The 144,179-nt window shown below is 40.0% G+C and overlaps 2 protein-coding genes and 1 long non-coding RNA gene across 3 annotated transcripts; 1 reads left to right on the forward strand and 2 right to left on the reverse strand.

The window, feature by feature from the left end:
* Window positions 1–262: 262 nt before the first annotated feature.
* Window positions 263–14,877, reverse strand: zmp:0000000991 (mucin-2). The gene is made up of 5 exons (XM_063484000.1): window positions 14,778–14,877; window positions 9,984–10,102; window positions 9,706–9,835; window positions 6,944–6,989; window positions 263–6,205 (listed from the first exon to the last, which is right to left on the reverse strand). The coding sequence occupies exon 5, from the start codon at window positions 5,867–5,869 to the stop codon at window positions 1,013–1,015; it is 4,857 nt and encodes a 1,618-aa protein (XP_063340070.1). The 5' UTR covers window positions 5,870–6,205; window positions 6,944–6,989; window positions 9,706–9,835; window positions 9,984–10,102; window positions 14,778–14,877; the 3' UTR covers window positions 263–1,012.
* A 3,035-nt stretch (window positions 14,878–17,912) lies between these two features.
* On the forward strand, window positions 17,913–55,256 carry LOC134634880 (receptor activity-modifying protein 3-like). Its single transcript, XM_063484309.1, has 4 exons — window positions 17,913–18,318; window positions 40,594–40,623; window positions 40,923–41,082; window positions 53,474–55,256. Exons 1-4 carry the CDS (start codon window positions 18,267–18,269, stop codon window positions 53,727–53,729), a joined length of 498 nt encoding a protein of 165 aa, XP_063340379.1. The 5' UTR covers window positions 17,913–18,266; the 3' UTR covers window positions 53,730–55,256.
* A 61,946-nt stretch (window positions 55,257–117,202) lies between these two features.
* On the reverse strand, window positions 117,203–119,249 carry LOC134634728 (uncharacterized). Its single transcript, XR_010094866.1, has 4 exons — window positions 119,231–119,249; window positions 118,340–118,388; window positions 118,109–118,171; window positions 117,203–117,709 (listed from the first exon to the last, which is right to left on the reverse strand). It is a non-coding gene; the product is annotated as an uncharacterized LOC134634728 (long non-coding RNA).
* Between the last annotated feature and the right edge of the window lie 24,930 nt (window positions 119,250–144,179).

Consider the following 144,179-nt stretch of genomic DNA (forward strand, 5'->3'; position numbering starts at 1 on the left):
TTCCCTACAGACTGGAATTCAGAACCAAATCTTTTGTCATGCCAATTATCAGCATACCTTTTCACTTAAAGCATGTGAGCACTGCAATGGACAAAACTAATGACTCAAGGACAAATCATGCCGATGATGGTTATGTAATCTGACATATGGGGGAACAACAAAAGTGTAACCAAGGTGATGAGAAATCCCCAGAACATCAGGTCTTGTTAGAAATATTACATTTATTTATAAAATAGATATATTAAGAATTTATCACTGTGCAAATAAGAGCAGGCACCGTATAGAGCACTTTATAAGGGTGAAAACAAATGTTAATCATATCAAGATTATATTTCATCCCTAAGTACAAAAAAAATCATTTTAAACCAAAACTCTGCCTGTTTTGAAAAAAACAAACAAAAACAAGTGCTAAGAAAATATCAGCTTTACGATTAGAACATTTACCAAAAACTAATTTCATTTCTTAAACATAGCAGAACAGAGATGATGGAATATCATATGACAGCACATTTATCCACGTTACCTCAGTACTTATTGCTACCTACCAGGATGAAATGCAAACCTAAAGACTTGTGCAAAAAGCCTAAGCTTACAGAGTAGTTTGTTCTTTGAAACAACTACAAAGATACAGCATATACCTCACTAATGCCATGCGACACTCAAACTATAAATGTCTATTTGTTATCCAGGAATTACAGGTCTGCATTCAAATACAACATACTTACAACGTACATACTTAAAACGTATTTAAACTTATGCTGATAATCCATGCTTACTTGTATTGTGTATATTTTTACCCTGACCACAACAACCACTTCCGAAAACCAAATCATGCAGGATACCTGGTGTCCCGACTGAGCTCAGGTCTCAACAGAGTGAAAAAAACAAAACAAAAAAACAAAAGCAGGAGAGATGCAGATGTCATTACACACCAAAAGATTACAGCACCTCCTTTATCCCCTCCCTCATGGATGTTTCACAAACTTGCATTTTTAAAGCACTTGTTCTGCTTTTACAGTTCTGTCTCTTTTTCTCCCTCATCATCTGTTTCTAAGTAGTATTCGTCATCAGTTGTTGTGTCCGAGCTGCTGTCTGATGACTCATCAAAGGTGCTAAGGTTGGATACATAACCTCTGGAGGGCAAATGCCCCCTGGACTGGCTGTCCCCTGGATGTAGTACTCCTGGCGAGCTAGGAAAGGTAGGAGAGGAAAGGCTGGGTGGTTTGGACATGCGCCTGGACACTGGTGACAGAGGAGGTGTTGGAGGAGGAGTGGGCGGAGCCTCTGCATCCCACACAAACTGGCAAATGTTCATGTTTGGGCTCCGGAGGTGAGCAGGCTTGGAAGCTGTAGCATTTACATGTTGAGGAGAGTCTCCAGAGCTCCAGTTTGCCAAGCACCTGGTCAGCGATCGAGGCAAAGATCTTGATCGCATTTTACCAGGATCACTTGGGAAATATGATTTTCGACCATCCTCAGAAGCCTGGAAGTCATACACTGTGCTCCAATCAGATTTGACAGACCACTGATCCAAATCTCCACTATTACCTCCACAAGAGAAGGCAGACTGAGAGAGGTCACCCACACTCATGAATCTGGATCCTGTGGAAATACGTCCCGGTCCAGAGGGTCGACTGGAGAGAACAGAACTCACAGAAAAGGACTTCCCAGGCTCAATGCCATACTTTAAGTCTGCATAAGAGGATGCCAAGTTTTCCTTGTCATGTCCTGGGCTCACACATGGAGGACCTACGGATGCCCGGCTTTTTCTCGGAACTCCCAAGCTGATCCCTTCTCCGTGCTCGCACGGAGAGGAGGATTCTCTGCGGCGGTGCAGCTTTGGGCTGTAGAAGACGCTGTCGTCTGTTACATCAGACGAGGAAAATGGGGACATTGGTGAAAGAGAGGAGAAGGGAGAGAATGGACTCCTGGGGCTAGGTGTGGACCTCCTGAATGAAGCTGGAAAAGCGGGACTTCTACTGGGACTTGGATCTCTGGAAGACAGGCTTGTTGCTTTATAATCTACTTGGTCTTGTTCAAGGTCTAACTGGTCAACTGTTGGACCGTGGACTGTCAGATAAACTGGGGCTTTCTTTTCAGAAATTTGTTCTGCACAAGCATTTTGCATGTCATGGTCCGTTTCTAGAGATGATTTTTCGGTCCAGCTGGAGCGCTGATTCCCAACGTTTGTGTTTCCAGCAGCCGAGGACGGTATCAGAATGTATCTATCTTGCGTCCACCTGTTCGAAGCCTCTGTTTCCTGATTGTCGTTCAGCACCATTACTTTCTCTGACACCGTTTCCTCTGGAATTTTGCTACTCTCAACACTCACATCGCTCGATCCGCTAACAGAAGGTGCTTGTGAGGTTGACCATCTTGTGCTTAATTTTTGCTTTAGTTTGCTAAAGACTTGGTCCACTTTGTTGTTACTCTTGGCCCTGTCTGACTCTGACCTCGTCAAACTGGAGTTTGGTGTACTGACGCTCTTCTTCAGTGCAAATCGGCTTCTCTTTGTGTTTTGTTCATTATTAACGTCTACTGAGAAAAACCTGCTTTTCCCCATTATAGTCTCCTTCATGCTTTTGCTGGAATCTTCTGTCTCCCGGGACTGACTCTCTGTTGAGCTGCTGCTGTTGGAGCTCTGACCTGAATGACGACATGGTTCACCTGCTGCTCCCTTACTCTGGCCTGTCAGGGACTGTTGACTAAACTTGGTCTCCATGGAAACCGGCCTGTTATTGGTATGCTGTAAAGCATTAGGTGTGGTGTTTTTTGCGGCTGTCGATGCATCTACTTTGGATTTAAGGCTGTAAACCAGTGTCTCAGTTACATATGTGGAGCTGTCTGCCTTATCACCTTGCAGGGAAGGAGGTCTGATGTGAATTCTGTTGTCTACAAGTAATAGCTTTCGCTCTTGGCCTTTATCTCCGCTGTTATTGTCGCTTGCTCGATCAGCTTCTGAAACCTCAACATTTGGACTTTCTTGTTTGGGAGGTTTCTTTTGGAGGGGTAAGGACAGGGAAAGGGAGGGTCTGGGAGGTGACATAGGAGGTTTGGATGTGGATAAGGTCATGACTGAAACTGGGTCAGTATTTACAGAGAGATGTGGGGTGTAATTTGACTGGGAGGGTTGTGAGAAGAGGGTTGTTCTGGTTGTTCTCGTCTTTGTCTCCCCTTGTGTCATCCTTGCAGACATGAGCGTGGAGTAAGGAGGAGAGCTATAACGAACCTTATAGCCACTTGAAAAGTCAGGAGGGAGGGAGAGAGGAGCTGAAGTACGGCACTGAACTGTGCCAGATTCCACTGATAGTGTTCTTTCATGCCTTGGTGTGGGCAAGTCCTGTCTTCCCTGGTTAAAAATCATTGTATCACCAGCTCTTTGCTTGTTTCGCTCAAACTCCCTGAATGCTAAATCAGCCGAGTCAGATGATAAGGATCTATACTTTCCTGGTTTTTCCACCTCAGTGCTGGAGGTCTTGGGTTTAGGGTGACAAACAGAAGAACTTGTTGAACTGCTCAATCTCAGAAAGGAGAAGATGGATGGAGCATTTCGCAGGTACTTAGATGTAGCTTGAGGGGTCGCTTGGACTTCTGACGACTCTAGCTTCTCCACAGCGATGGACTCTGACTGTTGCAGATCCACCGAGTCATCCCATGTCACTCTTCTCACTTTCTTTTTCTCAAGTTTCTTTGGCTCTTTCTCTGAGCTGCTAGAAAATTTCCCCTCTTTTTTAGGGCTTGAAGTGGGGTTGGTAATAACTGGTGTTGCAGGAGGTGTTAGGAGAGCGGAGACAGTGGCAGAGGTAGGAGAGGTAACGGCAGAGGTGACAGCAGGACTGAGAAGGGAAGAACTTGAGGCAGTGGTGGCTACAGGGTGGCTGCCAGTAGCAGAGGAAGAGGAGTTGGAAGCAGTGGCGCTATAGTCTTTTTTGGAGACAGAACTGACTGTGGAAATCAGGCTGGACATAGTTTTAGGGTGGAAAGGTTTAGGAATGGAAGCATAACTTCTTTCAAATCCAAGAGGTGTGGCAGAGGAATTGTTGGTAAATTTTGTTTTCTGGGACAAAGAGCCAGTGGAGGTTGTATATGCCGAGGTATGAATATTGGTCTGAGAAGGAACTGACTGAGAATGGTAGGAAGGACTACTTTTCATTTTTGAGGTTTGAGGACCAGAGGCATTTTGAGATGTATGAACTTTACCATTGACAGTACTGGTGAAATCAAGAGAGAGCGGTGTGCTGGTAAACCTCTGTGAGTCTACGCTGTGAGGAGGCATGGGGGTGTTGTTGGGTTTGGGTGGAAAATAATTATTTTTGTACTTGCTGCTGCTCTCTGTGGGTGTATCTGAGCTCCTGGGATTTTGCAAAGCAGATGGTAACTCAGACATATTTGCTGTATATGAACCATCGGTTAAATCATATTTGCCTGGATCTTTAGGTTGACACAGTGTTGTTTGTGCTGTAGCTCTGCTAATTTTAGAACTAGACAAAACATCTGGCACACTGTGCGGCTTTGGGTATTCTCTGTTGTTTACATTTGAGCTATACTGGTCCTTGACAGACCTGTGCAAATCACGATCAGGTGAATTCCCAGCATTTCTTTGTCCGAGATGGTGAGTTCCTCCCTGTGCCCTCATAAAAAGGTTCATATTACCTGTGCAAACTGACTCTGCTGTGTTATTGTTGTCTCTGTTGTTGTTGACCGGACTACCCCTGCTTTTGTTATCAGGCTGACTTGGAAATGTCATGTCACTATTATTACTGGAGGGTGGAAGTAAGGTTGTGTTTGGCTTGTCTTTGTTGTTGGTTGTGTCTTTTGGGGTGAAAGGGAAACTGCTTTCCTGGGTAACTTGCTTCCACCAGGAAGTTTGTTTCAGCGTGGTCCTTTTAGGAAAGGACTGGGTTTTCATTTGGGCAGAAGAGTCAAATGGGGGCTGTCTGGACAAGGAGACTGGGGTCTCTGAAAATAGAGTTTTACTTCTGTCCCTGTAGTTCTGTTGACTTTCTGATGGTCCTTTACCTAAAAATGTCTGTGAGGATGTGAGACTGGACTGAATCCTATTTATTGTCTGAGACTGTTGGGCAAACGGTTTGCAGTCTGCATTTTTGTCCACTGGTAAAGGTGCAAAGATGAACCTGTCAGAGGTGCTCTGCTCTCTCAGGCTGGAGGGTGATGGAGAAAGGACAGGGCTAGTTTCAGTTGTTCTGTAAGAAATAGATGATGGAGAAAGGAGCGGCTTTGGCCTCTCTTGTTCATTATTATTGAGAAAGCTCTGTGAGAGGGGTGTTGTGAATAATTTTCCATTCTGATCACTTGGAAAACTGCTCAGAGGGGAGGTTGCATTGAGATTCTTGCCACCGATGTTGCCTCTCCTTAAAGAAAGAAGTACGTTGCTGGTTGTTGGTTTGGAGCTTGAAGATGAGTGTCCGCCTTGATGGACAGTTTGTGGATTTTGCCTTTGTTCATTTTGGCTCTGCGATACAGAGGCACTGGTAGCTAAAGCGCTTAAAGAACCTCTGTCTATTTTTCTATTGTCCATCCTTCCAGAGTTCACATCCAAAGAAACAGTTTTAATCATTTCCCTTTTAGATTCCAAGCTCAAAGGATCACTTTTAGTTGACCAGTCCACTGTGTTCCTCCTGAGATCTGAAAATGGAGGCCTCAGTTGGGTTCCCAGTCCACCTGTAAACCCCCTCTCCACACCATGTTGGCTCTGAGTCTGCTGAAAACCACGGTTTGCTGCAGCACCTGTCACATCTTGCGTATTTCCCTGGGCTTCAGAGCTGCCGGTTCCATCAAATCTTTTGGAACGTCGCAGTCGGCCACTCCAGTGAGGAGCGAGAACCGTGACCACTGAGGAAGACAACATAGTTCTGGGCGGGTCAGCTAATTCCTGAAGACGGTCTGCAAGGCCTTTTGTACGGTCCTGTATATTTCCCTCTGACTCAGCTCGAGTTAGAGATCCAGTGTAAGTCCTTGGTTGTGATCCAAATGAAAGTCTGTGCAAGGCATTAAGCTTATGTGTCCCAAAGTCACTATTTGAACAAGCCTGAGTTCTGCTCAAGTCCCTGGTAATCTCCAGTTCATTGCAATCAGCGGTGATGACCTTATCTTTCTCTTTGGCTGGAAATGGTATTGCCTCTGACAATCGATAGATGCTGGGTGCCTCTATAGAGGTTTGTGATGCAGACGTTCTTCCATTAATCTGTTAAAATAAAAACTTTTACTGACAGGACCCACTTATTGCATACTAAATTACAATTTTCTGAACACCTGCCATCACCAACAATTAAAATCTTAATACTTTATACTTTATAATATTTATAATATAAATAAAAAAGTTCCACAAAACAATTCCTATGACCCATCCTAGGATATTCAATAAAATATATTTGCATTTGCTTAGCTGTATCATTAAAGTCCAATGATTTTCATATTCACATTAAACTTGAGCTTATCATATTATACCAATGCAAATTCTGTGCACAGGAATGTAAAAAGCTTTCTAACTTTGACAGCTAGTAATCAATGGTAGCGGCTTCTCAGAATTTTAAATTGCCTGCACTGAGGCCCAAGCTTTTCTTGAGTGTCTGTTCCCATGCAGTAGTTATTTAAGAGATTCAATCCTTGACAAACAGGTTATTTTGAAAGACATGAAAGATTAGCAGGGAAACACACACACAAGGAACAAAAACACACCCTGTCACTTATAACTGTTAAAATAACAATTAATCTAAAACCATATTTTTAACATGGTGTCACCATTGCTTTATGTGACTTTTCAAAGATTTTTAAACACTTTAAACTTCTGATCTGTACTTTTGATTAGATTCTGGATTCTGGATCAGTGGGAGTAAAGTTTGCAATTTCACATTTGCTCTATATCAGGTTTACACTGTGCATGTGTGTAATGTGCTTGATTCTGTTAGACTGTGGTCTTTACCTGAAAACTGCTGTCCTTGGTCTCAACTCGCTGTGGTTCAATCAATCTGTTGATACAAAGAGAAGACACAGTGTATTAGATTTCTGGGTGCATGCTGCAGCTGCGACATTTCTGTGAAAAAGGAAACTGAGACATTGTCACAACTTTCTAAAATAATGCACTTTTTTTAGTGTTGCAGTGCAAACTTTGTTGCATACAAATACACACACAATTGGGGCAATCTTTGATTTTGTTAGTGGTGAATGTGCAGTGTAAACTTAATTTTCTTTGGTGGGATAAAGAAAAAATGTGGAAACTAATGAGATGTCTCAGCATTAAACACTCACAACTGCTACAAGTCTCATTTCTGAATGTCAGACGGTCCAACTGTTTTGAGTTGAAACATTAGAGGGATTAAATCTAGAATTTGCCACAGCAATGCCGATCGACGGGAACGTTCGCATTCCTCACATCAATCACCCTCTCTAAACACAACTTTCTCACCGGCAGATGTAAACTAAAGTCACACCTACTAAGCAATCATGCAAACACTTACTTACTTTTTTAAATTGATGTGGAACACGTTGTACAAGTACAGTTCACACACAAGTTGTCTATATAAGGCCATGTTGGACTGACATGAACGCAGGTAACTAGCACACAGTGAAAGGGGGCGTGCCTTTGATATAACCAATAAAGCGTGTTTGATCTGAGACCTCTGCTGACAGGCTTATCTTATTCTAATAAAAACCTCTGACACAATGTTATAAGCAGCTATTATATAATGTTAGATTAACCTATAGAAAAGGTAAATATTTTCCTGAGGCAAAACCAAGGCAACAAGTTTCACCTAAAATAACCTCAGATTCGCCTGCATGACTGATTTAAGGAAGTTTCTCTGTATAACAAATGAAACCACAGGTAGATGATTAATAACACATGTCACATTAACTTTGAGAATGTAAATACAGACTTCCACACATAGGATTGCAAGAGCTATACATCTTCTCTTCTCTACCGAATTCCAGAGGAAACACTGTTTAAAATATTTTAAAACAAGAAAAACAGTGCATTCGTACTACTGAGACATAAGCTAACACACTTTATTAAGCGTACTTCCGCGTTTATGCAAACACTTGACTCTTCCAGGTCCTTTGTCACAGACTGAAGAATGCAGACACAGCTCGGTTACTGATTGACAGGATATTGTAAATCGAGTGATTTAAATGTGATCAGTGGCAGGCGTTCCTCTTTACAGACCTCAGAAACAGTTTGTGGGATGTAGATTTACCGCTTATTAGGAGACACACTTGGAGCAAAATTTAGGGAAGATCAGTTCAACAGCGATACACCTCAAAACACACAAGGAATCAAATCCCAGGGTTCCCTGATATGTCTCAGTCATTTCAAACTCAGCTGAAGGCTCTGCCCATGGGTGTGTCTAAAAGGGGGGAATAGGGTGGCACTAGTCCCTCCCTGAAACACTTTTGTTTCATTTAAGTATTTACATGCACTCTATATTTGTGTAATTTGTGTAATATTGCATTATAGATCAAGTTATATAGCTTTTACTTAAGTTAAAAAAACAACAACTTTTCCACGTTGCAAAACAACTATCCATCACAATACTGTTTAAATTCTTGTGCAGTTGCACTTTTCACATAATAAATCTACAACAGGACGCAGGGCTGTGCATGAGCTTGAAAAGTTTTCCACACTTGTTAATGTCATACAGTAGGGCTGCATTTAACGATTATTTTGGTAGTCAACTAATCTGCTAATTTTTCTTTGATTAGTCAATGATTATTTCAATAACTCTTTTCTCCCCTTCATGTTGGCAAACCTCCTGTTCTAGGTTCTAGTACCTCACCTGCTCAAGTCTGTCCACCTGTGAGATCACCCTGTTGTCTCGTCCCATGCTAATGATGCTAAAGATGCTCTCTGTCAAGACTTCAGACATTTCAGAGGTGCAGTGAGCCTCTTTACAGGACAAACTCATCTATACACTTTTGCTTAATACTAGTAAAACAGAACAAAACAGAATTAGAAATCACTAATTAATAATAACTAATAATTTGGTTGCATAGCATAGTGTCTCAGATGGTGTAGTGTTCGAAGCCATTTAAACTCTTTACTGATTATATGTATAATTAATTACTGATATGGTCCAACCCACAGATTAACTACCTAACGTTAGATGGAAGAGGTTTACTATCCAGAATATATGCTAATTTTAATGTGAGAAAAAAAACTAACTAACTAGGAGGCAGCGTAGCTAATCCTGTTTAATGGTTTACTATCACATTTCACTCATTAGCTAACAAAACTGAAAAACTGTGTTCACATGGCAAGCATCATCCATGGGAAGTTTCTGACAGGTAGGCTAACATAAACACTACTGTACAAACATTTCCATAAACAAGGTATAAGTGCAACACACTAAATTAGCTCTCTAAAACTGAAACATTCATAGCTGAAGTCATAGCTCCAGGGAGCCGGTGTTTTAAAAGCTCGTTACAAAAACACATTTAGATGGTATTTGTATATGATGTGTCGACAATAAGATTTTGTCCAGATTAATTTTTATAACCGACGTCATCAATTATAGTGACAAATTGTTGCAGCCCTATCATACAGACAGATGGGGAGAAACATGATTATGGGATGCTGTCCTGAATGCCAGAGCAGAACAGACTGTTCACTGACGTGTGCTCCAGAAACAAAGTGTCTAAATGAATCTGTAATCAAGGCCAGTCAGTAAATGTATCCCTTCTCTTGCTTACCTGTGTAAACTCTTGCTGTGTTTTATGCCTGGATTAGTGGAGAGTCGGAGGACGTGGCAGGAGGTGAAGCTGGACCGCTGGAACTGGATATCTGCATCACCACAGGAAGAAGTTTGGTCCTTTCTTAGTGCTGCAACACATTCAGAATTCAGTGATTATGAGGTGTTTACAGCTGAAACCCAAAACAGAAGAGATTCTTGACTTAAAAAACAAACAAAAAAAAACTTTTGAGAGATATATCTTAAATGTGCGCATGGAGTGTCAGATGCACGTTTCACCTTTGTGTGTTTCCTTCTGTGTGATTGCTGATTGGTGAGAGAACTGCTCAGCTGGGCGTTTGTCACCATGGTGTTCCTCCTGCTTGAATGTTTCACCAAATGTTTCATCTTGTTGTTCTCTAAAAATAAATAAATAAATAAATGAACAAATAAAAACTTTAATTGATGCAAAATAACTAAACTTGAACTCGAATATTCAGTTTTTGCGTTGAGCATTTTCTCTCCGTGCAAACTCAACAACAACTCCGTGCAAACATTTTTTAGTAACAATGCCTATTTATCACTGTGACACCGAGAACAGGCTCTGCAGCAAAGACAGCCTTCCTTGTTCTGCTTCAAAAAAAAAGATAAAGATAACTAAGTACTTTTTTCCAACAGCTCCATCAGTGGTTTCATATCTACCCACCAGCAGTCACAGGAAGTTAAGAAGTATTTATCCTAAACTGGATTTCACACAAAACCCTAAAACTACGTACAGACTCAAAAATAAAAAAAAGAAGCGATGTGATTCCCCCCTTTAGTATGATGATGACTAAAAGCAGCATCACCAGACACAGTATTACTGCAATATTTTTACCAACGTTATATTATTGCAATTTTTTTTTAACAATTTGCGATTTGCTTAGCATTCCAATGATGATTTATCACCTATTTCCAAGTGCAAATTATGTCCTTTATTTTTTTATGCAAAAAGACATCGTCACTGTCAGTCTGTAGTTCAATCTACACTTCCTTGATTAATATTTTTGCCAAAATGTCTCACCAGGTGAGACATGCTCTTCATATTTTGCTCAAGCCAACATCTTTTCCTGTCCACTCAAAAGTCTAAAACTCAAAAAGAGAGCCATATTATTATTATTTTATGGTCCGCTCTAATCCAGTTTCTGCAGCATGAAATCAAACAGAGAACTGAAGACTGAAGGAAATTCAAGCAGCCATGCTTCTCTCATCTCATCATTCTGGCAGTGCTGGACCGATAAGCAGTGGTTATATAACTATTCGGCATCTCGTTCCACACTTTCTGTTACAACCAGGGTACAGAGCTAACACACCCACTCACTCACTCACTCAAACATGCATATGCACATTTACTGCCGCAACCCAACGCTGAACCCACGCTGGCGTGCCAACTACCGATCACGGTGATGACACCAGAACAAAGATGAGGCGGTTACTGAAACAGAAATGTATGTGTCGCTGCAACCTTTGTTCGGTAAACAGAACAAACGAAATGGCAACAATTATCTCTTACAGGACATTCTGGGATCACTTTCTCTATTTTTATTGCATTCAGCAGTTTGGAAGTGGATGGAAATTGTTGCTTAGGAGTCTTTATGTAACCCGTGGTGCTTTTTGTGATCACAAAATGAAGCCCTTTGATTTTTTTTTTTTTTTTGTAATAACATGGCACATCATAGAAAGCTGTAGCTCTCACTATCCACCTTGCCTTCAGGGGCCACTCATTGGCCTCATTAGAGTGCTGGGAGGCGATTATAAAAGCCTGCCACGACATGACATGAGAGAGGAGCGGAGAGAAAAGAGAAGAGGAAGGCAGGGAAGGAGATCTTCGCGCTCTTCTACAGCATTTCAGAGCCAAAGATAACACACCTTCAGTGAACCCCAACCAGCTGCAGAACTCTTCCCACATCACGGCTGTGTCAGTGCTTATCAATCCGTAAGAGCCCTGTTTGATAAGTGACAGGTCTGTGATTAGTGACCACAAGCACGAGACCCAATTTAGAAAGTATATTTTTAATTTATGTGACTAGTGAAAGGTATATGGCTTTTCTTTTAATCATTATCTGCATCACTAGCTCCGTGGTTACATAAACATGTGATGATTTGTCCACCTGAGGACAAAGGTACAGCCTGAAGGCTGCAGTCACACAAACTGCTGAAGTAATCATGAAATCGATCGAGCACTGCGGTGCTTCCAGACCACTACCACCACGTAGCTCCATTAACTGAAACAAACTTAAAAATGATGTACGTGGACTTTGGTGCATGCCACTTTGAATTTTGTTTGTTCCCTGATGGCCAAGAGTCAGGACAAGGACATCAAACTCATCATCACATACAGCCTACATTGATCTTAAATGGGTCGGACTTATTCACAAATTATTCACAGCAACAGTTACACCAAGGTCCTTTATATTAAAATATAAAACATAAGATAATATAAGAAAAATAAATAAGATTTTGAGAAATGGTGATTTAATAAATGAAAGAAATCTGTCAGCATGATTCTTTGGTGCTTAAATTGTAAACAAATGTATAAGATTACAATTATAATTATAATAAAAATATATATAATTATAAAAAAGAAAATCTTTGTGAATCACTGAAAATTGTTTTTTTTTTAAACCCAATGTAAATAAATAAATAACGGAAATTTTTTAAAGCTTTTCTGTGGGACAAATTGGAGTCATTGCTTGGCAACTGGGCCTTGTGTTAGACACCCCTGACTTAGGAGAACAATTCAATAAATTCAATAAAAACATAAATTACATAATCTGATTGGCCAGGGATACAGTAGGGTTAGACATGGCGTTGTCACGGGCTAAATTTTCACTGTTCCCTTTCAATAGATGGAATTGCTGCCATGTAATAGCTCAATACTAAGGTAGTGATTTCCTCTGATAAATGCGCGTGTCCTGGATATCAGTTCTGGGTAAAATCGGCCCGGCTGCTGATTGATACAAGAATGTGTGTTAAGACATGCTGAAATACCTCACCTACGAGGCATCCCTGAGGCGTCCTATTCAGAAATCCCAATCATCTCAGTTTGTACTTCAGCTGTGAATTTTATTTATTTTTTTACAATTTATTTCTTTGTTTTTCATAAAATTAAATGACTGGAAAAATTATTGCTATTGGCATCAGATATTGGCTGTCCTACAAAAAACACGTACTGCCTCAGAATTTCACAATTTGTGCATTCCTACATTATTGTCTTTGAATAATTAAAAAAAACTGTGGCAAGTCTTCACACATCCCCAGCTGTCACTGGGTAGTTTTGTTCAGCCACGAAACGCTCCAAATGTGAACAACTCAAGATGTAAGAAATGCCAAATGCTTAGTATTGGTACTTTTGAAAATATGACTTGAAAATGTCTTTACTGAACTAAATCTTGGTAGCATGCTCTAGTTAAAAACCAGATGGATTTGAATCCATGTTGAATAACTGAAGTTGTTTTCAACTGCAATTATTCAAACTGCTTATTCAACTTAAAGATGGTGTATTTTTTTTTTGCTAACAAGAAGACAAATTAGCAATTTCTTTTCAGTTTAGCTGAGCTGTTTTAAAACTGTCCAGGATGCCCTTGTAAATGCATGAAATAATACATCTATAACCTCATGTGTAGGCATCAGTGACCTCTGATCCCCTGTCTGCAGATGCACAATGCTCGTGCTACCCCGTGCTGTGAATTGGGACTCTGTTTGTTTTGATGGCTTTGCGAGCTGATGAGTAATGCAATCGTAATCCGTGAGAGACTCTTTGAGCCACAGTGTTGTGCACAGAGACTCTCGTAAAATTATGTTGGTGTGTTCCCTTCACTTTAGGTCAGCTTTGCTGTGGGTGTGCATCCATATCTGCCAACTAACACTTACATAACCGCAAAGATCCAAGTGTGGGTGTGAGCTCAGCACTGACAATCACATGTGATGCTCCAACTCCGGCAAATGATTTACACCTCAAACTTCTATTTCAGGTTCACCTAAAGACAACTTAATCACTTTGCCTGCATGCAAAGTTGGCCGAGACAAAGTGAGACTTGTTCTTTTGCTGCCACGCCTCGAGTCCCTGTCAGATTTCCAGTGGTGTTGTTTATTTTTCAGCCCATAGGTAGGAATAGAGTGGATAGACTTAGGAGGAATTAGCAGGAGGATGTGGAGATAAACAGAGGCAGAGCCGTGGACATGCACAGGCAGCAGGAGTGTGTGTGTCTCAGAGTGAACTCTGGGCCTGGGTGTGCATGTATGAGCTCGCCTGTTAAGACTGAGAAGCTGAGCTGCACAGAAGTACAACACTGATGATGCCACAGTGTGTGGTTTAGTTTAGTCAATGACAAAGGCATGCACCCACACACGATATAAAAGGCAGCACAGCTTGATAACGCAGTGAATTCATAAATGCATTCAGTAAAAAAAAACGGAAGAAGCATAAATCCTATGCTCAAAAGCTCCTTTCATTACATTCTGCACTCAGTCTTTAGAAATATGCTTGAGCCCAGTCGTGTCACGTTTCATGAGTTAGAAAAAGAGCGTGTCACCAACCAAATCCTGTTCAAAACTCTAACGCCCTGCATCCAACCACCCTAACGGAGCTTTACACGGTCGTTACATCAATATGAAGTCGTCATTTATACAGAACACCACATAACACACAATAATCACTGATATTACCTCTCTTCAAAAAGTTCCACCCGCCTCTTTACTCTGTTTAAAGCAGCAGGTGGGCGCGAAGCAGCTGTAAACCACGTATAAATGGCGAAATGAGTGAAATATCTCAGTGCCGAATACGATGCAATAATGTGACAAATGTTCACAACGTTTCTCTCGGCTGTGAGGTGTTTGTGTGTTTCAAGCACACCGCTGCTTCTGTAAAAATTGATGTTTTTTAAACGCGGTTTGGCACGGAGGCTTCTCTTTCCTCTTGCTTCGCAGTTAAAAAGGCAAAACGAGGCTAACACGGCGTACAGGAGCGGCTAACATGTCGTTTTAAAAGCCTGATAAATACTAGATAAACACAAAGTGGTTGGTAAAGTTGACTTTCGGGAGCTTTCCACCTACCTTGCAGTTGTAGCCCGTGTCGTTGTTGCTGCTGCTGCTGGTGGTGGTGTCCCGTACAGAGGCGTAGCTGTCTCTCCTCCTACAACTCTGAGCTCCAGCTCTCCTGCGTCACTTGTTGACATCCTATTTTAACCGGTTAAGTAAGCCTTCAGCATTCAGGCTGGATTTAGAGAACATCTTAAAAATGTGGTGCGGAATTTAGTCCAAATTTCCCTTGAGAACAGTCCAGGCACCCGTGACCGGGAGAACCACTCACTGTTGGTTAAAGGTCAACTCTTCCCGTGACGGACAGGTGAGCGGCGGGCAAATGAGCCCGGGCAAACAGGCCTGCTGCTGAGGCTCTTATCTAGAAACGTCACCCACTTGGATCATTTCCTTCTCTGGTCACTTTGAGGAATAAAAAACTGCCATTAATGCTTTCTGGCAGCATGCCCTGGAGGCACACCTTTGAACAAAGAAGGAAAAGTACTTTTACAAGGCCTTCTGTCAGGGGCGTTTGCAGGATTTTTTTTTAATGGGGTGACAGAACAAAGAAGAAAGAGAAATCTGAATAGTTGATCAGAAAAAGAGTGTACAGTAGAAAAATTGGTTGGCAAAATTTAATTTTTACTTAAGTGAAAGTCATAATCCTGCTTAAGTGGCCTAACATTACAAATGTCCATAAAAATGTCTTCAAACTAATCTAAGGTGGAGCCCCCCCCCCCATGCCCAAACTCCTGAACGCACCCCTGCATTCTGCAGACCTTGTGCTATGTGTTAGAGGTGGAGCAGATTGATCCAGATATCGACAGTATTGTTACTAACCTGGTATTGGTATCAGACAGGATTGATACATTGTTTCTAAGTTCAGTATGTAGCCCACTGAACTGTGTTACATTAAATTGTATTTATAGCCTATAGCACATTTAAATAGCAAGTCTCAAAATACATGAAAAGCTAAAAGGTGTGGTTAACTAATTGTTGTGAGAAGTAAAAGCAACAGTGATTCTGTGGCCGTTAAAATGTGTTCAGAAATTTGCAAAGTGATGATGATTCATCTCACAAATGATGACACATTGCTTTCCCCTATGTGAGCAGGCTTTATAGGTTAAAAGTATTGGTATCTGAGAATTCTGGCCTTGTATTCTTGCACTTGATATCGGATCAATGCCAAAGTTTGCCAGCACTATTATGTGGCAGTGAGATGCATTCACAGGCTCCTAACTCTCCATTTGAGGTTATTTTTGATACAAAAAAACACACTTAGGTTTATTCTTTCAAATGCTTTGAAAAATAGTTTTGCAGTCATTTTTCCTGCTGCAGTCAGTCCTGGGTTTTTCCAAAGAGGTGTTCTGGGTTATTTGTTCTCTCACCTGACAACAGTTTTCTCTTTCTATTTCTTTGCAAAATCATTTCACATGTGGCTTTTCTGGTTTTTGTTGTTGATTTACTGTTCGTCTTTTCAGGCTCACAGCTTTCACACCAACTGCCAGAAACAGTTTCTGCATGGATAACAGCACCATCTTCCTGCTCTGCCACACTATTGTTGCAACATTTTGTTGCCCATGTGAGAAGGAATGCAGGAGGCTGTTGTTTGTACAAGGATCAAAGTGAAAATGTAACTTTACTGGTGTAAATCAAGACATAAAATCAAAAGCAAAATATTAAAATAAGCTGGAAAAGATCTGGTTCTTTTTTCTTACCCCTGCACTTGGCAGGGGTATGAAAAAAGAACCATCTATCTATCTACAGTAGCTGCTGTAGGACAAATAACTGGCTGCCATTCATCTGTAGTGAGTTAGGTTGTCAGTCTGCTCTTTACCTCAGCTCGCAGTATTTGCCCACGTCTATTTACTCTGGAGGAGGCTGTAAATCTCTGTGAAAGGAGTCCCAGTTGATGAGTCAGTGAAGCTCACTTCTATCCAATGACAGCAGCGGTGAGGTGAGCTGTTGAGGATATCCTACATTTTTCTGTAGGTCAAAACTGATATTTTTGCAGCTGTTAGCCTCTGCTAGCTGCTTTTATCCTGCATACATTTTCTTTGAAATAGAGCTACCGTTGTTGGGCACGTAGCAAATAAACTCTCATTTGATGTGAGAATTAAATCAAACTGGGTAGGAGTTTATAATAATGTCACACTATTCAGCTTTACTAGGCTATTAATAAGGTATTAACAAGTACTTAATTCATCATTGTTATAGCATTAATCTTCCTTCATATTTACAGATATTCTGACTATGATTATTGATAGCTGCACACGGTGAAACAGTAATAGATGGATAAACATATGTGTATTTATAAATGGCATAATAAGGAGGATGTATGTCGCCAGTCTCTAGCTGCATACATAAAACATAAGTAGGCAGATATCCATTTTGACCACTATATTCATCATGGCATCCACAAACCGTGCCTACTACTATGTATTTTCAATGGATTAATAATAAGTTTATGACAATCCATCAGTTTGTCGGAAGACAGTAATCAGGGTATATTTATGAGTACAATAACCATTTTTTCTAGTCTAAAAAATAATTTACTGCACCTTAAGCATGCAAAACAGAGCTGATGATAGACTGTAACAGTTAACTACAGAGCAATGACAATACTCTACCCTAATTCAACCGATAAACTGGCTGATCCACTTTGTTAAATAGACTAAATGGGGGGGACTGCCGAAAGGGCTTCCCATCAAAATCCTTTAAATCCAAACACAATCAGGACATGTTTAATTTGAATTTGAGTGCGCTCAGCTGTTGCGTAATCTTAATGTTACACAAGGCTTTAATCATTTTCTGTTAATCCAGGCAGACTGATTGAGAGTGCAGTGTGAAAAGAAACCACACGAGGTCAGTATTGCTTCATCGAAAAAAAGTTTGGGTCGTTGTGACCTAAAGTGGAGCAACATTTAGACCATCGGAACTACACGATAATTAAAACGTACAAATATAATTATTTAATTTCATTTGAACAGACTATGAAAGCTCTTTTAAGCATGTGTTCAAATACAGAATAGGCCTATTATTGGAGAGATGGTGGTGGGGGGTGACCTGTTTTTATTTGCTCCTGACGAATCCTTATTATGTCATTTACATATCAGCTACAATTCCGCGTCTCACTTTTAAATGTCTCCAGCCGCCTGCTGAGAATTAATTGGTAAACACTGTGTGATCCGGTGTGACTGCGCCCCCTCCCCTCCCTCCCGAGGATGCAGGACGGGTTTACGGTCCTGAGCTCTGACTCCTGACGGCACAGAGAAGCTCCGCGATCATCACGAGGACAGTCCATAATCGCGCTCTGGCATCCGATTTCTTTCTTTTCATTTCTTAATTTTTTTTCTTTTTTTCTGGCGTCTTTTCTTACCCCCTTAAAAAAACACCCTTCTTCTCTGACAGCATGAAGGAACTCGCTCTTTTGGGATAATTTCAAGTATGGATCGCTTCAAATGTACATTTCCGCGGAGCTGCAGCTTAGCTTTCATTCAAGTCTGACTGGATTCTCGCAGCGTGATGGATATAAATGAGTTCGCGGTGCTGAAACTTTTTGTTGTTGGGGTTTTAAGTGAGTATTTGATTGACTGTTTTTATTTAACTATCACTGAAATCTCCTCCTCATTCTGTCTGAGCTGTAATAGAAATTGCTTCACATAAAAACAGCTCTTTGCAGCCAGAGTTGTTTTCCATGTATCTTCATATATGCGCACCGGAGAAGGATGCTATTCTCTGATTCCGTGCTGCACATTTACATCTGCAAATGCAAATACCCCTGCGTTGGTCTGTTATATTAATGCGCTCCTCTGCACTGCCCAGCTGCAGAGCGCACACAGTCGTGTTCTCTAGGAAGTGTCAGGAACATCTATCATATCTCATAACTCATGCACTGAAGGGAGGATAAGCAGTGTTGTATCATGGCATCATGCCCCAGTGGACAGACCTGACCTATATATCAGGGCCAGTGTTTTTGTTTTCTTTTTCTGGTACAAGGGTAAAATCATGTATGAAATCAGGTTTCCGTGGGGTGCCATATGTAGATGTTCTTCTGATGGATGGGTTGTGTTTTGCTCTGTATTGACAGAGTGCTCAGTGGTGGTGGCCATCAGTTATAATGTGAATCTTAATGACCTGCTGTTGTGACGGAGCCCTTTTGAGAGCCTATAAAAAAGTAACATCAAAATCAGGGAGGTGTAATCCACACAATGACTCGGTGATGAAGAGGAGCTCAGTTGCAGAAACTCTTTCCACGATCTATTGAGCTGTTATATTGTTTTGGCACCATCTTGACACTCACTGAAAATACCCAGCTTCTTTTCTAGTAGCTACCTCTGTGTCTAACACACTGCAGAAAGTTTTTTTTAATGACATTTTAATGCCAGTTAAGCTTGCTGTATGCTGGAGGATGTGGTCAGTGTCTTGCCAGGACCTTCAGCCCACAGTCCCCTGGACCTCTGCCATGTAACAGCTGTCAGCGCTGTAAGGCCAAGCAAAACTTAGATGGACATTTTCTGACACGATCATCCTTCCAAAATTCCCAGTCTGTTGCAATAAAAAGTCAAAGAAAAATAAATATTATTATGCATGCACTCAGACTGGAGAGATGGCGGAATAGCCGCAGATGCTGCTACAACAAGTTATATTCCCATGATGTAAGGACGCACAGCAGCGGTTTCCTGTGACAGCTCTTGTCTGCACCAAAAGATTTTCCCATCAAGCTCCCTATTAGGGAGAGAAAGCAGATGCTGTGCGTTCAAAGAAAACCCGAACACCCCGCACTGAGTCGCCACCAATCGTTTTCTTTTAGTGGAGGTCTGGCGTGTTGGGTGCAGCCGAAAGTAGAGGAGAGGGTCCCCATCTGTGCTGCAGAAAGAGAGTGATTCCCCCTGACTGTGAGGCATCTGCTAAGCCCAGTAAACAGTTATTCATACTTTCTGACAGTGAGGGGAAAAAGCCCCGGGGCCCCTCTGTTTCAGCACCATGTGAAGAAGAAGAAATGAAAAAAGAAAAAAAAAATGCTGTGAAGATGTGTTTTGAAGCTCTTTTAAAATGCTATTCACAGACCTGCTGGGAGATTATAGCATGGAGCTCTTTTTTAATGCATGCGGCTGCTGTTCCCCCCCCAGCCCCCCCCCACATGGGTGTTGCTATATATAGAGGTCTTATCATCTAGACGAGGCAGACATTCGCTGCAGTTTAGGAATCAAGAGAAGTCATTTGTTTAATGCTGACTGCTGAAGTTGGAGTAAATAAGGAATAAAGGAAAATGCAACTTAAGGCAAAAAAAGAAGAAGCATATTTTCATTTGAGTATTTTCTCACCGTTCACTGTCAGGGAACCAACAATAACCATGTTTTTACAGGCTCCCTCAGCTCTAGCTCACACTATCTTTGAACATTTTACTAGTGCTGATGTGATGTGACACAACAAATAAATGCCACTTCCACTGGTCAGTGTCATCAAGGGTGGTAGCAGTCAGCAAAGCCAAACTCAGCTTAGACCAGGCTTAGGCTGAGATATTTGTTTCATCCCTGGGGTGAATAAAAAACAATTAAGCTTGTTTTTGTTTTCTTGTCAACATATTCCACAAAAAGTCAAAGCCAGCTGTTGGATTTGAGTTGACTTGACTGATTTTGAAAATGATGTGCTCTGATTAAAACCACTTCACAGTGGTGAAGCTGGTCCCAGAAGCTAAGCAGTGTTGCGCCTGGTTAGTACTAGGATGGGAGACAGCCTGGGGATACCAGGTACTGCAAGCTTGTGGGTGGTTCAGGAGAAGGGGAGCCCTGAGGTGTTTTCCTTCGCAGTGAAAAAGTATGAATGGGGTAAGCAAGTTGTAAAGTAATTGGAAGGTTGGTTAGATCCGTGGCTCTGTAGTCTACATGGGGAAGATACTGAAGCATTTGATGTGCATGACTATAAGGCAGAGAGCTCTTACACTTAGAAAAGTACTCTATGTGCTTTCATGAATGAGGCATGTTGCATACAGAGTAGAAAAGCACTATATAATAACCAGTCCGTTTACCAAAAAAAAAACAACCTCTAAAGGTAAGTGTGGCTGTTAAAAGCTCACTGGCTTATTTGATATTGAAACAAGGTTGTGAAAAAAACCCATGTTTTGAAATATATGCTTTTCACAAGATCCAGTCAATTTAAAAATAATCACGTGTCCTTAGCAGAGATGAATGGCCTCAAGCTTGAGAGTAACACGCTGCTAGTTTTCATCTTTTTATGAGATTTGTTAAGAAAAATATCAAACACACGAAAACAAAAGTAACCACCATTGTAACCTCCACTGGAGGTTATAATGGTGAGACACCCCACCTGTTCCCACAGGTGAAGTGTCATAAGACTGTCCGATGCTGCAGTCCTCTGCCGGGTTAATCAGACGTCTGCATCTGCGTCATTATACTTAGGAAAGGGCACGTTTGAGTGAAAACCGATGGTGTGAGAAAGCTTTCAGTTTTGCTCGTGAACGAGTCGCTGATCCGCTGATGCTGTTACTGCTCAGCTGTAACTGTGGTGACAGCGTGTTTAGAGTGTTATTAATCTTTCAGATGCCTGTTAAAGTTTCATGCACCATGAGGGGCTTGAACTTTGTCTCCCCGCTCATCCTGCTCATATCAAAATCTAATGTCGAGGTCTTCCTGAGTCCGGGCTACTGTGCAGTGTTGGTGATGGACCCATTAGTCATGTCTGTCTCTTAAGGTTTTCACTCAAAAAACCTATTTACATGTGCATTTAACAACAACAAAAATTTGGATAATTTTAACGTTATGTGCATTAGTGATTCATAGATGAAACAAGTAAACATAAAGGTTTTCATGTAGTAAAAATGCTGAAATGTTTTCCTTCTCACCGATCTAAATGATGCAGCCCCACAGGAAAAACTGCACGAGTGAGGATTGAAGCTTAATGGAGATGAAGAAAAGCTCGTTGTGCTCTTTGAGGCACAAAAGCTCCTGCAGGTCAAATAATATGAGGACGCTGCAAACCAGCAGCTCATTAGCTAATATTTACAGCAGCCGTCATTGCTGCTTGTTTCACAGCTACACAGCAAGAGGGCAGAGTTACCTGGAGACCGGACAGAGGGAAGGTTTCCCGTCTGCAGAACCGGCTCTAATGAGCTCGACTGGAAATGGGAAGTAAGCTGAATGTGTAATGATAGACCGACACCAGTTACTGGAGCCACGCTTAATGACAATGTGCCATTTTATCCACAGAGGACAAAATATTTTCAGTCGCCCAGTCACTTAATAAAAATACATACAGTTTATTTCTATAGCACGTTGTTCTGTACAAGTTGTGCAAAACATACACTACACATTACAGTCACTAAACCGACAAGAAATATAGAGTGAAAATCAAATAAAACAAGTAAACAAGACTGCTGAACTAGAACCTGTAAACTGGTTTTCAACAGTGTTTTAAAGTGATTGAGAGACTGGGCAGCTCTTATGTGACACCAGAAAAGCCTCTGTCGCCTCTGCTTTTAAGCTTGGATCTAGAAATATTTTAGACCAGCTGGTTGTAGACCTCAGTGCTCTTTAGATCATGCAGTTGACAAAGTCACAACTGAGCCAACATCTAAAGGATTACAATAGTCTAATCAAGAGGTAATAAAAGCATGAATTACTCTCTCAAAGTCATGTTGTTTGGAGGCGTACCTCACCTTACAGAAGAGCCTTTGAAATACACTTGTCTTAACAACAGATCTAATCTGTTCATCAGATTTTAAAGCACAGTGAATAATCACACCAGTGACATGTGACAGTAACAGGCTGAGAGGCCTGTCTTAGCTGTCATACCCATCTAACAGGCTGGATTGCTGGAAGTAAATAATTTCTCTGTTGGTTTTGTTCAGATTGAGGAAGCTTATCTCCAACCATGACTGTACATCTTTAGGACAGTTCACCAGAGCCTGAAAGGAAGCATGGCTGTTTGCTTGTGTCGTAGCTGTTTGTTTAGATTTCTTCAGCACAGAAAGGGGTTTGCAGCAGCTGTGAGAAGGGATCATTCACAAAGCCTGCAAGATCTGCGATGCTGATGATATCACAAACTGTTGTATCGTGCAGATCTAAGACTTTAGAAAGGGAAGAGACAGTTTAGAGATGATATAGAGGAAGGGGGCTTTGAACAGGGATTGGGTAAAGTTTTAAGGTCAATCAAACTTTGTCTTATAGTAGTTTTGTTGTATTTGTGATCATTTTGGGTACTGCCATTAAACTATGTACAGGGAAAGATTTCAGTCAAAGTAAACAAAGTCAGCTTCAGGTGTTGCAGAGAGAACTGGACACGTGAAAGAAGTCTGATGAAACCCCTCGAGTGCTGCCACTTGAGTCAGAATGAGTTTCAAAATGGTCAAAAAAAGGAGAAGAAATCTGTGGTCGTGGACGTAGAGCCAAGAAACCTCACAAGACCTCTTCATCTCCCTCCTCATTTCATTTCTACTTGAAGCAAAACCAGGAGAATAAATTATCCCCGGCTTGCGTAACACAAGTCTGCAACAGAGCCCCCGGTGGCTTATTTGCAGCGGTGTGTGTGTGTGTGTGTGTGTGTGGGGGGGGGGGTTATCTGCCAGCTTCTGACAAGGAAGAAGATTGTGAAATGAAAATGATGATTTCTCTGATTCTGTCCGACATATTTTAAAACCCTATTCTGACCTTTCCATTTGGAGTCTTGTAGTGTTACTGGAGTCCACAGCTGAGTTTTTCTTGTAGTAAAGAGGAGTTTATTAATATTAATAATGCTGGGGAGGGCTTTGCTTTTAATGTTCAGACCTGCTTAATGCCTGTCCCTTAAAGGGCTTTCAGACAGGATGTGACAACGCCGCCGCCGACCTCTGAAGTTATTTCCGATGGTTTGTGCCGCTCGGGCGGTGATGAGTAGGCGATCAGCCAATAGAAACCTGGCACACAAAATGAAGGAAAAGCTCATACTTTATGTTTAATTTTCCTTAATTATTTGATGCAAATTTGTGTCGTACTCTGTATATAAATGATAGAAGTAACCACTGTAAGGATTTGTTGAATCCCATTATGAAGCCACAAGTTCAACGAGGACGTTTAATGTCGGCATTTTTGCGCAAGATTTGCTTATTAAGAAGCAAAGGATTTTTTTTTTTTTACACGTTTGACCTTAATTTTACAAAATCAACTCAATACTGTTCTTCATCTCTCATCTGAGAGGTCAGGTGACCTGTTGAGGTCACCTAACCCAGAATGCGAGTGGGGGTTGAGGCACATAACTGCATTGTAGGTGAGTTGGTGTCATAAGTCACCCCCTCTGTTAAATGATGGTTGTTCATAGTGGACATGGATGGCGTCTCTTCTCTTTCAAACCTCCGATGAGCTGTGAAACCCCAAGTCCTCTTCTTGTCACACTCCTAAATACCTGAAACTTGTAACTGAGACCACAAACTCATTTTCTGCAGTAGTCAGTTAAAAAGAACACTATGCAATGAGCCATTTTATTTTAAATCAGAGGAGATGCCCCCTTCAGGTCATTAGGCAGAATGCAGGTTTAAACTACTTCTGCACTAGTGTTACTGATTTAGACTCATTACAGAGCCAATGATGTAACCTACTTAAGCAGCTAACATTGTTGCTCACATTTACATTTGTGCTGCTTTATTTTGTGTTATTTACCACGAGCCACATAGATTTCTTTATTACCCACCTGGGTCCCCACTCAATGGGAACCTAGGAGGCTGTTTTAGGTAGGCCACTTTTTGTCCTTTTCATTTTAACCTCTCTTCCGGGCATGGCAGATGGCTGGACCTCCCTTAATCTGGTTCTGACGAGTTTCTTCCTGTTAAAAGGGAGTTTTTCCTTCCTACTGTCACCAATTGTTTGCTAAAGGGTGGCCATTTGATTGTTGGAGGTTTTCTCTGTATTATTGTGAGGCCCTGCCTTAAAGTGACTGTTGTTGTGAATTAGCGCTATATAAATAAAACCGCACTGAGATGAACTGAGCATCAATTGAAATAGCTTCAACAATCTTCCTCCGGGAATTTCCTGACATTTGTGAGTCCATATATTCATGTTATGATTATATTTTCTCATACTGAGACGATGATTGTTATTCTGTCATGGATAAATACAAAAGCTGTACAAATGCACCAGAGGAAACTGAATTGACCAATCACAATAGCTGTGGCTGCACTGGCCTGAGGTGTAGTCACATTTCTTGAGAGGTGCATGTCAAGGCCAGGCTGTAGGTTATGGTTAAGGGTTTCAGATGGGTTTGCGGATATGACAAAGTTACAGTGCAGATTTCCCACTGACGTGTACATCCCCAGTAAAACTTACGTGTGCTCCCAGTATATCTAAAGACTTTTTAAAGTTTCTTAACTGAGGTATTGAAGTGCGCAGATTATTTCACTGATCTAATTGCAAAGTTCAAGGAGAAGTTCTGCACTGTCCTTGTTCAGCTCCTCATGTCAGTTTGCTTTAGTCCTGCTCTACAATGATGGGATTCATTTTTTCAGGCACCAGTTGGCATTAGTACATTTTAAATTCTAGAATTTCCTTCTATTTCCTATATATTAAGAAATATTTGGTAAGTTTTTAGCTAACAAGAGGACTCCTGAATAATCTGCTCACTAACCGACACAGTGGTAGGCTTCACTGAAAAGATGGCATGGCTGGAGCTCTCACACCAAAATAAGAACATCTAAATGTGTCTAAATGTTGTGTTTCTAAATCTAACATATACAGGTGTAATGTGTGGGCACTGGGGCTTTAGCACATGCAACAGTCAGGCTTTCTTTTGTAAAGTAACGTGCAATGGGAAATATAATGAATAATTATTCACAGCAGTCAGTTTTAACATTCCTGTGTTTTCAGCACCCAGCAGTCCACTGCATTAATATTCATTCATAATACATAATTGGTTATTATAAGCTAAGTGGCCAGCTGTATTTGCATGAGTCAGAATTTGATTCGGCTAACTTTTAATTTAACACTTTTGCAGAAGGACTCCTGCACTCGTGCCATCGCTCTCTGAGGTACCGGGCGCTAAGAAAGGTCTTGGATTCATTAATGCCCTCAGAGCACTCCGGTCTGTGCCGAGCCTCTGACTAAGCCTCGCAATTTAAATTTGTGATAGAGTGACTCCGGGTTTCACATGACAAACTTTCTCTCTGCCTGTGTTTTCCCCTCTGTGCCTCTTCTGCTGTCCTTTCTCTTTCACCCTCCTGTCTCTCAGGCAGACAGATGAGCATTTTTTTTGGCACTCTCCGTGGCAGAGGTCTCTCACAGTCCTGGACAACCAGCTGACAGAAAGAGAGCTTTTTACAGCTGCAGCCCTTTAATATAATCTGTGGGGAACGAGGCTAAATGTTAATCTGGCTTTCTTCAGCACTGTGTAAATCACTGATTGGATGCTGACGTAGCTCACCACCGTGTCACAGCATTTTCTAAATTACAAGGATTGATGGAGGAATTTAATGTAAAGGGATTTGTCTGGATGTATACATAATTTCCTTACGTCAGATCTCTATTTATCTGTCCAGCTGCATATCCATCACATCCAGGATTTTGGCCACAGTCACCATGGTAATGCAGTCCTCTGCTGTGTTCTGGCTTCTTACTGCAAAGACGGTGCCAAAGGGCTCTAATTAATGGCCAGGACAAGTTGACATGTTTACCACAGATCTCTGCTGTGTGTGTGTGTGTGTGTGTGTGTGTGTGTGTGCGTGTGTGTGTGTGTGTGTGTGTGTTTGTTTACTGCTGCAGTCCTTCAACAACTTTGGACATTTGAGAAAAAGTGCAACTTTTTTTTCCATTCTGACTGAAGGGGAGAGAAAATTGAAGTTAAAACGCTCAGCTTGAGCATGAGTACCTGTTGAGATCTCATCATGGGGCCAGAGATCTCAGATTTGTCACTGAGCTAATTTTGGACTTTTTTTTGGGAAGAAGAGGTGTTTTTTTTCAGCAGACCTCTGGATTTACAGCTTTGTCTTGTTCTTTGTATCTATGCAGCCGTTTTCCGTCTCCATGCCATTCGACGTTTGTTTCAAACCCGACATAAAGTGGCTGATGTGTCCCGATGGTGTGTAAATCCGTGGTGTGATGCTGGTTTTGTCTTTTTTCAAATAAGGCGACACAAAGTGGCTTCAGGCTGTTTGAATCTTTGTAGTTTTGAAATTAAATGCTTGTCTGAGGTTGTAGAGTGAGGAAAAGCAGATGGAAGTCTGAATTCTAGTGTGGGTCCTACAGTTGAAGAAGAGCAGTTGTGCTGATTCTGCGTGTTCCCAGATTTTTTTAATCATCACATCCATCTTCCCGTCAGCATCCATCCATAACCAGCAGCTTGCACTGATGATCTGTGTAAGGGCACAACTCTTAATGCTCATGTAAGCTGAAAATAAAGCATTTGAAGTAGATCTGCACTCAAAAATATCCTTCACCCTCAACACACATGGAGCAATACTTCTGAGTAAAATGCAGCTGAACTATATAAACTCAAAAAAATAATCATTAAGGATAACGCACTTGATATAAACTCAATTTATTACCAACCAATTACATTTCATTTGACTAGATTCCATAAAATGTAACATTTTACAGCGTACTTATGTACAAAAATTAAATGGAAATGTTATATGTAATCAAAGAGCTAAACTCAGCACTTTGAGCATAACTTTTATTTTAGTCTCGGACTCTGTTACAGTAACTTTGTATGATTTACAGCTCATTGAGTTCAGTTTTAATAATACAGAGAAAACCTCCGACATTCAAATGACACTCTCTGAGCAAGCACTTAGTGACAGTGGGAAGGAAAAACTCCAGATCTGTGTGACAACCATATTAAGAATATCTTCATCATAAATGACATCACAGATATCGAAGAGGAGGATAACCTGTCGATCGGTGGCGTGTTTGGATCCATCTGAAGCTTCAGTGTTCGGCTCAGTGGATTTATCGTACATTCACTGACCTCACTATTTGAAACTTTGTTTAATGTGAGCATCCACAATTGTCACAGTGTATATATGGCAGAAAATGAGGGAAAGCACAGTGGGTCCACTTTAAATGAAAGCGCTTCATTTAGATATTCCCCGACAGACAGAAATGTCGAATGCTCGGCGCTCCCACAAACAAGCCGTGATAGCTCATCGACAGATTGCCCCCATAGGGGCCCGTTTTCTGCTGAAGCCTGGCTGTAATTTTCCTCTCCACATGGTAAATGGACTGCATTTATATAGAGCCGTTATCCCAGAAGCCCATTGCAGTGTCTCACATTCACCCACGACATGCTGTTCCACCACCTCAACTGCTGGTGCCCTACATTTATACAAACAGTATAATGGGAAGGGTAAGAAGAGCATTTATCTGCGGAAAATCCCTTGTCATGGTTTCTCTCTTCTCCACCGCTGGTATTTTATTTCTGTCTGTCTCCGTCCACCATCCAGTAGTCCCCCTCTTCTCCTCCTCATCTTCCTGCTTTTGTTTGCCAAGTACCCAGAGTTCCTCTGTGTCTTGCACATCTGTCTCATTCTCCAGTCTCGTCTTCCTCTCTCTCCTGCTTGACCCTCAGATCCCCTCAGAGGGAAGACTCCACTCTTGATAGAAACAGCCTGGACACTCCTTCTCAAGCCTAGACGGGGTTATGGTGGGAGCAGAGAAACAGCTTGTGTTGTTAGACCAATTATTTATACCTTCTGTAAACAGTCTCACCAAGAGTGGAAGCATTCTGGCTTGTTTTCTCACCCATGCAGTGCTGTCCAGTCATGGCTTGAAGTGGGTGTGAATCGCAGGTCAGTTTCGGAAAGTTACAACAATGATGGATGGATATTTGGATGGGAGTTTCCATAACTCCATCAGTTTCCATCAGTTAGGGGAAACAGTTCAGACCCATTAGGAGAGCGGAAACCCCCCCCCCCCGGGTTTAATCTGTACTGAAGTGAAGAAGCAGTTATAGCCTAAGAGAGGTGATTTTTAAGACTGATATCCATATTTGCTGATTGAAAAATCTAATATTACAAGATATTGACCAATATTTTCTTTTTTGTCATATACAATAAACATAAACAGATTTTCTCAACATTTATAATGTTTTTATTCACTGGTTTACGCTTCGCCAGAATCTGCTCGGATCAGCTGGTTATCCTGTTTGTGCCAAATCGTGTTTCCAACAGGTTGCTTAGTGCCTTCTGGTGGTCAAAGGTGTTGTTGATGCATATTTTTGTTTTTACATTCATTCTCTTCTTTGATTTTTAAATTTTCATTTAACGTCTGTTATAAATGCCGAACCAGCAAAGCTACTATTGGCCGATAAAATCAGCCAAATGGGTCGGGCTCTAACAGTATTACTTTCTAATCTTTGCTCTTGTTTAATTTTAGCCATGAAAAACCAGTTTGGGATCCAGAAAGAAACGGTGCCAACGTTAGAACAATCACCTCCCTCCATATTTACCCTATTTGTTCCTTTTCAAACTCCCCAATGGTTTTTTCTGCCAACGTCTCTATTGTTTAGTCTCCTTCACAGAGTCCCTGAATTAATTTCTGTTTGCCTCACCTGGCACTTCAGCTGGTAGGTGCATAATAATCACTCAGCAGTCCGTCACTCTGGCTGTGCCTCACTATAAATCCCTAAGGCTTGTTCCAATGGGGGCCGAGTGAGAATAGAAACTGATCACCATTTTTTGCAATTTCACTTCTCTCATCTCGGTGTAAAATGATTTCCTTTGTCTGGGAAAGAAAAGGCTTTCCAAAGAAAGCTGAATCCATAAAAAAGTCACATTGTGTGTCTGCCAGGTGCATCTCTTGGGAGTTAGGGCATTTTCAGATCTGCAATAAACATCTGAAGCTTTTCATCAATGCTGAGCCTTCTGCAACAGCAGCAGCAGCAGCTGGCTTCTATGGTTGACTGCTGAGAAATCCAGATTTATTTTTCTTTAGCAGGAACCCTCCTGTCATTGACAGATGCCACGTTGTGCTTTGAGCGATTTCTCCAAATATGGCGACCAATATTTGATGGATATGAGTTCATAATTGCAAACAAGAATTTTCAAACTAGCTGCAACAAAGTTATTGCTCAAGTTATTAATTAACGAGGAAGAGCAGAAGCCTAAAGCGGAAAAAGTTAAGAGACATATGGCAGGTAGTCTGGAGTGGACAACAACAGCTGTCTCATCTACTGATTTTCTGAGTTAGGAGTTTGTACTGGCAACCTCTGAGTTCCCTTTAAGAGAACATGTAATTATAACGTTTAGAGCTCAAACAGGTCATGTGGCTCAAACTGTGTATAATGTCATATTAATAGACCAACAGACAATTATCACTGTCAACTCTATGGATGTTTGGCCAGCAGCTTCAGCTTTTTCAGTTTTATCAATTTTATTATTTATATAGAATCACATCGCAACGACTGTCGCCTCGAGGCAATTGTGAGGTTTTTTTTCTAATTAGAAATCCTTGAATAAACATGTTTGAAAACAGTCCCCTGTTTTCATATGGGACAATTTTAAACAGAAAATGAATGTGGAAATACTTAAAATATCAGCCAGTCGAGGTCAACTTTTAGTGTGAAGGTCACCACCGGTGCAGAACGCCGTCTGTGAAATTTCCAGCGGCGAGAGTAAAATGCATTTGGGAGGCTAACAATGAAATATTGAAACATCTGCACTGTATAATAAATGAGTGACAAATAAAAAAGGACCTTGGCACATAATTGAATCCACACTTTCACTACAAATAAATATGTACTCTGAGCTTATTAATGAAATCTGAAAAAAACAAAGCCAGTGCTGGGACCATAAACTCTCTGTGTCTGCTATAAAAGGCCAGTTTCTCAGACAGAGCACGCACTGAGCAAAATCGATATAGGATTTACTGTTTTACAGTTTATCCCAGGGATCACACAATGGAGCGCCAAAAGAAACTCACCAGGACAGTTTTTCTTTTTGGCCTTTTTTCTTTGGAGTTTTTTGCGATGTGACTTCACATGACCCAAACAGGTCAGCCTTTCTATCACAACAACATCCTCCCGCTGCCTTTTTGTTGGATCAGTACCCCACAGTTACCACTGCACTCCAGCTGCCTGTTAGAAGGTCACACAGCTCCAGTGATAATAAGAATGATTGACAGCGTGTCTGTCTGTGTGTCACAGTTATTACTGCTGGAAAGGGCTAGGGAAATCAGTGTTAATGAATTACAAATTCTGGTTTCTGCTCTGCGAATGCCAGGTCAGCATTAATTTCAGGAAGAAGGAGAAGTACATCTGGCACATTGGCTTTAGTATCATAATTTTTTTTTATCACAGTCGAAAAGCGCTGCCAGTTGTTGGGGGAAGCTTTCTGGAAACCAAAGGGAAACAACCAATGTGTGGGTAACCTTCTGAGTCAAAGAGAAAATAAACTAAATCAGGAAAGAGGGTTGGAGATAAGTAGCAACATCCTCTTGGCACAAACACTTGTGCTAGCACTGCATTTGAGGCTACTAATCATCTCAATCTGTTTGTTCCCCAAGTTTTGTTTGACTATAGGAAGGATCCAAAGGTCTCTGGATTCATTCAACAATAATGGGAGCAAATGTTACTTAAAGCATTTGACAGAAATCCCCGTTCCATCCATTTCCTCAGTGTTTGCTCAAATCTCAGCTCCGTTTCTGGCCTTCACTTTAAGATTGCTTCTGCTGTAGTTAAAAAGCTTTCTATTTAAGTGAAGGAAAAGCTATCACCTCGTCAGCTGTCTTGGTGAACCTTGGCACGATAACCTCAGTCACTGTTTGAGGAGCTGTGAACTCTCCTGGATCTTAGCACAGAAGGAAGACCAAACAGGGAAGAGGGATTTCCTAAAAACAGGTGGCTTTAATTTTGGACCATCTTGGTAAATACTACTGCTTTACCCCCTCCCCCAACCCCAACTAACTTTTGATTTTGCCAAATTTGTTTCTACACTGATTATAATTTAAAGAAAAATCTGAAAATAACTGTTTTCACAGATCTCTGATCTTAAAATAAAATTAAAAAAAAATCCAGTAACCTCTTGCTTCTTCCTTAGAAGTCACAGCAAACTAAACAGACATTTTCCTTCTGAGGGTTATGTGCTCATTGATCTAGCTTGCATCAGTTGTTTTTCCTGCAGCTGGTGAACACAGGGGGGCGGCATGCCTTGAAAAGCCAAAAAGTGAGAGATCTTCAAAGTCTCTTCAAAGAGTAGAGAGGGTGCAAACATCATTCAGTCATGCATACTAAATAGAGTTTGAAGATAAGAATAAGACTCAAAATTATTCAGACACGCAAATTTTACTTGGTTCACCTCATCTGCCTTTAGTGTTTTTTTCCACAGAAACACTGAACGGGTTTTCACTGTTTTTTACAGCACTCAGCACCAGAAGCAGGTCTTAAATTAAACAACTTAATACTGTGCGAGTTTGGGTGTGAATTTGTCTGAAATCTTTTGCTGGGTTGGTTTAAAGCAGGGAAGTTGGGAATTGATTAGCCAGCAAATCAGTACATCTAGTTTATTGTTCAAGGGCGTACCTCAGGGTTCTATTGTAGGCCCATTATAATTAGCATATACATATATAATCTTTCAAGTATGCTTCCAGCTGTGTGCTTCTGTCCAATCTTATTTTAAAAAAAAGATTTTGGGGCTTCTTTTCTTTTGGACAGGTACAGTGAAAACTGACAGAAAAGTGAAGGAAGACATGCAGCAAAGGACTGGGAGTCAAACTCCAAACGGGGCCGGCTGCTCTCAGTCATTCAGCATATAGTTGTCTGCTCATTCCACCGAGCTAAACTGGCACACTCCTGTCCAATCTTGTTTACCCCAAGTTACTTGTGCACAAATCCCCATCGTTGGTTGGCCAGGGCGCATTTCACTTCTCTTTTCATTGCTCTTAGTCACCCTTTGTCCTGTCTTTTCCCTCTTCCTCTACATCTATCTTTACAAACCTCAGCATCTCGAACCATTTATCTGCTGCATGGAAAGAAAGTGGAGGCATCTTGCAGTAGATAGAGAGCATGACACATTGATTTGTTTCCCTTTTAAATTTCTCTGATGAGATAAAAAAAACAAAAACCCCCCAAAACAATACAGGACACAATATAGCTGCAGGCATAGATACAGAGTCAGACAAGGCTTCCCTAATTTCCTGTTTAGGATGCATTATTTAATCTTTCCCTGTGTTCAAACTAACAGAAGGTTTTTTGTCATTTCATGAAATTAACCTAATTATCTCCTCAAAAAACTCATTACCTTTCTGTCCCAGTGAAAATGATGAGGGGGAACTAAAATAAGACTCTGATTTTTATTTAATCCCTATCACTTCCGCCTATGGTTTAAATCTTTCTGGACAGTTTTGGCAGCTCATCTACTTTATTTCATCTTCTATTTCTTCTCACCTATATTTATCTAATCTAACAGATAGTAGATGACAGCGTAGACAGAGCCAACCAATGCTCAGCTGGAGTGCTGTCAACCACCACCTGCTAACACTTCGATTTATTTCTCTCCCACTTCAAAATAACTCAGCTTTGCCTGCATAATTTACTCTCGTAATGCTGTTTTAATGTAGTTGCTTTTTGGTTTGAGACCAGGAGGTAAAAAAAAGGATAAGAAAACAGCTGAAACTGTGATGGCAAAACAAGTATTTAATGATCATTGCTTATAACATTAAGTTAAAGAAAGGAAAGCTAATAATTGCATCCTGTTAGCATTGTGCTAATTTAAACCCCCACATGCAGAGAATTTAATGAATATTCTGCCTTATGGCTAATTCCTTTGGTTGTACAATGAGGAACATGCTCAGACTTAATTATCCCAGTTTTATTACATTTATGTTTGGTGCCTGTGTCTTTTCAGCTAGTCGGTTATTATTAGCTATAAATAACAGCTTTGCTGCATTTCCAAATTAAAGGGGCAGTAAATGAAACTGTGTCCACTCCTTTATTTTCACATTAGTTTGTTAGTCCACTTGTGACTTAAAAGCATCTCCTGACTGTAGCCAGTAAGAATAAAGCATGCAGTGACCTGCTGGGATGGATTGGCTGGAAGCTAACTGGCTCTGAGGCTTACCGTGAACAAGACTTTGAAGAGACATGCCAGAGGTGAAGTAGTGACTCACTGTAATGAGTGAGAGGAGAGATTTATTTTCAAGTAGTGAACAACAGAAATGCATCATATCACCATATTAATTGGTGATATGAAGCTAATTGCTTAAAGCATATTCATGTCGCGTTAATAGAAACATGAAGCAAGTAAGGTGAGGAACAAATTTAAAAAATATTCAGGTGAAGTGAATTGCGTGAGTTTCTGAATCAGTTGAAACACTCAAAGATGGTATACTACAAAGGTATACTACTTGAATGTTGAATGAATTTGTTGCTTTCCACATGGTTTACTGTTAGCTTGATAGCATTTAGCAGTTTAGCAAACCGGCCGAGGTGCTTTGCAGAAGGCGCTGTCAGATGGCTCTGTAGCTGTATTGCACTTAGTAAACAGTTTATCCTGGAAGAATACCACTAATGTACGTCTGCTTTACTTCCCCAAGTTAATAGGTGAAAAAAAAAACAATTTATCACTCCACGTGTTCATTGATTTTAAAGGCAAAGTGTGTAAAATCTTAGCAGAAGATGTCAATACGTTGCAATCAAATGAATTATGTTTTCTGCATAATTATATCTATGGTGGCCGCTGTAGGACAAACAACTCTTGCTGCCGTTTGGTGGTGAATGTAGACTTCTAGCCCACTGCTGTTTACATCTCTCTCAATGTGTGTGCACATCTATTTAGTCTGGAGGAGGCTGTAAAACTTTGTGAAAGGAGTTCGATACGAGCCTGCGAGTCAGTGAAGCTGTTATTTCAGTTCAGGAGATGAAGCTTGAGATAGAAGAGGAGGAAGAGGATGAAGTGGAAATCAGGGAGGAACAACAGCAGTGTTGGAGGAAGGGGCAGATGAAGAGGAGGAGGAGAAAGCCATAATAAGAAAGAGATGATGAAAATATACATGTATAAATGTTAAATGGTCATACTTTGATCTTTAAATGAAAACATGATTTATAAAGACACTACACGTGTGGCCGTACTCTAGATACATAGATAAAACACGATTAGGCAGAACAGCGATGTCCACCTCGGGCTCTGTAGTCACGATGGCGGCTTCTGGAATACAGCTTCCACAAACTGGTGCCTGCTCCTATGTATTTTTAATGCACTCATTTGAAGTTTATGAGAATGCATCAATTTGTAGGAAGATGTAGAAGTGAAACTTTAAAATGATTTACTGTACCTTTAAGGATGTAACTGCCTATTTTAGTTGTAACTGTGACAAAGTACAGTTATGCTTTATAATCTGTAATTCTTTGACTTTGTTCATAACCGTATTGATGTGATTATATTGTGATGATCTGTGTCTGATCTTTGACCAGCTCCATCCACAGCAACCAGGAAAGGCCTCATTAGCATACAAGTATGTGTGTGCCACTTGTCCTGACAAGCTGGCTCTCATCAGCAGCAGTTGTAGCCCCGGTGAACCTCAGTGAAGTGCAACCTGAAGGGTTGATGAATGGGGTGAAAACAGGCAAGCGGCTGGTTGAGTGAATGAATGCATTACTATCATTGCATGTGTGACTGATGAGACATTTAACGATTCGATTGTCTGTAATGAGAGGCTGTGAATAAATGAATTAATGACAAATAGATTTCTGCTCAAATGTTCCATTTGCATGTATGATGAACACAGGCTGTCAGACATACGAGGTTCACAGCTCAGCTCCTTCAGTTTCACACAGTTACAGAGTCAGAGTAATCTTTAGTGCCAAGTAAGTCTGCACATAAAAGAAATTCATCTCGGCATGTGTACACTTCACACGCTCTACATCTCATAGCCAGTACAGTATTTTGTATTTTGCATTGCTGCTATTCATCCCCTCTGCAGAGGTGGAGAAGAACCCATTGGTATGCTTCACTTCCAATTTGTTTTTCAAAGTCTGCACTTTTCTACACATGTGCTCAACAGCTCCACAGAGTCATCTGGATTCAAACTTTAAAAATTCACTGTTGTTGGCTTAACTAATTAGCGGTAAAATGAGTCACTGCTTTACGGCTCAGTTTAGCATCTGTTAGCTAATTGTTTTCACTAAAAACGCTCTGATCAACCTGCCTGCCCCGCATCAAGCAGGTGAATAAAATGGGGCATTAAGCTGCTAAAAGAAGAAATATTAGGTTTAGATGAGAAACAGCTTATTAGTTTATGCTCTACTTAAACTAAAAAGGTGACAGCAGTCTTGATTCCTATTTCCCAAAATGTAATAGGAACTTTTTAAAACTCATGAGCTGGCTCCAAAATGCAGCTAATGTTGCTCTGTGGTCTGTTTCGCTGCAAATAAGTTGTTCCCAAACAAGTAATAAAAATCTTGGGAGGGTTGCTCAAAGCCACTCTGGCAGTATTTCATCTGCCTTTTAAATCTAATATTGAGTTTGTTTATCTGTCAAACGCCAGGATGAGATATTCACTAAGCTGCTATAATTCATAATCACGAATCATTACATAACATCCAAATCTCTCATGCACACATGTAGCCATGATGCCAATTCTCTTGTGTTTCCAGTTCATAAAGCTGATAGAGGGGATTTACTCTCAGACCTTCTCCTGCTGTTACCCTGAGCGCTTACTGGGGGGAGACCTGCTGTTAGGTTGTTGGCTGCAGGTTCGTCAGATCCTCCATCCAGCTTGAATTCCTTAATAACTCAGAAGTTATTCTGGACTTCCCTTTGGCTTATTTGACAGCGGCATGTACAAATTATATTATGGAAATGAGAAGAACACCTGCATGTGTGCAAACTGATACCAGCTACTGAAGCAGTCTTAAATGAAGCAGAGGCACTGCCTCCTCTAGTGTGTATTTGGTCCTGTCTCCTTTTTGTCTTCTCTTTCACCTCATCCCCAGCAGCTCACATGGCTGCCCCTCCCTGAGCCAGGTTTCTGTCTCATTTTCACTTTTATATTGTGGGATCTTTATCTTACAGTACAGTAAAGTTCCTTTAGGTAGCTTGAGGCATTATATTAAAAACCAGACTAGTCAAATGAGTAAAACTGCACAGATTTACAATATTACAGACTATTACTCAATTAATAAGCGAGTAAAATTAGCAGTGGTATACCAAAACATACTCATTGTTTCCATTTACATGGCTTCTGCCAGTAATTGCCATCCACTTCAGGTATGAGGATTTGAAGCAGATTGATTAATGCAGACGTTCACTGGTTTCCAAAGTGTTCTCATCCCAGAGAATCAAATACTACCCTTCTGTCACACTGCAGGCACGGCAGGCTTCGAAGCAGCAGCCGTGACAATATGGGGTAATTGTCGATATTGGATACGGGGATCGGAGGGATAGTGGAGGAGTAAGTCAGTTTGTTTGCAGTTCCACTCCCCGTGTTGGAGCGCTGTGTCTTCGCTTATTTGTTCTGTTTTTGCTTGGTTTTCACTTTCAATGTCACTCGCTGGTTGGATTTATTCACCAAGCAATTTGATTAAGTTTGAGTTAAGCGGGTTGAGGCTTCACAATAACGTGTATGTTATTGTGCATGTTGGAAAATGTAACTTACCGAGTGGTTTTAAGCGTGACTCGAACACAGAGCTCATATGTGTTATGAGGGATACTTGAGTTTGCTGCACAGCAGATTATGTACTCTATGTATTTATGTTGAGTGTTATACAGAGAATGTTATTTTTAGGATGTGCCGGCATGGTGGGAATAATGAAATGCAAGAGGAGACCTGTGGGAACATGAGGGCTGAAAGCCAAGCTTTGAAATCAGAGAGGGGAAGTTTCAAAGAGTTTTTATCGCGCTCTGTACATATTATTTGATTTGATGTATTGATCTGTAGACATAAAGGAGTTGTTGGTGAGCTGATGGCTTGGAGGATGATGAAAAATGATTTTCTGTCTCTGTTTGCAACTGTACACTTCTCTAATTTTCTTATAAAAGTGATGGACTTGACTGGCATTAGCTGGGGGATTCTTGGCCAGAGTATGTGGCTGTCTTTGGATCCAGTCTGAGAAATCTGGGAGTGACAGTCCAGTGAGCTGTTACGATTTAGACCCCCCCCCCCCCCACACACACACATTTTTTCACAGATGTTGGGAATCTTTCTGTCCTTAAAAATCTTGACTTGAATGTCTTTATTGCATCTTTTACTCTTATTATGTTAATGAAACATCTCCAAAGGAGGCAGAGTTTTGTTTTTTGAACATTTTTGTTGAAACCTTTTCAAGGCTTTTGGGGGAAATCTCTGGAGTGGAGCAGAGAAGAATGTTAAGAAAAATATTACCCTGGCAGTGAAGGTCATACATGTTAAACAATTTTTGATGGATTATAAAAAAAGAAAAGAAAAAAGTATTACTCTAACGAATCTGCACTAATAAATCAGTTTAAAAATATCCAGTCTTGCTGTTGAGTGCACCTCATATGGCCATAAAAGTGTCATCACAGTGCAGCTCAACTTTAACCTGTAGGTGTCGGTAACGTGAGAATTTACCATAAAACACTGCTGTGTGCTCAGAACTACCTGTTGAAAAATGTGTACATTTTCATTAAATATTCTGCTAACTGGACCCTGCAGCTGTATCCATTTACAGGTACTAACCACAGTATTTAAAAAGAACACACACACTAGGAAAAAAAACCCTGACAATCCCACAAATCTGAACATCCTTACATGCTCAAACATAGCAGTTTCTATATTTAGCATGCTAACTTTTCCCTCCAGGGTGTCTCTTAAACTGATCCACTGCTTTGTAAGCAGGACACTTCAAAGGGAGCTGTGCCTTCCTGCGCAGCAGCATGTTTAGCTTTGGTCATTCCTCATGCTGCTGGAGTAAAAATGGGCTGCCCTGTGCAGGATTCTGAATCGGAAAGTCACAGGATGAAAAAAAGAAGGAAGGGAAATAGAAGTTTATCCCTTGTGCACTATTGTACTGCAGGGTGTCACTGAGATACCTGGCTTCAGATGTTAGTTTGCATTTGTCTCTGCTTGTTTTTGTCTTTTGTCTTTAAGACTTCTGGAAATTCACTGAAAGACTAAGAAAAAATAAATATGAAGAACACCAAAAAGAAAACCAATAGTGTAGAATATCGTCCAAACCTTGGTTTGGCCTTTAAAAAAGATAATGTGGATAGATGGAGATGATCTCGAGTCTGTTAATCGAGTCAGCTAATACAATGTGAAGTGAAACATGAAATAGATTTTGAAGGAAATGCCAAGATAGAGGGAACATTGCTAATAAAGCGAAATAATATCCACGTGTATTGAGTATAAGATCATTAGGTTAAGATTAGAAAATGATAATAGGTTTCTTTAATTAAGGAAAAGTCATTGGAGCACAAATATGAAAACAATCAATTGTGGAGGAGAATTAAGAAAATAAGAGCGCGTGAAGATTTGTTTGCTTTCACTGCCGACACTGCTGGCTTACTGTTATGCTTGATGTGCACTAAATGTGGAAAGATGTTCCAAGAACAGCGAGATATCTCTGTGTTTACAGGCCTGAACTTCTATGTATTACTTAAGCATGCTCAGTTTAATATGAGTCATTTGCACAAGTACAGCTAGTACTCACAACGACCTGCACATCTTTATAGCCACCATGTTTCAGAGCGGGCTTACACATCATATTAGATTTATTTCCCCTGTTTCTTCTGCCTGTCATCCTAGCACCTCTGTAGCATAGTGATTAAAATATTTGTGTACCACACAAAAGACTCCCAGTTCAAGACTGTGAGGAAACACGAACTGAGAGACTTGCATCAGTCTTGTATAAAGACCTGTGTGAAATCGATCGCCTTGCAAATAAAGGAACAACTAAGAGAAGTTTTCTTACTTTTTACCATAAATGCAAGAAAACATTGTGTTGTTGTAATGTTATTGTTACTGTTATTGTAACGAGTGACCGTGGTGCAGGGGGTTGGGAAGCTCATCTTGTAACCGAAAGGTTGCCGGTTCGATCCCCAGCTCTGTCTGTCTTGGTCGTTGTGTCCTTGGGCAAGACACTTCACCTACCGGTAGGTGATGGCCAGAGGGGCCAATGGCGCGATATGGCAGCCTCGCTTCTGTCAGCCTGCCGCTGTGGCTACAACTATAGCTTGCCTCCACCAGTGTGTGAATGAATAGTGGAATTGTAAAGCGCTATATAAATGCAATCCATTATTAATGAAAATGTGGCTGCTCACCCAACTCTAGAGTAGTCATGTGGTTAAAAACTGTAATATTTACACCTGGTAGTTTAATATATACCTCATATATGAATATATATGTGAACACAGAACTTTGGTTAAAAATGATTCTATTCATAGTAAAAGCTGCTGACCTCTGACCTCTGCCTTGGACATAGCCACTTATAGGAGTATGATGTTAAAGTCAAGCCCTTCGTACACCCGCCATCCACCACAACCACGTCTTCAAATAAGTTGGTCCTGATATTCAATATGTTTCCTTCAAAACTTTGAAAAGGTGAGACTGATAACTGTTAGAGACTGGTTCAAAAGTGCTAAAAAACGTTCAAGAAATAAAATGAAACAACAATAGTTGAGGCTGACTAAAGTAAAAAAAAAAAAAAAAAGAGTGCTCAACAGTAAAAAAGTAATTCACCTTTGTGTACTTAAAAAGCAACACAATTCACTTTGGCAGAATATTAACAAGTGCTACGATGACCTTATCATAGAGTCCAGACATGGGCCACATGCTCTGTAGCAAAAACAATGACATATGTGATCATACGCGGAAGATGGAACAACAAGCGGGGAAGGTCAAAGGTTATAGTTAAAGAAAAAACAGGGAGCATGTAGAAATGAATTTATTCTAATCGTGTTCTTGTTTGGTTTTCTTTACAGTCAATGTCGGGATGATGAGAGGACTGTCAGGTGAGAATATCCATCCATTTATCCAAGCATCTATTCATGCATCAGTAAGAATGACAGTAACAGTTGCTTCAGCAAAAACAGTTAAAATGAGACATATTGAATGTGATGGTTCAGCTGCTGACAGATACAGAGCATGATGAGATGACGCTTTCAAGAGAGACAGCTCATAAACGATACATGAACACAAGCCAAACAACCATGAGCCCATCTTTACCATGTTTCATCTCAGTTATTGTTCAGTTTTTCCAAAGTCACGCACACAAAACAGGACTTTTGTCTTCTGCTGTCTTTCCTCTCAGCTTCCGACAGTTTCAGCACAGAGCCCACTCCCCCGCGGGTGAGGAAAGTCTGCAACGAGTCCCGTCTGCAGTGGGAGGTGGAGGTCTGTGGAGAGGGATTCAAGGAGGACATGACTCACATAGATCCACAGAACTGGTGTAACCTCACACACTTCATCAGGTACCACCGCATTTGAAGACTGACGCTGATAGGCTGTTAGCAGGTTGCAGGTGAAGTCAGTTCACAGTGAGAGCAACAAACAAATGGAACTTTATGTCACAGAGATATCTGTAGCCCTAATTTTATTCTTTATAAAAGTAGATTAAGACTAAATAAATTAACTTTAACAAATATAAAGTCTTCAAATATAGAAACTTTATACTTATAGTTGGACCACACAGTAAATTGAATGAATGTATAACTTGTCAAACTTGTCAAACCTTAAATGATATCACCCCTTTTACTCTATTAGGGGTCATAATTTATAAAAAAAAGATCATAATGTTTTATTTAATCACAAGACCAGAAACTCATCAGGAAAATGTTTACTGAAGTCATAAATCAAGTGAGCAGAAGCATTATTTTCTTGTACATTTCTTTACAGCTCGACTTCTTTTATTTTTCCAATAGCACAAGTCGCCCCCTGCTGGCCATTAAAAAATGCCTATGCTGTGACACAATGAAGGACTCCTGTCAAAAAGGGGAAACTACTGATAAGCCTAGCGGGAATAAAATCTGAGGCTGGCAACGAAACAAAGTTGTGTATATGCTGTGCGAGGAGCATTGGATGATGTTAAGCTGATTTAATACAAAACTGCCATTAAATTGTAGAAACAAACAAACAAAAAAGTAAAGGGTCACAAGTGTATAAAGTACATCAAAAACCATCTGCAAAGGATCTAAAAAGCTCTATTTTGTTTTATTTATGTAACATAAGTTAAACAAGCTGCAGCCGTCATCGCTGAGGTAAAGATAACGTCTGTGCAGCATCCGTCCAGCTAGTCATGACCTACAGTTTAGTGTGGTTACAGGAAAAAAAACGATCAGAGCCTTGAAAGATTGGAGGATATAAAAGAAGAAATTATGGACACTTTTGCTTGAAGACCTGCAAGCAAGTGAGAAAGAGCTGCAGTATTCGTGTCAAACTATATCAATCAACCTGTAATCAGTGAGTTGATGTTGGTAATGCTGGGTATCTGTATCTGTGCACGTTTAATGTCTGCCAGTATTTCTTCAGCATTCTGCATAGTCGTGCACTTGTGTGCATCAAGTATCTCAGGCATTAATTTTGACACATGCAGTATAAGTTCAGTTTTAATCGCAGGTTAAGGAATTTATCGCTGCTGGATCTTTTTTTGTAGAATCCCCAAATGGCTCATCCTAAGCACTTGTACTCCTCCCATATGTTCCCAAGGAGACTCAGCCCAGCACCTGTTTGCCTGCCTCTTATATAACTGATTGCCTCTCTATAAATTTGTGCTTTTTATTATAAATGTGTTTATTAATTATCATTTAACACTTAACAGAGGAAAGATTCCCTCTCTTTAAAGACAGAGGCCATAAATTCTTCCCGCTCGCCTAAAATGAAGTGGTGATCTTGAGAATAGTGGACACTCTCTGCTACGGACGCACATCTTTGGAGTAAATGAAAGTGTCGCCTTACATTAGCGCAACCTTAATTTGACAATGACAAAATAGCACATGTGCTATCCGGAAAGCACACTGGAAGCTGCTTTTACAAGTTATGCCAGAGGATATTTGTCATTTTGCACAAAGCAGCTGCTAATGATAAAATACATCTGGACACCAAAAAGCCACCCACATTTTAAGGCTTTTATCTTTATCATTCTTCTTTTTCTTCACTATTGTTCTCTTCCTGTCAGAGTGCTGTATACTTGTAATTTCAGTTGGTGAGCTGTTAGCTGTGCATTGGTGCCAATTTCCCAAAAAAACCACTCAGACAGATAGACTGTAATCCATCTCGGCCTTCTGCAGCTGGTTGAATGTCTGTGAGTAGGAGAGCCGTTGGAGGCATGCCTCCCAAAGCTGGAGCTGGGTTTTTTTGGTGTTTTTTTTTTTTTTTTTTTTTAAAAAAAGCCCTGACCACCCGTCTGCATCTGTCTTTATCCAGCTTTTCCATCTCATTCCTTTCTCTGACCTTTGACCTCTTGCAGTCTTTTCCCCCCCCTCCCTTTACAACAACTGCAGAGGCTGAAGGCGCAGGAGTCAGCTATAAGACCGGTTTCTTGCATAATAACACACACACACGGGAGTCTAAATAATGGTCTGAGTCACTGATATGAAGCAAGATTTCTGGGAATAAGGGCCACCACCTTCACCAACTGGTCATATCCTGTGTTTTTCATTTTAAATCGTTTTCTCTCTGTTTTTCTTGGAAGACTTGTCAGAGCTTCATGGTGATTTCCAGAAACAAAATATATTTGTGCTATCTGTTGGCTGCAGAGTCCTGATTAACAAATCAGGATGGCTTTGTCAAATTGTGTTCAGCTGAAGACTTTTCTATTTTCATGTTGAAGATTGGACATAGAAATTAATTTAAAAAGCAACTTAACTTAAATTAAAATTGGCTGTACAAGTAGCTTGTAGACAGTTGTGAAAGAAGCCTCCCACAAAGAATTATAACTGGATTCTGCAGTCCCTCAGTCAGACAGCTTTGTTGCGAGTTTTGGCTTTTTCTTTTGGATTTCCTTCACATTATTGTTCAGCTTCACTACTGCGGCTCTCATAAACTGCTCAACACCAGTTAACAGACTGACAAAACATGACTGCTGATGTTCTTAATACAAATGTGGCCATTAGTAGCTAAAGAACCAAAACCAACAAACCAACGCTGTATTTAATTTTATTTTATTTAGAACTTAGAAACTGTGGATTTACTGGTTTAACAAGAGAAACATTTTAAATTAATAATTTGCTCACACTACAGTGGGGATAGAGTGCTGCTGACATAACCTGAGGACATAGCCAGGCGGTGGAAGGACGACTTCAATGATCTCCTCATTCTCACTGATACAGCCTCTGTAGAGAAAACAGAGTCTAGGCCCAGTTAAACAACTCCTGAACGAACCCCGGGGGTTTACGAGACTCATCCTGAGTTTCTTAAGGCTCTGGATGTCGTGGGGCTGACTTGGTCGCACCATCGTACAGAAGCTGTGGGCGGTGCCTCTGGACTGGTAGACTTGGGTGGTGGTTCTAGAAGATAATATGTAGAGTGTGTTTAACTTCAGGGAGACCCAAACACTGGACCAGTTCTGTTTTGTGTGTTGCAGATGATCTAGTTCTTGTTAAACTGTAGCAAGAACTTGGTTTGAAATCCCAGCTATAACTCTCAGTCACTATTTTTTGATGGGTGTTGGACTCTATCAGGCTGCCCTTTGTCACCGATTTTGTTCATAACTTTTATGGACAGAATTTCTAGGTGCAGCTGAGGCGTTGAGGATATCTAGTTCAGTGGTCTCAGGATCTGTTCTCTTCTTTTTTACAATGATGTGGTTTTGTTGTTGCTCACTTGGTGTTGGGAATGAGTTGCTGCACCAGGTAGAGGAGTTTAAGTATCTCAAGGTTTTGTTTACAAGTGAGTGAATAAGGGAGATAATAGGAATAGTAAAGCCTCTGCAGTAATGTGCATGTTGTGTCTGTTGTTGTGAACAGAAGGTTGATCTACACCCTACCCTCACCCACAGTCACAAGCTGTGGGTGGTGACCAAAAGAGGGAGACTGTGGATACATGCGGCTGAAATTAGATTCCTGTGATGGGTGTCTGGGCTCGTCCTTAGAGATATGGGGCGGAGCTTGATCATTCATGCTGCTACTCCTCCAAACAATAAAGAGCCAGCTGAGGTGCTTCGGGCATCTGTCCAGGATGGCTCCTAGATAAGATGTTTGTACCATGTCGTACTGGCAGGAGTCCTAGTGCAGACCCAGGACAACAAACCTGCTTGATTTGGTGTCTCCCTGGATGAGCTGGAGAAAGTGGCTGGGAATAGGGAGGTCTAGGGGTCTCTGCTTAGGCTGCCGCCCCCCTGACCCTGAACCCACATAAATGGCAGGAAATGGATGGATCAAAATAATCATTTGCATCTAAATCCATTAAATTAAAGTCCTAATGGCGAGTCAAGCTGACAGCTCCCCTGGCTCGGTGTCAAAACCCTCTGACCAGTTTCACAATGAAAACTCCTGACTGTAAACCAGACACAATACGACATAGGCTGGAAACGAGCCAAATTCATTATTTAAAGGTTATAATTAGCTTGTGTGTTTTGATCAGGGAAGTTGTCTCTGAATAAAAAAAGCTTAAATAATAAAGTGTTTTTTAGCAGAGGTGGGGATCCTTTCAAGTGCTATTTTAAACTATCTGAAGTGCAGGATGGGTGGCGTAATGTCTGGTCTTTTCTTATTTTGCTCACCCATTGCTGTTCCAGTCATACTCACTTAAACTGAAGGATGTAGAAATGGATTTTTACTTTAATCCTAAATCTGATCTGCCAGTGATGTCTGACATATAAGAGTGATAGAGAGATGAAACCACTTTGCCTTATTTTGCCTTTCCATAATCTTTTCCTGTGTGAGTCCACATTTTACGAGACAATTCATTTGTGTACGACAGTTCATTTACATGACAGTGAAGGATAAAATGACTTTCTCAGAAGCAGTGTGCTTTGGAGCCTGGAAGTAGGCGATAAGAATGAGAGAGAAAGCGAGAGAGGGAGAGAGGGACGGCACGAGCGGAGCCAGAAAGTGGTGAGAGGGATCGAGCTCGGAGAGCGAGCGGCCTCATGTTTAAACAAGCGGTGACCCCTGCAGAGCTTCCTCCATTTGACAAATGAGCCGTGCCTCTCTGCAGTGATTGCTGCTGGCCACTCACTCAGCCAACACAACTGTTATTGTTTGAAATGAGACAGTACAAGCTTGTCAGGTCACAGAGAAGGGCATGGATAGACCACTGAGAGGCTGTGTGTACTGTGCGTGCATTTATGCACTTCAATCATTTACTTCTAATAACATATTGATTTTCTGCCCCGAGCAGTTTATGGCTCCAGGAGAAGCCGTACTGTAAGACGTAATGTTGTGCACACAGGAACAGCGGTGATGGTCTGGACCTTTAATAATGAATTCACCGTTGTGTTTGGTCTTTGTGTGGAACAGATGCTGCTCTAAAGTCATCAGAGGTTTTCTTTTTTTTCCGGGCTGCTACTAATGATAAGCGATAGACCATTTAGATGAGGAAACCTTATTCTAAGTGGGTTATGTGGTCATAACACACCACTGATACCAACAGCTGTGAGCCTTCTGGGGAGTGAAGAGAGAGGACTGGGAACGGTTAAACTCATTTGAAGTCCATGAAAAGGTGAAGCTGTTTAAATATTGTTACATCGTTTCTCCCCTTTGACCAAAGAAGCTCTCAAGTTACAAAATGTAAGTCCAAGTCAAATGTCAAGTTGTGTTAAGACAGAAACAAAACACATTTTCTAACATCTGCCATGAATTTGACAGGTGAAAAAGTGTCAGCTGTGCACTTCAAAGGCGGCTCATTGTTGACTCTTTATTAAGGTTTTGGTGGGGGTGGGAGGTAGTAGTAGCTCATCTCCACCTCTCTGTGGTAAGGCAGCGTGGACAAAGAGCAACAGCCTTGTTAAGCTGAAAAGGGTGTTTTTATGTGTAGGTAGGTGGTGGTGTCGACTTCTTTTCGTTAAAACATAAATAATGTAACTGTCATATTTCTATGATTTGCCTTTCTTTCCCTCTTTTCTCCTGATTTAAAAACATCTGAATGAAGAGAATAACCAAGCCTGTCGTTTCACTGAGACTTTAAGTTCTTGCTTAATTTAATAGCTACCTTATCACTCTTGTGAAATCACCAAAGAACTACAACTATTCACCACTCAGCAGTAAAAATGTAAAAATTTTTTTTACAAATGTTGAAACAGCATTGCATTAGATGTTTGTACAACACAATGTCCAAGTATGAATCAGTCACCTGTCTTTAATAACAGTCTTTGGATCCTTCGCAGCGCATAAATAACAAAATTTGTTCTTGATTAAGTTTTAATCGCGGTCGTTGTAGCTGTGTATTATTAACTCTATTGAAAGTAAATGCTTCAACTACCTCTTGGTTTGATATAAAAGTGTTCTTCAAGACATTGGCCAGAAGGTTATAATAAGACCTTTCATATTATCAAAATGGCTCTGGAAAAAACAAAATCAAACATTAATTTCCTAAAGATGTCCTTTCCATATATTACATGGAAAATGTATTTTACCATATAAATGGTGAAGGTCAACTTTCTTTGTCTGGTGAGCTATTGTTAATCAAAGGAGTCATCCTTCATGGAGCCAGAGGAATAAAGAATTCATATTAGGGATTTTTTTTTGTGAAGCCCAAAAGGAAATGCCTCATTATAAAATCCCAGTCTTTGGAAGAAAAAAAAACTTATTACACAAATGGTTAATGGCAATCTTTTAAGAGTTTTCTTATGCTCCAAATATGTGTGTGAAGTGCAGACAGGTAAAAAGTACAAAAAAACAATTTCTTAGTTTTGTTCATGTTTGTCACATTTAAATGTTTCAGATCATCAAATAAATTTGAATCTTGGTCATAGATAACCTGAGTAAATGCAAGATGCTGTTTTTAGATGATGATTTCATTTAAGGAAAAAACACAACAAAAAACTACCCAAACCTACATGATGCTGTGTCAAAACACCTAATAACTGGTTGTGCCACCTTTGCACCAAGAACTGCGATTAAGTGTTGCAATAACTGGGAATGAATCTTTCACATCACTGTGGAGGAATTTTGGCCAAATCTTCATTGGAGATTTCTTTTAATTCAGCTACACTGAACAGCCTCTTTAAGGTGATGTCAAAGTAGCCTGGTTGATTTAAGTACAGACTTTGACTGGACCACTCTAAAGCCTGGTTGATTTGGTTTTTTTAATCACTCTGAGGTGGACTTTATTATTTTATAATTGATTGAAATCTGTTAATTAGAGTCCTTTAACAACTTGCTGGTGTGTTTTTGATCATTGTCCTGCTGCATAAGCCAAGTGTGCTTGAGCTTCATGGCACAAACTAATAGTCGGACATTCTCCTTCAGGCAGAGAGCAGAATTCACAGTTCCATCAATTACAGTAAGTCAACCAGGTCCTGAAGCAGCACAGAACTACTGAATGAGTCGTCGAGATCTTGAAGTAATTTTATTAGGTTGGTAGGTTAGTGGGTTCACCATCGTTCCGGGTATTCTCCATTGGTGGATAATGGCTCTCACTGTGGCTCACTGAAGTCCCAAAACCTTAAAATTGGCTTTGTAACCTTTTCCAGACTGATAGACGTCACCGACTTTGTTTCCCAGCTGTTTCTTTGGATGTCTTGTGAGATTTTTTTTCGAAGAGCTTTTAGCCTGCTTCAGTTTGTCACACAGGTTCTTTTCAAGTGATTTCTTGATTCAGCAGGTCTGACAGTAATCGGGCCTGGGTGCGGCTTGTGACAGTTGAACTCACCTTTCCCCAAAAAATCACACACCGTTGATCACACAGGGATAGGTGTTTTTGGATTGCTTTTTTCTATTTACTCAGGTTATCTTTGACTAATATTAAAATTTATTTGATGATCTGAAAAATGTAAGTGTGACAAAAACCTAAGCAACTGTATAAGCCCAGTAACTGGAAAGCTGTGTGACTCAAACTATGTTTATTGAAGAGTTTGCAGGTACTCTGCTGCATTTATTGCTCACTTTGGACATTTAGAAGCTAGAATAATTATTGCATTATTATGTAAGACATACCTTTTATTATGTCAAACAACTGGCAGCCTGTGTAGCTTTGGGGAGACTACCTGATGTTTTAAAAAGTAAGAGGAAGTAGAGGTAGGAAATCTTAAAACTCACAATGGTTTAAAACTTACTGGAAGCTAATTTCCCCCACTTTCCTTGTCTTGAGTGTAATAATACACACTATATCACCAGACATGCAACAAAAAATTAAATATATTAAAAAACCCTGTAACAACATTTAGAAATGTGAATATGTGGAGTCTCCTTACTATTAAACAAATTACAAGCTATTATCTTTCAGAGCTAAACGCTCAAATTGATTTATGGGCCTGGATTTTTCTCGGGGCTTAACAATATCTCAGGGAAAGAATTAGAATAACACAGTTAGTGAAGCTTTATGTCTTGGCATTAAAATACTCCAACTGGTACCAACTACCAGCAATTTCAGTATCTGTCTGCAATCTCAAAACTGTTATGTGGGTATACAACTATCTGTATCGTTACACATGAGTGTGTTTGGTTATATTGTGTATTCACATTTGTTTGTAGTCATCGCCATGGTTATGCAATCATTGGGACATCAGCTGTGAATCAGATCAAACTATTTTTTTCTCCCCTCGTAACTGATGATCCCATGTGGATGAGAGTTTAAAAACATGTTGCTGTGCGTTACATCTGGGAGCAGTTTCAAAAGTCTGCTGTTCCCTACGGTTTCAGTCTGCATTTTGATCACTTCTGTCTAATAGCTCTTGTACTCTCTGTCTTTGTGTTTTCTCCAATCATCAAAGCCTTTTCTCTGCCATCACGTTCTCAGGTTCTTCTGCCAGTGGCGTAAAACACTGCATCAGTTTCGTAAGCCTTAATGACTCCCAGTATCTTACCACATTAATCAAAATAACTGCATCTGCAGATATTTCTAAAGAGTTAGTAACTTTCAAACATAACATATGAGCTTATGCCCCTCCAATAATATACTGCTGCTGAGTTCAGATTTGACAGGGCACTCGTCTTATCTGACATATGGTGCCTTCTTGCCCTGCTTGCAGCGCACTATATGCATCTATACACAGTGTAAGCACACAGACAGCAGGGCTTATTTGATTTGTGGCACTTAAGCAAAGGGCATTCAGAAAACAATGGCTGCAGCTTGACGTCAGAACCGAACTTATATGTGCTATAGACAGGGCAGCAGGGTGAAGCGGTCTAAATATTAGATAGCACATTAATGAGCCCTTGTTCCTGCTCTCGGCTGTTGTCCTATGGCAGGGTGGTAAATCTGTGTAGCAGTTTAACATAATGTTGCTGATGTTACCTTGTATTTCAAAGATTTCCTGTCAGCACTAATGTTTATGTGTTTCGGTTTTTGTCAGTGGACTTTCATTGTTTTCAAATCACACGCACTCACACACGCACATGCACTACTAAGCATTCATTGGACACTATGTGACTGCATGATTCCACAGGAATTATGAGGGTAAGCAGCAGCCAGTCGGTGCTAATCAAATGCTCTTGATTAGGTGATCATTAGCATGTGTGAGCACCTCTATGAGAGCAGATGTTTTGGCAATGGTGCAATCTTCCCAGGACTGAGTGTTTCAACAAATTCACCCAAAGGTCAGACTGTGCAATGTTCAGAGATATTTCAAAAAACCCCAAGAGCTACAATTCAGACTGCAGTCCTCAGCATATTAAATGTTAAAGTTCATGACAGTACAACTAGAAAAAGACTGAACAAAGTATGGCTTATTTGGAAAGGATGCTAGGAGTCTCTCTAAAGAGACCATGGCAGCACAGCTTAGGTTTGCAAAGATGTATTTGAACAAACTACAAGACTTCTGGAAGAATGTTCTTTGGACAGACAAAACCAAAGTGGAGATGTTTGACTAGAATGCACAACATCACAGTTGGTGAACAGCAAGCTGAAGACACATTAGCACAAACACCTCATACCGACTGTCGGTGACTGAGCACGGTGGTGGAGGAGAACTCTTCATTTTCTTTCTGCTAAAGGTGGTACTACAAACTACTTTGTCATGGCTGCGATGAGTTTTTCACAGGACTGCACGTCAAGAAAAAGAAAGCTAGGCTGCCTCGCAATTTTAAACATACATGCAGTGTAGAGTATACAGTGGCTTGCAAAAATATTCGGCCCCCTTGAACTTTTCCACATTTTGTCACATTACAGCCACAAACATGAATCAATTTTATTGGAATTCCACGTGAAAGACCAATACAAAGTGGTGTACACGTGAGAAGTGGAACGAAAATCATACATGATTCCAAACATGTTTTACAAATAAATAACTGCAAAGTGGGGTGTGCGTAATTATTCAGCCCCCTGTGTCAATACTTTGTAGAACCACCTTTTGCTGCAATTACAGCTGCCAGTCTTTTAGGGTATGTCTCTACCAGCTTTGCACATCCAGAGACTGAAATCCTTGCCCATTCTTCTTTGTAAAACAGCTCCAGCTCAGTCAGATTAGATGGACAGCGTTTGTGAACAGCAGTTTTCAGATCTTGCCACAGATTCTGGATTGGATTTAGATCTGGACTTTGACTGGGCCATTCTAACACATGGATATGTTTTGTTTTAAACCATTCCATTGTTGCCCTGGCTTTATGTTTAGGGTCGTTGTCCTGCTGGAAGGTGAACCTCCGCCCCAGTCTCAAGTCTTTTGCAGACTCCAAGAGGTTTTCTTCCAAGATTGCCCTGTATTTGGCTCCATCCATCTTCCCATCAACTCTGACCAGCTTCCCTGTCCCTGCTGAAGAGAAGCACCCCCAGAGCATAATGCTGCCACCACCATATTTGACAGTGGGGATGGTGTGTTCAGAGTGATGTGCAGTATTAGTTTTCCGCCACACATAGCGTTTTGCATTTTGGCCAAAAAGTTCCATTTTGGTCTCGTCTGACCAGAGCACCTTCTTCCACATGTTTGCTGTGTCCCCCACATGGCTTGTGGCAAACTGCAAACGGGACTTCTTATGGTTTTCTGTTAACAATGGCTTTCTTCTTGCCACTCTTCCATAAAGGCCAACTTTGTGCAGTGCACGACTAATAGTTGTCCTATGGACAGATTCCCCCACCTGAGCTGTAGATCTCTGCAGCTCGTCCAGAGTCACCATGGGCCTCTTGCTGCATTTCTGATCAGCGCTCTCCTTGTTCGACCTGTGAGTTTAGGTGGACGGCCTTGTCTTGGTAGGTTTACAGTTGTGCCATACTCCTTCCATTTCTGAATGATCGCTTGAACAGTGCTCCGTGGGATGTTCAAGGCTTGGGAAATCTTTTTGTAGCCTAAGCCTGCTTTAAATTTCTCAATAACTTTATCCCTGACCTGTCTGGTGTGTTCTTTGGACTTCATGGTGTTGTTGCTCCCAATATTCTCTTAGACAACCTCTGAGGCCGTCACAGGGCAGTTGTGGAGCTGTTTTACAAAGAAGAATGGGCAAGGATTTCAGTCTCTAGATGTGCAAAGCTGGTAGAGACATACCCTAAAAGACTGGCAGCTGTAATTGCAGCAAAATTGGTTCTACAAAGTATTGACTCAGGGGGCTGGATAATTACGCACACCCCACTTTTCAGTTATTTATTTGTAAAAAATGTTTGGAATCATGTATGATTTTCGTTCCACTTCTCACATGTACACCACTTTGTATTGGTCTTTCACATGGAATTCCAGTAAAATTGATTCATGTTTGTGGCTGTAATGTGACAAAATGTGGAAAAGTTCAAGGGGGCCGAATACTTTTGCAAGCCACTGTATATACACTTTGGTGGCCACAGAAAATCAGATGAAAAACAAAAACTTGACCTTAAATCATCAAGATTCTGATTCTGTATTAAAACCACAATTAAGCACGAGCTTAATATAGTGGGTAATTGGCAGTGCAGTTTCGTCATTAGGATCGCTGATGACCTGTGCAGTTATTTCAAATGATTCCCCAGGCTATACAAGTCCCACACTAATAATGCATAAGATGCCATAATTAAGGCATAATACAGTTTAAAAATAAATCTGAACAAAGCAGAAGTGATGCCAAAACGACAAAGAACAAAGTTTTGTGGAAAATAGTTATAAAAATGACGTCAATTAGGAAGCAAAAATATGAGACTGTTCGCAGTACTGCTATAGCTAATGACATGACAGCTCACAGTTGCTAGTACAGTATTTTGAGAAGCGACCACAACAATAGTGCTTGGTTCATGAACCATAGCAGTCTTTTTTACCAGCCAGTCTGTAAGTTTTAATAACATAGAGTGTCATATCCACATCATCGAAACATGACAAATCAGCTTCGGATCAGCGGGGAGCGTGAGAATACTGTCGCTCGGTTTAATGTTCACCTGCTGAGGATAGGAGCAGCTCTCAGTGTGTCATGAGAAAAGAAGCTGGACCTCTTTGATAGAGAATGCAGGACGGAGAACGAGGGATTAGAAATGGTTCAATGTATTCATCAAAGCAGAGCTCTGAGTTTTTAAAAAGCTCCTGGTGAAATAGAGATGGTAGAGGGCCAGAAAAAGCAGTGTGTACCCAATCACTATGATGGATTACATACCAAATTGCTGATGCTCGGGGTATTACTAGCTAAACCACAGAAGGGTTTAAATGCCGGTGTGCTCCTAAGAGTAACAGCAGTAGAATAAGTAATGTACTTCTGAGCTATGATAGGAAGGAGGGAAGCCATCTGTGTTATGTATTTTAATATTTTCATGCTTAGAACTAAGAGTCATGACTTTCTCCTCCTCTTTTACATTTCCTTCTCCTGTCTGTCTCCTCAGTGAGTACCACCTCTTCACCCTCTGCACAGAGACAAAGTCCCAGATCGTCGACTGCTACTGGCCCAATCCGCTGGTGGAGCGCTACATCATCCACATACACAAGCACTTTTTTTCCAACTGCACCATAGACCAGCCGGTGTGGCTCGATCCCCCGGACGACACCCTCACCATCCTCATCCTCATCCCCGTTTTCCTCACCTTGGCCATGATTGGCCTGGTGGTCTGGTGCAGCAAGCGGAGTGACATCCTGGCTTAGGTCATGACCATGGAAGAGATGGGAGTAATGGACTGAATTTAACGTCCCAGTCTCTTCACTAAGTAAATACTGTACACAACGCAGGAGCGCACAGAGGACTGTTTCTGTTGGTCAAATTATCCTGTAAGTGGCACTGCAAACCACCTCAACTTGTAGAAATGAAGGAACCAATGGTAGAGCAAGGTAGTGTTTTCTTTAATATTTTTGTATATTATATGTACTTTTCCCACATTTTGGATCATCTATTATTCAACTGTTCAATGTTGAATCCGTCCTTATTGAGTAGAAGCTGAAGGGGATGCGTTTTATTGCTTTCTTCCAGAGAACGATAATACCGCTCTCAAGTCTGCGTGGTGAGTACAGGTGGATGCTGGTTACCTTAGTGTAGCTCAAACATGGATGAAAACAAATCCAGTTGTGATTAATACATAACACCATATTATTCAGTTAAACCTAACAAAACCACAACTTTGACACTGGAGTTTGCCTGGATTAAGGAAGTGTGTGAGGTAGTGAGTGATGCATGGCCTTGTAAGTAGAGTTCTTGTGCGGATCCGTGTGGAGTGTTTCCTGTATTTATGCTAAGCTAACCAGTAGATGGCTGTAACTTTTTTATTCTAAGACGACACATCTAATTCTTGACAAGAACGTAAATAAGCATTTCCCAAAAATGTTGAACTGTTACTCTGAGATGCAGAGGATTTTGTTTGTTTATTTGTCATGGGGTAATTTGACCAGCGGGAAAAATGACCAAATCTTGGATGCGTTCTTAAACCTCATGGATCCAGACTTTTGATCTTGTTACAGCACTGTATCACTTTTGAAGGCCAAAGCACCCAACAAACATCAAAGTCAGTGATTGACCTCTGAACTGGTGGGATGTACGACTCCCCAAGGACATTGCTGTTAGATATATTAACATGATACTGTGTGATTTGTTGGAAGAGGTAAAAAGGAAGAAGGCCAGACTGTCATTTCAAGAGATACAAAGTTTATGCTTGTTAATGACTATCTGAATGGACTTTAACCACTGGAAAGGATACACTGCCCAAAGAGAAGGTGACACTGTGGGACTTGAATTTCTTGTGTGTGTAGCTGAGCCCCAAAAGACTGTTTTAAAACAGTGTAACTTATCAGATACTGTTGAATAAAATACAGCTGTTATTCACAAACAGGGGTTCTCAAGCTATGGACTGATGCTGAGACCTCTTATTGTATAGTCATGCTCTCTGCCTGTGCTCTCTACTGTATGTGCATCTCCTCTCCATCGTTGCTCAACTCTGGTGAAAGTACACACCGATGCGTCGAACTGAATTCCTTTCGATAGGGGTTTAATTTAATGTACCTGCTTCATCTGATTTTTGGACAGTCCTCACCAGCCTCGAGGCAAACCGAGCAAAACTCTGCTTGTTTTATTTGTCTTCAAAGTGTCTCTTTGCCGGCACCTACACACTGTGTCTCACTGAAGCTGTTGTCTGTGGAAACAAAAACTTCCCTTGATTAAATTTCAAATCTCTCTTGAAAAAACTGGCTCGTCATTTATTGTGTGAACTTATGTTGCTTTCGGTTTATTGACTGCTAAAAAAGCCTGTCTTTGAAGTCATTATTTGCTAAATATATGACGTGCAAAGTGTAGGCCTATTTAATGATTTGTCTAGAAGTCATGGTGAACACTGTTTAAACACAACAAAACCCAGTGCAAGCATTTAAGTAGATTTCTAAGAAGCCTCAGCCTCACGACTAAATCTTCCCACTTTAGTTTTCCTCTAAATGTTTCTTTTAATTGACTGTTTTAACAATCTTTATCCCTTTACCTTCACATGCTCTCACTGTCAATGATCCCATGGTCCACATACATTTTCTCCTGTGAAATAAATCCATCTTTAGTTGCATCAGTCTGAGCAGAGGCTGCTCCGCTCATCTTTGTGGCCCCAGATTCCAAATAAAACCTGCCTTCGATATTTAATGCGTCTTTTTTTAAATATATATTTGTGTCATCTATGATCTGAAAGGTGTCTGAATGTGTGCATGGAGTTTAAAATAATGAGCTCAGCATATGTACAAGTAATGGCTGTGAGTCCAAAGCTCAGGTTTCAGACTTTCTGACACAGCCTTCTGGCAATTCTTTCTACTCTCTGCTGTGTTGGATGACAGAGACAAATAATCTAAGTGAAAAAAAAGTGTAGCTATAAGAAGACACCTGTCTGCTGATTATATCTATGCTCTCCGAGAAGCAGCCAATCAGAAGAAAATTGACTTTAAATGACTGGAGGATGAACTGAGAGGCTGCACCAAGGCACGGCATAAGAAAAATAAGGAGAATTTTGAACTGCGAATATTGCAATTTCATTAGAATCCAAGAATCAAAATATTGAGCTGGAAATTAGGATAAAAGGAACACTTCAAGGTCAAAAAGACAAACTTCAGTAAAAGTAGGAACTTTGGATGCTGTCCCAGTTTGATGTTCCTAATTTTGAACACACTGGTGTTTTAGTATGCAGCGAGCTGGAGTACAGACCACAGAAAAACTGACATGAATACCCTAAGCTGCTGACACATCCAATCTCTGATCTATCCAAAGTGCACTAAGCCATAGAGGCATGAAATTAAGTTTTTTGCCAACTTTATTAAGCCGTACACTTAACTTCAATGTGCAGCGGCTTTACCACTGTAAACATTTTAGACTTACAACTGGCAAAACAAATACATTTTGAAAATAAAAGTGATTTAATTTTGTCTGATTAAAATGACAACATATGGACAAAACACATGACCCATCTGTCTTTTAGGGTGGGTATGGGTGAAGCTCCTGTGAGGCCACCCACTGGTTAATGAAGATCTGTTTTGAAGCCTTGAAATGTACGTTTCATACATCACCATTTTGGTTGTAAAAAAACGTGATAAGCTCTGCTTCATGCTCATTGGCTCTTCAATACACTTCTATAGAAATGTAAATCTTTCACTACTGTTGGTGGTAATGATACATCAATGATGCGTCTCATCTTTCCATTAGTGCACTATATTATGTATATTGTTTCATACTGAGCACAGCAAGTAATGCACATACCAGAAGAACTAAGTTTGCCCGGTGATTCAGTGTCTTGTAGAACCACATTTAGCAGCAATAACTTGACGTAATCGCTTTCTCTCAGACTTTATCAGTCTCAGACATTGTTGCTGAGGAATTTTGACCCACTCTTCTTTGCAGCTTTACTTTAGTTCATTGAGGTTTCTGGGCATTCTTTTATGCACAGCTCTCTCAAGGTCTCGCCACAGCATTTCAGTCAGCTTGACTTTACTTTGACTCGGTCACACCTTCTTATCCTTTTTCAGCTGTTGTGCTTGGGATCATTATCCTGTTGCATGACCCAAGCTTTAGTTGCCAGACAGACAGCCTTATGTTTGACTCTAGAATGCTTTGGTATACTGTAGAGTTCATGGTTGGCACAATGACTGAAAGTGCCCAAATCATCATCCCTCCACCACTGTGCTTGGCCGTGAGTTGGTATGTGGTAGGTGTTTGTGTTGACCAGTGTTGGGCAAGTTACTTTGAAAAAGTAATTAATTATAGTTACTAGTTACTTCTTCAAAAAAGTAACTGAGTTAGTAACTGAGTTACAATAATCTAAAAGTAATGAATTACTTGAAAAGTAACTATTGTGTTACTTTTAAAAAAACGTTTAACCCTCTGGGGTCCAGGGTATAATTGGCCATTTTTAACTACTTTTGATTTTCCCTCCACATTTCACCTTTAAAAACTATTTACTTTGCCTTGTTTGGTATCATCCTTTTCAGCACAACCTCACGTGTCTGAATTTACAGTTATGTTTTCATTTTGACATACTGTATTAACACAATTGATCTAAAATCAGACAAAAACATAAAATCAGAGTAGAAAAAGTTATATTTTTTACTGTAACAACCACAAACATGTTTAATGAATCATATTTCATAACTTTAAATCAAATATAAATTGTAAATTTTAAAATCATACGCACAAGTTTTGCAAACAACAAAGTTATTTGCAGCCATTTACCCTTTTTTAAAATAACCATTTCAAACTATTTACAGAACAATCAGCTGTTCTGCATCAATAAGATGCCACACAAATTATTTGTGCCACTCCAAAAAAATTATTTCTGTCCACTATAAAGGAGACAATCACAGCCTGATACCTGCAGGTCTGACAGCAGCAGGTGTATCACTGCGTGTGTATCAACACAAAACTATCCACAACACTACACACTAACTACACAAGACAACACATTAACTACACACTCCAAACACGCTAAATGTCACAAATCTCACATCTCAAAACTCGCTCTCTCTTGCTGTCACTCCTAAAACTTCCCCCTCTTCCTAAACAACCAAATGTCATGTTGCCATATCATTTTTTGATTGGTCGACATGGTGCATTTTTCCACCAACACGAAAGGGCAGGGTTTTTTGTTGTTGTTGTTGTTTTTTTTTGGTCATAAGCAGAGAGTGCTTGCTAGCGCTGTGCTTAGACAGTAAACGTGACGAAACTATTGAGGAAAAAACACGCGTGTATATTGTTTATCATGACTCTGGTTTTACGTGGCCTATCAACACAATTTATAAACTGGTATATATCACCTTCTTGCTTTGTCTTTAAGTGGTCATGTGATTGGCTTACCACGACTACTTTATTCTTCCTCAGTCAAACAGCAGCAGTCATGCGATTGTTTTGCCCCCCTGAGCTCCAGGTGTTGTGCCAAAAAGTGATCGTCGGGCAGAAAGTGCTTAAAGCTGTAGCGCCCAGATTACTTACATAGACAGCTACTTCCATGCAACTGATATAAGGTGCAGTAAGCTGAACACAGCTTCAACCGTCTGTTTGTTGAAAAATAGTAACGCGACTGCACCGCATTTTCTTGTTAGTAACTGTAACGGCATTGTAATGATAGGAATAGTAATTAGTTGGATTACTCGTTACTGAAAAAAATAACGCCGTTAGTAACGCCGTTACTTGTTACGCTGTTACTTGTAACGCCGTTATTCCCATCACTGGTGTTGACATACTGTGTTTGCTTTTTGCTAAGGTGGTGCTGTGAAACATGGTCAAATATTTCCACTTTACTCTCCAGAAATGTTGTGGTTGTCCGCTCCTGGGAAGATTGCAGCACTGTGTCAACACACACCTGAATGCTCATAGAGGTGCTCACACTTGCTGATCATCAAACAGTAAGTTCAGCACTTAATTTCAGTGGAAGCAATAAAGGTGCACTTCAGTTTTCTTGGGATTGGATAGAGGCCTGTGAGAAATTTCATTTTCACGTGACTATAATTGCCCTCCTTGTAGCAGGGTAGAAGTTAGCTGTCCTCTAACCATCCCTGTGAGTAATCATAACACCAACAAGCCCTAAATATGGATGTCTTACTCTTTACAATAATTTTCTTGTATTTAGTGTACAAGTGGGGCCTTCAGAGCACAGTGTAATGCTACAAATTTAGAGCAGAAAAACAATTGTGTTATTTTTCCAGAGAGATTTTTTCTTCTTCCATCCATGGCATTGATTTTGTTCCCAAAGAAAATTTACAGAGGCAAGAGTGAGCATGCATCAAAAATGACCCATTATTCTTTTATTAAGACAACAATATTATCTCAACTTATAGAAGAAAGCCAGACAGCTGAATCCATGACAGTCTGCTATGAGCGAACGTCTGAAACAATACAAAGAAAACCCGGCATGTGGTCTTCATCTTATCACTGCATCATGTAAATAAACTCAGAGTCAAACAATGCAGTCATCGCTGTCGCCGGGCAATGGTCAGTGATGTTGACATTGCTGTCGACACTCAGTCTAATCTTTTATTTGCAGGGCTGTGATGCAGAAAACTAGCTGCGACTAACAAAATGGCCACAAAACAATCATGGTATCGTTGTTGACTCCACCCGAGGCAAACAAATGCCAATATATCTGTCAATATTTACTCCATCTGAAACTGTCCAGGAAATGAACCAACAATTTCTTGTTTCTTGTTCTCTGAAAACATCAGAGTTTACAGACAGAGGAGACAATGGTTCACTCTGCGGTGAAGGGATGCGACGCGGTGCTGTTGCCCTTAAGACTGGCTTTTCACAGGGCCTCCACAGCCACCGTCTTGGAGGCAGGAAGGATATTAAAGCTTTTTCCCAGAGTTGACAGAAGAATACTGGGAAGTGGGTTGACCCTGTGGTTTTGACCAAAAGCAATGTAGGAAGTGTGAGAGGGCCGTGCTTCCAAGCAGACGTGCGCTGTTGTGATGGGTGAAATGCTGGCATTGCACAAAGCAACTGTGGCTTTTCAAGGTTGATGTCAATTTCTAGCATTGTGTTATGGCTATTTTTTTTCTATCAACTACTCTTGACTAAAAATAACCCCCAAAGAAGTGCTACTGAGTGTGTTTCTGGCTGATGTTACCAAAGAAATTGACAACACTGCAAATGATATCCATAAAAACGTGTTTAACAGAGGAGATACCGCTCAGTTAGTGGCAAATTATTATGTCAGTGTGTTGCTCGGGGCACACTGCTCACATCACAAGTATATGAGTTGGCAACCAACCACACAACCAACGCTGCGTCTTTCTAAGGTGAATGTGCAACACATCATTAAAGCTTGCATCGTGGATCTACATGTCCTGGTCCTGGTGGCCCGAGGGTTGTTTTGGCCTGATGACTTGACTTCAGCAACAATATTATAAACTGCAGGAATGAGTCAGGTAAGACTTTGTCATTCCCACCTATGGACATTCGCCATGTCTCCATTGCATTGGGGGTTACCAAAGAACGCAAAGATTTACTGTTTAAGTTAGACAGTGACACAGTTTTGCGTCTGTACACCATCACAATGAATAAACAATCGACTGAAGTGAAGACTTTCAGCTTTAAACTTAGAGGTTTAAGAAAAGTATCAATTCCTAACTTGTTTAGGAATTGCTTTCTGAAGTCTTTTAAAGCTTTCCTTTGGACATCAGCTGCTTTTTCACTCATTTTCATTTCAGTCATTGAACCTGACCACTTTCAGAGAAATGTGCTTTTTGTTTGTTAAGCCACCTTTTTTATGCTTGAATCACTAAAGCATCAAAAGGCACCTAACTAAAGAGACGAACCAGAAAAACCCCCCAATTATAAATGGTATCTTGAGAAAATTTGTTACTAATTAGTTGAATACATGAAAATAAGAGTGTACGAGTTTGCCTATAACGCTGTAGAATCACTGATTCATCCAAATATCATCCCATCAATGACATTAAATGTCAACCTGGAGATGTTTAAACCAATGTGCACATTTCCAATTCATTACAAAAAATGTTAGTGGCAAATCAAACTTTTTCTCGACTCAAGGGAGAGAACAGTTTATGAACCTATGAAATGTTTGAGATTTTGATTATCCAGGTTTACGATGCTGATTTCTATGGATTATCAAGAGGTGCCATATAATTGTAGGACTTTTCAGAAAGGAGCTGATGAAATTTCATTACACGCTCACAGTACTCTCTCCAGCTTCACCGAAGAGCTGAGATAATGCTAAAAAGTTTGTAAAGTGTGGTGAGATGAGTCGTCTTGAACTTATTGGTTTTGTCATCATTTTTATTTGTTTGAGGTTCTTTCTCTCGCTCTCTTTCAATGAACTAACCCGTGTTGCCCTTCTTTTATGATTTTGCACAACTCTTGATATCCTAACTCAGAGTATTTGCATGAAAGTATCAGATGAGTATAAGCTACAATGTGTATTTTTTTCCCTTTTTGCTTATTTCCTGAATTTTATCTTCGCTTTTAATAATCACTATCAATATATAACAGTGAGCTTTTGTGCACAGTTCCAGAAGTGTGAAATATACTGCATGGAGAGAACAAATCTCCATGTGTTTAGCGGCTGTCACTGTTTTCCTGTTTTTTTTTTTTTCTGTATGAGTCTTCTCTGTTGTCCTGTCCTTGTCCCAGAGCGCACATGTCATGTTTACAAAATAGTTTTATTTTTCATCTAACATAGACAGTATGACTGATCACTACAGAGGTCATGTGATATGTTTTGGTTTTATAATTAATGATAAAGGTCTTGTGCATGTCTGTGTGGGGCCCATGAGGGAGGTTCTGCTTCACCCTCACAAAACACACATACTGTGCACACATGCAGAAAACGTGCTGCTGTGCAGCTACAAAGGCACTGCATAGTCTCATATTTATTTAACACAGCTACTCTGTGTTAAATAAACCCTTCCTTAGCAACACGACATCCAAAATATCCTTGAAAGAGCTGTGGGCCATCAGAAGTAAGTTCTCACAGCCAAACCAGGCCACACACATAAATATATATACACTTAGACACACACATACACACACACACTGCAAACACACTTTCCCACAGTAAAAAGCTCGGAGGCACATGACCTAAACAGGACATCCTTCCAATCTTTTCCCACTCTCCCCTCCATTACTCCACTACCGTGCCAAAACATTTCTACTCAGTTTTTCTTTTTGTGAGTTATTTTAACCTGTTACACTATACTAACTGGCATTTTGTAATGTAGATGCGATAGCCACACACTGGGCAGCCCTGAAACTGAGGTTTTCATATACATGTTGACCTCTCTGTCCTTCAGTGTGAGAGCAGCCTACAACTGACAGATAAGAAGTCACGTTTCAAAACAAAGAACATGGTGACTTGATTATGTAATGCTTTAAGGAAAAGATAAGATTATTTGCTGAATTCATGCCAAAAATTTGTTCTGAAAGATCCTTCAGCAGTCGATGGAGTATTATTTGTTCATTTAACTCAAAGGCTTTCACATGTATCCATGCTTCCTATGAGAAGCCCTGTACATTTTGTTGCCTTCAGTATTAAAGCTACATTATGTTCAGAAATATGTGTTATTGTTTCTGCATCTGCAGATATGGCAGGTTTACTGGACACGTGGATACGAATGACATGGATTTCATAATTGAATGGTGAGCAAGAGGCTCTCTGTGGATGTCTGCACACTTGCCGTTTTTGTGTCACTGCATCCATGTCTGCAGCAGACTACAATCCCTGCCTTAGCCACCTGTTTAGGAAACAATCAGCCCACTGAATGACTGTTATCAGCTGTAATCAATCCCATGCTGAGTAAGCAGTCATTATCCACTGTAACGAGGAATAAACAGACAGCAACGCAGACCTCTAGCAGTCATTTGATGTGAGCAGCAGTGTATGTAAAATGTGCTAAACTTTCAGTTCAAAAAACTTATCTGGACAGTAGTTCAACTCTAGGTATATCTGTAGCTGGCATCTTAAATGCAGAAAGAGAGAATAATGCTTCAGTGTATATCTTGTTATAAACACATCGATAGGCTATAGGAGACCAGGCTTTAGAAATTAAAACAAGGATAAAATCTTGTCAAATGGTTGTTAGGGCAACAGTTGTAAGAGAGTTCAGACTAAAACATAAAATAAATGCGGTGGCGAAACAAAAACGCTTCTAGTTGAAATGCACTTGGTTAAAAATCATGCTTAGTGTTACCCACTGTATTCCATCAGGTCAAAAGTCTGAAAAAAGGGAGTCAATCTGTGGCCATGTACTCAAAACTAATTGTGCCACTTTTTCACAAACTTAAGCTGTCTTGCTCTTTTTACAGTCCCACACAGCTACATCCACAACATCATTCCCCTTTTGCTTTGTCATGTTTACAACTCTGCACATCTCAAACCCCTGACTGTGAACAATGTGATCTGAAACCAGGCATTAAGGAAAGGACAGCTGGAGTCTCTCCGTAGCCTCTTTGTTTCTGTTTCTTCTTTTTCTTATTTCACCATCTGTGCTCATCCTTCATCCCATTTTGCTACCCCTTTATTAACCTGTTTCCTGCTTTCACCTTTCTTATATTTTTCCTCCTTCCCTCTCCTATTCCACAGTGACCCTCTGCCCTTCTCTTTTTGACTCCCCCCCATTGCTCGCTAGATCGCCATGCAGCTGGATTCTGTCTCTCCCTCTCTCTCTCTCTCTCTCTCTCACACACACACACACACACACACACACACACACACACACACACACACACACACACACACACACACACACACACACACACACACACACACACACACACACACACACAGGCACATACCTAACTAGAACAGACTGCTCAATCTGAAATGGTATTACTAAATAAACTGGTGCGATAAGCCCTTTCTGCAACAGTGTGCATGTCCAGATGCACAGGCTGGGGGCGACTCTTGGAACATAGTCAAACCTTTGCAACATCTTGCATCATCTTTCCAATAACACCATTAAGACAGTCTAGGGACTCATTCCAAAGTTTTATTTCTACTTGTTTCTGGATTTTTTTCCTCTCTCTTTGCAACATTTCTCTCCAGCCTGTGAAGCTTTCAACTGCTTCTGTGTGCATGACAGCTTTTATTGTCAATTTCCCTGCCGCTCCAATGCTATTTTTACAATATTGTCTCTGACGAGATGCTGCAGAAGCAGTCATAATAGTCATTTTGATATTGTGACTCTCTCTGCTCTGCAGTAACCTGGAGAAAATGGATTTATTCTGTTTCAGATCAGATCTTGTGTGCAGATGGAAAAGATTTGGTTTGAATGTCTGCTCCTTACCATGTTTTACAATACACACGAGCAAAACCAACATCCTGTTAGGACTCGAAGCAAAACTAGATGCAGGGAGCTAAATCTATAGGACTGCAGAAGATGAGGTGAGAAAAGAGGCGAGATGAAATTTTAATGATTCCTGGTAAAAAAAACACAAAAAACTGGGGCATCGATTCTTTAAGAATATGGGAAACATAAGACTGAACAAAAAGGGATACTGATCCAGGCTTATGCTGACTGCCTGCCAGTTTAGAGAAATCTTCTTGAGTTCTCCCCTGACAGATTTAAAAGCATCCGTCTCCTTACTTCTTCATAGCAAACATTAAGCTGACATATATGCATATCCTGCTGGTGGAAGCGTTTATTCATGCTGCAGGGCAGTCCTTCAGTATCCTCTGAGTGCAAATATGCATGAGTGGCTCATCACATGACTCAGTAGATTTACATAGCAGGGGCACCAGCATGCATCATAACCAGTCACTATTGGATTTACTGGCAGACATGCATCTTTCTGTCAAATCTTCATGCAGGGATTCAGCCCACTGACATGTAAGAAACTCGTGGGACATGTAGATCCCCAGGCCCTCCAAAGTATGGAGGCCTATCTCCCCTCACCACACTCCCTGCTGGTGACTGATGCCCTCAGGGGTCGTTGCGTTGGTGGTTCTTGGTGTCCAGGGCTGGGCGCTCAGGTATGTACCAGCTCACTCCCGGTGGCTACTTGGCGGGGCCTGGCGCCTGTTGCTCGGTCAGGCCTCTTCCGGGGCGCGGGGGGCCCTCGGGCCTCGGGGCCTGTGGCTCGGTTCACTCTGGCACAGCTGGCTGCCGGCAGAGCCGGCGGGCACGCCAGTGCAGCCCCCTCTGGCTTCTGCTCTGTGGCTACTGGGTGACCCCTCATCTGGGGCTCTCCTCAGCTCTTCCCAGGAGGGTGGCACGGATGCCCCTCCGGTGGTCCTCCTTGGGCTCTCGCACTCTGGGGCCTCTGGATGTCTGGAGCCTGGATCTCCTCCATGCCTGCTTCATGCCCTGGGGGACGGGGCTATGGCCCTCTACACCCTCTAGCAGACCGTTACATGGGGAAACCTTTTGTATACAAGCGCGCTGATCCACACGGGTGTGCACATGGGTGTTCACTGTTCATAGACATAAACTACACCTTTCTTGGGTGCTATTTCAAAGCACATTGTGCGCTGTCTGTCCTGCGTGCTACACAACAACATTCAATATTTAGTATTTACTGCTGTTTACACTTAGCTAGATTAACGTGATGGTGTTGTGTTTGGTATGTTGCTTTGTTTTTTTTGCTTGTTTTCTCTTCTTTTTCTCTCAACAGCTGATCCAGGAGATTTTTTTCTTTCTCTTTTTAAGTGCCCTTTCTCACTGTCCCTCTTCCCTTCTGTTTTTCTTTTCCTTCATCTTTCTTTCTCCCTTTCCTATCCCCCAGTCATGTCTGTCCTGTCTGTAACAACTGAAAATAAAATAAAATAAATAATAACAACAAAGGTCGATCAAATGGACCAATACGGCAATGCCATGATGATCCATTTGGCAAAGTAAATCCATTGGGTATCCTTGTTGGTCTTCAGACAACAATTCTGACGGCTAAAGAACCAAATGGGACAGACAAAAAAAAAAGAAAAAAAAGAAACTCGTTTTAATACGCTTTACTTCTCTGGTTCTGATTTATCAATTAACTGGTGAGAAAACTACACTAATGCAAATGCGAGGAATTGGATGCAAAGGTTGATCAGAACCTGCAGTATATCATGTCTGGGAAACAGATCTAATCTAACTTTAGGTTTTTAGAGCTAGCAAAACCCAAATTTAAGATAGATCTTTATTGTCACCGTTACCAGAACAATGAAACACAGTTTGGTATCCCTCCATTGGCAGCTTGTAAGTTTTTACTTCATTTTCACTTCATTTATACCATATACACCATACCGTACAGAAAACCGTGTTATGAACCCTGTCAAATTTTCTATACTTCTGAAGAAATCTAACCTGAAACATCATCTGATTTTCACAAAAGTCGTATAAGAAAAAACATAAAATCGAAATGAAACAACAATATAGAACCTGGTCACTTTTTTAGAGTGTGAAATAACATCATTACATTCATTTCATTTATCATATTCTTCCACACAGTGCAAAAAAGCTGATGTCTTAATTCTTTGATGGTATTTGTATGATTTTGTATTCTTTGGGTTCATGTTTGCTCATTACTGATCATCAGTCATACAGCATAGAATATCATAAATAATCCTCTAATTTGAAACTCAGTATGTCCAAGATTTACAAAACAGGCTTAAATTCTTATTTAAAGAGGAGATCTTGAACTTTGGACCATAAGTGCAAGTAAATTTAAACTGGTCTGTATGACTGTGGATTGGTGGAAAACAGCCTAAACAGCCTAACTTTTGACATTAGACTAAACGACAATAATATTTTTTATCCCTTAAGATTTCAACTTGAAGCTGGATTTTTAGACCAATGTTACAAAAAAATTACTTAAAAAAATAAAAGAGTAGGGAGTGCTTTTCTGGAGTGAAAAAGTAATAATGAGCCATGGGAGGAAAATGTACAACAGACAGAAGAAGATACATATGGAATAAAAGGTAGGAAGACGGTTCAGTCTGCAGACCACTTGCCATGACCACAGTAGTAAAGATTCTAATGAGCTGGAGGACTTCAGAGAAATGCCACTTTAAGGGCTCAGACACAGATGACATAGAAATTCAATATGAATCACATAAAATCCATTCATTAAGAGGAGCTTTTGCATTTTCGGCCATAGGCACAACGCTGATGTTTATATGTTTAAATGAGCTGCTTGGCATACTCATTAAACCCGGAGAGATCTGCCTTAAGATGCATTCAATGCTTCTTAATAATAATTTAATTTGAAAGTCTCAGCTTGTGTGGTAGGTCATACTGGTAATTTGGACTTGAGAATGGTATCACTATGCAGTTATCCTGCTGAACTGTAGAAGAGGGTTGGGATGAGTTTAACATAAACAGACTCATCCAGGTGCAAGTACAGCAGTTAAGCCCAGGGATCATTTAAATCTAGACACTGTATGTAACACATATTGTCTTCAGCACTTCATTCAAGATGTGGATTTCTGATCTACTTGAAAGAAATTATTTTCACTTTGAAAGTCACTTAAGAGAAATTAGGATTAATAGCCACAACCTCTTAGTGCAGGCTACAGGAAGACTTTAAGATGATCGCATTTCTGAAGGCTGAAGAAATGCTATAGGATACATGCATGACTGAAGTGTATTTATACAGTGAAAAAAGGGATGATGGAACATTTGCAGCTAATGATGTGGCGTATCTATTTGAATGCTGATTCAAATTGTAGCTCCAGCATCACGTATGTACAGTGGGCCATGATTACAGCACAGCAGAGACTGCTGATGGACACTTGCATTAATGGTTACGTAGCAAAGATTGAATGTTAATCTTTGACGGCTAACCGTCTTTTCTTAACGTCTATTCTTAAAAAATGTTTCTAATATGAAAGTTGTGCTGACATAAGTTCACCATCGGCTGGATGTACTTCTTGAATATCATCATCAGGATGTCCTTGCTAGGCTTTTTACCAACTGACTACACACTATTTGCAACTGTTTGTATCACAGTAGTTGAAGCAGTCAAAAAATAAATTAGTTTCCAATTTGAATATTTTTACTTTTGAGAAACTATTTGGTTTGATTCAGCGAGCTTTATTTTCATCAATTTTTTAAATTTTGCTTTTCTTTTAAAAAACTGATCAAAAAGTTTCATAAACAGAATTAATCTATTAAAATACAAAGACGTGGGTTCCAGTATGTGGAAGCCGCCATATTGAATCCGCCATTCTGCCTAATTGCATTTCATTCGTGTCTGGCATTTGAATAAAATGTCATAGTCTTCCTCCTCACCTCAAGCCTCATCTCCTAAACTAAAGTCTTGGCTCTTTTACACAAACATGCATAAATATGCTTTTTTATTTCCGATATTTTTGCAATTAGTTATTACCAGCAGATTAGACATAATGTTATACCAGGTAATGAGAGTCCATGAATATCACACTTTCTGATAAACATTTGATTACATTCTCACATTGTATGAGAGTCTATTCACTAAGTGTCTGAGTCCGACAATGTTTGATCCCTTTTTCACTAACGCTGCCTAACAGAGGCTAGCATTAAGAAAAAAGTTCAAGATATTGTTGACAACTCCCCTCTGTATTGTTGTCATCGGACAGAAGAGAACTTTCCTGACTCATCAACTCATATCGGACTCCTTTCACAAAGTTTCACAGTCTCTTCCTGAATAAACTGATATGGACAACAGCCGAGGAAACAGCATATTAAGAGCCACTCACGGTGGTCAGAGTTGTTTGTCATACATTGGCTACCTTAGCTATGACTGACTTTAAGAAAACAGAACTCAGCTAACTGCAATTTACTGACAACTAGTGGTGCGATTTCACATACTGTCGTTTTAAAGCTGGAGGTCCCACTCAGCCAGCACGAGATTTTTGTACGTGTTCCTTATTACTGCTCTTGTTTTTGTTTCTTCCTTTCTTTTCTTTAAAAAACAACAATAACATTTATCCTACTCTCCTGTCTTGTAGACTGCTTACTGAAAATTTGGACTTACCCTCCTGCTCCACATCTTTCACCCGACTCACTACTCCTGCATTATTGACCGTTATCTGCAAAATCACCAATAAACCTATTAAACTTTCATCTTTGGTGTTCAGATCTGGTTTGAGACTTTACAGTCACCACATTTTAAACATGGCCTTTGTTAAACATTTCACAATATTTCCTTTTGACCCCCGAGTTATGATGTTGAATAATCTTCAAAAAGTAGTTTTTTATGTTTTAAGAAAGCATCATGATGTCACAGTGAATTTTAGTTTCTGTGTCAACCATCATAACTCAGTTTTATCGTATTGAACATTTGTGTAAAATTGTGTATCAGTTATTGAGTTATAGGCAGGAACAAGTTTAGTGAAATGTGACCTTTGACCACAAAAAAAAAAGTGCATCCTTCCTCCCTCATAGAATTCCTGTCACATGTGCAGAGGCCTAGAAACTAAGACACTAAGAGACCACTAAGAGAATTATGTATGACATGAAATTGGTTAGTAGGAAGTGTTTTATGTATTTATAGAGCGGTTTAAGTGCATCTCTGAGGTATTTGTAGCCTCAGAAGTGAATTTCACTTTTCCGGTGACGCGTTTGTGCCTTGTTGTATTATGGGTGTTGCATCCTGCTGCTGTGAGTACAAAAGTGGATTCAAAGGAGCTTTTTTCTAAAAGCAGAGATCCCTCCAGTTTTGTCTTCCTGTTTACACCCATTCTCACACTTACACACGCACACACAGTTACTCATGTGAAGCAATACACACAGTCGCTCTCTGACTGAAATATATATCACGCACTCACGCATGTATAACCCCCACATACACACACAGCATTTCATTTTACAAGTATTTCATGTTTCATATTCATATTGCAGCTTGTTCTGGTCCTCCCATAGTGTGCCAGGCAACCTGCTGAACTGTCTCCCAGCAGGATTTCCTGTTACATCATCAGCTTATATACCTCCTGTAGTGTTTTTGTTTGTTCTTTCAACCACATATATGTTCAAATCTAAGCAAAGAATAATGGCAAGCTTACTGTGGTAGTTTGATCTATTAGCTCGTCACATGCATTTGAATTACTTTTATCACAACTTTGTGAAGACTGGACTAGAAGAAACTGTGAGCGAAAAAAGTGTGTCAGAGAGGACAAAGATCCCGATGAGTCACGCTGAACCTAAGAAAATAATCCCATCTCACCACATAAAGCTGTTGCCTCAAGCTGAAAGGAGTTGTTTTCGTGAGGAGAGAACTCAGCGCTAGAAGATTGCCTCGGTCTTTGTTATGTAACATCTGAACAGGTGGGATAAAAAGCAGGAAGAGCCAAAGGATGAAAAAACCCTGATGGATACTTTTAACAGCGTTCACTGGTGACTTTCTTTTTACCACTTGAATGGTGTCTTGGTTTTTTTATTGTATTGCCACAAGAGTACGCACAAAAGACACAGAGGCTTTACGAGGAAGAACTTAAAGGAATAACTTAAAGTTAGTATATATAAAAATGGGATCTAGGCTGAGTGTTCTTATTTTATTTGATAACCAGTCTAGGTGATGCGAGATAATTACATATGCTAGTGTAATTGTGACATGCAATGTTACTATCCTATAATAATTGAGCAGTTAGGGATATATATGATATTAGGAACAACAAACGCAGAAATGGACGACCCCAGGATCAGGCTTAGCAGCACTCTCTAGTGCAAATGTATCACCTTTAAACTTTACTATGAAGGAAAAGACATCTCTAAGCAGAGACAAGTACATCAGCAGCCTGCCACCAGAGGTATGGGGATGTACACTCATACTCATCATGACTCGATGAATCATGATCGAGTCATGACTCATCATTGTAAATACCCCTGACCATTTTATTACCAGCTATACCATCAAAAAGGGACCAATAATCCATATGTGACCAATCTCTATGTGGAGGGAGTGGAATACAGAGCACTGAGCTCTGGCAAGGAAATAACACCAAGTCACCGGTTCAGACATGTTAAGCAAATCAAAATCCAAGAAATAAAGTTTAATGGAAAGCACAGTAAATACAAACCAGTTCATTCAGAATTTAATGAAGCTGTCTGGTGATCAAACTCAGATGACCCATCATAGCAGAATTGAATAGCGGGATGAACCAGTGTTGTGTCTACGCATAATAGACAACTTAGCAAAGCATCAGGTTTTTGGGCACTTTCTTTCTCCACCCTGTAACAAAAACAAATAATTTGTTCCCATTTCTTTAGTTCAATCTATTAACAATACCAAAAATTAGACATTAGATAAAAAAAGATCTTAATCTTAAGGTCGGGGAAACAGGGAGCAAAGGCAGAGGTTTGCCAAATTACACAAGAACTGGATTTATAATCCTGTGATTAATCCTAATTAGATTTTTTTTATTCACATAAAGCTGACGTTCAAACTGTTTTCGCCTTCTGTTTCCATGTATTTCGCATGTTTTAGTAAATCACTGCAACTCTTTCCCATTTTTCCAGCAAAACATAAAGAAATGAGGGAGTTTAATGCTGTTTCAACAAAATTCATTCATTATACTCAAGTTAAATAAAGTACCAGTCATAAAGCTTAAAGTCATCATGAATGAGTTTAAAGACTAAAATACGTGCAGACTATTTAAGGATTTTCTAAAGGAGATATGGGTAATAAATGGGTTGTGACACAGAGGGTTTGGTTCACTGAATGTGTGTTTTTGCAATTAATGAAAGTGTACAGGCTGCTTCAGTGATTCACATGTTTTTGTATTTTGGAATCAGGGTATTTGTCCTCCCAGTTAAACACAGTTGAGAGTCTGGTTCCTGTTTCATGAACAAACAGACTTCTGCTGCTTTGCATGAACTAAGTGGTCTTGAACAGAATCAAAAACCTTGGACCGAGTTGTTGCTTCGGGCCACCCTCTGTATACGGTGGAGGAGAAAATACACACCAAACTGCTATTTCATGTGCTGCCTATTATCCACCAATAAAAGCCTAATAAAGACAGGTGTTACCAGGCAACCGAAGCTATTATAAAGTGAAACGGTCCTTTTATGATGCTTAATACCTTTTTGAGTGCATGAAAGTGCCCTAACAACTCTTCACTGAAACAGTGGGTGGGGTTGGAGAGCGTTTGTGTAGTAGCCTGTTAGAAATAATGGCAAACCGAATGCAGCATCAGTTCATCTTTTACATTTTGCACATTTTACAGCATAGAGCAGTCTCAGCTGCAAAAGTAAAACCATCTCCCTGTACTGGAAAGCTTTTATCTCTCAGGTGCATATAGAGTAACAGCGCACCATGCTGTCTTCATCCATGGAAGTCAGGGATTAGGTCTGAATTCATAATAAAACAATGGGTATAAATACAAAAGGCTAACTTGTAGCAGTAGACAGTGGTGCTGCTTTTAAAAAATAAAACAGCACATTGAGCCTTGCTGATTGATGTTGTAGGTTTGGCATTGCTTCTCAGAAATGTACCAGTGCTCACAGCCCTTTAAAATTCTTTGTGTGTGTGTGTATCGGTGTCACTGTCATTTATTATCAACATGACAGCAGCAGCAGCTTCCTGTGAGTTTATCATTTAGAATCCTTATAAAGGTTGTAAGGGCTGCATGCCTTGACAGTCAGCTATGCATGCTATGTGTTAAACACACAAAACAGTTTGGGATGACCCTCCAGAGCTCACATTAGCGTGCGCACGCGCGCACGCACACACACACACACACACACACACACACACACACACACACACACACACACACACACACACACACACACACACACACACACACACACACACGCGAAGCAGTGGAAGGTGAATCTGTCCCTCCAAGCTATCTCAAATGAAACTGCAGCAAAGAAAATTCAGGGCATTTCTACATCTTTTGTGTACGTGTTGAAATCCAATCAGTGTGACTGCACGTGGAGAGACACTGGGACATTCATTAACCTGTCACTGATGATTTACAGTGCAAAGGAAGCTATAAAAACTATATGTCAGTTTCATATCTGGCATTGTCTATTAGGAACGGGATTTATTTGAATGTCTTTTGAACTAAAGAGAGGATGACAGGTTGCAGGATTAATAATTAAATGTTTTTAATATTTCACTAAAACGGGACCTTCAAAGAGGATTAGTCCCTGTGTGGGAAAAAAAGTGTGGCAACGCACTATGTGCAGAAAACACAACGGCCTTTTTAAAATTAATGCTATCTGGATTTATTTATTTATTTAATAACAAATGAGTACATGCCTGTAATTGAAAATGAATCTATTACACTTCTATTACACTCATTTCCAACTGCATGATTTTATTGTGGACTGCATTGGCTCCTAAATTAAACAATTGTTTTGCCATCCTTCACTTACTCCCGCCCCCACCCACCCACCCACCTGCCACCATTCTTGTCATGGTCCCATCATGTTGCTGTGTTTAAACCTTGATTCACTTGTGATCACCAAATCACTCAGTCTAAATGTGTGGTAGAAATGGTGATGCCTCTTAAATTCACTTTGTTGTCATTACTCTTCAGAACCAAGTCTCACTGGTGCCTCAGGCACAGAGCTCATCTTCTGGCTTTGCTTGCAGCTTTCATTCAACCTGCCATCACCGACACTGCTTATCCATTTAGCTGCACTTCTGCCACCACCTCCAGCTGTGCTGCCTGCAGTCACCCCTGCAGTCTTCAGCCTTTGCCACCTCCATAATTCTGCAGTAAGTCCTTTTTTAGCTTTGTCTAAGTCTGAGTGTTTCATTTTTGGTCCAGAAATTCTATTTACTTCTATGTAAATTGGGTATGTAAATATTTGAACAACAACAACAGCAGCTGCTGCAGTCCTTCATATCAGAAATGACCGGCAGATTATTTTTATTTTAAAAAACCAGAGAGAGGTTTCTGAAAATTAAATTACTGTGTCACGCAATTAAGTCTTTAAAGAATGATTAATAACAACACCAGCTCGGAAAATAATTGAGTGAACTGCAGTCACCCCAAAAATGTTTTGAATAGACAGAACTGCTTGATTACTGTAAGCTTCTATCACGACAACATTAGACCCTGTATAAAAAGGAGCTAATTGGTTTCTGAACATTTGAACCATCACTAGTAAAATTCTGGCCATCAAGTTACCTACTAGCACTAACAATCTGAGTTAACAAGACCTCTCCATTCCACATCTGTACAGCTGTGGCATCCAAACATACTTTTTTGTAGTAATTAGTGATAAGAAAAACACAAACATAATTTTTCACTGAGGCAGAAACTTCCTGGATGGGCTGTACCACACTACAAGCCGTATCACTTTACCGATAATTTCATGAAAATTCTCCAAAAGTCAAGAATCCCTCAGAGAGAGCTAGCAGGCAGGCAGGGATAAGATACAGCTGTGTCAGGTAAACAAAGCAGTCGAACCTTAACTTTTACATTACCCAAATGCATGAATTATGAAATAACACATGACATCATATACACTTGTTATGAAACTATCCAGAGAGGTCAAGCATGCTGTGAACATTTGAATTTTCATCACATAAGTTGAGCATTTGGGACTCTTTGGGGGTTGAGATACTTCTTCAGCCAACCTCAAGTGGCCATCAACAGAACTGCAGCTGTGATTTTGCCTTTCAGCTGCAGACTGAGTGTAAATCCACATAATGTCTTTTGAGGCTTTCAGGTGTTTGACTGTGTAGTGTTCAGCAACGTGCAAAGAAGCACACACACCATAAGCCCTGACCGGTCACTGCTAGATTACATGCTGACATTTCTTCACAGTAAACCAAAGGCCAAACAAAGCACATGCCACAGTGATAACGAGGGGCTAATGACTCCGATTTGGATCATATTGTAGGCCGACTATAGTTGTTGGCATTACTCCAAAAATGAACCTACTGCGAACCTGCGTTCTTACTGGCTGTCAGTGGTGGACAGGATCCCCCTTCTCCTTTGCAGTTTGAGCTGAACAGCCAGTCCTATACAAAATTATAAACAAGAGAATCTTTTCAGTGTCATGTCAGGATTCATAATGAAAATGCCACCTGCAAGGACAAGGTTTGAAAGAAAAACAGTGGTGACATGGACATTTCTTCTCAGCCACATCTGCAGCTGTCATTTTTATAAATATCGACTTATTATATATGTACATATGTGTGGGTGGATGGGTCTCTTCATAGCAATATGTGGACACCAACCAAAGTACTTCTATATAGATGGCGACCCTACGCCCTTTATTGACCTGGAAGCAGCTGTTGTTCCTGGACGCCTGTGATAAAACATAAGCTCTCCCAGTGTGATGAGGGCACCTTCAATATGTGGTGATCCGCTCTCACAGTCTCTATCTTATTCAGCACAACTTTTTTGTTTTTGTTCCTTTTTTTTAAATTATGAAACAGCAGACATAGATAAGTATCTATCCATCCATCCAATTCAGGGCTGAGATAGGGTGAGAACAGATAAGAAATAACACTGAAGCAAAGATAAGACAAGACTCTTTTTCCCATTTTCCCTCCTTTGTCAGAACTGTGTGAGTATTTAGATGTGTAAGTATGTGAGGATTACGATGGTGGTGATTCAAGAGTCACATTTAATAAGTCTGTTAGTATAAAGAAAAAAAAACCTCAAAATAAACAACAAATGTTTTAAGTCCAATTTAGTCAATAATATCTTGGTCTGTTGGAGCACATAAAGCCTTTATTCCAGATGGATCATTCTCTGGTCCACAGCAACACGAGGCACACAAATGTATCCTGATCTCCTCTGGTGGAAAGAAAAAGTTTTCCCCACCATCGTTCGCAGCCTTCTTTTTGTTTTCTTTAGGAAAACTGAACCATGTAGTGTCAAAGGTTATCTGCTTGGACGCCATCCATGGATGTCCTTCATTATCGTCTGTCTGCCTGTTTTTAACAGCTAGTTTGTGCACTGAAGGACAGCCACTGTTACTCTGATTGCTGGCTCACTCTATACCTCCTATGTTCAGCCTATATTTAGATGGTCACCAGTGTTCCTGTATCCTTTTCCAGCTTTGTGAAGTCAGTTCCTCTTGCAGCTCTTTTTAACACAGAGGCCTGATGCAGACATGCAGACCGACTCATAGGTTTCAAACTGAGGTTCTGGTGTTATCAGCTCATCTTATCTTTTTATTTTAAGCGGACAAAAAGTTGGTTTCAGTGAGGAAAAGTTGTCTAATGTTTCAGTGATAACACTTGTTTTCATTTTATCGGGGCGAGAGAACTTCCACATTGGCTTATATTTTCAGCTTTTGTTTTTCATGGCTCATAAACAGAAATGCTCTTTTAATCAGCTTAGACTAATGCAGTGTTTGAGCGTGGCTACAGTGTGGAGCCATTTGATTCTTAAGTAATATTGATCAATCATGCGCACACTTTCATTGTGTGCTGTATGGTTCATTGCATAGACTATAAAGACCTTTGGTGGCAGTGTGTCATATGATTCGATGATTGAAGATAAGGATTCAGTCTCGTCTTAGTCAGGCTTGTAGTTTACTTTACTGATGACATGTTGAGAGATTTTAATATGAATCACAAATGGCAGATTTGTAGCGATCACAGGCATCAAAGTCAGGCTTCATTATCCGAGGAATCAAATCAGTTTATGCTGATTTTGAATTACTTTTCTGTAAACAATGGGATAAGAAGTAAGTTTATACATTATGGATTTCTGTATATTTCTGCTGGTAACAGTTTAGCAGTCTCAGCATCTGATGCATTTTTTTGTGGCTGCGACAAATACAGATGTGTCACAAAATCATATAACGCCATCCTCTTGTGTTATAATAAGGTAGATTTTTGCTGCAGCGTCGCTGTGATTTTGTTAGCGCAGTTTTATGGCTTCATCATCCTGCTGCTTCTAAACAGCTGCGATTCTGACAGTCCTGGGATTTAGGAGCTGCACACTTTAAAGAATCCACTTTCCGATGCCAACTGAACGATTTATTAGGCCTTCAGAAGATCCTGGTTTCCTGTTGTGCAGCAGTTTTTAGCTCTTTTCAAAGCTCTTCAGATTTTAATGTGAAGATAAACAATACACAGTGACACACAGCCCGTGAGCCTTCACGAGACCACACACACTGAAACTCCAACATTTAGGTGAGTGCGAACTCGTCACTCAGCATGCTCAGAAATGCTCTTATACTAAGTCAAATTGGTTTATGTGAGCTAACAAAAGCAGCTGCACTATGCTTAAACGTTCATTTTAAAAAAGTCAGCACAGTTTGAACTCAGGTCTCTGACTAAGCATCATGAAACCAGATGGAGAGATATTTCTTGCCCTGGTGTTGCCTTCACATCATAAAAGATTTCGGTAGCTGCAGGCTGTTTTTGGACACGGTTCAGCCTTAAATCCCTTTTATCTAGTTGTTGGGAACAGGAAGCAGGAGTGGAAACAAACAGCTGATGGCCAACAGTAAACGACAGGATAAACAAGCTTCTGTTTGTAATGCTGAGTGTTGCTCTCCTGCCAAACGAGCGATGGTGTCTGGAGGCATGACGCAGATTCTCCGGTCTGAGGGTCGAATGTCAACAACCTCATGCTGGCGACACACGTGTTTATCTTTTATCTTCATTTTAATGTTCTTTTTAAATGTTAACGCTCAACAAGCTTGGACCGTCTTCTCGCTTGTGCTGGCGCCATCTTTAAATGTCCTTTCCTCTGAATTGAACCTGGAAATATTCTGGTTTATAAAATGCTTTACTTGAAACTTTGGATAGTTTGGATTACTTGAAACTATAAATACCTTGTTGGAGAATAGTGCTTATCAGTTAAAATACCTCTCTATTTTTAACTTCTTCTGCTTATAACTGTCTACAGCAGCGGCCCCCTACCTTTTTAGCTCCACGGACCGGTTTATGTCCGACAACATTTTCACGGACCGGCCTTTAAGATGTCACGGATAAATGCAACAAAATAAAAACAGTACCGGTACCCCAAAAAAGAAGTATTATTTATAACACACGGGAAAAGACCCAGGGAAACCGAGTTAATGATAAAAATGTTAAAAACAGAACACTAAAAACTGATAAAAACCATAAATTTCCGACCCGAGCCTCAACTCTCGTGGCACGGTACCAAACGACTCACGGACCGGTACTGGTCTGCGGCCCGGGGGTTGGGGACCGCTGGTCTACAGCATACACCATTTAAATCTAAATGGCTACTGTGAATCGCTACAATCTTGCTAACAGTGACGGTTTACCGTTGATACTTTTTTCTGAGTCTCACAAACCACATTAAAAGTTCAAGAGAATATCAACTCTTAAATTCAAAAAGCCTACAAGAGTGATATGACTGCTTCATTACATTCATGTGTGCAGAGAGATAAATGAAAGAGCTGCTGACGTCTTGGACGTCTGCTAAACCATGTAATTGGATAAGTCACTTTTAGGAATGACATGGAGAGCATCTTTGAATGTGGTGTCTAATTTCTTTTGTTCCAGAGGAAACATGTTTGCTCTTTCACATAATGCGTGATTCTACTCTTCTCTAGATAAAGGCCTTAAATGCATCATAAAGTAGCGTGGTCAGTGCTGTACTCTTGCCCATTTTTTGTGCATTTTTTGGAATGTGAATGTGCTTAACGTACAGATGAGCAGAACAGAAGAGGTGCTTTTCTATTTCCACGTGATTTTATGAATCAGCCTTTTTCAGCTTGTAGTCTGAATGCTCAATAAAATACAACGCGATTGCCAGGAAGTGGTTGTCTGAGTAGATGGAGCGCATACTGCCGGAGGAGCTTCAAAAATAAGACCGAGGCCAAGCCTGTCATCTGTGTGGTGGTACAGTGGTGTGTTGGTCAGCACTGTTGCCTCACAGAAGGTCCTGGGTTCAAATCCAGTGTGTGTGGTGTTTGCCTGTTCTCCTTGTGTCTCTCCGGGTGCTCCAGCTTCCTTTTACGGTCCGAAATAATTAAAATGGAGTTAGGTTAATTGGTGTTCTAAAATGCAAAGGTGTGAATGTTTGCATAAATGGTTGTTGTGTCTCACACTTCGCTCTGTGATAGATTGGTGACCTGGCGCCCTTCGCCTTATGGTAGCTGGGATATGCTCCAGGCCCCCTGCGACCCTGAATTGGATAAGTGGAGGATAATGGATGAAAACTCATTTGCATACGTTGGAAAACACTGAGACTAATGAATATTACATATAACTGTAAAATATCCACTATACCTTGAATACTCATTCTCTGCTCCTGCAGACTGAAATGAAGGGTGCTTATAGGAGGCTAGGACATCTTGCCCTCTTTACTTTAGATATGTGAAATCTCAAGTGACCTCACCGGTCTTTAATTTCCATCTTCTCCGAGTACACCTCTTCAGTGCAAGCGCACACTCTTACCTTATGCCTGTGATTAACTACTGTGCACACAGCCACATTTCAAATGTCCTGGTAAAAAAAATACAGTCTGCAGTAGCACTTAGACAAACTTGCATGGCTTACACTATACTCCCCTCCTCTCGCTCTTTCAACTGCATTGAAGTTCTTGGGAAGGATGTTTGGATTTATCTAGTGTTTGGGCTAAAGGTCCTGTAGAGATTTGTTGTGTATACACACAGATAATGCTGTTTGGGTTGACCACTAGTCTGCATCCTGCCTGACGCTGACTAAAACAGAGGAAAACAATGCACTGCCATCGATCGTCCTCAGAGCTCCCAAATCATCTCCTGTCCCCCGTCATTCCCTGACCTTTAACTCTTTTAATGGGTTTATGCATGTGCATTTCATGAGGCCATTGTTTTACATTTTTTGTAGTATTTTCATTAAAGAAAATTCCTTTTATAATCTTTAAATGTGCTGAAACTCTACACCCAAATTGCTCTTTTCTACTAAGGCATCTTTATCCTTTCAAAACATTTGAAGTAATGCCACTTCTCTGACTGTGATTTCTAATGAGTGTCACTTCTAAATGTGCTGCTGGCAGACTGAGGAGGTGGCATACAAAGAGGACAAAGAAAAGGAAAAAAGAATGAGAAGTTACTGAAATGACAGCATGCACTCCAAAAGCGATCAGCGTGGACACACGTTAGCAGCACGACTTCCCTCGGCTTAATGCTCCGGCCCCTTGAGCCTTCACTTCATGTTGTTCACAAAGAGATGGAAGCACAGAGTGCATGGAAATAACTAAACACGCGACATATTTTAGACCAGAGGAAGCCTCCAAAGGTCAATCCTTGGGACTCATTTTTCCAAAACGTCATGACTGAGCCGTCCATTGCACCCACCAGGCAACGTGGATTAATCCACAGATTTAAATCATTTATCAGACGTAATATACATTGTGATTTGTAAGGCACTAAGCTTTTGGTTCAGCAAAGGCGACTTATGTTTCTGAAATAATATCCTGAACACAGAAAATGTAAAAGTACTTATACAGTAATAAAAAAAGCGCCTCTCACACATGAAATCCTTTTGGTTAATGTGACAGGATCTGAGCACTGAATGAGTGTCGTACTTCTGTTACAGTCACAACTATTTTCTTATAGAGACCTAGGAGCATCATGAGTTCATGCACTAACGGACATAAAACATTACATAAGACTTGCTCTGTATCGTCGTGAGTTGCTCAGCTCAGTAAAAGATTGTTTCTGAAAATGTCATGATGGAAAAAAGTGGCTTACTAACTCCACAGGCTTTTTGTGCGAGACACTTGCTTCAGTCTCTGTCACACCAAATAATATGAAGCCTTATTTTAAACTGACCTTTTCCTGCATACTAGACTGAACACCAGACTCTTGTATTTCAGCCACAGAACTGGTCAATAAACACCAAAGAGCACAAAAGACACACACCTGTAGCTGAAGGAGGCACACAGCTTTCATGTATATTGAGTTGTACCTCGTTCACTTTGCTTTGCAGTTTTACTAATTGTTCCAGTGACGTCTTTAAAAACGAGTCAGTGACTGAATGAAGCCACGAGGATCATCAATGGACCTCTAAATGAGGAAGAATCTTTTTGATTGATTCTCAGAGCAGAAAACACAATCATACATTTACTTGGATTAAAATATAAACATAATACATAATTTGTATGTATGTTATCTTCTTCTCATCTATCTAAGGAAGTGAATTTTGTGGCTTGAGCAAGCTGAGCGGCTCTGGCTTTGCTACAGAATCTTGCAAACTTTTGTGAGTTTCACCATGCCTGCTGCCTTCCTCCTCCAATATTTGGTTTCTTATTGCTGTGATTTTCACATGCTTTGTCTTTACCCTTCATTATCCAGGTGGCAGTGATCTATGAAGCCTTTAATTCTGTTGGAATAAGGTCTGAATGAGAACTCAGGGGTGTGTTATGTGTTGTGTGCGAGTAATGGGACCTGTGTGTGTGTGTGTGTGTGTGTGCAGGCGAGTGCTACCAGAGTGAAAACCTCAGAGGTGATTACCAGTTGGAAATTGGTTTTGTTCTCAATTGCTAATGGGAACTTCTCAAAGCAACAAGGCATACTCAAAGTCACTTCAAAGGGGGAGCTCATGCTGGGAAGCAGGGCCGAAAGATTATTTGGGAGTGTGTGGTTTAACGCTCTCCTTAGTCTGCACGGGGCATGTATTCTCCCCTGAATAGAAAAGTGGTGGAAGTTGTAGTTTTTCAAGCTAAAGGTTTCTTGGGCTCACTGAAAAGTGCTGTAGGCGATCTTTTATAATGTCTCCAGGATGAGAAATACTGACAGACGGAGAAAGAGCCTGAGAGATGTAGAGCATGCTATTTTCAAAGGTGCAGGTTAGTCTTCCTGTTGTATGGTGTGGCAATGCCCAGTCAGAACAATTTGGGTATCACTTGAGTTTAAAGTTCTTAGGCTTTTGGAAACAGTGATTTCGGTGAAGATTATTTATTTGTCAAATGATTTTTATCACAGAAACTACAAAACCATCTTGTTTTTCAGTAAAAAGCCAATGAGATATAAGATCGTATTTAACTTGGAAAATACATTTTATGTACAAGATAAAGATATCTCACTGCAGCTGTGGAACAGGGGCTCAAAGTAGGGGAGTGAGTGGCCTCTTGGCCTCCTGCCTCCAGTGTCCTTTACTCAGTATTTCACAGCCTGTTCTCTTCCAAGTCATCACATAATCTGCTTTGCCACATGAACTCAGAGAAATGTCAGCAGAATTAAGTAGGGAGATTGTCAGAAGTTGCCCTTTCTCCAACGAGGTACACCACAGGAGACAGTCTGATTCAGATGCATTTTCACTTCAGGGGATGCATTTGATTTAAGTTCTGCTCGGGTAAAATCACATCACACAGATTTTTGTACAAGGAAACAGGTAGGTTAAAAACTGCCAGGTTGTATCTGCTCAGACTGCATCCGACATTCGTGTTCTCGCATGCTGCAGTATGTGTGATGTTAGCTGTACTGATGTTTTGTCAGACATCACACTATAACACACTGGGTAACCCATTAGCACATTTTTATTGTGTTTAAAAGAGTCTAATGGAGTTCAACAGGAGTCTCTAAAGTTTTCAGAAAAGAAGAAATATGACCACAGCTAACTGTGGTAACCAAGGATACATAACCATGGTAACCAAGGCAATGTAAGAGAAGCTTTTGCAGAATTCGTCAAGTTGGCAATAAAGTTTATCAGTTTGAGAGGCAAGTGGGGGTAAAGTAAAAAGTTACTGCAATAAAAAAAAAGCCACAGAAACCAACAAAGAAACAAAGAGTGAAAAAGAGCACATAAAAAACAAACCACAGAGTGGAATAATAAGGTACAAGGCAACTCAGTCAAGAGAACCATGAGGGCAGCAAGGGACATAAAACCACATGAGGATCTAATGTTCAACATAAAGCAGTCAACTGTGTGCAGAACAAGGATACAAAGGAAACACAGGATTATTATAAGAGCAAAACTACTATGGATTACAGCTGTGCTGCAAAGCAATTACTTACTTTCTAATTAGAAATAAGTCAGAATAATCCGAGTTCCAGGAGATTTTTATTTGTGTACACACTGTGATCAGCTGCCCTTTGCTGCCACTGTGATATTCACTGTGCTTTGTTTTAGCCAGCTGAATTAAACAAGATGTAAGAACATGCTTCACTCAGGAATTCTCTCTGCAGGAGGGGGAGATATAGGAGAGGTGGAGGAAGATCTCAGCCTGGGCGTCTATTGTCTTGTGTAGTCTGGAAGATGAGTGGATGATGGGGTGGGTGCAGTTTTCTCTGTAGTGGGGTCGGGTGGGCTGTCCCGGGCTCTGTGGGGCCGGGCGGTGCTGCTGCACTGGGCCCTGGTCCGGATGGGCCTGGGCCCCCTTTCCCTGGCGGGTTGCAGAGCATGGGGGTGCCTACTGGGGTCAGCGGGGGAGCTGGCCCCAGGGAGGGGTCACTTGCCCCTTCCTTTCTTCCCTCCCCATCTCCAGCTGCCTCCCTCTTCCCGCTCCACCACAATCACCCACGTATGCAGGGCCTTGGGGTAGGGGTGTGTCACCAGGGTGCAGAGGAGGCATCCCCCCCCCTCTGTCCCCTTCTGGCTGCCTCTGCCTCAATTTTATCTCACAACTTAGACATTCACATTACTCACACTCTCATAACACATACATATAGGATCTTGGGGGTGGGCTCACAACACGGACTCCAAATTACCATCAGGGTGTACACCTCACCCCTGGCGTCGTTGCCCACCTCTCAATTTTAAATACACGTAGACATTGAGGGCTATCAGGAGGGGCTATGCGCTTACCTGCTGCTCTCTGGCAGGTAGCTCCATGCCCTCCTGGGTTTTAATTGCACCTTAGAACACATATACATCAACACTACATATGAGCAGGTAGAGGGAGGTTTGGAGTCTTCTCACACCCCCGGTCTCTGCGGCCTGCTGGAGCGGGGGGGCTAGGAGGAGGAGTTGGCCGTCCGACTGGGGTCTGGTGTGTGGGGCCTCCCTGCTGCTGCGGAGTCGGGGCAGTCTGCTTCTCCCCACTGCAGGGAAAAGGGTAACACCACCTGGGTCTGGGTGCAGTTCCCCCCTCCAGGGGCAAGGGTACCTAGACCCGGTTCTTAGAGTACGCTTGGGGAGTGTGATTGTGTGTACAGCGTCTCTTTATGTCTGTCTCCACGTTGGTTGAGTGTGGAGTAATTGCCTATGAGAGCATGAGGGTGGGAATGGATGTTTGTATTTGAGTGTGCCTGTATGTCTGTGTCTATATGTCAGGTTGGGTATCAGACGCCACCTCTCTGGGGACATCTCAGGCCCTCCAAGGTTTGGAGGCCTATCTCCCCCCACCACTTCCCCTGCCGGTGGCAGACGCCCTCAGACATCGATGCGTTGGTGGTTCTTTGTGTCCGGGGGTGGGCGTCCGGGTACACACCGGCTCACTCCTTGGTGGCTGCTTATCCGGGCCTGGAACCTGGGGCTCGCTCGGGCTACTTCGGGGGTGGGGTGCCCTCGGCCTCTCGGCCTGGGGCTCGGTCACTCAGGCACAGCTGGCTGCCGGCGGAGCTCACGGGCACGTCACTGCAACCCCCCCTGGCTTCTGCTCCGCGGCTGCTGAGTGATCCCTCATCTGGGACTCTCCTCAGCTCTTTCTGGGACAGTGGCGCGGCTGCCCCTCTGTTGGTCTTCCTTGGTCTCTTGTGTTCTGGGGGCCTCTGGATGTCTGGAGTTTTGATCTCCTCCATACCTGCTTCATGCCCTGGAGGATGGGACTGTGGCCCCCCACACCCTCTAGCAGATCATTACATTAAGGAACCTTTTAAATACAAGCGCGCTCATGCTCACAGGTGTACACACGGGTGATCACACACACAAACTACACCCTTTTTGGCTCCTACCTCAAAGCACACTGTGCGCTGTCGATCTTACGTGCTGCACAATAATGTTTAATATTAAGTATGTAGTGTTATATTCCCATATATCATTGTGATGTTGTTTATTCTATTACTCTCGTTTTCTTCTGCTTGTTTTCTTTTTTCTTTCTCAACAGGTGATCCAGGTGATCGATATATGTATTTTTTGTCTGCTTATTTTGTTGGTTTTTGTTTTTTGCCCTTTATCCCCGTCCCTCTTCTCCGCTGTTTTTTTTTTTTGTTTTGTTTTGTTTTTTCCCCCCTCTTTCTTTCTCCCTTTTCTTTTCCCCTGTCCCGTATCTAGCAAGTAAAAAAAAAAAAAAAAAAAAAAAAAAAAAAAAAAAAAAGAACATGCTTCACTCTATAATGTTTGACTCTGTAAAAAAGGTAAAAAAGTGGTAAATGAATCTAATCAACATCAGACTGTTTTGTACTGTATTTTTATTAAACCTTTGAACAAACAGAATAGGTCTGCTTATTTTGTTTTGCAAGACGCTTCACAAAAAGACAATTCAACAATTCACACAACAACATGTTGTGTATTAGGAATTAGGAAAATACATTCACAATTTAAATTTCTAATTTATACAATTTAACAATCAGTCTGTACCTTCATACATAATGTCTCATCTTCCTCCCCTCTAGCCTTGTTTTGATGTTTGGCCATCTCTGAGTTTCACACATTAGCTTACAGCAGCTTTATATTTAGCTAGCAAAGAGATTTTCTGACCGGCAATGAAACGGTTTGTGTGTTTGATGATATTTGTTGAGTTGCGTGAAAAGTTAATTTCAAATTTTCCACCACTTAAGAAAAACAAAATGTTGTTCCATTTATGCTCACTTGTCTTCTGTAGGGCTAGCTACACACTGAGGATGGAGGCCACAACTTTTTTTGCATCTACAACATGAACCCATCACAGGGATAAGACGAAAAAGAGGAAGTACTGAAGGTGTAAACAGACCTGAGGATGTGAAATATCTCCATGTCAATACTGGCAGCAATGCCAGACAACAGCACACAAAAAATGAACTCTGTCAACAGTAACATGCACTAACCAGCCAATCAGATTTAAGCACTTATTACATGAAGGTGCCAGAAACCTGTTACAAATCGTTCTAAAGTGTTTACTTTAGATTAAAGCATGCTAAACTTTATGATTGATACACATAATAATGTAAGCACCACACAATTACGATATGCTGTGCAATGGCACTCATAGCATCTATTAAGAATAACCTCCATCTGGATACACAACAAGGAACATGTCAAGGGACTAGCTTTTCTTTTGTGGGTGAGAATTGTTATTGAATCCCCTCAGCTTCCCACTGCATTGAAATTCATAACATGGCAGGCCAAGTGCAAAAGGAAAATAAATGAATAATGATTAGGATGCATTCATGTCAGTGCACACATTTTTATATGTATATGTATATACTTCTTCAATCATTGCAGTTAATTATCTTTATTCTCAGCTTGTACAATTCCCAAAACATTTTAACAAAAGTTCCTTAGAAATGTTGGCACATATGAAGCACTTGTGTGGAGGAAGATAAAGAACTGAAGACACCCACAGGACATGAAATGTGCACAGAAAGGATCAAATGAATGCAGAAAGACTGTAATTTCAGCAGCTGGAGGAATAAATGCAAGACATTTGTGATTGTCTGTGCACTAAAACCGCACTGTGCTATGTCAGAGCAGGTGCTGTGTTTACATTCTCTTCATCTACACTTACATTTTCTACATCTGTGTATCCTGCTCAGGGTCAGAGGAAGCTGGACACAATCCCAGCATGCAGTGGGTGAGAGGGATTGTGTGTGTTTGTGTTGTGCTCTTTTCAAGCTGTCACTGCCAACAGTCCTGGCACTAATGCGTGCTACAGTGAAGTGGTCTTATCAGTAATAGTAGGATGCCTCAGTGTAGCTATAAATGTATTGTAGAGATTTTTATGAGGTTATTAACTCTGTTAATAAGCACCATAATCACGTTAATGGGACACAGAGACTTGGGAGATACAGGACTAAAATTAGCCATAATCGGTGATGCGTTTGATTGATCAAATCGCTCTGCCAGCCATTGATTGTTGCAGGCGTGTGAACACAGCGAGTAGCAGGCCTATTAAGAATCTCTGTGCACAGGCACAGGCTGTAATAAGAGCGATGCTGAATATACAAGGAGAACAGAGGGTGATGTTTTAGTCGGCTTTCCAGCAGCAAGAAACACCAAAAAAACAAGTGTTTTAAAAATAAGAGCAAAAAAAAACAGGGGAACAAATTCAAGTCATTTTACTGAGACATCAACAACAGTGGTATTCAATACATCACAATACCATAGCAGTATAATTAGCTGGCTTCATGTGCTTTTTAATGTTACAGTGAAATCCATCCCCCCACAGAGTTTAACCCTTTAACCCCTGTGTATCATATTTGATACATGCAGGTTTTTACGAGTTTTTAAACTTCTACAATTTTTTTCTCCCTGCAAATAAATTGTACAATACATTTTTGGGCAGTTAAAAAAAAAGAGATGCAGCATATACGATACAAATTAAAACTCATATATGGAAATTAAAAAGCAACTAATTTTTTAAACACATTTGTCAGAAGGTTCAACAAACTTTCCATTAAAAAATAAAAATCATATTTCAGGTTTTAAGGGGTTAAGTCAATGGACTAAACACATTTTTGCTGAAAATGTCTTGTGTTAAGGTTAAACAACAGAGGAATGTGTAAGTTGAGGGTGTTTTTTTTTAGCACCAATGTTTGTGGAAGATAGAACTATAGAGAGAGATGGAAGAGTTCACACGTACCTTTCAACAATAAAAAACAAGAGCGATAAAACAGCAGGGGAGTGGATTATGCAAAGGCAAAAACACAAACTTGAGCATTTTACAGGCCAGAACATTAGGCACAATGTGGCTCCATGGCTGTAAGGAGTGGGGAGGATGATGAGTCATGCTCGGTCTTGGCACGAGGCGTTGTCTTTAGGTACTTTGCTGCTCTATCAGAGTTTAAGCTGAAGTTTAATAGCTGCTCAGGTTCGGGAGCTTTATACACTAAACCCACTACATTTGTTGGCTATTCGAGATACTTAAAAAATATCTCACATTCTCAGAGCCTTTTCTCCTGGGACATTGTCTGAAAATCCTAACATAGCTCACGCTCCTTTGGCTTTAACACTGTAAAGCCTGAACCATGAAATAAGTGCCGGAAAATTCACATTTTTTTGAAAGCGGAGTTTAAAAACTAAGAAATTGAGTATAAATGTGCATATATAAGTTTTAATTTGCATCATTTTTTCTATGTCCAGCATTTTTGCGCAATTTATTGCTCACAGTAGCACTGCGTGTGTCTGACTGCATGCATCAGGTTTTTTGGAAATATTAAAATGACACTGATGATGGAGAGGTCTCAAAAACTCTTGTATCAAATAAGATGGGTCACAGGATTAATGCTTTAGTTTAAGGTCATTTGTAACATGTAGCCATTTTAGCATTCGTTACTATCTGTACACATTAGGAGGTCACAGACACTCATGAAGTTAATTTTACAAATGAGACATTTCGTCTGCCATGGAGATGAAACATCTGCTGTTTCACAAATACAGGATTTAGATTCTGGTCAACACTCAGCAGGAACTCTAACCCCCGGTTCTCGTGTAAGCTATCCGCTCAGCCTCTATCTGTGGTGAGCTTCACATATTTGGCAAAGAGAGCAGAGTTTCATTCGATAAGATAATACTGTCAAGTGTTCTTGACATGTCAAGTGAGCATTAGTGATGGGGACCACCAGATAACCTCAGAAACACAATCATGCTATCAGCTGTGTGGAGGTTAGATTAGATGGCTGGAGAGCAGAGTAATCTGTCTGATGCTGCTTTATGACAACAGACGTCTGCCATCACCCTCAGCACAGTTTAGCATTTTGCTAACAGCACTGAGGTTCTGTGAGAACGCTCCTGGAGATTTTACACATTGTCACTTTGTAAAATGGCTGGGCCAGTTCAGCCAAACTGTTTTTTTTAACGCTAACGTGTCCCCATACTTCAAAAAAATCTGCATTTATTTTGCTGTTTGTATATTACAAAGATTCTCCTTTGGTGAAGTAGTTTTAGCATCAGTGGGCAAAATGTCCAAAATAATCTTTCAGCAAATTATTATTACAGCAGTCTGAGAGGAAACCAGGCTTCCACACGTCTTCTTGGCTCTGTTTTCTGGCTATAGAAAATCCAGTTGGTGACAGGAGACTGCAGGTCTTTGCGGAGAAAAAGGCGCATCTATTGACTGCTCTATAAATGCAGATGAACATGCAGTCTTGCATGTTGTTCCAGCACGAGCGACAACAGCCAGCGATACAAAGCAATCAAAATTAATACAGCTCTTTGAAGGTGAGATTGAGCTGGTGTGATAATGAGACACGCGCCAATCTCAAAGCTCACAGAAACGCACTGATGTCCAGTATATTACATTCTGGTCATTCATGAGGAGATTAGCTCTTTATTTTCATTTAACTCTCTTTATCAAAATCAATAGGCTGTGTAGACAGACATACTATGAAAGCAGTTGTGCTCACAATTTTTATTTTTTTGTTTTTTTTTCTTTTCTTTTTTAAAAAACAAAAAATAAAAACCCAGATTCCTGTAGCTTATAAAGCATTTTATATAAGATTTTCCAAAACAAATATTTGCATAACAGCTGTATGACAGGTTAGACCTCACTGATGTTCACTAAGGTTGTCCAAGTGGACGCTGCCAGGCTTTTAATGCAAAATTCCAAAAGCTAAAACAGTTACAGCGTAACAACACTGTACAAGTTTATAGGACCACCAGTCACGAAAACGTCCAAATATTTCAGAAATCTGTCAATAACTTGTTTAAAGATAAACAAATTATACTTTTTTTTTTAAACCCAGATTTGGGACTGGACTTCTCTGAGAAGTCAGCAATTAACCCAGCATGACATTTAAACACTTCAGCTAATTTATTTATTTCTTTTGACTGATAAATGTAATTACATTTTGCATCTTAATCCAAGAATAATTGTGTGTTTTATTGCATTTTATTCTGCTTTTTTAAATCTGTAAATCTGAAAATTAATAGATAACAACAACAATCATATTTCAGCATTAAAAATATAATTTCAATTAAAGATCTCATGCATACTGGTATTAAACTGAGATGTTCAGCCCATGCTCACACTGCACAGCTACTGGGAGCTGTGTGACAAATAATAATCATGTAGCACAGATTCCCACATGGCTGGTCAATATTAAACAACCATATTATGTTCCCTGTGTGTGTACGTGTGTGTGTGTGTTTATTAACCTAGGTTGATTAAATTAGGACAGGCAGATGGAGGACCAATTATAGGAGACTTTGTTTAGCTTTCAGAAAGTTTTGTCCTGTTGCCACAAAAAGGAAAACCGAAAAGCAAACTGAGATGATTTAAAACGATAAGAAGCTCACTCAGTTTAGTTTATTGTACTTTGTTTATGCGTACATTTCAATCTGTCCCTCAGGCAGCATATTAGATCATGGATTCAAATCGCTTTTATCAGTGGAACGCCACATTGTCTGCGCAGCTCGGATTTTCAAACTCTGAGGCATTTCCCTCACATTATTTACAATATAATGGAGATTTTCTGGAGGTTTTGCACCTTCCAATATCAATAATGCATCATGTTTTCATCGTGATACAGTCAGTCGACATTGGGATATGAGCCAGATGTATTGTTGAAAGAACCCGGCGTCCCACTGGGTTTGATTCATGGTCAGGATTTTCCTCACGCTCAGAAGGAAATAACTGGAAGAGATTGAGAGGGACTGAAAGCAGACGATAAGGAATTTCATACACTGCTCTGAATTAAGGAGAACAAAAGGAAGAAATGTTATCTTTTAACTGGAAAACAAAGCTTGCACAAATATTAAACTTTCTCTCCAGCTCCTTGTGCGCACAGAGACTGTAAGGACTGTGTGTCTGTATGAAGTATCTTCAGCAGTACAGTGTAGATTGAACTTAAAGGCTAATAGGGAGATCGTACCTTTTATAGAACAAACACTTTGAATACAAAGGACGAATGGATGGGAGACTTAGGGTACACATTTTTGGAAATGGAACAGAGAACACTGAAATTGTGATTACAGTCTCTAACAAGACCACACCTTTGAGATCAATGTGACAAGATGTGGAGAAATTTTATTCAATTCTTCACAGACGTTAAACTTTTCAGGGACATGTGGCAGCAATGGTGCCACTAAAGTAGCTGCTTCCTCAGGCAGGATTTTCTACCCATGTCTAGATTCTGCATCACTGTAGATGTGATGTTTACTTTCCACTAGCAACTGAGGAAAGTAAACAAAATTAAACTGTTCTCTCACTGTTTTTTCACATCATGTTTGTTAGCCAGAGCCAAATTGGGCAGTAATTAGAAAGTTAGCTGGTGGTACAAACAGACGCTTCTCTGTTTCTGATCGGTTGCTAGTACAGTCTGAGCTCGAGTGCTTGGAATAAAATCTGGTTTTTGTTTTTGGCCAGCTTTTGTTTCAGACTTGTGTGGTAAATAAATGAAATGATGTGTTGGCAGTGACTGAAAACAAGCCATTAAATGCCCTGGGCATGGTTTGTTTGCTGTGGTTTCTGTGGTTAGCTGAGTGCACAACGTGCTGTTGATATGTCCTCAGCTTGGATCAGAGACTGAACTTTAAGAAAGACACAGTGTAAGCGCAACAATCATCCTCACCCTGAAGTTAAGGTGGAGCAGATCCAGATTGTTTTGTATCAGCAGTGTTTTGTCATTACCCGAAAAACTTTCTGTATGACACTTTATTTCTTTTTTTAAAGCATTATGCATGACATCACTCATCTGCTCACTGAAGCAGCGCTTGTTACATCACTTTAGTGTTACTCATCAACATGACCCGAGATACACTTTCACATAATTACAGTTGACATTAAAAAAAGAACCTACATGGCCACAGACTGACACAAATCATAACAAAGAGGTAATGCTTTTAGTTTTTCAGAGTAACAGCTTGTTGGTAAAATAGGAAAATGTTTCCACTGTAGAAATATGTATGAGTAGGAATGAAGGATACAATGTTACAATGCTGCCAGCCAGACTCATCACTGCTTTTTCATCATGATGTGATAGAGGGGCTGAGGACATAAGGCTTGAACATCATTCAGCATGTTGTCTTTGCAGATGTTTATGAACTGAAGTCAGCTGACTGTAGGGGAAGTGTGCAAACAACAGCAAAAGCATGTCATAGTATGCTGAATGCCCTTTTTTTCTTATCCAACCATAATCTTACTATAACACTAAATCTCTGTCTGTGTTTGTTTCTTCGGCCTTCCTCCTACATGATCAGGAGTTGAGCGACCAAACTTGGGACACAGATACATCTTAGGCCTGTCAAGCTTCATATCGATATAAACTGTCATCATGTTGCCTGCCACCACCTAGCAACAGACTAAACTGCAAACGTGCAAACAACAGATTTACCCAGTTTTTACATTTATGCACCTGCAACACATTATAAAAGGATCTAATATTTCTTTCATGGCCAACAACACAAATAGGCCTAATAACATGACAGCATAGGTATTTACTATTGCAAATAACAAGAATGCAAATAAGAGCTAATGTAGCCTAAGTGACAAAATAATTGTTTGATTATTAACTGCTATATGAAATCTGATGAAAGCTTAACTGAAGGTGTTCGTGCTTTTTAGTTAGTACAGTGATGCATAATTAGTGCTACTGTTACTGTGAAAGAGGCAACACTGATATTTTATTTTAAGCCAACATGAAAATAATCACGGGAAAGTGTTTAAACAGACATCATTAACACATTTACACGTATATAAATACCAGCCAGCTAGTTTAATCGTTTTCAGCGATTAAGGACCCTGGGATGTACTTCACATGTTTTTTTGCTCACTACCGACTTTGTGGCTTCAAATATATTATCTCCCTGTGACAAGACGCCCTTTTGCGGCTGGATTTACAGAGACGCTACAGACTGAGACAAAGTATGGTGAAAGCAAGAAGCGTTTATTTGCCCACATATATCTAACACCACGACAATTAATGGGAGTACAAGCCTATTGACAGCAACAGCAATCACTCTCTTGTCTAATGACAAATGGCAACCTTAAATAGTATCACCCATTATGGACCAAACCATTGTAAACTCACCTGAGAGTAAATAAAATTCTAACATTACCAATTCTATATACACAACTCCGAGATTGCTGGCAACTTCTGCATACATGTCCAAAGAGACACGGTGGACCAGCACATCTATTTCACGCGTTGATGTGATACTGGGTTCCATAGAGGTTATTTGATTATTAATGAAATTTATCAGGATTTATTCTGGAGTTTTCGGGATCTTAACAGGAGCTAAAGATCAAGAAGAAATTCAAAAGTAAGAAAAGCTTGTTCTCATGAGTTATCTTGCAGTATGTTCATGTCATCCATCCTTCCTCTTGCAGGGACCTTGGGACTATCTTACAATGACTAAAAATACTGGTGGTTCCGAGTGGTATGGTATCAGTTGGAAAATCCTAAGCCACCTTGTTCTCAAATAATTGGATTCACAAGATTTTCAGAAAACCCGACCTCAGACCATCTCCGGGTCACTGAGACCATCAGTCGTCAGAGTCGTCCAAGATTATGCACCTGTGGCATTTGAAACTCCTACGTCACTTCGTTCTTGAGTTATCGCATCCACAAACTTTAGTGTCCACAATAATACTCTATCAGCTGTAAGTAAAAAACAAAACAAAACACGCTGCTTTCCTTTGTTCAACTTTTTGTTCAAATTTGAGGACCCTTTCTTCACAAACTAGCACTTGTGTTGCTGCTCCAAAGAATACAGCGGACTCTGCAGCTTAAATGAAAAGAGGGAAAAAAAAATGCATCCCAGTGCATGCACTCGTGATCTCTGACCCACTAAATAGTTCTTTCAGTCCCTCCTTCAGCTGTTTATTCATTTATCACACACTAAACCCCATCAGATGCAAAACACTGCCTAAAGTGAATTTAAATGAAGTACTATTTGTAGATGGAGCTAGTATGATAAAGGTTTCATCTGGTGGATGTCCATATAGCTTTGGAGCAAACATGTTTTTTTTTTTAAATATACTGTTATGTCTCTTTCTGATTTGATCAGACAGGATTATCTCCAACACCGATTTTAAGATTTGCCCGATCACCTTTAAATCTTATATGCAACTGGCCTTAAGCTGTATAGAATCAGCCTACAGCCTTTCAGAGTTGAGGCTTACACCTAAAGGTGACCATGTTTTTCCCTTTGGGGCTTTCTCAGCTGTGAAACAACCCGGCTGAATCAGTGACTCCCTTTAAAACAGACACCTTTATATGATGTCACCACTACAACCAGCAAAGCCAGAGATCTAAAAAAAAATATGCGCACATGTCAAGTAAAAAAATAACCAATTTCAACAGGAGGAAAAAAAACCCATAATACAAAATTAATTATAAAAAGTGCAAAATTCTTTAAAGCTCAGTCAAACATTAAAATAACACCAAATATGCAACATATTTAGTCCATGTGCTCCAGTAAAACCAAGCTGACCCTAGTTTCTCAAATTAGCTTACCAGAAACACAACTCCAATCGTACCCTGGGCAGCAGTGTGTCCGTATATATAAACATACACAAATCATATCCAGCACAATGTGAAGAAGTCACTGTTGGATACAGAATTTAATCTATAAATCTGCTCCTCACTGATCCCACCCTCTGCCAACAAACCTGTTAAGCAATGTTTTGAGGAAATCTCCACCATAGCAGCTTCTCGCTTGAAGAGTGCTACCGCATTAAAGCTGCAAAGCTATTCAAACTGACCGCGGTGTAACCCCGGGAAGACAAAGGGAGCGAGGTTCTGCTCTCATAACCCATCATAGCAACATGCTTAATTATAGCTTCACACACAAGAAACACCTTTGTTCCAGAGAGTGGGAGACTACGCAGAACTACTGAGAGAGATGAATGGGACACACATCAACATTTCAGTTCTAATTCACTGTTGCGCACTTCATGTTGTGCCCATAACAAAAGCTGTTGACCCTTAGCCGTGAGCCATCAGTGAACTACTATCTACAAACATTTGCCGGCACTGTGGATGTAATTAACCAAACGATCAAATGCAGGCAGTGTAGCCTGAAAATATTATGTGATATCATCTCACTCCAGTAATGTGGGCTAGACAAAAGCTTACGTGTTTATGAAAAATCTTCTGTTTGGCTCTTCAGAGAAATTTGCCGAAAATGAAATCATTATTCGACCTAATGTTTCCAAGTCACGCTTTGAAAACACATTTGAGACTTGACTGTCGGAATACTAACATGATGCTAAATAATGTGTCACATACAGTAGCAGAGCTCGCTGTGCGTTTATTATGCACTTTAAGTGTTTGTGTTCAGTGTTGTTGCCAGGGAATCTTTCATTACAAATACAGTAAATCTTTGTGGTAAATACCAGAGTGAAGGTGTGAAACAGGAAGTGGAGCCACACTAGCTGGGGCTTCGATGGAGCTTCGCTGGGGTTTCACTGGGTGGGTGGGAGGGACAAGTTGCTGAGTGAGATTCCAGAGATACGAGAACAGCAGGGTGAGACAGAGGAAGGACTCAGCCTGAGGGGAGTCTGTGGGCAGAAGGAAATGGTGAGTAGTAACTAGGCAGTGAAGCAAAAAGGCTAAAAATACAAAATTAGCTGGGACACAGTTAACTGCGAGATAGAGTTGATGATGTGGCGAGGCGTCAGGGTTGGAACTGGGTATTTGTGGCAGAACAGATGGGATGATGAGCACCTGGTGGATGACCTCCCACGCACCTGCCTCCGCTTCTGCAATCAAACTGATGCAAGACGGGAAGACAAAAGACAGGAGGAGGAAAAAGGAGAGAGAGCAGTGGCAGAAGTAGAAGCTCTGGGTGCTTTTCATTATGGAAATGCACTGGCATTTATGTAGCACTTTTCTAGGTCTGCTGACCACTCAAGCCACATTCAGGGATTCAGGGATACAGTCACAGAGTGCTTAATTATATGCACTTTAGCCACTTTACCTGTCTCACATCCACACCTCCAGCCAATTTCAAATCACCAATTAACTTACTGTGCATGTCTCTGGATTGTGGAAGGAAGGAGATACCCAGACAGAACCTACACAGGCATAGAGAGGTAAAGGTACAAAGAAAAATCACCAGGAAGAATTTTCAGATCCATGTTTGGACCGGTGTTTTTCACGAGTTCTTATTTATTCACATGCATCAGTGCCAACACATTGCTGCGTCGGACATAAATGAGTTACAAGCTATGGCTTTGTGTAACACACAACACTCTGCTATTCTTGTATAATCATTTAATTTTTGATTTGTCATGCACAAGGTGGTGCGGCATTACAATGCATCCACTTAACCGTGTTATGTCCTCTCATTAACCAAATACACAACAAAGTAAGCACTCTGACTATTAAGTGGCACATTTATAAATCAGACAGCTGTATACAAGGATGCATCTATGCCATCTAACTGAAACGTCATTCAAGATGGCGAGGCAGGAGCATTAGTTAGGTTTGTGACAAGGCCTTTCTGTCACTGATTCCCCGATGATGATGGGAACAATTGCACTGGAAGTGTACATGTGTCCTTTTTTGTCCCACAACAGGAGAAATTAGAAACAAACATAAGAGCATTTAATTTACACATGCAACAAGGGGGTCAGGAATGTGTGGTAGCAAGCTTCTGATTGGCTGCCTCCTGTAGGGTGTCCTACTTGTATTCACGTTCCCATTTTGCCAGTTTAGTGGGTCTATTGAAGTGGATGAGAGGACTGTGTAAACCGGTGCTTTTGTCAATACAAATACTACCTGAGCAAGGTGATAGACTGGAACTAATTAGGCAAACATGATCATGGCATCTCTGTTTACACTAAAGGTTTATGGGGTTCACCACATTAAACATAGAGGTTGTGTATGTGATGGGGTTTTAGCGTATCCAATAACTGATTAGTAACATTTGAATGATCTAAAGTCCTCGCCCCCATGACCGGAAAAGGAGTCTGACCTGCAAAAAGGGGGCGCTCCTGTACTGGTTTTGATGTTACGGGAAAAGATATGAGATACTGGATTAATTCATTAGCCCATGTATCACCAGTTCAGGACTGGATCCAAGAACGACGTCAGTAACTCACCATGGTAAAATGTGATTGAACAGGAGTAAGAGTTGAGTCTGCCCATATGGAAAAGATATATATAAATCTTATAAAGTTTGTATCTGTCTTGTGTGAAACTTGTATGAAAAGCATTCAAGGATGAAAACAGATATAAGATCCCTTGAAAAATTATATAATGAAACTTGTATGTTTTGGATACTTAATGAGAAAGTGGCCACTTTCATGAGTAAATCATATAAGTTTTTACTATTTCTTTTCCATATGGGTGAATGCAGAGACGGAAATTGTCCTCTCTCAGTTTGAGTCTCCTGCACTTCTCACCCTTTACTAAAATTCTCTTTCTGGTATGCAAATATTTGTTCAAGTTATCTGTTAATCACATGCAGTCTTGACAGGGAAGCTGATCTATGAGCAGCACTGGCTGCATTCATGATCCCTTACCATTAGCATGTGACATTTATCATCCATTTGTTGTCTGTGCTGCTCTGCTTGTTGACATATGGCTCTTATAAAGAAGCAAAGATGCATAAAAGGTCAACAATATGTTGTAAGTTTAAATCATGAAAGATAAATGAGAACTGCCACTTGGGAGATTAAGGACTTGGGACTATATGGGAATGTGACAGAGACGATGGTTCATCCTAATAACTGAGGCTGGTATACACCCATAAAACTCTGTGTTGTTTAAGTTTAAGAAACACCATCAGCTCGGACAGGCAGCATGGACACATCATTAGTGAAAAGTGAGAACGCAGGGTCATTGGGTGTTCTAGGTCTTTGATTGTCAGACCCCTCACCTGGTTGACTCAGCCAGGTGATCAGACCCCAGCTTGTGACCAAGCACCGTGCTACACCATGGTTCCCCTCTCTTGACCTGCAGCTGTCTCTCTGCAGCCTCTGTGATGTTTTGATGGTTTTCCTTTTCTCTGGTGCCAAGAAGCCCATGTGTGTGGTGCACGGACTGCCCCACTGAATCATCTGCAGTGCACCTGAATGTGTTCCCCCTGCAGACCTCAACCAGCTCTTGATATTTTGCTGTCTTTCATTTGTGGGCTTCTTTAAACTTCCAGAGGAACAGTGAGTTCTAAGAGCAACACTTCGATTGATGAGATAGATGTTAAAAAAACATCTGGTCTGAGTGCTGAGTGGCTGGAGTTGTTTCCTTATGCAGATAGTGATAACACTAAGATAGTCCAATGCTGTGTATTGATGTTTCTTTATTCATACAAGTCAAGGATGAAGGATTTTCAGAATAAATATGAATAAGTGGCAGAACTTCTGTGCAAGTCTAGTTTTAAAAGGATTCAGCACACTTGAAGTTTCAAGCATTTCAAAGACTAAGTATAGCTGTTTGCACAGGAGAAAATGTATCATTAAGCCTATTCAACTTAATCACCTCACCTTTCACTTTTCACTGCCCCTTTTAAGTGAAAGCCAGAGGTAAGAAGTATATGTGAAACAAAATAAGCCTATAGGGGAAGACAGCAAACGTTGCACAGCCTAGCATTTCCCCATTTACACACCAGCTGAAATCATTAAAATATGTTACCAGGTTGTCCTTTATTATGTCACTGATACCCCTTAAGTTTCCATCCTTGTGGTTTAAGGATATAAATACATTTTTTTCTGCCTTTCTATGGAGAGATTAAAAAAATGCAGGATTGGTTACAAATGTAATAAATCTGCAAAGAAATGGAGGAATAGGGATTTTAGATATTCATCATTATTACATTGCTTATAATTCTAGGTATACCCTATCCTGAGCCTGCAATGAGAACGAATATGAAATAAATTGGCCTGAGGAGAAAACTTTAAAGGAATATAATATAGACTTTCCTATATCAGTTTTAATGTGACCTTGTAATCTCCCAGCTCCCACCACATCCATCCATCCAGAATTGGTCTGCATCTATCTGCATCTAAGGGTTAGTGTGGGAATGTAAATCTACTTGTAAATAGACTGCTGTGTGAATAGAACAGACCAGTTCAACATCTGCATCACTGCAGATGTCACACCAATCCTATCTTCTCCCTTCTCCCCTTACTCATGAACGACATCCCGAGATATTTGAACTCCTCTGCTTCAGGCAGCAAGTCATTCCCAGCTGGGCTGAGAACCATGGCCTCAGACTCGGACATGTTAATTCTCATTCCAGCTGTTTCACATTTGGCTACAAACTGCCCCGTAGCTTGCTGGAGGTCATCGCTTGATGAGGCCAGCAGAATCAAATCATCTTGAAAAAGCAGGATGACATTCTTAGATCATTGATCCCTGTGGTCTTTGGCTACGCCCAGAAAATCTACCCATTAAAATGATGCACAGAGGCCCCAGGAAAGTTTAGAAGATAAACTAAAAGCTTCTGCAAGCATTAGATGCCTCAACAATACATAGATTGCTATATAATACTGATTTTCTAGTAATCTTTTTGGCACAACGATGTCTACAGTACAGTTCACTGAGATTGGATATTTAAAAATTGTCCAAAAATGTGTTTCATACAGAACACTGCACCAAAATGCCTCATATATCACACCCTGTACACACCAGGAACTGATCATAAATTATCAAAGCTCTGCCTGCATGGTTGTAGAGTGGAGGCCACATTGATATGGTACTGTCATCTAGATGGGCAGTTTATGGTGAACATTACCTTAATCTGTGCACAGGTTTACAGCAATGGGTTTTCATCAGCTTGCAAATTATTTCAGTGTGGATAACTTGCATAAGGACTTGTTATTAGTGGAACAGGCTGCTGCTTCTTGGTAATGTTGGGTAAATTTGGTAGAAGTTGTGGTTCATGCCCTTCACAAACACATCGTTACTTTTTACCTCAGAGCATAAAAGAGAGAGGGAGAGAAAGGTTTATCGCAAACTCTTTGTTTCATATGAACGTCACTTTGTGTGTCTTCTGTGTTGTGTCTAATGAGCTAACACAGATTAGCTGCCTTTGATGCTTCAAGCTCTAGTATATTAAAAGGGATCTTACATATACAGTTAGAGCTGCACCCGATAAGACTGATGAGTCTAAAAACTAAAAATCAGCCAGCATTCTCCTCTTTTTTGTCTTTCTTTTCATTTTTAACCTGTATTTTATCTGTTTGTCTGACAAGGAGCACAGATTTTTAGAAAAGATGATGAAAGTACTGAAAGAGATGATGTTTCATTCAACAGACATGGACAAAAAGACAGACTAACCTCATACGAGCTAGTTAGTACTTGTAAGTGGAAAAAATGAAAGATGAGAAAAAAAAGGTTTACCCTCTCAGAAAGTGGTTATGCATGCAGATGACAAACAGCAAAACCTTGCTTTAGTTGCTCATATCAATAACTAATCAATGATCTAATCAGTTCCAGCAGTGGCTGCACATTCCAACTCTATGAAATATGAATTTCTTTCATTTGCATTTTGATTTGGACCCAAAAGGTTATTAAAATTTCTGGTTGAGTTAATAAACCTACCGCTAACTTCAAGGTCACTCTCATGGCTCATCACACTCCATCATCGAATTCCTCCAGATGCTGCCCTAGATGAACTGACCCCTGGTTGAGAGACGTGCTGGAAACAGGTGAGTGTCAAATGTGTAAATTTAACAAATCTCCCACTTCAGGACTTCTTGCTTAACAAGAAACTATGTGTTGAAGAAAATCTGGAGACAGAGGAGTAGATTAGCACTGAATTAAAGAGTCTTAAGTAGTTAGTATGCAGCATCACCTGCAAACCCACCAAAAACAGCTCACGGTGAGGAATTTAAAAACTGCATAAGTCCTGAAAACTGCAAGAGTTTAAATAGACTGTGTAATTGCAACAGTTACATTAATATTTCAGATCCAGCCAGAAAGATGCTGTTTTTCTTCTTTTACTCGTACTTTTCTCTGTGCATCAAAGTAACAACTTGGTCCCCCTGTCTGACACATTATTATTTCTAAAAGATTTCTGATCAAAGTGAAAATGATAAGTAGATTTAAAAGTTGCCAGTTAACAGCGGCATTATATATAAGATATTAGTATAAACAAGGGTCATGCCAAAGGAGAGCAGATAGAGATTTCCCATAATCAGTTAATCCGCGATGTTTTTAAAGCTTTACATACAGTTACATGGGACATGAATGTAATTAGAAGCACTTACTTCTTTGTATTTTATCCAACTTTATATTCCATTTTAAAGAGAGGTACATGCACATGATAATCTTCTTCATGGTGGAGTTATTATTTTGACCTCTTTTTTTTTACAAGTACTTCAGTACCTTTTATGCAGATCTGCTGTACATGAACTGATTCTCACTATGACACGGTGGGGGTGGAGGCAAGTTTTATACACAGTAATAAGCTACAGAAGGTGAAATGGTGGTTAAATATCTTTGTACAGCCAGCACAGATGAAATTGTTCATTTGGATCCCTGATATTTGGCAAATACAAAACCAGCTTTATCTTTTTTTTAGTTTTCTTTCTTCTTCTTCTTCTTCTTCTTTTTTTTTTTTTTTACCTGTGTGTTATGCCTGTATGCCTTTCACTCCTGAACAAGGAGCACAGAGTTATTTTATTAAAAAAAAAAAAAAAGTGAACAAAAGGAGCAGCTAGTAAAATAAAAATGAAAAAGCTACGCTTCTAAATAGATGTACGCTATTGGTTTTTCCATATATATGGTAATTATGATATACCAATCATGGCATCTGTGTATTCACGTTCACATTAATTTATTTACTGTCACTGACATTCTTGCTGTTAAAGAAATGTTTAGTGAGTTGCACATTTTCCTCCTAACTTTCAGTTCCTTTGTTCAAGTGTTTTGAAGAACTTTTCCTGCCAGCAGCAGCATTTCAATGAACAAACTGGGTGGATTTAAGTCCCATTAAGTGGGTATTGGATACTCTTCTTTGTTCCAACTCCACTTCCTGATTTAGGATGATAACACATGTATTTATAAAAATGACTCCTTTAAATTACTGTCTTTTTGTGTAAACACAAAGAGCCAGTTCTTCTATTTAATTCATTCTGTTGTGAGCTTTATAAGGACAGGGCACAAAGAGATCTTATGCTTAAGTCTTTGGGATGAATGATTATTCCACAAAGCCATTATAAGCTACATTGTTTAGGCAGAAACTGACATTCTTCCAGGAGTTTGTCTAAACCTAATTTGTGCTTATTAACTTTCTCTTATTCTATAAAGTATCTCTCCCTTCACTGGCTGCGTACTTTAAATCTCTTCTGTTCTTTTCAGTTGAAGCTGTGACCTTAAAGAATTTCTTGCAAAAGCTTTTCATTGCATAAGCAGGTTAATCTACCCCTGACTTCACTTGTTCTCTTACAAAAGAGCACAGCAAGGCAAGCCTCATAAAAGCTTGCACAGAAAAACAGGAACATAACTAAACATGCACATTTACAGAACATACACTGTCTGGCAGATTTACGGTTTGTTAGCTTGTTGGATCTCTTAGAAAACAGGAAGTTCGGTGGAAGGCACTGGCAACACCCTTGACCTCTGGGTGACCACTTTTGATCACAAGGTGATTGCACAGGCCAACTGCTGGGAGGCAACCTGTATCCAAACAATCACAAACCAACTTGGACTCAATAACTCTCAGACAGATTGGTAAAGGCAACAATGCAGATCAGCAAATAATTGCTATTTAATTTATAAATGCAGATAGATTTTCATTGCATCAAATCAGTGTGAACAACTGCAACAGTTTTCTTTGCAATGAAGGACTCAACTCAACTGGTTGCCAGCCGTTTGTATTCTGGGTGTAGGCGTATGTAAAAGCAAGGCTGCCAGGCACGTATGTCGTTTTGAAGTGAAATTGCTTTCCCGCAGCAGCTACATCATTGGAATGGCTGGACTCTGAATGTAAGTTGTGTTCAAGGTCAAGGTTCAAGGTTTTGGAGAACGCAGATGGCAGCAGATTTGCAATTGTTTGCAGACTATCACAAACAGTTTGGAGGTTTCTCAACTTACCCTTGTTCAACAGCAAACTGACAGCAGGCTCACTTGTTGTCTTGTTATTGCCGTCTTGTCACATCAGAGTCGCTTTGAAGATGGCAAATGACTGCGAGTGGTGGCAGACCTGGTCTTAGTCTATGAAGCAACCATTACACACGGTCACGATAATTCTGGTTCTGCCATGGTTTTCTCCATTGTGACTGTCGCATGATGGTTAAACGGGTCTCTAACTGGGGTAAAAGGGTCTAGTTCTTAAATAGTGCTTTTCTACTTGAGCATTCAAAGTGATTGCCTCATTCAACTATTTTTATACAAGCACTTTTTTTCTGTGCCTAAGTGCTTTCTATTCAACATTCACACACATTTGTGAGGTACAGCCACCCCACTGATGGCTATTAAAATATTCATGTGTCTTATATTTAAAAAAGTCTGTTTTTTGTTTTTAAATCACTAAACGGCCGGGCCCCTTCTTACCTGTCTGAGCTCCTATTTATTTATGCTTCAGAAAGAACCACAAGGTCCATGTCAAAACTATCCTTAACTATTCCACAGACTAAACTTAAGACTCGTGGTGACAGAGCCTTCTCTGTGACAGGTCACAGACTCTGGAATAGTCTTAGATCTGCACAAACGCTCGAACATTTGAAATCGTTACTAAAGACACATTTTTATGGTCTGACTTTTAACATGCATTTTACATTGTTAAGCACTTTGTGCAGCATGTACTGTTTGGAAATGGGCTATATAAATAAACTTGACCTCACCTTGGTGAAACACTGACTTTAAAGCAAAACTAAAAGTCAGGTCAGTAGAAGATACAGTGGGAGTAATAATTATTTGATCCTCTGATGAATGTGTAGGTTTGCTCACTTACAAAGTGAACAGTCTCATTTTTATTGTGCATTTTAATTTTAATGGAGAGAGACAGAATATCAACCCAAAAATCCAGAAAAACCATATTGCATAAATATTATACATTGATTTCCTGTCTTTGAGTGAAATAAGTGTTTGATCCTCTCCAACCCAGGCAGAGTTCTAGCTCCCAAAAATGAGTTATTGATTGACTTTGCTCTGTCAATGAATAAATCATTAAATTACAGATACTCCAGACCTCAACTTGTTATGTGTATAGGGCATACCGGTCCACAGAATCAGTTTCCTCCATTACAATCTCTCCAGCACCATGGTTGACACCAAAAACTGATACCTTCCTTAAGGAAGCAAGCTTACATATTCAGCAGGTGATCAAATAATTATTTATCCCACTGTAAGTTATTAATAGCAGAAAAAGGAAAAAATAGTAAAGGGTGGGACTAATAATATTACATAAAGCAGGATAATTTAAAAACAAAATCCAAACGGCTGCATATTTCTTGGCTCTAATGTGAAAACGTGTTTTTGCTAATTTAATTTTCTCCCCATGGACAAGCTCACAGCTTGCAGCTTTTAACTCTCCATGGGGGAAAAAAACAACAAAACAAAAGAGAGCAATTTACTGCTCGTAGCTTCTAGCTGACACAGAGCCAGCCGTTGTGTCCGTGCTCGTGTCTATGCGCTTCAAAAAAGTTTTTCATGACAAGTGACTCGACGCTACGCTGTTCCCTGACAGCATGAAATGTCCCCTGATTACTTCCACACACTGTAAGTGTAATAGAGGAAAATACAGAATACTAATGATCGTAATGATGTTTTTGTGGATGTACAGATTGTCGGCTCTCATATTTGTCATCATTGCATTGCCTTATGAAAGGCATAAATCTTGGCTGTGTAAATGTCTAGTTTGTTTATTCCAAAAAGAATAATGGATACCCAGAGGAAACAAAAAAGCCTTTGAGTCGTGGATGCAAATTCTCACATTTATGGAGGCACTGGTATTACAGTATTCCATCATAACGCAGTCGATCTGACGAGCCATCGTTCAGAATCTTTTAGACGTATGATTGGATATCTTTGACACCGGGGCACCAAGAAAACACACACAAACAGAGGAAATCTTTAGAGTTCAGATAGCAGCGAGGTGTTGCGCTGATAAACCCCCTGCGAATACAGACTCTGTGTCTGACTCATCGCCTTATCTCCCCGGCTGCTCCGTCTCAACACCTCACATGGCAGCTACATCTGTGTGGGCCTCCATTTTTCATTATGCAATTATACATCCACCAGCTCGCTGACATTAGACAGGTTGTGCTCCAAGAATTTATGAGCAGCTCGACATATGCGGCCTAAGCCTACACAGTGTGTTTGTTAGGGGAGGCGTAGTGGGAAGGGGGGAGGGGACCAAATGCCATCAGAGCCCAGTGAGCAGGCCGCTGACAGTTTGTCAAATGGATTTTTCTTGTTCATATGGAAAGGAAATAACAGCACAAACATCAAAGTGTAGGACCTACTTACAAAGGCTAGTTAACCATATAAACTCTAGCTGTGCACTTCCTGTTTAATTTAAAAAGGGTTTTTTAAAAAAAAGTTATTTTTTAAAAATTTAATCAGTCCCCACATTTTCCGTCTCAGCAAGTACAGGTCACTTATGGTCAGTAGACTGGAAGGTATTTTAAAAAATGTGTTTATAAAAACTGCAGATGATGCTCGACTCATCCTTGTCATCTGTACAAGGTCAGGATTTTGAAAAAGGCTCAACCACCCACTGCCCAAAGAAGAGTTTTTTTCCCTACCTGACTGCAAATGAAATCCGTTAATATGCAGGAGAGAAACAGACTTCATATCTGTTTGAGTTTTGTATTCTATTGACAGCCTATTTATTTTTGTTTTCCGTCTGGTTGCTGCTAGCTGAACAGCAGTCTGCCACTCGATGATAACAATGACATGCCTAATCCATCTATATTTCTGGCTGTTTTTGCGTGTTTTTCGTTATAGTGTATGCTGATCTCCGCCTCTGTCTGGCTCTGCTAAAACATCAGTACCTTACCTTAAGGAATCTGTCATTACTGAGTGAGATGGATGGATATTTATTTGCAAAATAATAAATTACCAAGAGAAATGTGGAGTACTGTGCAAAAGTTTCAAGCCAGTCTTCATTTAAAAAAAATATTTTGCTTCAAGGAGCCAGACTTTCTTGCAATTTTTAAGAGGTTTTGAGCAACAGTTCTCCAGACTTTCAATGATTTCTTTCCTTTGGACACTGGCTGCTTTTTCTCTCTCTGACTGTGTGTGAAAATAGTCACATATACTCCCTATATGTGACTATTTTCAGCCGAATGCTTTTTTTTGGTGTTGTCATTGTTGTTTGCTAAACCACCTACCACTGACCTAAGTGTAGCAGCCTGTTGCAAAACACATAATTTGTTCCACTTTCTGTAGCTAAATCTATAAAAAACGCCAGCGACAACAGTATAACAGACATAAACTAGTCTTTTTGGATCAACAAGCTGAATCCCAGTGTTAATAGCTGAAAACGTGGTGCATCTTAGCAGAGTGTGCACTGTGTCCTTAAAAAATGGGAGGAAAAGTGAAGGACAAAAAAATGCAGCATGCCTAAAAAAGCAGATGAACAGTATCTGAAAGTCATGTCTTAAAGAAACAGGAGAACCCTGCTGACAGACTGAGTTCAGTCAATAGATGAGCCTGATGAATACTGGATCTACAGTAGATGTTTCATAATGCCTCTGTAATCCTATAACACTAAACCTTTAAGCCCAATTTAAACAATAAACAGTCCAGTGTTGTTATTGCTTTTCCCCCTGTTCATTGCTATATTTTTCTTTCCTTTCACACGTGTAGTTTCATCACCACAGTGTCCTGTCCTGTCCTGTCCTGTCGTAGTTCCCATGTGCTGGGGGTATGGATGGATGGATGAAATCCACTCACCTGCGTTTAACTGTAAGCGTCCAAAAGTTGATTCTGTTCATCTGGACGTAGCGTTTTGTGGGAGAAACGTTTCATCACTCATCCAAGTGACTTCTTCAGTCTCAGCTGTCTGCAGGTTTCCCCAATCTTATAAACAGTACATTTGCATGCAATGACTGAAACCAGCCCACTGAAGGAACAATGGGCTGGGAGGTCAGTTCCTTAATTATAATTATGCAAATTCTCATGACCATTGATCCATAACCATTGAACGTTTCTCCCACAAAACGCTACGTCCAGATGAACAGAATCAACTTTTGGAGATTTACTTTCCTGGATGATTGAGAATGCATCAAGACGTTAACTGTAAACGGTTTTCTCACAGCGGTCACTCTTCCGACTTCATCTCCGGTCAGATGTGTGCTGTTCAGAAGGAACAATAATGAGTGATAATCACTACGTTCATGCTGTTAAAAAATAGTGTGTGTGTGTGTGTGTGTGTGTGTGTGTGTGTGTGTTTAGTCACATAATGAGTCACACTTTACCCTTTCCCATGCACATGCTTGGTTTAGATGACCCTTCAGTGACTACACACACTCACACATGTTATGAACTGATAGACTGTGATGAAAAGTAATCCATTAATTTATAAACATCAAGCATTATTTATTCAATTTTACAAGCCCCACTTTTCTCTTACGCTTCAGCTGGTTTGACCCTAATGAATCGTGTTTTGCATTTTTCAGTTGGAGCAGAAATCTAAACCAGCTTGATTACAGGAAACATGTATTTAGAGCTTAGTTCTCATCAAAGAACATTAACACTAAAGCATAGTCGCAAATTCCCATTTCTTTTACGAGTGTGTTTTGTAACAGACTTTACACTGAATCTAGTCTATTAACTCAGTCGTAGTTTGCCTTTTATGTCGTGGGATGAAAAGTGGTAATGTGGGCATTTCTGTGCGAACATTATTACGAATAAGACAAAGCATTAGTGTGGCTCTAAGGAGAAAAGAAATCAGATTTTCAGTTCTAATCTTACGAAAAATAGGTCGATAAAAGGCATTTCATTATGAGACTAAAGTTATATTTCAGTGTTGTACTGTGTATTACAGTAATCCTTCAAGTAAATGCCCTCTAGAATGACACGTACAAACATTAAAAAAAGATATATTTACACCATTTGGCTTCAATAAGCCTAGCAAGCGCAATCATCATCCAACATTATATTACTTTACTGTATTGGCGACCTTGTTATTTTCTGTGTATAGGATTAAGCATGTTCACATGAAAGAGGCACTGTTGCTGCCAGATGAACATGTTATGTACAACCTGTCATGATTCTCAGGGACTCAAACACTGACATTTTATGAAGACCACAGCAATCTCAGAGGTAATCACTGGGTGCACTTGGGAGTCATGGCAACCCTGCCAAGAGAGCACCGTCCATCTGTTAGGCTTCAGCCACACAGGGGAAAACAGTGGTTGTAGACTGCAGCATGACCAACATTAAAATGGCTGTGTACAATGAACTTGTATCTCTTGTATCTCCATCACTCGCAGCAAGTTACCGTCTTCAAAGTGACTTTGGTGCATCAAGATAGCAATAAAACGGTATTAAGACAAGTCTGCTATCAGTTTGCTATGAGTTTGTGATTGAATGAGGTCAAAATGGCAATTACAGTACATAAACAACCTCACTGAGACTGAGTGCACTGTGTTGGTAATCTGTCTCTGATTATAAATTATATGGCAATTATTTGCTTAGAATAGAGCTGCTAGTTATCCACATTGAAAGGAGCCAGTTGAGGTGGTTCGGGCATCTGACTACAATGTCTCTTGGGTGCTTCCCGAGTGAGGTGCTCCAGGCATGTACTACTAGGCGGAGACCCAGGAGTTGTGGGAGAGATTACACTTCTCGACTGGCCTGGGAATGTTCCCCTTGGATTGGAGGAGGTAGCTGGGTAGAGAGGGGTCTGGGTTGCTCTGCTCAGGCTTCTGTCCCTGTGACTCGGCCTTGGATAAGCAGAAGATGAGCGATGGATGGATATTTGCAAAGCTTTACAAATTCAAGTGCCACTCCGAATTGTACTGCACTAGTTGACGTTTGCAGTCAACTTGTCACCGCAACTACTTGCAATGAGTGAAAGCTGGGCAACCACTGATTTTTTTCCTAGTCACAAGGAGGTTGCCACCCAATTTTTTTCTCTACTGCGACTGAGTCATGAAACACTCATCTATTTCAGGATTGTTAGGGATGTGCAGCCTGGCTGACTGTGACTAAGAAATGGAGTACACCCCGGACAGGTCACCAGCTTATCACAGAGCTAACGCAGACATACAGGCAACCATTCACACCTTTAGACTCACCACTGTTTTGTTTGCAAGCCCTCCTGTATGAATCCCCATAAAAAGCCAGGAGCTTCAATTGTTTTGTTAATCCCAGGACTGTCCCACAGACTTTTTTTTTCAGACTCTGTGTTCTGTTTTGGGTTTTTCTCTTTGCTTTCACGCTGTTTAGTTTTGTATGGTTAAGTTTGGGCTGGAATACAGCAGCACCGCCTGCACATATAAAAATTACTCTGATGTAATACAATGCTGATGCAAGGGGTAATGACCTTGCCTCCATATGGCACATAACTGGAGACCGGCTTCGACATAGGCTCGTATTTTTTTTTATTATTTTTGTTTGTTTGTTTTGTTTTAAACTAAGTAATAAGATCTAGATCCAGGCTGACTGTCTGGTTTGTACCTGCAGCACAAGTTTACTTTTACCTTTTTGCTGAGCTGTGACAAACGGTTGTATCCTCATACGAGTGATGGACTTCTGCTGCAAACATAACTTAATCTGCTAAAAGAAGAAGCTGTAATAGTTATGATGCAATAAAACCTCTTCTATTCTATTTTTGGTACTCCCAACATGAAAAAAGTACAAAGATGGAAATAAGAATGCAGTTTGGATGGATAGCAGATAAAAAAAGAGGAGAAATATGAAACAAAGTTCCGAGTTCAGCAAACATTTTGAGTGGAAAAATGAACTCTAGAGAGAACAAAAAAGACAAACAGTGTGTGTGTGTATATATATAAGAAGCCCTCCATCCAGCTGGCTTTTCTCCCGCAGTTTTTCCAATAACCATTCATTCTCCCGCCACCTCTGAACATTTTTCTCTACACAGCTTGCATTATTCAGTCATTATCCCCCAGCAAAATATGACTTATGAACACCATTGTGACAAATGCTTCACAACGCACCCAAAGGACTTCAGCCAGATGAATGTGAACCCACAATGCACACAGTTTGGAGTGAAAAATGACACGACATTAAAGCGTCTCTCATTTCAGATTTAAAGATGGAGATATTTACATGCTGCTGGTGATGCTGCATCAACAATAAACTGCTTTTTAAATGATGCTATTAAATTGATTGAACACGTTTTCCCACCTGTTTTTTTTTTCTTTTTTAATCATTGTTCCTTCATTGTCTTAATTGGCTTCTGTCTTCAGCTTTTATCCTCTTTTTACAAGGTTTTAAAAAAAACTATAATATAAATCTCTTTATTCAAGCACTGAGATGATAATGAATCCTGTCTCTTAACAAGGTTTCCTCTGTTATGTGCAGAGTAATGTGATGTGCGGAGGTATGACAAGCCTCTGCACATCACGTTGTGCAGGGCCGCTCTGTCATCCTCGATTCCTCTTCCCTCTTCCTCCTGAACTCTTTGTCTTTCTCTTAACGTGTGCAAATCTTCTAATCCCTCTCTCTATCTGGAGCTGGATTTCCATGTGAGTGTGTCATGCAAATTATGATGAATGCAAACTGACAAACTGCAGGATTCTGGGGATGAGCTAAAAAAAATACTGTGTTTTTCTTTCGTTTGTTTTTTTTGCTTGTTATATATGTTAATATGATAATATGTTATGCCCTGGTCACAACCCCTGAATGTCTCAAATTCTATTAACTTTATTGCATGAAGTTAATAAACTAGAGCTGATCTAGCTGTGTATATGTATGTAATGTAATGTAAAGCCAATGTGGCTGAAGCTCTGTGGCTAAGTTAGATAAGCAGTGCATACCAAAGCAGCGTGTCACTTCAGTACGCTATTCCATCTAATGTAAGCCCTGATTATTTCATATTCATCAGTATGCATACTAACTTTTTAATGGTTAAAAATAACGTTAAAAAACCCCTAGCAAGCTTCTATGTAAATAAAATGAAGCTTATTTATAATGCTTCATGTACAGTGCTTAGCATAAATGAGTACACCCCACTACATTTGACAGAAAACCTTTAGTTTCCTTTCAGAATCAACATTTTCTATGAGATACTATACTATAAAATACTCCCACAAATGTGGGCCATTGATTGCAAACAAGATTTCTTAATTTGCACACACAAAAAAGTGATTTTCCTAACAAATTAATTCAAGCCCATGTCGCAAAAATGAGTACACCCCAATTATAGTCTTAGGAGAAAAGCCACACTTAAGACTACAAAATTCGAATTAACAGGCATTCAACCACAGATGAGTCTAATGATTCATTTAAGAGGTGTCCAGCAGACAGGTGACTATAAAAGGGCATTACTTAACAAAGAAAAGTACTTCCCATTTCATGCTGCCAGCAATGGCTCCACATGGAAGAGAAATGTCACAAAATCTGAGAAAGGAAATCATTTCTTTACGAAAAAAGGCGAGGGCTACAATATGATCAGAAAAGCTTTACATATCAGTCAAAATACTGTAGCAAAAGTGATCCAAAAATTTAAGAAAGATGGAAGTGCAACCATATTACAGAGACCTCCAGGCAGTCCACGGAAGTTAACATCTTGACAGGAGCGTCTTCTGATGAGGGTTGAAGAAAATCACCATGCAAGTTCACTGCAGTTAGCTAAAGCAGTAGAAAGCAAAACTGGAGTGACTGTTTCCCGTGACACCATACAGCGCACACTGCAGAGGAATGGCATGCATGGGTATCGTCCATGAAGGAAGCCTCTCCTAAAGCCCATGCACAAAAAAGCATGTCTAGAATTTGCTGGGCCCATGCTGAAAAAGATGAAGACTACTGGGACTGTATATTCTGGAGTGATGAGACAAAGATCACTGTTTTTGGAACTAATGGTTTCAAAACTGTGAATGCGTCGTAAATGTGAGGATTTTAAAGAGAAATGCATGGTGCCTACAGTGAAACATGGTGGTGGCAGTGTCCTTATGTGGGGCTGCATGAGTGCTGCTGGTGTTGGGGAGCTGCATTTCATTGATGGTATCATGAACTCAACAATGTACTGCTCTATACTGAGGGAGAAGATGCTGCCATCACTCCGTGCACTTGGTCGTTGTGCACTTTTCCAACACGACAATGATCCAAAACACACATCTAAAGCTACTGTTGCATTTCTGAGGAAGGACAGGGTGAAGGTGATTGAATGGCCAAGTGTGTCTCCTGATCTGAACCCAATCGAACACCTCTGGGGAATTCTGAAGTGACAAGTTGAGCATCACTCTCCATCCAGCATCCAGGTTCTAAAAGAGGTTATTCTTGAAGAATAGAAAAAGATAGATGTTGCAATATGTCACCAACTTGTTCATTCCATGCCTAGAAGACTTGGTGCTGTCCTTGAAAATCACGGTGGTCATACAAGATACTAGATGTAGTAGTTTTTGTTGCTTCAACCAATTTGAGTAAAACTGAAGATTTTGTGATCTAAGTTATATTATTAACCTTAATTTCATGTTATGGAGTTAAACAAGTGTTCAATAAAACTCAGCCTTGTGAAAATTTTGGAAATTGTTTTTTTGTTCATTGAGCTACTGATTAAATTTGTACTTTTTAAAGGGGGTGTACTCATTTATGCTGAGCACTGTATAAGAGGCTAGTATAGATGCACCTGAAGGGCTGGAGCTGCTCCCTACAAGCACCTGAAAAAAACAACAACTCAACTCATTTAAAGACAACTGGTTTTCACCAAAGTGCTGTGCAAAAGATAAAACAGATTAAAAATAAATATAAGGGAAGAGATAAGAAATAAGTAAAAAAAAAAAACCCAACATGTTAGAAGGTGGAAAAATGTATACAATTGTGGCTGAAAAGGCACAAGAGACACAATAAGCTAATCAGACAGACTCAGATGGTCTCCCTGACTTCACATCTAGAGCAGGGGATGGTCAGAAGCATCTAATTATCTGACCTGGAAGGTAAGCAGGGATTTAAGAACCAGCCTGAAACGATTATTTTAATGTACAATGCATGCAGTATGTGGTATCTGCCACTCAAACCAATTAATTAAAATTATTAAAACAGTGGTTTGCAAATTTCAGCCTTTAATTTCAGACTAAAGGAGAGAGACAAAGGCAGCCTTTCATTTCTATATTGTTAACATGAAATTCAGCCCTATTTACACTTTACGAATCTTGAAAACCTATTTCATGAATTAGAAGAAAAGGCTTATAAGACAGAGTAATTGAGAAGGCTGTGAAAATAGCCACCCACTGTCTGGTTTTCTAAAGGAACAATAATGTCCCTCCTCTGTCTGTCTGAAAAAGGCAGTTAGTCATTGTTCTCTGCCTTATTACAGAACCGAGAAAAATACACCTCTAGTGGTTTCTACATTATATAGCATGAGCAGCATTTCCAGTCCTTGTTAAGATATTATATTTTAACAAGGACTTTTCTGTGTGGATATGGCACTTATCTAAACATTTAAGCTCTGGCAGGTCATAAACATGAAATAGAAAGTTCACCCTCTTTCAATTGTAAGGTTTTATGTCTCTGGACATAATAAATCTGGTCTTTAGTGGGTTTTGAAATAACGTAAGTACAACCTCAGATGAACAATCACATATTACATGTTAATAATTTAACAAAACTAAGCCAAAATGCAGAAGCAGTTTGTCGAATGCACACTGCTACACATTTATTGCTGCTAAGTGCACCTTTACTGCTTCCACAGGAATTAAGAGGGTAAGTAGCAGCCAGGTGCTGCAGTCTGTAAAAGCAAAGTTTTGGCAGTTTGTTGATCTGGAGCATTCAGGTGTATTAATACAATGTCAAGAAGGAAAGACATCAGCAAAGATCACAGAGGAAAAAGTTGTTGCTGACCATCAGTCCGGAAAGGGTTATAAGGCCATTTCCAGGCAATCTGAAGTCCATCTTTCTACAGGGAGAGCAATTTTTCACAAGTGGAAAAGATTTGAGACAGCTGAGTCTTCCCAGAACTTGATATCCAAGCAAAGTGACCCCAAGGTGACACCATGTAATGCTCACAGAAATTGCAAAAACAGAGGAGCTACATCTGAGGCTCTATAGCCTTCAGTTAGCATGTTAAATGTTAAAGTTCATGGCAGCACAATTAGAAAAAGACTGAAGACGGTGGTGGAGGAGTGATGATTTGGGTTTGTTCTACCGGCACAGTACCTGGGCACCTTGCAGTCAGTGTATCGACCATGAGGCTGCCTGTTCAACTGCTAATGCTTGGTCAAAACTTTTAGTTCTGCCTGCAAACCTCAATAAAGTAAAATAACGTAAAGACGTGTAGCCAGAATTTCTCTATAAAAATGTGAGACCCTGATAAAGTCATAGCCATAAGCTACAAAATTATGGCATGAAGTTAATTTTGGATACACTTTATCTGTGTTTTAGTTTAGTTTTTATTAAATAAGTAATGACATGATGTATTGTGTTGTTGCTTAGTATATAGCCTGATTTCAGTAGCGGTTTTAGATACGGGCGCCCTCCGTTTGCGAGGTGCGCCTGCTGTTTGCGGCTCAGAGAGGAGAGGGCGGGGCGGCGGGGGATTCTCTGACCGGCTGGAGCGGCATCTAATAACCAACTCGCAAAATAAAACAAAATAAAAACAAACCAACAAACATGAAAACACCAGACATCATGATACAGACTTATAATTTGCACCGGTGTTTTTTCTAAATTCTATACATGAAAAGTGAGCGCGAGAGCCCTCGGTGCGCCTGCTCGCTGCTGTCAAAGTAAACTTTTATTGTCATAAAGTCCAGAGAGACGAGACGACGAGGCTCCACTTACAGCAGTGCAAGTAAACAAACAATATATATAAGAAGAGTAAGTTAAATAAATATACACTTTAGGACTAGGGGTAAAGGGATCAATAACAATTTAAAATTTACAGTTTGATGATTTAAAGTCTCACACACAACCCGTCAAAAGGGGAGGGGGGCCCTGCTGCTTCCAAATAGAGCACATTTCATTTATAATGTTGTAAATCCAAGCCCAATATGTATTCATGATTTGAATCCTGGGTTGTGTGATACTGGAGTGCAAAATTAAAACCAATGGAAGATGGACAAGAAAAGTTCAAAGCCATCAGGTCCTCAGTTTAGAGAAAAGAGAAAAGAAGAGGAGGAGAAATGAGCAAAAGATACAGGTAAGCAGATGTGTCATTGGATAATGGCAGGTCATCCTGAAACAATCAGAATCAGAATCAGAATACTTTATTAATCCCTAAGAAAATTATGTGCGTTACAGTTGCTCCAAGAAGAAATGGTAAAAATAGCAACAGTAACAGGCTAAACTCCCAGAGGGAGTGTTCGCCCAGGGCGCCAAACAGGCTAGGACCGCCACTGCCTGATTTGTAAAACCTTGAAAGATGGTATACCCTTGGTGTCCAGTTTTATTTGAAAGTAGTTTAGTTTATATTAGTTTAATTTTTTATTCATTGCTTTTATTCAGGTTATATTTAGTTCATTGTATTAACATAATAAAAACAGCAAACTTGATTTTTGCACCCACCGAGATACAGTTCAGCAAGCCTGACACTTACTCGCTTCAGGACACGGAGTATTTCTGAAGTCTGGTGTAGTGCTGACTCAAATGAGGCATATTTAACTGACTCTGTCTGAGGATTAAGAACTAGAAATTCATAATTCATCATTAGTGGGACAATCAAAGAAGATTTCAAACCTCCCACAGGGATTTGTTCCTGGTACTTTAGAGGCTTTTCCACTTCACAATCCAACATCCAGCTATTAGAACAAACAGCAAGAGGAAATCTATTATTACAGCATGAAGATAGCAGGTTCAAATGAGCAACTGAATTATAGCATACTGACAGTGAGTCATCCTCATTAGAGACCATTAAAATTTGGTTGGAGGCAGAAAATATTTAGCTCAGCATAATTAGTGGAATATCAAACACAGTCACATGCCCCAATAATCTTTTCAATTTACAGATTCAGCGATTATTTTTATATTAATTTACTATTTTTTAATTTAACTCAATCTGTGATCAGTAAATGGTAAGTCGATTGGTTCTCATATAGCATTTTCCTAAACTGCTTTATAAGCAGTTTGAGCTTGACCAAGGCAAACATATAGGATGTTATGTAGCCTCCAGGCCTATCTATTGTATACTTTGTCATGCAACAATACATAATTTAAAAAAGTTGGCCAGTCTAACTACTGAGTAGAGAATTGTCCAGTTTAATTAAAAATTAATTAGACATATTTATTGTTAAATATAAAACATAAACTCTATTAAACATAAAATGTTTGCGCACTGAGGAAATGGTTCAACAAGCAGTAGGAATTGAGCTCTAAAAAGTGTTTTTAATATAAAAGGCTCTATATAAAAGATGGACGTGGCCACTGTGACATCACATTGGACTCATTTGAAGCCTCAACATTAGTGATTTGGATCACTGGAAGACAAGAGTGGAGTGTTACATTATCAGTTGCATACAGTATGTCCTAATTAATTGGTAAGTAACAGACTGAAAATAATGTCATTCAGCCCAACTACAGCTACAGCACAGACTTATTTACCACAGGCTTTCTCCTGACAGAGAATGGGATAATAGTGTTGCGGTCCGGGCTCTGTGGAGGCCTATCCATGACTGAAAGTATTCCATTGTGTGTTTTTCTATGCAGGGATGCTTCTACTGCATTGGCAGTGTGTTCGGGATCATTGTCGTGCTGAAAAATCAAAAAAATCGGGTTAGTGTTGTGAATGGGGTTCTGTCAGGATGGGTATCTGATTCTAAATCAAAAGATGTGGAGCTACACTGTAAAATCTAATTAGTTCCCAGAACTCAAAAAAATTATGGAAACTCGTTGCCTCAAAAAAATTGAGTAAAGCTTAGCTAAAAATGACTAAGTTAGGACAACGTATTTATTTTGAGTACTCTGTACAAGCTCATTTGTTCCCAGAACTCAAAAAAATTGGATCAAGTTTACGTAAGATGACCAAGTTAGGGCAACTTACTCATTTTGAGTACACCCTACTCAAAATGTACACAGCCGTGTTAGTTCCCAGAACTCAAAAAAATTATGGAAACTCGTTGCCTCAAAAAAACTAAGTAAAGCTTACTTAGGATGACTGTTAGGACAACTTATACATTGCAAGTCTGCAGTATTAAGAATAACTTGATATTTCTGACTTTCTGACAATACTAATTGTTTACCTACTGACAAACATTTCAAGTTCAACTAAATGAAAAAACAATTTGTGGTACCATGAATATCATTAAAAATAATTAACAACACTTTTGTAATGATGTTAAAATGAGCACAACTTTTATTTTCAAACACAACAAAGTACAACAGCCAACATACTGGACACTGTTCTGCTGAATAAAAATGATATTGCCATCACTGTTATAATCTTACAACGAAACAAAGTCTTAGATGTAATTATTCTGAAAATAAGTTTAGGCCTACCACAAGTTTGTTTTGTACTTACACTATTTATATAATCAACATAAAATATTTATTGTTCTGTCACAAGTGCAGTCTCTAATTTAAACAACACATTCGTTTTTCATTCCAACACAGGAGCTGGAATGTTGTAATATTTTAAGGATGGCTTGTTTCCAGTCCAGGTATTACTGCCTGAATGACTATCATGGATCGAGGTGATCCAAATGTAAGTGCAGAAGAAAGTCTTTAACTTCCCTTAAGTACAGTCGCAGTGGATGTGGGTTGGAGATGCAATGAGCTTGAACCTGCAGGCGACCATCTTCACTGACCACACCATCTGTGACGGAGGACTCATCTCTCCTGGTGTCCTGCAAGCAAACAATCATATTTTTTGGAACATGAACTTAATTGCTTTCTTAAAACATTTTTTCTGCATTTGGTATAAAACAGACTCCAATTTAGACAATCTCAGGCTCCCTCCCCGCCGGAGAGGTGACATTCAATGTCCCAAATTGTCAGTCTGGATAGCCGTGACCACCACGCAACACACAATATTGTCATGAAAGAATAATTTTAAAAAGGGCTATTCAAACATGGGCAATAACTTTCATTCTAATGATGTGCAAAATGATTTTGGGCACAAAACAAATTTTGCTGTTAGAAAACTTGCAGACTTCACTATATACAGTGTAGACCCTCTAAACTAAGTTTGGGGGATGTGATCTTTCAAGAAATGCAGACCAAACTGTTGTTGTTTGTTTACTTACACAGCATGTCTTGCAGAATTAACTGGAGTCACAGCAACAGCACAGTGCAGTCATATCTCAAGTCTAATAACAGAAGACAGGAAAAGATCAGTAAAGAAACAACTTCCCCAAACCAAAGCACAAACAAAACAATAAGTAAAACAGGCTGATCTAAAGTATGATTAAAGTTCAGCCTGATTAATATAAATGTCACTGACAGTTGCTAATATATTGGAAAACCAAAATACTTACCACTGAGTTGATGTCTTTCTGTCCAACAACAGGAGTGCTGGTCCCGAGCCTCAAAGACAGTAAGAAGCAAGCAGAGGGAGAAAAAACAGAACATTTTTCAGAAACTGATTTGATCCTTAATGGCTGTGCAATCACTGTAACATAGAGTTTGTTTATGTTGTTAAATAAAGGCTAGATTTGACATTAATAGATGCCACAGATGTTCTAAAGCTGCCACAAAGCATGAAAAAATAGACGTCTCCGAAAACGTCGGAGCATTTTTGCAAATATTTGATGTCTTGATAAATCGAGCAGATATTTGAAATTCACACAGCTACATTCTCGCCTGAAAATATCTTAAAAGTTTATTTTGTGACCCAGAAAAAGTAATACGTTTTTCAGCAGTGCTCCTCCGCCATTGCCGCGCTTACAAGTACGCACAGGCTCCGACAACCGTGGCCGACAAATGCGATCCTCTTTTTCACCAGACCCTTTCTGGGTCACAAAATAACCTTTTAAGATATTTTCAGGCGAGAATGTAGCTGTATAATGCTCAAATATCTACTTAATTTATCAAAATATCACATATTTGCAAAAGTGCTTCCACGTTTTCGGAGAGCTCCGTTATCCACCCCCCACACCCACACCCACCCCACCCCTAACGGCTGCACCTCCCAAAGAATTTTGTCTGGGCTCTTATCTCACTTATTTATTTCAAACAATCAACAAAAAAATTCACCGACGTAGTTTTATGTAAGGTTTTTAAGGCTGTGGTGTTAATTTTTAAGTAACATGAGCCCAGCGGCAGCAGCAACGCTAGGCTAACACTAACTAGCTAGCAAGATTATAAACCTGGTGCTAAACTAAGAGAAGCCACAAAATCAGTTTGAATAAGAGTAAACATTTACTCACCAAGTCAGTAAAGATCCACAGCAATGACAACAATAATATCTCCAGGTTTGCTCAATATATTCCATAACAAATGCTGGCGCCATGAACATGCGGACTGATCCGGGAGGGAGGAGAACGGCAGTCACGTGGCATTTTCAAAACACATCTTTCATCCTTCCGCCCTGAGAAGCAAAACTTCCAGCTTACTTAGTTTTTCTAAATTAGGACAACTCAAATTAATCGAGTTTATCAGCATTTTTGCATAAAAAGTACTGGTAACTTATTTAAATTGAGTTCTAATAACAAATTGATAAAAATTGAGTTCAGCCTATTTAATATTTTTAATTAAACACAATATTACATTTTACAGTGTACTTGATATACCTTTATTAGTCCCACAAGGGGAAATTTCATAAGGCTGCCGACCTATTGCACGCAATGGCGGCGCCATACTTGCTGTGGTGAGCCCTTGTTAATGAGGAGAGTACCTGTTGGAGATAAAATTATTGGAGATTGATTGATTCTGGAGCCTCAAGTGGCTACTAGAGGAACTGCAGGCTTTTGTAATTTTGCATTGGCTTCATTTTTCAACAGACGTTGCCAACTGATTCATGACGTAGTACATTTAGCTTCTTGGTGGTGCCTAACATGTAATCCTCACAATCCTCACACACAAAACTGTCCTAATCATGATCGTCTGAAGATTAAACCAGTCCATTCTCTCAGCACACTTTGCAGAATCAGGTTTTCTGACTATGTCCACGTTCCCACAACTAGATACTAACTGGCTAAGTGCTACAGAGTTAAAAGCGTGATGACAACTGGTACTTTCTGTTATGGATAGCACCTATGTAGCTGTAGCCAAGAATGATGACCTGCTGATATTTTGCATAGAGAATATGTGTTGGCTATGTGATTAAAAAAAGACTTCACTACCAAGAAAATTCCCAAACTTCCCAGTGGCCACTCTATTCCTGTTTGTGATCAAGAATGTGGAGGAGAAGCTTCTATTGTTGTTAAGGTTGCAAAAACCCTTAAATCATGATCTTATCTGAAAGTCAATAAACAGCAGCTGAAAGCGAGAATAATAATAACAACAACATGTCAACTATCTCACCTTCCCCTCACTTTCAACCAGTTGCGACAGATGGCTGTCCATCCTTGAACCTGGTTGTGGTCAAGCTCTCTTCCTTTTAAAAAGTGAGTTTCTCCTTCCCACTGTCATCAAGTGAATAGAAAGCTTTGGCAGAAAGACATTTTACTTCCTGACCTCCATTGTGGCAAATCATATAAGCTTTGGTTTTGGGAGTGATTGCTAATGATAGCATTTTGCTAAAAGGATATAAGTCACATTTGTTAAGTTATACTTGAATTGCCTTTGTACATCTTACCTTATATCCTTTGCTTAATTTAAATTTTAGAGACTTAAATAACCCTTGGTGACTAATATAAACAACAGCTTTAGTAATCATGAATAAAACGGAGAATTACAGAAATGCGGCTAACAAGGTTATACTAATATCTTTAGTCCTACACAGGTGAGTTGTTATCCTGGCTCCAACTCCGCAGTGCACTAAAACTGGAACTCATACTGTGACATTGATAGTCGTCAATGGGGGCATGTGTCTCTATGAAAATATCACAGCAGAGAGAGGCTGAAAACGAAATGTTAATGTGAAGCACACTCAGCTGGCCTTGGCTTTGCCTCAGGGGCTGTTGGGAGTAAAGTCCAGTTATTAAAGCATAAACAAAGCTTAATCTATAAACAAGAACAAAACAAATAAACAGCTGTGCCTCAGCTCTCTGCTTTGTGAGCTTTGCATAGGATCATTCAGGACTCGTGGGCATTTTTAGGCTATTAAATTCCAGCTTGGGGTTTCAGAAAAAGCATGAAAGTCTGCTGGGACACTCACTACATAAGGAAAATCTAGCTATGCTGCAGGAAGAAACAAGTTTAACAACTAATAACAACATATGATTGAAAACAGAATGAACCTATGATCTGTGTGAGACCAGCTACAGCAAGTGAGTTGCTGTATAACAGGCCCCATTGATTACATGTGAGGCTGGTGAGAAAGCAAAGTTACAAATATGTGTTGTGTGGCTGTGCAGTAAAACATTTCAATTGATCTGTCTGGACCTCAAACAATGATAAAAATGAAGAAAGAGTAAAGAGACGGTTGAACAGTCAGCAGTGACACAAAGAAAAGATAGCCGAGTGCAACACAATGCAGTCAATCCCAATTAAACTTGTTTATATAAATCTATGCTATGTAAATCTCTCTCTCTCTCTCTCTCTCTCTCTCTCTCTCTCCCTCTCCCTATATATAATATATATATATAATATATACACACATATGGGTAACTATGGAAGTCTTTCTTAAGACTGTGCAGGGAAAAAAAACCCCCTGGTAAATAAATGAATACTGGCCGAGTAAAGCCATCCACTGTGGGAGGGTTTCAATCAGCAGTTTATAAAACCTCTGATGCCTCACTCTGCTTTAAAAGGCTGCTCACCCACTTTCATTAATTTCATTTCATTAGAGGGACAATCAAAGGAGATTTTAAACCTCCCAACGGGGACCTGCAATTTTTTTCTTCCAACATTCGGGTTAGTGTTGTGAAGTGGAAAACTAACCAGAAAGTGCATTTCTTAGAAAAACACTTTCCAAGAAATAAAAGGTTATTTTGTGGATGGAACATTGTTTAAATTACTGATAAGTTACAAAATGGAGTTCTCAAGTGGTTAAACAGATTTGAATCCAAGCTGCACCATGCTTTCCTAAAGGGTCTCATCTCATATCTGCACTTTTATCCAGTGGCTTTAATAAAAATAATAGAAAATTTTTAAAAAGTCAGATTTTAACAATAGTAACCAAAATTGTTTTGTTATTTTAGTTCTGCTATTTAATAAACCAAGATATGGTATTATGATGAAGGTCCAAAGTTAAGGTACTAGATAATCATAAACAGCTGAGTGCAGAGCAGTCCGGTGTGGTAAATGTCCCATTATTTACATATAAAACACTGTGCAAAAGCCAACCCTCATTTCTTTATATTTTGCTGCAAAAATAGGAAATACTTTAGTAGCTGCAATTTTCTGAAACATTCAAACATATGAAATACATCATAAATACAAATACAGCATTCTGTTCCGTTTTGTGTTTTTCCTGTCCAAGTATGCTGTTACTGCACTAGCTGTGTGTTGGGAATCATTGAAATGCTGAAACCTGAATCTGTTGCCAATCGGATGTTGCACACCAACATGGAATTGGAGCGTATAAGGCGAAAGAGAGTTTGCATATTCTAACAACCTTGGAAGTCAATATTTGGTATGTCCAACTTTGTTCTTCAACACAGCAAGCTCTCTTATAAATTCTTTAAGTAGTCTTCAAAATAGCTCTCCAGGCTTTTCAAAAGATCTGCTTTGGGTGTTGGCTGCCTTTTGTCCCTTATTCTCTGTCTTCCTGACAGAGAATGGAATAATAGTGTTGCGGTCCGGGCTCTGTGGAGGCCTATCCATGACTGAAAGTATTCCATTGTGTGTTCTTCTATGTAGGGATGCTTCTACTGCATTGGCAGTGTGTTTGGGATCATTGTTGTGCTGAAAAATCAAGCCACTGGCAGTCAGACATATTCCAGATGGTATTGCATGTTAAATTAAAATCTGATGATATTGTGTTCAAATTTTCATCAGTTTTGATAAAATCCCCACCAGCAGTGACTGAAATGCAGCCCCAAACCACGACATAACATCCACCTTGTTTTATTGATGGTTGTAAACACTCACTGTTCCACCTCTCTCCTGGTCTCCTCAATACATAATAATGACAATTTGAATTAAAAAAATTACTAAATAAGAACTATGATTTTCAGCCCTTTTCTTCTGTAATTTGGTGTAGCTCAGTCTTTTCTCCTTGTTTCCCTTCTTTAAGATCGGCTTCCCGCAGCCACCCCTCTGCTGAGACCACTTCTGACAAGACTTCAGCGATGGATCAAGTGAAGGGTAAGAAACATCCCTCGGGTCCTCTGTCAGATTTTCTTCCATTGCTTAAGGATATTACTTTCAGATTCTGATCATCATCTGTAGAAAAATGAATATTCAGAGTTTTAATCCTAATAGAGAGGTAAAACTGTCAAAAATGTAGTTGATTAGATGGGAGTCACAATTTAGTCTCAATCATGGCACAATCAATACTACAAAACAAAAAGAGATAAAAAAAAATCATTTTGGTTTGCTAATGGCTGTGATAGAAGAGAATGGATGGATGGGTTTGCTCATGTTAGATTAAGAGATAGTTAAACTACTCAAAAGGTAGTAACAAAATACAAAGCTTTAAACCTTAAACTAATTCATAATTTTGACTAAAACAAAAGTGGGACAAAATGATCTGACAGTCTAACTAAATACTGAATTACGGTGTCGATCTACAAATGTTAATATCTTTATGTGAATGACTTTTCAATTGTTTATTTTGGGCATAAATGGGCTTCCATACATATCTCAGGCCAAATCCTAAAAGACTGCCAACTCTTCATTTTTATTTCCATCTCTTAATGCTCCATCTTCCATCTCTTACTCCATCCTGTAACACACACAGCAGCGTCATTATTCAGAATTTTGATAACAAGCTAGCCACAGCTGCAAACTGGGCTCAGGAGTGATTGTGGGAGGTCAAATGAAGATGCATGCGCCACATTTCCTCATTTACAGCTGTGGGTACATTCATGTCATTAAGCTCAGCTGAACATGCTAACAAGCGAGTGATCTGTGAGCTTCGCCGGTGTTTTCTGTAACTCTCAGAAAACGTCACATGAGGTCTGACATGTTTATTATCGGTACATATTCCGCAACATGTCTCACTGTCAGGGTCCTGCCTACACAGTGACTGAGACTCCAGCAGCTCTATTAGGATATTAATCAGATCATATAATAAACACAGGAGCAAACACTGCTCTGCATGCCTGAGTATGAAGCTGCATGGTGCTTAAAATTTCAAAGAATCTGGAAGATAAACACTACTATCCCATGAATGCTAACCCATCTGGCACAGCCTTTATGAGCTACTTCCGTGCTGTTTGTGCTGTAAAACCACAGCTCTCTGCTTGTGCTTACGCAGTTATGTGACTCAACAGGAATTCATAAATAAAAGGATACATCCTCAAAAACACGCTTAAACATCTGAGAAAGATTTTCATTGCTTTTATTTGAGCGGGTCTAAAAACAAATAAGAGAAAACAAATGTCCCGAAACCAATGAATTATAGATAGAGCCATTCTTTATTTTGCTGTGATATTTATGGGGCTGCCTTTGAGTGAGTGAAACACATCACACATTTCAGCCCCGAGAGAGCGCTCACCTGTGGGAGTGTTAAACCCACTGAAGCCTGACATAATTATGACAGATGCTTTGCAGTCTAAACTTGGATGAAATTATTCTGCACCCTTTGAAATTATTCAGCAGCTAACCTCTGACTGCTCTCAGGAACAATAAGCGAAGGTTGCGTGATTAATGTGCAGGAGTTGCCCAGAGGCATCACCGGGGCGGCACGCCGCGATGAGAGCCGTTTTGATTCAGCCTCCTGTACTTCGTGAAGATACAGCACCCTTTGTTTTCAGATGAACTGCACCATACGTACACACTATCCTCTCTTTCACACAAGCCATCAGTGTAACAGTTCATTTCAGGTTATCTCTATTGGCTTTCACTGCTGCCCAACTTCATTTAGGTTATTTTCTACTAATAGATCTTAGTGTTGGCCTCAGACGACACGAGCATTATGGAGAGAAGTAATTGGATTAAAGGGACCCATTCAGACAAACAAGACGCATCAGGGGAGAGGATTAGGAGAGATGATGTTGGGAAGGAGCAGGCAGAAGAAAACAGAGAAGAAGCGACGTGGAAGTGCAAGAGAGAATGAGCGGTAGAGGTGGAGGGGGCACCGTGAAAGACTGTCACAAAAAGGAATGGATGGAGTGAGAAAAAGAAGAAGAGTGGGTGGATAATTATACGAATAAAGGTGGGAGAGAGATGTGCAGACATTCGGTGGGTGGAGAAAGATGCATGTAAGACACTGTTCTTATTGCAAAGAGGCATGTAGAGATTAGTTTGTCATCCAACTGTGAAATTATAGCACTGTGCATGTTTTTATTATCTTGTTTTGGTACGATAACACAAAAGTAAGTATCAAAGGGTTTAATTAGAAAGTCTGTTTTTATTTCCTATGTTAAAAATGAATGTGATAAGAAAGCTGGTGTACAGTAATGATGAAACAAGACTCGACTTTTTGTTTTGCATTACAAGAAGTTTAGATAGTCTGTGGCATTTACTTTACTTTGCAAATATATATATATGCGCACAGGGCTTCCCTTGCAGCCAAGGGGTTCCTGCAGTGATCGACATTGTACTGGTCTGTTGTGATGTAGAGAGGGTGTGAACATGAAGCTGTCACACTTAGATCTAAACCATGACCAGAAGTGAAAGAATGCGACTGTAGTGTAGCTGGGTCCTTCATTAGAAATAAAGTAAATAGCTCAGTTTTCAGAGTTGATCAGACTAAAGCTGCTACTTCCCCACACTGAAAGGAGCCAGCTGATGTGACTCTTATTCCTCCTGGACACCTGCTAGGTAAGGTGTTTCTGACGTGTCCACCTGGGAAGCGGCCCTTTGGGGCACACCCAGGAATCTTTGGAGAGATTACGTCTCTTGCTTGGTTTGAACTGAACTGAAGAAGGCCTGGACTTCTCTGCTTAGACTGCTGCCACAGTGACCCAAACCCAGACACAACATGGATGTATGGATGGCCATTCTATAATCACACTACCAACACTACTTGGCAATGGAATATCAATTATTCAAAGAGGTGAGTGAAAATGAGAAGATTGTGTTGCAGTTAAAGGTAATACATGCTGAGGAACATTTACTTTGACTGAATTACTGCGATGCAAAAAAGGAAAAGTATGTTGGAATCGACTGAATCTAGACACAGATGGCAGAGCTGTCATAACAACAAAATGGCAAATGGTGACACCGGCAAATTAAGGGCTGCAAATTATTTGCATTATAAGGACGCAAGACACAATTACAGCTTACTGGATTCTGTAAAATAGTGACAAAACAAGGCAAAGAAAGTTCAGTTTGACTGAACTACCAATTAAATACGTTTAAGTGGGTGCCCGGGGCAATTTTATATTCCACTTACGTAACTGCTAGACGTACTCTGACATTTAAAATAAATGCTCCTTTAAAAACTGCTAGAGACAGACGCATTATCATAAATTTAAGACCATAATACCTCATTAAAAGTCTCTCTGTGTTTTGCCTGTTAAATCTAATGCCTAACATTAGACATTAAATCCAGCACAGTGTTAGCTCAGGCTGGCCATGCTGGAAACTTAGCCAGCAGTCCCAGTAGATCAGCTGATAATAGCCCATGATTCATCTGATATTCTTTCAAATTTGGACAAAATTTCATATTAGGGGTGTTAATTAAAGATTAAGATCCTTCCTGATGTTGCACGTGCAGTGCATGCCACTTTACAACCCGCCTCAACCACAGACCCTTCTTTCTTTCTGTCTCACCTAATCTTCTTTTAACTGCAGTATTTTTTGTTGTTAACATTATCTTGAGTTTAACTGAGGGCATTATTGTTCCCACAGCATGCCTCCAAACAGCAGAGCTCTGTTTCCTATCAAAGTAGAATCAGCAGTTTTGTTTTGTAACAAAATGTGTAGAAATTGAAATTGTTATCCTCCCAAAGCCAAACTTCAAATACCTGAATATCAATGCTGACTTGTAATTATGCAAAGATATGGATGGATAAAATTAAAATTATATTATATTACTGTCCAACAACATCCATGCATTATTAATGCAACTTCTGCATCAGTAGTCAAGTCCATTTTTATAGCAGCAGCAAATGCAAATGCACTAAACTAAACAGAATGAAGATATCGTGATGCTTTTTTATTACACAGTGGGGGCTGCATGTTGACTACATCAGCAGCTTGTATACATGCATGTATTGTGCAGCTTGCACATGTTGTAGTCTGAATATTATAAGAATAACAATTTAAACATTCTTATAGATACACACTAGAATTCAAGAAGCTACAGGTCTTGAGTTCAGTGGCAGAATGGCATGTAACTTAATTTTTCTATGATTAAAAGTATATTTTTAATGATTTACTCAAAAGTTGTCCTAAAGAAAGAGGTATCGTTTGATTTAGGTTAGTGCTACAATATGTTTACACTGATTTATCATAGCTTGTACTCATATTACACATCTCTTTATACAGTTGTTTTTTGGAAATTTGTGGTACGTTTTATGGAAAGCACAGTTCCTCAAAGCATTAACTAATAAAATGTATTAATAAAACATGAATTACAGTGAAGGTTAGTTTAGGTTTAATTATGTTTAGGGTAAGCAAATCATATATAGTCATAAAGTAAGTGTGTCGCGAGCAGGGAAGCCCTGTCAGTATTTGGTTTTTATCAAATCTTTCCAGCTCCGGTTGTTTACCATTGACTCAGCAAGTCAATAGCTTTCTCTTCTATTGTCTGTGAGTGATGACAGTTTTCCCGCGGTCTGCAATGCAGTCACACAAGAGGGCTTCCTTGTCATTTCCAATTTTCAAGATTGTGATTTTAAGAAGAAAAAAAGATAAATCTATTGAATGGTTTCAAACCCAGTGTCTCAGCTCAGAACAAAGTGTCAAATAGAAACAATAAAACTATCCTCATAACCAGCTCTATTTCCTGAATGAACTTCTGTGTGCTTTGAACTTAGATTTTTATAGCAAACTTCCACTGTTGAGCATGTTTCCCTGTTGTTTTTCAGATGCCTTTGGATTTAATTGCAGCCGGGATCATTGATTAGCTTCCTGGGAAAAGTCGATTTCTTCGTCCACAGTGACAAATAATCAGTAATTTAAGTGTTTTCAGAGCTGACACATACAGAGTTTGGGGCAAGGACAGTCCAATAACATAGCGATCAATACTGATCCATTATCCTTCCCCTGTTTCTTGACTGTTTGAGTGGATTGGGTGATGCAACCACATCACCTTGAAATTCCTTGTACATTTAAGGCATTTCCAGTCAATTAATTTAAAGCTAAATGTATTTTCAAGAGATTAAAGTAGCATTATTCATATTTTAGCCTGTGTAAAAATGATAAGGTTTTGATCCATATGTGTACACGGTAATCAAATATTGCTTACTCATATTCTGTGGTTCCTTTTCAATTCATAAGTACAGAAAAACTCTTAATATTTTATTTTCCAAAGGTTTTACAGTGAATTAAAAAAAAAAAAAAAAAAACCTTCTATATTTTATGACAAAAAAGGTTAGGTGTGAAGTGGCTTAGGTCTCATTTGCAAGAGAGCTTCCAGGTTATGCAAGATCTCTGATAATCTTGTGTCTGGCATTTCTGTGAGAGCCTGGCAATAGGCTGAAGAAGTTCAAAGGACCAAAGAAAAGACAGCAAAAGTCAGACATCAATACCAGGAATTAGACGGGTGAACAGGGGCACCAGCTAGAATGCATTGCCAAGGTAGCTCGGTTAACAATCTGCCAGGAAGGGTTCATGGAGATATATACATATATATATATATATATATATATATATATATATATATATATATACACATATATATATATATATATATATATATATATATATATATATATATATATATATATATATATATATATATATATATATATATATATATATATACAGTACTGTGAAGAAGCCTTTAGTACCCCCTCCCCCATTTATTTTTAAATAGGTTGCTTCACAGTACTGTATATATATATATATATATATATATATATATATATATATATATATATATATATATATATATACAATACTTCGAAGAAGCCTTTAGTACCCCCTCCCCCATTTATTTTTAAATAGGTTGCTTCACAGAGCCAGTTTTTGAAAATGCGAACAATAACACAGATTGATGGGCATATAATAGTATTTTTATACCAACAAGGTGATTCCAGAAGAGCTAGTTGAAAACCAGCCATATTGTTACATGATGTGCACAGTGTGCCCTTAAAAATTTTGAGGTAAATGGGACAAGAGGAGGACAGAAGAAGAAGTGGCAGACCTAAAAAAAACAAAAAAACAAACAAAAAAACCCCACAGCAAATGATCAGTGTCTGAAAGTCAAAGAAAGACACACAATGGAACACTATCAGTCATGGATTGGTCTCCCCAGAGCTCGGACTGCGACATTAGTGACATAGTGTGGGATCATCTTAGGAGAAAACATAACAAAAGAGCCAAAGTCCAAGGGAGAGCCCTGGAGAACTATTCCTCAAGACGACTTAAACAAGAAAGCTTGCCTAAGAGAGTTCAGGCTGTCCTGAAAAATAAAGGTGGTCAGACCAAATACTGACTTTCAATAAATTGCTAAACCTATCTTACATTTTACTAGCAAAATATAAGGAAATAAAGAGTGATTTAAGACTTGCAAAGTTCTGCACTGAGATATACTGATGTATATGGAATAGTTGGTTCACAGTGAGGAACATTGTTGTTAAAAATGTGATGACATGATTACAACAGGTCTCCATGGAAGCAGTGCAGATAATTTGACCAAGCTTCTTTGGTGAAGCAGTTTATTCTCCCAGGTTAAAGGTCACAACTGTCATGATTGTTTGCTGTTGTCAGACTTGACCTCTGCACAAAATATCTCCTGGGTTGTACCTTTGAATTTGTAAGCAAATTCACGAACTGTTGCAAACTGAGTCAAAAAGTTACAACTGCATTGGTTTAACTGTTATTGCTATAGTGTAGCATTAGTATGTGTTCATCTCCAGCTTATAGAAATCCATCCTCAGCACTGCGTACATATCAACTGCTGTTATTGCCTACAGAGATTATGACCCTGACAATGATGCATAAAGCAAACTCATCTTCCTCCTCTGTTCTCTTCAGCTTCTGATGGCTGCCATCAATTCACAGTTGCTCAGCACTCATATAATCCAATCAGAAATCTGTCAGCACATTTGCTAAAAATTGCAGAACGCAGCACATCATTTCCACATCTCTGGCACACTCTCCAATTTCCTTCATATTCCACTGATCTGTCTATAAAAGCTTCACTTCAGTCATAGAAAATGTTGAGTATCGTCCACACAGCAGATTCAGCTGAAGTCAAAATCATTTTTTCTTTAGATTTCAATTCAAAGTCTGTGGGAAAATGTAGGGATTTGATGAGGTTGTATAATTTTTTCTACATGTCAGCTCTGGTCAGGACCCTAGGTCAGAGTTCAGTTGCCAAAAGCATATACGCTTGCTGCCTACCTGCTGATGTAGAAGGTTTAAAACGTGAAGTATATTCTGTTTTTTATATTTATATTTTTACTTTGGAAAGAACCTCATAAAGAATTCAGAAAGCTGCTAGTGAAGAGGCTGGTGGGCTCACTGGAACAGCAGCTCCTAACTCTGTACATCAGCGCTGCAAACACCATCAAAGCAGCAGACAATGTACCTTTGTAGTCTACACAAAGGGGGAAGACAGGTAGACTGTGTTTGAGCTCAGGGAAGACAGTAAAAGCTATTAGAAATGTCAGGCTTGAAATGTAATATTGATCCTTCCATCAGACTCAGACAAAAAGAAAATGCATTTCCCCAAATATATGAAAATACATCAACAGTAATCTGGTGAGACTTTGTAAGATTGCCTGTACGATACCCCCACATACCCTTCTTCCTGTTGAAACAACATCCTACATTACTGTGCATTGATCAGCAGCCATGCAATTAAATTAGTAATATATTAGAGAGTTGGTTTAGCCACAACAGGAACTAAATGCTATGTACTTAATGTGTAATGCAAGATAATGCATGGATTAATTCAGAAATTTGTGAAACATTTTTGCCCATTTCAGGAATATTTGGTTGCTTGCTTGCTTTTGACTTGGCAGAGAGAGATTTTAACCTTTCTCCCTGGATCTTATAAAGGTATTCTTTGACTTGGTTGTGTCGTTCGTATTACAAATTGTTGAATAAAGGAATGATTTGGAAGCAATGCCACGGATAAGCATCATCCATCACTTCTTGCAGCATAAAGGCTGGGTAGCTCCCGCTGCCACAGTTGCTGTCAGGTTTATTTAAACTGCTATGAAAAGGCAGAGACAGCTGACCTTTCCCCATGCTGAGGAATTTCTTGTGTGTTTTCACACTGTAGAAAACTGTTATTTATAATTGACTGAGATCCTGAATTTCTTAGATATGTAGCTACACATCAAGTGTTTTTGTTCTAAAAAGATATACGTTTACTCTACCCTCCACATTTACCACATGAGGAAAGTTTTGTCCTTGAATCAGAAATCTATCTTCAGTCGACTTGCCTCCACCTCTGTCTTCAAATCTATCTGCAGCTTGCACTTTTAAGCTGAGGTCTGCAGGGGCCACTTTAGATTTTCAGAGGGGCACACATTTATATTTATTTATCACTGCTCTACCATGATATATCTGCGAAAGCTTTTCAAGGTTAGCAGAAAAGATAAATTAACCACTGACCAAGTCCAAGGAGCACATCTTTTTCCAAGGCAGCAGGCAGAGAAAGGGTTTGGTAAGAAAAGTTCAGAAGCAGTAGCGACACACTGACTTTCAACCACTTTCACAGATATGGAATAAAACAAGTCAAAGACTAACAGAAGAATTGGATCAAGAGTTTCAGTGAGAGAAGACTGGGCCTGATGAAGATTCAACACTAACTTAAAAATTTAGCTGTGATTAAATATAATTATCATCATACAAAGGACTTGATATACTAATATCTATATAATAATTGATCGGTTTTGTCATAACAGATACAGACAAAAAACGAGCTCAGTTCATCCGAAAAGACTCATCAAGAAGCCTAATAAGGAGGGACTGTCTAAAGTTATCCATTATTGCAGGGGCAGGGGGTCAGAGCCTTTATGAGAGCTTCAGACAAGGTTATAATTATTCTGACATGTTGATTGGCAGCACCACCTCCATCCGCTTCCTGCACTTCTGCCACCACACTCAGAGGACGGGTTTGAAGCATATGGAGTGCTGATGTATGTGCTGTAAGAGCACTTTCTTCAGTATTGCCTCTTAAATTTTTAATCGAAACGGACATATTCAAATATGCCTTTAAAGACCAAGTCCTCGCCTGTCTTCGTCGATTCACCCCGTCTTACGAGGGCACAGCTATTAGTTTTCTAATCACATGGCAGACACACACAGACACACACAGATATCAAGAACTAATTTGCGTCTATTTTTCTATTCCCAAAATGATTGCAGCACCTGCTTTCAGTAAAAAAGACTGCTCATAGGATGAAGGAGACCATGACCAAGTGTGAATGAGAGCTGCTTATATATATGGTATTTTATTATTACAGAAAATCACAACAACTGTGCATAAAGACTCCTAATCCACAAAGGATACCTCCTGCTGATTTTCATGATCCCAGATATTTTCTCACCATCAGCAGGTACCAAGCTAACAAACGTAACAATGTAAACAAAAATAGGCTAGTAGAAATGTATGCATTTCTGCTAAGCAGATAAATTCTGTTATTTTACAGTGCTTTTCTGAAACTTTAGCTGTTCTCTTTTGTTTTTATGGTGCAAAATTGATTAGTGTCAAAGTGATCTGGAATCAGAATCGGAATCAGAATACTTTATTGATCCCTAGGGGAAATTATTTTGGTTACAGCGCTCCACTACAAACAGTAACAAAGACAGACAATACACTAAGTAAGAAATAGCACAATATATAATGCATATGTATGTATATATATATATATATATATATATATATATATATATATATATATATATATATATATATATATATATATATATATATATATACACATATAAGTCACTTATTGATAAATAGCTGAATAAGAAAGAAGAGCATGCGCAAAAAGGGTGTAGCAATAGCAGTATACAGTGTGTTAGGTGGATGAGTTGTACAGGGAGATGGCCACAGGCAGGAATCATTTCCTGTGTCGTTCAGTGGTGCTTTTTGGTAATCTCAGTCTCTCACTGAACGTGCTCCTGTGACTGACCAGCATGTCATGGAGTGGGTGGGAGGTATTATCCAACATTGTCTTTATCTTGGACAACATCCGCCTCTCAGACACCACCTTAAGGGAGTCCAGCTCCATCCCCACAACATTACTGGCCTTACGGATCAGTTTGTTGAGTCTGTTGGCATCTGCGACCCTCAGCCTGCTCCCCCAGCATGCAACAGCATAGAGGATTGCACTGACCGGCAGATGTTGAAGGATCAGAGCTGTGTTTTTTTTAGCCCAGTCCAGTTTATTGTCAATGTATACTCTGAGCTATTTATAGTACATAGAAGTACATATAGAAGTGCATGTTTTACAAGAATGGATTAGATCAACATCAGTGATTCATTTTTTAGCTAGTCCAATTATCAGTTCAAAATTAGTCAAATGCAGTTCACAGAATATTATTCAGACATCAAACTACATTGTTAAATGAAATCAACACTTCAGGGACTCTAATTGTGTAGATAAGCTTTTTAAGGTGAGCTTGAATAGAGAGAATATATGAAGAAATAATCATCTGACTTTTGACGTCTGTGAGCAAGATTAAAAAAAGGTAGATTAATGGAAACTTGATCTGAGTCTCTGGAGCTCTTAGAAGTGCAGCGAGTACTAATTTCACTGCTGTGAGTTTCTTTGGTTTAATGAGGTTGCTCAGTCATTAAATGGAGATTGAATATCATTTAGGTTGCTGTGGATTCATTTTTAGAGCAGTAAGATCATCATCATCATCTGGAGTACCAACATGGAAAAAAACAGTGAATAATATGAATAGGAGGCACTTAACTCAGGGGTTCCCTCAGGTTTACTCGTATTATTTAGTGCTTCAAAAGCTTTAAAACTGTCTACGGTTACATTTTTCTGTATTTATTTTTTTTATATCTCCAGAAGCAACTTTTCACACTTGCAGGAGGAAACCGAAACACAAGATGCAGGAAAGCAGAATAAAGTCTCAAACACAAAGCTGTAAGAAAAGGCCGAGGTCATGCACGGGTCGGCAGGCTGGCAACGTGGCAGACAAACAAGTGAGGACCAGGCAAAAGTCAAAGTCCATGAAAGTGCGAGAAAGTCATGCATGAAGAGAACACTCGGAAACATGTGTATATAAAAAATAGAAAACTGGAAAATACAAGGAACATGAAAATGTGATGGAAAGCTGCTGCACTTTCTGTAGTCCAAACAAGAGAGGGTGGGAAAAAGGCTGGAAGTGAAGTGAAAGAAACACTGACTTCCAAATGAAACAGGAAGTGATAAAACAGAAACGTAAACCATGGGCAGTTGTTGCTGATCACAGATGTTTTAAACACAAAGCACATAAAATTGACAACAACCCCTCACTTACTCACTGCTGACACAGCAGAACAGAAGGTAACCAGTGATGGGATATAATGACAAAAAGATTGTCATAATCTCCTCTGTAGGTCTGAAAGATTTATTTGTAGACTTTTACTTCACCAAAAATGTAAAACTAACTATATAATTTGTTGATTTCCTTCGATTAAGAGACTCCTGGTTCTCTTAATTCCTCCTTGTCCTATAGAGGTCATAAATTATTTGCTACCACTTAAAAGTTTCCTCTTCCTACATATAGAGGATATGTGTCAGTCTGTGAACTTTGTTAGCAGTAGAGTTTATCATCCTCCAGATTGTAAAAGCATTAACATGCCAGCACCACCTGGAGTCTTACAAAGATGTGTTCCTGTTTCCTTTAATATTAGCCTACTGCAACTCAGACTTGTCTTCCTGTCTTCGTCTATAAAGAGAGCAAACATCTCTGTGTTGGCTGAAGGAGCTTTTTGGGAAGTTCTGGACTGACTGCAAAGCTATTAACAGGCTTCCCAAATAGGGCTGTGCTGCACGTGCCAGCACCGAGACACCCATCCTGTGGAAACTCCTGCTGACTGTGTCAAGAGCGATGCCTGAGAAATCTGCGTCTGTAGTCTCTGTAGAGTCTGTAGCTTTTTCCACTAAACTTGAACTCGTTCATTTCTGTCTGCAGATTGAGTTGGCATATTAAAAATCTGTTTACAGTCTTTTCAGAGGGCTGCTTGGGGCATTCACATCATTTATGCAAAGTCTGATCTCACGATCAACATTTACTCAAAACCTTTACTCGAGGTATGTCAGAGTTTCTAAAGTGTCTTCTTCTGATTGCACTTTAAAAGAAATCATTCCTGTTTGTCCTGAACACCCCGAGAAGCCCGCCAATGTCCCCAATTGCACTGATTCTTCAATTAGCACAGCGGGAAAACACGATACAATCAGTATCTCTATTCAGACTTTTGCATTGGTCACAGGAGGGGAACACGACATTGTTTATTGTTGTTAAAATAGCATGCGACCCAGGGATAGGGAACGTCGACTGAGATCATTTCAGCTATTTTTTTTTAGGCTTTACGAAGCCTTTAAAAAGAGTTTGAATAAGTGAGATAATATTAAACAATGGAGGGAGCCAGGAGCCAAGCAGCTAAAAATAAAGGGGAAAAAATCTGGACACAGGGTGTGTGTGTGTGTGTGTGTGTGTGTGTGTGTGTGTGTGTGTGTGTGTGTGTGTGTGTGTGGTATTGATAGCAGTGCATGCGAAGTCAGTTTCTTAAGGTCAGTGGAGAAAAACTGCAAAAAGAGGAAGCACCTGTTCTTTTTCATAACACACACGTTTGCATTGCTCTCTGTGTGAGGACTGGCAGTGACATAATGCATTAACTAGCCCTGAAACTTTATTACAGTTGAATGTCTAAAACTCACCCTTATGTGAACCTGATTCCAGCCTTAAACTTAAAACCAAATCTAAGCCCTTCAAACAGCCTTTGGTTGTTATAAAAGAGCAAAATGTGCCCAGTCACAGTGCCTCATATTCAGAGTGGTTCTCACAAAGATAAATATACAAGCACACACAGTTTACGGTCTTGTTTACATCACTCAAAAAAATGAATGAGGTGGATTGTTCAGTGTATATTAATTATTTATTTTCATTTTACTTAAAATATAAGTTTTTGTTAAGTTAAAATATGTTTTTTCTAATCAAGTCTACGTAATTGTGTCTATTATTGTCTGTACAGAATACTAATGTGTTACTTGATGGCATAACATTAAAGTTAATTACGATCGATATACTTCGTATATCCACAAGGTGGCAGTAAAAAAACAGTTGTAATAAAACCGCGAAGAACAACAAGGTTTCACGGCTTGGACCTGCTCATGCGCAAGACTTTAAATTTAACTTAAAAACTTACCTCTTTTAACTTCTTTGAGAGGTAAGACCACTTTTTCTTTGACTATGTTGTGTAGTATCTACATGTTGAGCATGGTTATATTTTGCGTTTGTCTTACAAGACATGTTATATAGTTTGCGTGCGCCTGTGCTACATTAGTTTTACTGGGTCCTGGATAAGTTAGATATGTCTGCTTTCATCCTGCCAAGCCCTGCCATCATAACACGGGAACCGTGAGACCACTGGACAGGTGGTGTGTATAGGTATACATCGTGTGCAAGATTTTTGGTAACAGATGAAGTATGCCCCTCACAGAGCAAACCTGGGCTTAAGATGAAATATAATATTACAAGGGATGAAATTTAGTGGGCCTATTTATCTCAGGCTATTGCAAACAACTATATTAACTGCTTATATGTTAACATGCTTATCTTGTGGACTGTGTAAGAAACATTCTTATTGTTTTTTGTTTTATTAAGGGATTAGCTACAGGGGTTCATGGGGTTATTTTTTCATTTGCTTTCTTGGGATTCCTTTACTGTAATCCGAGAGTCACAAATATCAAATAGGATAGCAAGGATAGCATGAAGTTGTGACATTTAAAATCCAAAAAGTCGAGGGCGAAAGCCACCGTGACACCATTGTTATGCGCTGTCACTAATCTGTATTATGTAAAAATGGTCTGTAAATACAGCATGTTTCCTAGCGGAGTTATACATATCAACATAGTTATAAATTACATTTTGTTAAATCCAGTGTTGGGCAAGTTACTTTGAAAAAGTAATTCAATTATAGTTACTAGTTACTTCTTCAAAAAAGTAACTGAGTTAGTAACTGAGTTACAATATTCTAGAATAGAATAGAATAGCCTTTATTGTCATTGTACAGGGTACAACGAAATTGGAGTGCCACTCCCTTGGTGCAAAATGCAATAATAAATATAAATGTAAAATATAAAAGGTACAATAAAACAAACGTAAGTACTCAACGAAAGTAAGTATGATATTTACAGGATAGCAGCATTAGTATAATGACAGTATTGCAGTATGAATAGCAGCATAATATAATGACAGTGACAGTATGGTATGGCTAAGCAGGTTCAATTGTTTTTGTGCTTATTTACAACGGTGATAGCTCTGGGAAAGAAGCTATCCCTGAATCTGTTTGTCCTGGTTTTATGTGACCTGTATCGTCGGCCTGACGGTAAAAGTTCAAACAGTTGATTGCTGGGGTGAGAATGGTCCTTGATGATATTGCCAGCTCTGCTGAGGTACCGGGAGTTTGCAATGACCTCCAGGCTGGGCAGAGAGCAGCCAGTGATCTTCTGGGCTGTGTTGATGACCCTCTGCAGTGCTTTCCTGTCTGCAGCTGAGCACCCTGCATACCATGTTGTTATGCTGTACGTTAGGATGCTCTCTATGGTGGCTCTGTAGAATGTCACCAGCAGCCTCTCCTCCAGGTTGTTCCTCCTGAGCACTCTCAGAAAGTGGAGACGCTGCTGGGCCTTTTTTACCACCGCAGTGGTATTTGCAGTCCAGGAGAGATCATCAGAGATCTGCACGCCCAGAAACCTCATGGAGTGTACCCTCTCCACACGGTTCCCGTGAATGTAAAGTGGGGCCGGGTCTGCTCTGCCCTTCCTGAAGTCCAAGATGAGTTCTTTAGTTTTTGTGGTGTTCAGTTGGAGGTTGTTAACTGAACACCACTCAGTTAGTCTGTTGACCTCATCTCTGTAGTCCGACTCATCCCCCCTTGAGATGAGTCCAACCACGGTGGTGTCATCCGCAAACTTTATGATGGTGTTTGAGAGATGGGTAGGGGAGCAGTCGGATGTGTAGAGCGTAAACAGGAGGGGACTCAGAACACATCCTTGTGGAGACCCGGTGCTGAGTGTGATGGTGCTGGACAGGTGGGGGCCGAGTCTGACAGACTGTGGTCTGTTTGTCAGGAAGTCCTTGATCCAGAGGCAGATGGGGGTGGAGAGTCCCAGGTGAGACAGTTTCTGGACCAGGATCTCCGGGATGATATGATTGAATGCTGAGCTGAAGACCAGAAAGAGCATTCTCACATAGCTTCCTCTGTGCTCCAGGTGACTCAGCGCAGTGTGGAGCGCTATGGTGATAGCATCCTCGGTGGATCGATTAGTCCTGTAGGCAAATTGGTGGGGGTCCAAAGTGGGAGGCAGACTGGCCCTGATGTGCTGACAGACCAGTCTCTCAAAGCACTTCATCACTACAGGCGTAAGTGCAACAGGCCTGTAATCATTTGGGCTGACCACAGCTGTCTTCTTGGCGATGGGGATGATGGTGGAGGTTTTGAGGCAGGGCGGGACGGTGTTTAATGACAAGGAAAGGTTGAAGATTTCAGTGAAGACTCCGGTCAGTTCGTCAGCACATGCTCTAAGAACCTTTCCATGTATTCCATCAGGACCTGCCGCCTTCCTGGGATTCACTGACCTTAGAACACACCTCACTTGATGCTCCCTAAGTGTTAGTGTGCCGGTGCTGGGGGCGGGTGGAAGTGGTGTGACAGCTGAGGGTCTGGTCGTCTCAAAGCGGGCGAAGAAACGATTTAGATCCTCAGCCAGCGAGGCATCAGTCCTAGATGTCGCCTGGTTATTGCTTCTGTAGTTGGTAATGTGATTGATCCCCTGCCACATTTTTCTGGGGTCGTTGTCAGCAAAGTGATCTTCAATCCTCCTCCTATAGGCAGCCTTAGCTTTCCTGATCCCTCTGCTCAGGTCTGCCCTGGCCGCCCTGTACGCAGCCCTGTCCCCTGACTTGAAGGCAGTGTTGCGGCTTTTTAGGAGGGATTGCACTTCGCTATTCATCCAGGGTTTTTGATTTGGAAACACCCTGACCCTTTTGTTGACGGTGACATTGTCAACACAGTTCCTGATGTACGAGAGTACAGTGTCCGTGTACTCCTGGAGGTTGTGGCTGGAGAATAAATCCCATACAGTAGATGAGAAGCAGTCCTGCAGTTGAGAGAGGGCTCCTTCAGGCCAGGTTTTTATTGTCTTTGTCTGGGGCTTTGTTTTTCTCAGCAGGGGGGTGTAGGTGGGGGTGAGGGACATGCAGAGGTGGTCAGATCCAGCCAGGTGGGGGAGGGGTGTCGCTCTGAAAGCATGCCTGATGTTTGAATAGACATGATCCAAGGTGTGTTCACCTCTCGTAGCAAAGTCCACAAACTGGACAAATTTAGGAAGCACAGTCTTTAGGCATGCTTTGTTAAAGTCACCGGCGACAATAAAAACCCCATCGGGGTGGGCAAGCTGTTGTTTGTTTATGGTGTTGAGCAAGAGGCCGAGAGCCGTGCCGACGTTCGCATCCGGCGGTATATAAACAGCTATCACAATAACTACAGTAAACTCCCTCGGGATGTAAAAAGGTCTGCACGAGACTGCCAGAACCTCCAAATCAGGAGAACAGTGTGTGTGAATGATCCTGCTGTTACAACACCACTCGTTATGCACGTAAACACATAGCCCCCCTCCTCTGCTTTTACCTGAGTTGCTGTTTCTGTAAAAGTAATTAATTACTTGAAAAGTAACTATTGTGTTACTTTTAAAAAAAACGTTTAACCCTCTGGGGTCCAGGGTATAATTGGCCATTTTTAACTACTTTTGATTTTCCCTCCACATTTTACCTTTAAAAACTATTTACTTTGCCTTGTTTGGTATCATCCTTTTCAGCACAACCTCACGTGCCTGAATTTACAGTTATGTTTTCATTTTGACATACTGTATTAACACAACTGATCTAAAATCAGACAAAAACCATAAAATCAGAGTAGAAAAAGTTATATTTTTTACTGTAACAACCACAAACATCTTTAATGAATCATATTTCATAACTTTAAATGCAAATATTAATTGTCAATTTTAAAATCCTATGCACAAGTTTTGCAAACAAGAAAGTTATTTGCATCCATTTACCTTTTACCCTTTTTTTAAAATAACCATTTCAAACTATTTACAGAACAATCAGCTGTTCTGCATTCAATAAGATGCCACACAAATTATTTGTGCCACTCCAAATATTTCTGTCCACTATAAAGGAGAACAACACAGCCTGATACCTGCAGGTCTGACAGCAGCAGGTGTATCACTCCTGTTTCTACCTGGAGACAGCAGTCACCTCATTGTTCTGACACACAACACAAAACTATCCACAACACTACTCACTAACTACACAAGACAACACATTAACTACACACTCCAAACACGCTAAACGTCACAAATCTCTCACATCTCAAAACTCGCGCTCTCTCTTTTTCTGCTCTCTCTCTCTCTCTCTCTCCGTCACTCCTAAAACTTCCCGTTTTGGTTTTTTTTGCTCATAAGCAGAGAGTGCTTGCTAGCGCTAACGTGACGCAACTATTGAGGAAAAAACGCCGAGTATATATTGTTTATCATGACTCTGGTTTTACGTGGCCTATCAACACAATTTATAAACTGGTATATCTCACCTTGTTGCTTTGTCTTTAAGTGGTCATGTGATTGGCTTACCACGACTACTTTATTCTTCCTCAGTCAAACAGCAGCACTCATGCGATTGTTTTGCCCCCTTAGCTCCAGGTGTTGTGCTAGACAGTGATCGTGATTGCCGTCCGCGGGAGCGCGCAGCTGCTTAAAGCTGTAGCGTCCAGATTACTTACGTAGTCAGCTACTTCCGTGCAACTGATATAAGATGCGGTAAGCTGAACACAGCTTCAACCGTCTGTTTGTTGAAAAATAGTAACGGACCGCATTTTTTTGTTAGTAACTGTAACGGCGTTGTAATGATAGGAATAGTAATTAGTTAGATTACTCGTTACTGAAAAAAGTAACGCCGTTAGTAACGCCGTTACTTGTAACGCCGTTACTTGTAACGCCGTTATTCCCATCACTGGTTAAATCACACACTTAAGTTTTTTTTAATGAAATTATTCACAACATCTGAGTGGACAGACAATGGAGGTCGACAGACCTGGTGATAATTGTTTCTATTGAAAGTTAGCACATGGCAGTGTCAGCCTCTTGCTTTTCTTCTGAGTAGTATTTTATTTAGTTGTAATTCAATCAATAATTTGCTTCTTGAAATTAAGTAATGAATTTCTTGTTTTACTTTCTAAATTTCAGATCCTGGCTTTTACCTGCTCCCTTCTATACTGATCTGCTGTATGTGATACTGCTGAGCTTGTATGTGGTATGTGAACTGTTATACATTTAAAAACAAAACTGTTTTATAAGTTAAGTTTTCTTTAGTGACCCATCCCATGCCCCTGTTATTTCTTCTCCAGATCTGAACCATTGTAAAGGTTGCAGTTCAAAACGAAATTCCTTTCAGATCAGCTGTGATCAATATTTTTTGGATCTTGATAAATAACAATAAAAGCTGTAATGGCTCCATTAGCATTTTGTGTAAATGTTTGTGCGAAATTATAGCTTTGATGAGGTCTTTCTATATTATTTTTAGTTGTAAAGTATGTATATGTGTACATATAGTATGTATATTTAAAGTACAGTATGTTGTGTTTGTTCACATGTTTTCAGGTGGAAGCAGAATTGGTGAGGATTACTACTGCTGCGCTTGTTCCAAGGCTTTTTGCACAACTTGACCAATACACTGACCAGTTTGTAAAAGTCTTCAAGAAAAAAGGAGGCGCTGCAGTGAAGAAAATTAGACAAACTTTGGCCCCAGCCACACAGGTGCGTTATTCTGTTGGTATCAAAATATTATGGCGTTATAAGATTACTTTCAAATTTAAACAGCTAGTGTATGGTAGCTGCACAGTGTTCAGTGTACTCACATTTATATTAAGCAAGACAAAGTTTGGTACTCAAAACTTTGGAAAATTAAAATTACCTAAACATAAGTAAAATTTTATCCCTCAATTACGGGTTAAACCATAAGTGAATGGTTTTATGTTAAAGATCAGTTTTTGAATGCAAAAATAGATGATGTTTTTTTTTCTTTACCTTCGTTATGGACATATATAATGTGGTAGAAACCCTGCCCAACAGGTTAACTATTCATGTCCATGTGATGATTAGTTGGTCTTGTGTACATGTCTATCTCTGCAGTAAATATGTCATTCATTTTGTGTATAATGTGAGTTTGTGTCATCCTAAAGTATTTCTGTTTTCTCTTCCTGTATCTCTGCCACTCTCTACAGAAGGAAACTATTGAAAAGGGGAGGGAGTGTGTCCTCAGTGCACTACCTCCTTACATGAATGAAGACCCAAGCATCCTCTTCAAAGAATACCTGGTTGGTAATTTGAGTGTAGTTTTTATTTGTATTAAACCAAATCTTGAATAATTAATGTTGTTATGTGTTGTAATGTTGTTGTTATTATAAATTGCACGTAACCTGCTAAAATGTTTTTGGGAATCTTATATAATGTATTGTTGAGTCTGGATGCCATTTTTCTATGTTTTTGTGTCTAATTGACAAATGGGTTTGGTTTTTGTACTCTCCGTTGTAAAGGATTCTGATGCTACAGCTGTTCAAAGGGAGCTGGAACAAATTACCCTTGCTATCTTCACCATCGAAAGAGCTGATGCCAGCACTCCTCCAGTCGATGTGGATATAACCATGGAGGGTGTTCTGCATGACATGGCCTCTGCATGTGCACTCTTACTGGGTTTGATATGTGCACTGAATCTCAGTTAACCTCGAGACTGAAAGCTTTCTTTGAAGTACTTCAGAAGCTCTTCCTTCGTCTGGACGTCAGCAGACTCTTGACCAAGGTACAGATGCTCAAGAATAAACTGAATGAATAAGCAAACCCTTGATTTGGATGATGAATGTTCTGTCAGATGGACAGAAGTTTTTCGGAGGCTTAATGTGAATAAAATGGCAATTTGTTGAAAATAGCAGATGAAGGGAAAACCTACATTTGAGAGAAATTTAGAAAATTTGGAAAAGTTGGTAAACTACTACAATTAGAGAGATTTTACCCTTGTGGCGGGGCTAGTAAGAGACAATCGAAAATATTGAGATTTAATTGAGAGATGATACTGCACCAGAAATGTTGAAGGGTGGTGTGTATATTAACGTTCAAGGCATATTGTTATGAGGTGGAAGTATGTTCACATTGTGTTTGTGCTACATTGTGTGCATTGTAAAGGTAATTGCAATACATACTAAGAATAAGGGTAAGTTAGGAATGCAAGATGAATGTATATTTTGCGGACTTTTAAAAACGAACAATTGTTTCCATGTTAAAATGTTTGCAACTCGAGTTTTTTGCCCATACAGTGGTAAAACAAATGTTGACAGTGGCAAGTGTTAAATGGTTACTGTTGTGCTGTTGCAAAAAAACTGAAAGCTGACAAGCTGTTTTATTGTTAGACCATAATGTTGGCATATTTTCTTAAAGTTTTATTTGGGATGTTGATATAATTTTGTTTGATTGCAAATATCAGTGGACTATTTTTTATTATAATTATTACATTATTTTTTTTAATTGTGGCTGTTGAGCTGGACACTTCACTTTGCATTGTTAAAGGAAAGCACTTCATTGGCGTTGTGTTACTGGACTGACCCTAAGCAATCATTGCAAATAGCAACTTTGCTATCCATTTCAGACACTTTAAAGAAAAAGCACTCCACAGACCTTACTAGCATCACATGTGCATAACTCAAGTGTCATCTTATCAATGTGTTATGTGGTCTTCAATGTTTTTTCTTCTATT

This window comes from Pelmatolapia mariae, linkage group LG9 (genome assembly GCF_036321145.2).
Source record: "Pelmatolapia mariae isolate MD_Pm_ZW linkage group LG9, Pm_UMD_F_2, whole genome shotgun sequence".
NCBI lineage: Eukaryota > Metazoa > Chordata > Actinopteri > Cichliformes > Cichlidae > Pelmatolapia > Pelmatolapia mariae.

Bases quoted from the DNA above. Each gene is read 5' to 3' on its own strand.
- zmp:0000000991 (XM_063484000.1), bottom strand. From the start codon at position 5,869: ATGTTGTCTTCCTCAGTGGTCACGGTTCTCGCTCCTCACTGGAGTGGC.
- LOC134634880 (XM_063484309.1), top strand. From the start codon at position 18,267: ATGGATATAAATGAGTTCGCGGTGCTGAAACTTTTTGTTGTTGGGGTT. The intron at 40,624-40,922 runs GTGAGAATATCC...CTTTCCTCTCAG, and splicing joins GATGATGAGAGGACTGTCAG to CTTCCGACAGTTTCAGCACA. The intron at 41,083-53,473 runs GTACCACCGCAT...CTGTCTCCTCAG, and splicing joins AACCTCACACACTTCATCAG to TGAGTACCACCTCTTCACCC.